General features: G+C 48.5%; 2 protein-coding genes across 6 annotated transcripts; both read right to left on the reverse strand.

The window, feature by feature from the left end:
• Positions 1-20,788: 20,788 nt before the first annotated feature.
• parvab (parvin, alpha b) lies at positions 20,789-38,044 on the reverse strand. Its single transcript, XM_018752654.2, has 13 exons — positions 37,631-38,044; positions 31,063-31,152; positions 30,879-30,949; positions 30,573-30,675; positions 30,350-30,490; positions 28,059-28,174; positions 26,783-26,841; positions 25,051-25,070; positions 24,810-24,871; positions 24,652-24,720; positions 23,003-23,104; positions 21,474-21,546; positions 20,789-21,067 (listed from the first exon to the last, which is right to left on the reverse strand). Exons 1-13 carry the CDS (start codon positions 37,752-37,754, stop codon positions 20,991-20,993), a joined length of 1,107 nt encoding a protein of 368 aa, XP_018608170.2. The 5' UTR covers positions 37,755-38,044; the 3' UTR covers positions 20,789-20,990.
• A 726-nt stretch (positions 38,045-38,770) lies between these two features.
• On the reverse strand, positions 38,771-112,545 carry mical2a (microtubule associated monooxygenase, calponin and LIM domain containing 2a). 5 transcript variants are annotated; one of them, XM_029256147.1, is made up of 33 exons: positions 112,306-112,545; positions 99,418-99,782; positions 94,266-94,473; positions 93,454-93,570; positions 92,335-92,436; positions 89,446-89,601; positions 88,527-88,627; positions 87,429-87,686; positions 86,965-87,080; positions 85,047-85,173; positions 84,754-84,844; positions 82,836-82,983; positions 80,372-80,571; positions 79,651-79,757; positions 79,266-79,334; positions 78,863-79,003; positions 75,653-75,799; positions 75,155-75,388; positions 74,512-74,619; positions 70,964-71,071; positions 68,458-68,644; positions 68,155-68,234; positions 67,527-67,626; positions 56,621-56,762; positions 55,938-56,044; positions 53,347-53,438; positions 52,153-52,891; positions 49,033-49,112; positions 47,745-47,834; positions 47,427-47,520; positions 42,516-42,615; positions 41,514-41,587; positions 38,771-39,737 (listed from the first exon to the last, which is right to left on the reverse strand). In XM_029256147.1, exons 2-33 carry the CDS (start codon positions 99,679-99,681, stop codon positions 39,565-39,567), a joined length of 4,860 nt encoding a protein of 1,619 aa, XP_029111980.1. In that variant the 5' UTR covers positions 99,682-99,782; positions 112,306-112,545; the 3' UTR covers positions 38,771-39,564. The 5 variants fall into 5 exon arrangements, with proteins under 5 accessions (XP_029111980.1, XP_029111981.1, XP_029111982.1 ...); XM_029256148.1 differs by lacking the exons at positions 70,964-71,071; positions 74,512-74,619; positions 75,155-75,388; positions 75,653-75,799; XM_029256149.1 differs by lacking the exons at positions 38,771-39,737; positions 41,514-41,587; positions 42,516-42,615; ... (9 more) ...; positions 68,458-68,644; positions 70,964-71,071 and adding exons at positions 71,950-72,358; positions 73,151-73,264.
• Between the last annotated feature and the right edge of the window lie 2,630 nt (positions 112,546-115,175).

The raw sequence follows: 115,175 nt of genomic DNA on the forward strand, positions 1-115,175 counted from the left end.
CTTTAAGCATCTGACAAAAAGGATGCAATAAAAATGATGATTAACTAAGCATATATGTTTGTTTCTTTAATGTGTGTTGTCTTGTGTTTTCCAGTGCTGTCATCATTGCTTGCTTCTGCAGCCTACTTCCTCTCTGGAATTTAAATAAACTTTCATTCATTCATTCATTCATTTTTCCTGTGCCAATAAAGACTTAACATGGGACAGCTGAGCTACTGCCTTTGGCCCTAAAGGTTGTAGGTTCGACCCCCACCTCCAGCTGTAGTACCCTTGAGCAAGGTACTTACCCTAAATTGCTCCAGCAAAATTACCCAGCTGTATAAATGGGTGAATGATTGTAAGCATGTAATAATTGTGACCTTAACATTGTAAGTTGCTTCGGAGAAAAGCGTCAACTAAATGACTAAATGTAAATGTAAACATTTCTTGAAAGATAGCAGGAGGCTGACCACCTTACATGAATGTGCTAGCTAATGTTGCAAAAATCCCTTAATGCTATGCTTCATACATTTAAAATGATAAGATTACAATTTTATCAAAATGTTTCTCAAAGCACAAATGATACATATACATATATGAGGCTATCGCTACTTCTTCCAACGCTGAAGGCCCAGTAAATTCACGTACTTCCAAAAGCGAGAGCTGAACTCTGCTTCCAATTATCCAGCGCTATTAGATGGTATGCTATCAATTTAGCAATGGCGTGATTCGTAGCCCGCAGACAACATTCATTAAAATTAGAGGGGAGCATTTGAAGCTCCTCTGAATGTTGACTGCTTGGTAAATTGTGGCTTTTTTAATGTTAATGTGTAATTTGTTCAGTTTTGTGATGTATGGTTCTAAATACAATCCAATCCATATGGTCTTTGATGTTTATTATCCAAAGGTTCATCTTAATAGAAGGGAATAAATAAAAGGACAACCATGGAAGATACTTCCCAAGACACCAAGTGGCGCCCGCTCCAGTCTTTCTGATTAAAACTGGTTGCGTCAACTATGACCATTACACATTTAGTCATATAAGATCTTCAGTATCTTCATCCTGACACATCAAAGCACAAACACTTGATGTTTCCAATCAGAATTTGCAACCCAGCTGCCCCTCTCTTCTGCATCCGTACTGCTGTTCTCTTACAGTAAGAAAACAATTTAATACGGTCATACGAAAGAAAAATACTAATGTTACTACACGAGCAGAAGGCCATATGAAGAACGCATTTATCGTGGTCTTGGAGTACAATTCCAGCAATTGAGGAGGAATAAAAAGGTCACTGCATTTCCTCCTTCCACATGTGCTGCACTGGGGTTATTTATTAACCAGCGTCACCAGTGCTGAGCAGGAACGCGGCATAGCCTGAGATACAGAGCTGAAAGTGAAGCTGAGAGTGAAGGTGAGAATAAAGCTCGGCCCGAGGTTGAGGTGGCAGCTCAGAGTAGTGGTGAATGTGTCCGAGACTGAAGCCTTCAGCGAAGCTCAGAACAAAGCTGAGTGCCCCTGAGAAAGACACCTAGACTGAAGCAGAAAATGAAGTTCAGGGCACAGCTGAAACTGAAGCTGAATCGAGCTGAAAGTGACAACGAGAATGAAATTGACTGCCGGTGGTAGGGAGCTCAGAGTGCAGCTGAGGCTGAAGTGCAGGATAAAGCTCAGTCCAGCTGGGAGCAAAGATGTGAATGCAGTTCAGAGTGAAGCCGAGTGCAGCTGGGAATGAAGATGTGAATGAAGTTCACAGTGGAGCTGCGTGTAGATGTGAATGAAGCTCAGAGTGAAGCTAAGTCCAGTTGGGAGTGAAGATGTGAATGAAATTCAGAGTGAAGCTGAGTGAAGCTGGAAATGAAGCTCAGAGTGAAGCTGAGTCCAGCTAGGAGTGAAGATGTGAATGAAGTTCACAGTGAAGCAGAGACTGAACCTGAGAATGAAGCTAAGAAAGAAGCTCAGGGTGAACATTAGAGCATTGTCTGAAGCCGACACTGAAGCTGGGAATGCGGTCGAAGCAGCCGGAGCAGCCGTTTCAGAGCCGTGTGTGAAATGAAATATCAGGTGCCACTACCACATCCACGCGGCGCAGTGGTCCACCGCAGGATCCTGAGTTCCTCCCGCAGGACATGGGTTCGCAGCCCGCTCAGCGCCGCCAACAGGACGAGTTGGGCTCATGTGTCCATCTTGTCCAGGCAGGCCGGCCGCTCAGGTGCTCAAAAGGTGTGTGTGGAGACAAGTGTTCTGAAGTCTTTCGAAAAGCATCAGTCTTGAGTTTTGTGGACTGGTGTCTATGTGGGTATGTGTGTGTAGTACACTGTATAAATGTAACTCCCCTCTTCTTATCTATCCATTGGCTTCCTGTAGTTCAAGATTCTGGTTATGGCCTAGAAGACCATTAATGGATCTTCTCCTCAATACCTGTTGAACCTGATCACTCTCTGCACTCAACAAGACCACTGAGCTCCTCCACCTTTGGCCACTTCTTTGTCCCACACACAAGAGATCCAAAATCAAAAGCTCAGAGGTTCTCAGTTCTACCTCCCATGTGGTGGATTGAGCTCCCTCACTCCTTCAGAACTGCTGAACCCTGCTCAACATTTTTGAAGGGCCTCAAAATGCTATTTTGGTTCCACTTTTGGTCCCCACTTTTCTCATGACCTCCTATGAGCACCATAAACAATAAATGTATGTTAAGTATGTGAACCCCTTGTGTCTGTCAGTTTTGCCACGAAATGGTTATTTAATGAGAATCAATCTTTCTCATCTGACATAACAGGTGTGTAATGATCAATTCCATATATTGGTTCAGTGGAAATCATGCGTGCCGGAGAAAAACGGAAGTGGTGCAGGTGCAAAAAGAAATGAACACCAAGTTGTACTGGTTAAACTAAGTAGGGAAGTAGAATCGATCACTTATTTGTGTTATAAGTTTAACATTTACGGTCCAGATTTAATGAGTTTATTTCAATAGTTTATTCAAGAATACTGATCATCCCTATAGGGTTCACATACTTTCAAGCAACGGGGACACTGTGGTGCAGTGGGTTTGGTCAGTGTCCCCTGTGTAAAGGGTTGGGGGTTTGAGTCCTGCTTAGGGTGCCTTGTGATGGACTGGTGTCCTGTCCTGGGTGTGTCCCCTCCATCCTTAGCCTTGTGTCCTGTGTTGCTGGTTTAGGCTCCAGTTCACCATGACCCTGGTCTGAGATATCCTTCCCTTTGGAGGAAAGTGTGTGTTGAATAAGTGGACAACATAGTTTTGTTTCCCTGCTTAATAGCGCAGGACAAAGGTGGTATCAGCAGCTGTTACGCTTCCAACACACCTTCAGACGGTCCTGTAGGAAAGTGTTTCACATGATTCCCAGAATGTTCACAGGTGTAAAAAATAAATGAAGTACTACTTAAACAACTATGGGGGGGCGTGGTGGGGCAGCGGGTTTGGCCTGCGCCTGCTCTCTGGTGGGTATCGGGTTCGGCTCTTGCTTGGGGTACCTTGCGATGGACTGGCGTCCTGCCGTGGGCGTGTCCCCCTCCAGCGCTACGCCCTGTGTTGCCGGGTTAGGCTCCGGCTCGCCGCAACCCCGCTCGGGACAACCGGTTTCGCTCAACGTGTACGTACTTATACGACTTACGAAGGTTGCTCGTATTTCTTCCATCGTGCTGCTACAAGCCACGCGGCGCAGCATGCTCACGGAAAGGTTGCTTTTAAGCATCTCGGTCTCCAAGGTGGCGCCTCACAGTACCGAACCATTACCCACCCAAGGAAGCTTATCTATGCAAAAGGGTTTGAGGGCCTGGACGCGGCTGCTTGCCACGCACATGAGCAGCAGCCACGCTTCCTGCCCGCGGGCCCTCTGCTACGGCCCTTGCACAAGGCCCTGGTTAAACATTATCCCGGCGTATCCAGGGAGGTCGCCGGCAGATCCTCTCTCGACAGCCCTCCGTAAAGTGCTTCGCTGCCACACAAGCGGGATCGCATTGTGCGCGCCGCGTCTGTTTCCCCGAAAGGAACACTCTTATCTCATTACCTGGGAGATGAATAGCTCGGCGGAGAGCGTGCGTGGAAAATACGGGGTCGTTCGAAAATGTTTCCATCTCTATTTACACATCCGGGGTGCATTTTTGCAGGGGTGCAGCGCCGTGCAAAATTCACGCCAAATTACTGCGGACAGCGCGCGACTTCCAATCGTCATGTCCCGCTCACGTTACCGTGGCAGCTATGTGTCTGCGTACCGCGTTATTTTTACTCCATGTTGAAAAATATGTCAGAGGGTTGATAATTGATAATTTTTTTGTCGTCAAAGGGGAGTTGAGACATAGTTTTTTTTTTTTTCTTTCCCCCGTAAATTCCCAGGTCCTCTCGTTCCGAAAGCCGGAATGCTATCACATTCCGAAGGGACAACCTCCAGCTCCTGCGGGTTTTCAAGGTTGTGTTTTGTCAAAGTATCCGCTTTGTTTGACTTAGCGGTTGAAATTAAATTTCTCAGGGACGACTTCGAGACCTTGTCGAGGCACCGAAGGAACAGCGGCTCTTGGGAGTGCAGGGATGCCATCTATTCTGGGGCTCAGGGATTAGAAAAAAAATGTCGTGTATTTTTTTTTTCTCATCACAGCGACGAGAGATGAGAAAATAATTGGGGCACTCGAACGGAGGAATAAGGGTTTGGTTATATGAAAAATGTCCCTCTCACCTCTTGCAGTGAGGGGAGGGGGACTCAAACAAAGCAGAGTGGCTACAGATGCTTCGGCGTGGCAAAATTATTTTAACACAATATACAGACTCATGTTCTGCTCAACGCAGCAAACCACCTCCCTGTCTATCGTGATAAAGTAATAAAATACAACCGCTGTATAAATACGTAAATTAAGAATGAGGCTCTAACCGGACCTTCATCATTTCGAGGAAAATCAGGGCCGGATTTTGGTGTTCTTAGTGCTGGGAACTTTCATGCCAAGATATGTAAGAGAGGGGAAGACGCAACCCATTGACATGATGTGTTTCAACGGTTCGAATGTTAAACCACATGATCGATGGGAAGTGCATAGAAATTGTGCAATTGTGTTTTTGAAATATAATTTTTAAGTTTTCTTTGTAAGCAATTTCTGTCTCACGATCCTTTTTTCCTTGTGTTTCTCCTTTTTATATTTTGCCCTCCTTCACGGGCCCTGAGTACTTTGCCTCAAGCATCTAAACAGAAGTCTGGCAATGGGTAAAATCTATAGTTAATATACACACACACACACACACACACACACACACACAGTCTGAGCCACTTGTCCCATTCGGGGTCGCGGGGAGCCGGAGCCTAACCCGGCAGCAGAGGGCACAAGGCTGGAGGGGGAGGGGACACACCCAGGACGGGATGCCAGTCCATCACAAGGCACCCCAAGCGCGACTCAAACCCCAGACCCACCGGAGAGCAGGACTGGGCCAACCCACTGCGCCACCGCACTCCCTGTCCTTAATATATCTTGGTTTAATTATTTGCAGAGTTTGTCATGTTTCTGTGCACCCATCTATATGTATTAATAACTGCCTGGCCATTGCAGGGGCGGGGGCGGGGGGGGGGGGGGTGTGGTAGTGCAGCAGGTTTGGCCAGTGCCTCTTGTGTGGTAGGTCTAGGGTTTGAGTCCTGCTTGGGGTGTCCTGGGGCAGACTGGTATCCTGTCTGGGGTGTGTCCCAGCCCCGCACTACCCCCCACCAGGCTAGGCCCCAGCTTGTCGCAACCCTGCTCAGGACAAGCTGTTGTAACCACTGTGTGTGTGTGCGTGTCCGTCCGTCCATTGCAGGATCATGATGATGTTAACCCTCTCCCTGAAGTGTAGGGTCTGAGGCAGGGCAGAACACCAGCCAATCTCTCAAATGCATAAAGGGAAAATTAGAACAATCAGTTCACCTGAAACACATGTTTTCAGAGTGTGGGAAGAAACCAGAGCACCTAGAGGAAATGAACACATGGAAAACACACAAGTTCCACACAGACTGAGTGAGATTCAAATCCAGGTCGAAACCCCCAGCCTGGGTGCTGGGGGATACCGGGGCTACCAGCTACACCACTTATATTTATTCATTTAGCAGACACTCTTGTCCAAAGCGACGTACATCTCAGCAAAAGTACAATTTACGCATTAGTAGCACCACCACCATACACCACTGCGCTGCCCATGCCTTCAAACTGTACGGTATGTTATTTCTATAGCTCTGTTTGTCTATTTGCATACTTTATTTATAGCGTCGTGCACTAGGACATAAAAAGGAGACAGTAAGGTGGCGTTAGACGAAAAAGAGGAAAACGAAAGGAGCTCGCACGCCGTGAAGAGGGGAACTTCACGTTCAGCTCGAGCCACAAAGGTAACAGCCTGCGGTCGCTCGTCTTCTCCCTCTGTCGACGAAGAGCGTGGCAGGCAGGGGCCGGTAGGGACTCGCAGGCCTTCCGCCGTTTACCCCGAAACGGGCCCTCTCATGTTTCTCCTTCCCAGGTCCCGTTTACAGCCCGGTGCTCTCTGCCTTGAAACTCCTTTACGGCTGGGTGGGGTCACGTCCTGCTGAGAGACAGCACCTCGGGGCACCCAGGCGTCCTCTTCCACCCTGGCTGAGGGCAATGAAACCTTGCAATCCTTGCAACACCTCCCTAATGAGTGTGTGTGTGTGTGCGTGTGTGTGTGCACGCGCAAAGTAGGGGGCAGGGCGAGGTTGGACCCCACACATCGCATGGGGTTTTTGCTGTCAGCCTCCTCTTTTATCTCACCGGGACTTTGTGTGCGATGCGCTCCTGCACCAGCGCTAATCCAATCACCGTGTATCAAACACAGCAGATAATTTTCCAATCGGTGACACGCGCTCCTCTTCGATAAGGACGGGACGCCTGCGTACGGTCATTTTAAAAGCGCCGCAGCTGCCAGCGTTCTAGGGGTCGGGCGTCCGGCGCCACCCGTGCGGATGCTCCGCGAGGGGCCTGTCCGCAGGCTGCGCGAGCAGATCGGCGCCCTTCCCGGGCTCCCGGGTCCCCCTCCGGCTGCGTCATCGCCGCCTTATCTGATGGTCGCGGATAAAGCGCCAGCAGCCCTCAGCGGCTGGGCTCGGAAGATTACGGCGAGTTGACCCTCCGCTCCGGCGGGGGTCTGCCGCGCTGCGTTGGCCCGCTTCGCTCCCCTTGACGGTGGCCCAGGAACCTGGCGGGCGCGGGGCTCTGGAGCGCCGCCGCTCGCCCCCGGGCCGCCGGGCCCTCTTTTAACAGAAGCGGGCCTAACAAATTCGTCGGTAAAGTCATCAGCGAGGGGGCAAAGAACGATTCGGAGCTCACGAGCACACGAGAGCGCGGCGTGAGGAGCTGGCCTAGCTACACGTGAGCGCTTATTCCGAGTTTGTGCCGAAAGAGGGTACGGGAGTAGTAAAGCAGGGTGAGGTCAACGGGGCCCATTACTGAGCTTTGGCGCGAAAAAGTGGAAACTGCCAACACACACTCAGCGTATCTGCGTCACCGTCGGTGTTAGCGCAACCGCTAACGCTAACGCTAACGCGACCGTCCTCCGTCTCAAACGACCTGCTTTTGAAGGACAGCGCATAAAAATAAGCTGAATTCACTTTAATTCGCTTTTGGCCGTCGAACAATATTCAAGTACGTTTTGATTCTTTCGTCATGAGATTCTGAAGCGCAGCATTCAGCCTGCTCCTCGTTTTTCAAAGCGACACTGGAGGAGTTATTTCATTTTTTTTAGTTCCTCCATTGTGTGAAATAGCGATCCGCACTGTACAGTAAACATTTGCTCACATTTCACCGCATACTTATATTAAGCCACATGTTTATGTTCAGCAGGTTCAATTTGTTAATGCAGCCGTTCCTTCTTTTCACTCACTGTACTTATATTTCTCAGATGTCACACCGCGTTTGCATTTAACATATTTTGAAGATTCTTTTACCTGATGCTTTTCTGCTAAGCGACTTACAATTATTTACCTATTTATAGAGCTTTTTTTTTTTTTTTTTTTTTACCAGAGCCATTTATTTCAGAGTACAGTAAGTACCTTGCTCAAGAGTGTTACTGCCAGATGTGGGATTCGAACCTGTGGATCCGAAAGCTTCAGCTGGAATCACTACGCTACCTGCATGCATAATAGTAATTGTGTCTATACATAATTAATAATAGTTATGTGTTATGAGCAGGGGGCGCAGTGGTGCAGTGGGTTGGACCGGGTCCTGCTCTCCAGTAGGTCTGGGGTTTGAGTCCCACTTGGGGTGCCTTGCGACGGACTGGCGTCCTGTCCTGGGTATGTCCCCTCCCCCTCCGGCCTTACGCCCTGAGTTGCCAGGTAGGCTCCGGTTCCCTGCGACCCAGTATGGGACAAGCAGTTCAGAAAGTGTGTGTGTGTGAGATGTATTTTGAGCAGTGCAGAGGGGGGCCTAGAGTGCCAGGTCTTTATCTCACACACACACACACGCAGAGTTGTTCACCTTGATTCTATTTTATGATTTTGTATGTTTTTCATAGGGACATATCAGTTTAAAGCGGTGGAGGTTCTTAGGAGGTCATCCGACCCTGATTATCGTATGTGTGCGTGTGTGTGTGTGTGTGTGTGTGTGTGTGTGTGTGTGTGTGTGTGTGTGTGTGTGTGTGTGTGAGAGAGAGAGAGAGAGAGAGAGAGAGAGAGAGAGAGACAATCACACTGGGTTACACCTACAGTCACCATACTGTCGTTGTGTCACCGTTTACCACATCACACAGAACCCTGCCCTGAATTTTGAAGTTTGCTGACCTTTCGTATCGACAGCGAACATTTCCTCTACAGATGAGATCCATGCACTCGCACACATCTGACACACAGTACCGAGCAGGCTGTAAGGATGTTTCACATTAAAAACACTGAAAGAATAAGTCACAGCATGGCAAACATCCAAAGATCCGAACACATGGTACGCCTCCAAACAAAATAATCCCCACTGCAATTTAATAGCTCCCCATAAATGCTTCACACACACTCATCAAGGCCCACAGCTGCCTTAATAACACTCTTTTTAAAACAAAAATGCCTAAGATTGCTCATCGCACCCAGTGGCACCCAAGGGAATCGATGCAGAAACGTCAGCGAACTATCCTAACAATCGCTTGACCTAATGTGTGTGAAGCATCTTCGACATTTAACGCTTCTTCATTATTATCTCACAAGTCATTTTGCTGCGAGTGAATCACTCTGAGGGGTTTAATCAGAAGGTAATAATGTGTAATTGATTTGAACCGCATTTAATAAAGGTGCTGAGCTCTCAGACAGGGGAGGGGAGGAAGGATCAGCGCCACCTTGTGGCCGTGTTGAGCAGCGCAGCGGTGCGCAGGTGTGGAATATTGCCTGTCAGGGCCCAGATGTTCATTCTCTCATGTTTCATGAACACACATGCCGAGCATATGATTTCCCTGAAAGAATTATTTGAACCGTCTCTGTCAATGCTGACGTTTCACGCAGTTCAAAGTGAAAATCCTGAGGTCCGGTCACCTTTAGCCCATGTAGCGATGTGGCGTCGCTTTATATCGATTTTCATTAATACACAGGACGATCGAGCCAAGAGACACCTCTTTTTATCATTTCATAGTGCTGCCATTGTTTCATATAGTCAACCAAGGAAAATACTAAAGTACAGTAAATATACAAGCATATTACAAATATTGGTTTTATGAGGTTTTAAAAAAAAGTTTATTTTTATAAAGACCACACATTACAAGTATACATTCATAAACTACTACTTGTTATTGGAAAGCATTTCAAAAGCCAATTAATAAAGCCAGAGAGCAATTTCCGCATCTAAGATTACCTTCACATTCAGAAAGAGTGGAGGGAACTCTACTATCAGCGATGCTTCAGTGCTCTAACGGCACAAAGGACTTGTGTTATGAGGCACACACACACACACACACACACACACACACACACACACACACACACACACGGCTGATCTAATTACTGAGAAGTTGCAGTTTGCTGACAATTATTCACACGCCAGAGCTAAATAACACCGAGTGCATTAGAGAGGAGGAATGAAAGAAAGCAGGCAAATTAATGGTAACGTCTCAAAGATGGTCAAGGAGTACATCTATCTATCTATCTATCTATCTATATGTTTGTTGTGATAAAGTTCAAATGTGTGTAAAATTAGATGTTCTACATTCCCCTCCTGAGACCATTCCTTTTTGTCTACTCTGGAGGACATTTTTTTCACTCAAGGCACTTTATAGAGGACATTCTGTGTTTTTAAATGATACCACATGTTTGAGGGTGGGGCTTGGATGACATCGTTAAAACCTTAGAAATAAATCCAAAAAGTTTTTTTTTTTTTTTTTTCCTGCTGTCTCTCAAGAGGATATAAGAGTCTGCGTGTCTTGAAAAAGAGAATAAATAGAGGGGAAAAGAAAAAAAACTGAAACATATTATCATAAGAGGTGTTTTCACATCTCAGAGGGAAAAAGAAAAGAAAAAATCATGCATAAACAGTCTAATGAGGCTCACCTGCAGTATTTTTCTCCCACTGAGATGACGGTGGGAGATGTGTTCACACAGCGAGTGTTCACCTCGGCTACGGCTCCCGGCCCCTGCCAACCTTCCGCTGCCGGGGCGTATCGCCGACCGCGTCCCAGCGTCACCCCAAACCGAAGAAAGAGCCGCATTAATAGACATTGTGACTGCTTACAAGAATGTGGCACAGGGCCACCCATGAGTTGAGGTCATTTCACTCATGGGACAGATTCTTCAGGCGTAGTAAGAGAGTCTGCATCCAATAAATCTCAGCAAAATACCCAGTCAGATAAATGTAGAAATAACAATGGCAGGAGGTATGCAACACACACCAAACTACCTTCATGAAGGGCTCCAGTGGGGCACCAGCTGGCACAGTAGTTATTGCTTTGACTTTGTGATCAGAAGGACGCAGGTTAAAATCACATCTCTTGCTGTAGTACCCTATATCAAGGTACTTATTCTTGAGTGAGAAAGCAAAAATGACTCTCTTGTAAAAGCTGGTCATACAGTACAGCAAATTTAAGTAGCCTTGTATTAAAGCTTAACGCTGGTTAAGAGATCTAGTTCATAATAATACATTTACATTTATTCATTTTGCAGACGCTTTGTGATTTACACCTCAGAGGACAACACAAAAAGTGCATTACATCAACAGAAAGAGAGATTTGGACGTAGACACGTGATTCCTGAGTACAGTTCATCTGTCTCTCACCACAGTTATAGACCAGGACGCATTACAGGAGTAGGTGCATATAGGCTTTTCCAATATTAAACAAATTGTTATTAAAAATTAATAAACATAACAAACGTACTTGATTATGGAGCATTTGCAGGATCAGGGGAGAAGTGAGTCTGAAAGAGATGAGTTTTGAGACCCCTCTTAAATATAGAGAGATTCAGCAGTTCTGAGTGAGAGGGGGAGGTCATTCCACCACAACGGAGTCAGAACCGAGAACCTTCGTGCTTTTCATTTTGGTCCTTTCGTGCGTGTGACCACCAAGCGGGCAGAGGAAGAGGCACGTAGCAGTCTGATGGGTGTGTAGCGAGTGATCAGGCACCTAGATATCGAGGAGCAGGTCTATGGATGCATTTGTAGGCCATAACCAGGGTCTTGAATTTGATCGAGGCAGCTATAGGAAATCAGTGCAGGGGAATGAGTAGAGGAGATACGTGGGAACGCTTCGGCAAGTCAAACACAAGTCGTGCAGCAGCAGCGTTCTGTATCATCTGTAGAGGTTTGGTGGCAGTGGCGGGAAGGCCACGCAGGAGAGAGTTGCAGTATCCAGACGGGATGTCACCATGGCCTGGACAAGTAGTCGGGCAGAGTCAGTTGTGAATAATATCTTTAAGAACCTCTGTTATCCACATTATTGACCAAAAGATGAAATGGAGAAAAGGCGGCGTTTCCGTGCGCACGATGACTCGTCCGGCCGGTGATGCGATCGAAGTTACAGGTGACTGCCCGCTATGTGTAACGTCGGCCCGCACGCCCCACCGAAGGAGGAGATTACGCAGCGGCTCTGAAAGGACCGCAGAGCACAACCGCGGGACAACCGCGGGTCTTAGAAGGTCAAAATCCACATTACGCGAGCCACGATGACAGCGGGGAAAAAAAAAACACCTTCGGCCACTTTCCAGCTCAGCAGTGACCTCAGCGTACCAGGGCTAAAGAAGGGCTGAACACGGTATCGCTGCACTGTAAAAATGTATTCGGTCATGACAGCTTGCCGGCAGCCCCTTTTTTTCTCACCTTTTCTTGTACAGATGCAAGGTTAAAAGGGATCTGGTAGACAAAAGATTTAGAAAAGATTTATTCTGATATATTGTCACGTTGAATTCTAGGATGAGAAGGGCTAATGTACCTTAAGGTAAAATATTACTTTAAAATTATAGCGAGTCTACGTTAAAATGTAAAAAAAAAAACAGTCTATGAGTCATGAATAAACATGCTTGCGCTGAAAGTAATTGTACCTGGAATTACGATGTTATTTCGTAAAGCTTGGCACCATTAAAGGGCACGTCTTTGACAGTATGAACAATAAACAGCGGATAAAGATATCGGTGCAGAATAATGACAATGGCTTAGAACGATGCATCTGCTTTGTTGAACCGCTAGAAATATGCAGCTCAAAATATGAGCCAATTTTGTCGAGCCGAAAACAAACGGAGTCTCGGTAAAAGTGAGCATGGGGATTAAAAGTGTATGTATAAACAATGTGTGGGAAAGAAAGGCGTCTGATATGTGAGCCATAGCCGTCCGAGAGATGTCGAAAAAAGCTGAAAAGTGTATTATATAAATCAATAAACATCGAGTAAAGACTATGAGTTATGCACTGAGCCAGAAAAAAAGATGGAACTCTGGATCATTATAGACAATTGCATAAAGATTTCAATTAAAGGCAGATGCAGCGTAAGCTGTTTGAGAAAAGCGAGGGATGTGCGGACGAGCCTGAAAAGGCGCTTTTAACACAGCGATTCAAACTGGGTCACCTTCAAAAATGCCTTTTTCTCTGAAGCAAGTTTCCCTGGCAGGGAACCAAAGCAGGAATTATACCAGCAGCTGTAAAAGAAACAATGTGTGTTTAAACGGATTAAAGCAGCATCATCGCGGCCTCCGCGCACCGATCGTGGGTTCGAATCCGGCTCAGTCTGTGTGTAGTTTGCATGTTCTCCCTGTGTCTGTGTGGGTTTCTTCAGAGCGCTCTGGTTTCCTCCCACACGCCGAAGACGTGTTTCGGGTGAAATGGTGACTCGAAACTGCCCTCAGTGTGTGTGTGTGTGGATGAATCTGTGTGATTCATTCCCTGCGACAGACTGGAGTCCCAGGACAGGCTCCAGACCACCAGGACCCTGCTCCAGCCATGCAGCCACTGGTAAGAGACAGAAGGACGAATGAATACGTAGCGGGTGAGACGATTCTTTTTGTTTACAGAACCACGTGCTCTTCGGTAAGAGAGGAGGATGAACAGACTGTAATCGTACCTGTAATTACTCACCTAACTGCTGTAATCGTCCAAGTGAAAACTAATACATTTACAAGGAACTGTACAAAAACACACAGAGGTATGTTAAGAATCGAAAAAATATTCTTGTGTGAAACAACCAAAATTTCACAGCATGGTGGCACAGCGAGTAATGCTGCTGTCTCACAGCGCCTGGGTGGTGTGAGAGGATATGGGTTCAATCCCTGCTCAGTCTGTGTGGAGTTTGTATATTTTCCCTCTGTCTGTGTGGGTTTTCTCTGGGTGCTCTGGTTTCCTCCCACACTCCAAAGACATGCTATTCAGGTTCCCCCATAGTGTGTGAGTGACAGAGAGAGTGTGTTCCACTGATGTATGGATGAGTATAGACACTTTTCTCCAAAGCAGCTTCCAACGAACTCTATGAAGTGTTATCAGCCCACACACCTTATTCACCAAGGTGACTTACACTGCTAGATACTACTTACACTGGGTCACTCATCCATACATCAGTGGAACACACCCTCTCTGTGACACTCACACACTATGGCGGAACCTGAACAGATCCTATCAAGTCATCTGGCGGAGCTCCTGTTCTTCTCCTCTGCGTCTCTCAATCGGTGTCCCGCAGGGTTCGGTACTTGGTCCTCTTCTCTTCTCGATCTACACCTCCTCACTCGGCCCAGTCGTAGCCTCCCATGGATTCAATACTACTGCTATGCTGATGATACCCAGCTCTTCCTCTCTTTTCCACCTGAAGCATCAGACATTTCTGCAGGCAATGCTGCCTGTCAGACATCTCTGCTTGGATGTCTGATCATCACCTCCAACTCAACCTCTCTAAAATGAGATTCTTCACCTCCCAGCTGGCCTGTCCTCCTGTCACGATCTATCAATCAAACTGGACAACTCACTTATTTTGCCTACCTCCTCGGCCAAGAGTCCGGGAGTGACGATTGACTCAAGTCTCCCTTTCTCTCAGCACATCGAAGCCACAACCCAGACCTGCAGATACATCCTGCATAATACCAGCAGGATCCGTCCCTACCTCACAACTGACTGTGCCCAACTACTTGTCCAGACCATGGTGATATCCCGTTTGGACTACTGCAACTCTCTCTTATGCGGCCTTCCCGCTACTGCCATCAAACCTCTACAACTGATACAGAACGCTGCTGCACGAGTTGTGTTTGACTTTCCGAAGCGTTCCCATGTATCTCCCCTATTCGTTTCTCTGCATTGGCTTCCTGTAGCTGCCTGGATTAAATTCAAGACCCTGGTTATTGCCTACAAATGCATCAGTAGAACTGCTCCTAGCTGTTTACAAGACTTGATCAACCGCTATATGCCAACCAGACCGCTTTGCTCGTCTACTTCTGCTCACTTGGTGGTCCCGTGCACAAAAAGTGAAGCGCGAAGGTCCTCAGTTCTGGCTCCGTTGTGGTGGAATGACCTCCCCCTCTCACTCAGAACTGCTGAAACTCTGTCTATATTCAAGAAGGGTCTGAAAACTCACCTCTTCCGGACTCACTTCGCCCATGATCTCTCAAGCTCATGTACTGTGTCAATGTTCATGCACCGTTTCTTTATGATCATGCCCAGATAAGCCTTTACACAGCCGCTACTCCTGTATTGTATGTAAATGTTTGTGTTCCTTTTAAAAAAAAAAAATTGTAGGAAGGTTATCAGGATTCGTCTATCCTGGGTTTTGCGCACCTACTCCTGTGATGAAAATCGGTGCATATAGTGGAAAGAAACAAACTACACACACATTTGCTGAAACCGCTTGTCCCAAGGAGGGTTGCAGCAAGCCGGAGCCTAACCCGGCAGCACAGGGCATAAGGCTAGAGGAGGAGGGGACACATCCAGGATGGAGCGCCAATCCATCACAGGGCACCCCAAGTGGGACTCGAACCCCAGACCCATCAGAGAGCAGGACCCGGCAAAGCCTGCCGTGCCACCATGCCCTCCTGGAAACAAACTAGATTTACTTTATCACACGTCTGCAATTATGTCTCTCTGTCTCCGAACATAATGCACAAATTTTATTTTCTCTGAGATGTGCTTCGCTTTGGAGAAAAGCGTCTGCTAAAGGTATAAATGTGAATGTAAGCAAAAGCACAAAGGTTTTCGGTTCTGTCTCCATTTTGGTGGAATGACCTCCCCCTCTCACTCAGAGCTGCTGAATCTCTGCCCACATTTAAAAAAGGGTCTGAAAACTCACATTTTCCAGGCTCACTTCTCCCATGACCTCTTAAGGTCCTGTAAGGTGTAAATGTTCGTGCTCAATAACTTTGAGATCGTAACTCTTGAACAAGAGATAAACCCTTATGCAGCTACTCGTGTGATGAACATTGGTTCATATGGTGGGAAAAAAACTGTACTTAAGAATCACTCATCTGTAACTATGTCTCTCTGTCTCCTAATGTAATGTACACATTGTATTTTCTACGAGATGTATGATGCTTTGGAGAAAAGCATCTGCTAAATGAATACACCCATGCTCAAACCACTTGTCCCTTGTCACGGCGAGCCGGAGCCTAACCTGGCAACCCAGGGCGCAAGGCTGGAGGGGACACACCCAGGACGGGACGCCACTCCATCACAGGGCACCCCAAGCGGGACTCGAACCCAAGACCTGCCAGAGAGCGCGACCCGGCCGAGCCCACCGCGCCCCCATCTGCTAAATGAATAAGTGTAAATGTAAAAGAAGGAACCAGGTGACACCGGTGTGCCTGTAAAACAGAGAGAAATAAACACTTGTTCAATAAAACAATTATTTCCCCTTGGATTCTCACAACACAAGAGGCTCACCGAGGCGCACGGTGGCACAGCAGGCAGCACCGGTTTGGGTTCGGACGCACTTTTCAATCCTGCTCAGTTCAGGCGCCTACGTTTCCCTTCCGGATGCGTCCTCGCTCCCTCCTCCGCTACACGAACCTTAGCCGTGTTCTCCGGCGCACAGCCTTGTCTTAAGCAAGAACAGGAGGGATGATTGTGGCCTATTCAGAAAAGCTTGTTCGAGACGCTCGATTACACAGGTGTAATTTTCCGTGCGCACGGGACGCAGGTGAACACGCCGAGAGCCCGTAATCTCCCGGGCTCCACGGTAATGGCCTGGCAGCAAATGTGTCAGAACAATGGATTATCGAATGACATCGGGACTGCATCCTTAAGTGTGTACATGTACGGCGACTTTAAATCGACAGAATAATGTGTCGGACGGCATTTTGTTCTCCCCGCTTCCCATCGGACCACAGCGAGCCCGCGAGCGCTTAAAGATGGCAGCGTTTTGATAGCGCTCATCCCAACTGTGTTCAGGCTTTCCCCTTACATGGGTTTACAATGAAGAAAATGAATTTAACGACTGCTGTTATGGGCTATAAAGGCAGCTGTCTGACGATGTCGCTTCAACGAGTTCAAAGTTGAGCCAAACTTTAAAACTGCAGGAGTGATGAAAACCACAAAAAAAAAAAAAAAAAAAAATCAACGTGGTTATTTCAGCTGAATCATACTTCATTAGTAATGGTAATCCTGTGCGGCATGATCATTTTAGGGACATTTTATGATGCACACTTACAAAAGAAAAGGATCAAAACAGGTTGTTCTGACATTGCACTTAATGCATGGAGAAAGCGCCAGAAGCCCAGATCCAAGAAGCGACTTTTATGGTCCTTCTTAAAGGCCTATTCAGAGGTCCGACAAAAACTGAGAATTTATATTGTCGAGAGGCTGCATTAGGCGTAACGGTAGCTAATGGAAGAGGGATTTTTTTAAAAACTCTTATATCCGAGCTCTTTGTTCAGAAATTAAATGCTCCCGAAGCACTGACAATTTATTCAGGAGGCCTTTACTCAGAGAGAACACGGCACTAAGAAGGAGAAAATATATTTAAATATTAGCCACAATGTATACTTTGGCCTACACAGCAGCGTCACATGGAGTGTACCGTATTTACCGCTATGCACAGCGTAGTACTTGTGGACAATACTAGCGCTCATCGGTAAATATGTATTACTATGTAGTGTGCAGCTCTTCTGGGGTGCTTGACTGGGTCCCGCTCTCTGGCAGGTCTGGGGTTCGAGTCCTGCTTGGGGTGCCTTGCGATGGACTGGCGCCACGCCCGGGGTGTGTCCCCTCCCCCTCCTTTGGATAAGTGGTTTTGTACAGTGTGTGACTCTTCTCCAAAGTGATGTGCAGTGTTGAGATGCGTACCCGGTGGCACAGCCAAGCAACTTTTTCCTTCAGCAGTTCAGGGTAAGTACAGCAGGTGGGATTTGAACCCGTGACCTTCGCACTACTAGGCAACCAGGTTCCCTCATGTGATGCACACTTGCCTTCTCGTTTCTTAGTAAACGAGAAACAAATGTATTCCAAAGGCCACCTGCTGTGATGGACCAGCATCCCGTCCGAGGTGTACCGCCCGGGATAGGCTCTGGACCCCCGCGACCCTCAACAGGACAAGCGGTTATTGAAAATGGATGGACGGACGGATGGACCGACCTCAACCGAATCATTTAGCTCTCTCTAAACAGGCTTCTGGCGCACGCTTCCTGTATTTTCCTGCTAATCTTCACACATACAAACACGTGCTTTGAAATTTCCCAATTTTTCTTGTTCCGTCCGCGAAACCGCAACTTATAGCAGACGCGCATTCCTTATTTTCAATTTCCAGCGAGGGGGGGGGGGGGGTGGAGTTGTTAGCGGCCGCTCCTGCAGCCTGGCGATGAGACAAAGGCAGGAATTAATTGAGAAATTACAGTGCTGTTGATGAATAGCGCTCCGGGGATGAGGAATGCAGCCAGGGACCGAAGCACAAGGTCCCTCGGGCCTGAGCGGCACATGGCGGCGCAGAAACAAGTCATTACCGCACCTTTCAAAAATACACAATATAAATATATTAAATAAAAAGCACAATGTACCCGATTCGTTCCCAACGCCCACGCGACATTATTGAAACTTGTAGCCATCCACCTGCTGTGTGAATTTACGGTGTGAATTCAGCTACTTCCCTCAATAGCCGTTCGAACTGGAGGCAATTTCGCTTTCAAATCCCCTCCTAATAACAATCGCATTAAACCACGAGGGGAAAAATGCGCCCAATACCTAAGGCACGTTCAAGGCAGTTTAGACAAGGTCCCCCGAGCAGCCATTGCAAGCGCTTCTCCTTTTATTCCCTGCGTCACGTGCAGGAGACGCGACGAACGGAAGAGGCGAAGGCTGAGAGGGAGCTGCGGAGGGAAATTAAAAGGGAAATATTTTTTCTTTTTAATTGCGCACTTGCTGAGCGTCGCAAAGGCTGAATGTGTCGGTAATTTGTTAGATGTAAAGTGTCAGCGGGTTCGATGGCGCGGGCGCGCGGGGCCGCGCCTGCCGGCGGGAACTACATCCTGCTAATCAAACTCCCGTCGCGTGTAAACACACCCCGCTCGTACAGTGACGACAATGCGCGCGAGCCGACGGGCCTCCTCCTCCTCGCGGCCTTCGCGCACCGGCGCCAGTTAAGCCGCTTCCTATTTATTCCCAACATCGGCGTTGTAAAAGCTTCCTCTCCGACACGTTCCCTTCAGTTCCTTTCGCTGATTTGTTTATTCTCCTCTTTCACCAATATCGTTTACCCTGTTGAGGAACACTTTTTTTAAAAAAAAATTGTTAATTTTTTCCCCACCCCACACTTTCTTTTTTTTTTTTTTTTTTACGTAGAACTACGTCTTTTTTCCGCACTAGGTGGGGGGGGAGGGGGGTAACTGGGAATTGACCGTCACGAAAAAATGCAACCCCTCTCGCCGCTACTGCTCGCAAATGAAAAGACACGGAGAGATAGTGCATATACCGTTGGACAGAGGAAGGAACACCGTATCAAACAAGATGTGAACGGCCGCTGCCGGTTCAACGTGAGCGAGCGGGCAACGTTGCAAAAATATGCAACATTTGCCTCGTTATGGAGTTGCCGCGCGTTGCGCTACACGTCATCACGTTCGAACTCCGTCATAGCGTTGACGTCAGCACCTCAATTCATCGTAGAGAACCACGCTATCGGACACGTATCGCGCCGGCAGGAAAACCTTCATTTACACCGACGTAGGGGGATCCGAAGGCGGATCATAAGACACCAGACACCAGACAAGACACCGGCTCAGCGAAAGCGTAAGCAACGTGCTCGTGACAAGGCGGCGCAGGGCGCTGCAAAATCGCCTCAGGCGGCCTCTCGGAGCCGCAACCATCGACTTCTCGCGCGCCCCATCGCCGTGCAGCACGAGCCTGTGGGCATGGTATGGACGTGCATGCACAGCGACCGACCTGATATTATCTGGGCCGAGTGGGTCGGGGCAGCAGGGCTCCGAAGACACCGACGAAGTCAGCATGATCGGCGCCGGCGTGCTAGGCTCCCTCCACTCGCGCAGGGGGGCATGGGCGACATCAACAACATCAACTTCGACGATTCATTTTTTCGGCGGCATGAACGTCATGATCTTCCGTGGCGATATCATACTTCTCACATCACCGCCCTGTCCTTGCCGTGTGATTCCACTGAATCTGTGTAGAGTGCCGTGATTTGTCGCCCACTAAACGACGATTGCACGCACAACCTCGCCTCATTCCTCGCACCACCCACACGTAGTTCTACATAAATATTATGCAGTAAAGTTATGCACCTGACTTTTTTTTTTTTTTTTTTGTCGTGGAAACACTTCAGGCGCCGCGCTCACTCCACAAATCACAAACTGAGCAATAATTACACACACACAAGGAATGAACATTTTTTTTTTTTTTTTTTAAATTGCATTTCTGTTATTTGCCACTTGAGCCTTTCTGCGCATTTAGTGTTTTACAAAAATACTTAAATCAGTACAAATAAGCGAAACACAGTGTGACAATAGAAGCTGGAAAGCGCCAACAGCAGCTACCTGTCCAAAGCAATATTTAAAGGTGTTCTTAAGTTTTTGCATTACATGGTGGTTAATTACACGTGTGATGGACACTGGAAATAAAGAAAAAGAAAACAACGTATACAATAAAAATCATACAAGTTCTCATGCTGCTGGTCCTCCATTGATAACATGCAAAACATTTAAGTACTGAATTCTATAACCTACTGTTGCAAACGGATTCATTTCAAAGCCCCCCCCTCCAAACATGTTTTTTTGCTACTTTGAGCAAGTGATGCAACTATTAATACTGTGATCTAGGTGGCAAATTTGAATAATTTGTGCAGGCATTTACAGGATTTTGTTTCGGATCACAGACAGGGAGGGCTGTTCGGTGCGGCGATGCTCTTTGCGGAGGCTCAGCAGAGCATCTTCTACACAGGAACGTCAGAAATGGGTCGTTTCCCGTTTTCTACATTTGGTCTTATTACTTTTGGCCTTCTGGGTTGTTTCTTTTTTCATACATGACTGCAGGATTCTGGTGAATGCTGAACGCTCACGGCGATCCCTTCCGTGGCCCTCTGTACGTGCCGTCAAGTGGGGGGGGGGCGTGAAGCCAGGAGAAGCAGGTGAGCGACGGCAGCATTGCCTTGGAAACGGAGCACCCGCCACATCCCGCTTACTCCACATTCCTGTATTTGGTGAAGAGGTTGTAGAGCACCCTCAGGGTGGACTTCAGATCGCAGTTCACGATGTCTGCAAAGGAGTAACAGGAAACATGAGCATCTATGTACAGCAAGATCCCATCTCCCAGGAGCCCAGAACGGGGTACTTATCCTGAAATAACTTTTTTTTTTCCCCCTAAAAAAAGAAATTACTTTCAATCAGTCAATCAATTTAGTCTACTTATTCATTTATTTAGGATGAACTTTGGATAAATTTCATTATCCTGTTTTTATGTTCCAAAATTGAAAACTGGGTATTACAAGCCAAGAGCCCTTACATGGAAATTTTGGATAGTGTTTATAAATGGAGGAATGCCTGTTTATTGTCTGAGAATGATAAACTATATGCAAAAGAAAATTAAAAGATGATATATTACAATCAAACCAATCTGTTGGTGGACAGCTGTTAGCCCGATGGCGCTACACTGCCAACATACCCTCGGGTCTGGGCTTGGGTCTTTCCAGGCCACCATCCTGCATGAGCTCGAAGGAGAAGGACACGTTGTGGACCTGCCGACGGGAAACCGCACGCGACAGGCGGCAGAAAACAGGAAATCAGACATTAAGTACAGCATGCAAACATTTTACATGCACACAATAAGTTTATTAAGATAAATAAGACATGAATAGAGGCAATAAAACAGGAGGTGATGTTGAATGCAAAGCACCGAGTGTAAAATGGATCTAATGATTGTCCGCGTTCGGAAAAACATGCTTTGACTACAGATATCGGGGTTCTTCAACAGCATCGCTGAGGAACGGGGGAGCGACGTGAGGTGTGGAAGAGGAGGGGAGGACTTGATGCCGCACTGCAAAGGGCACTTTCATCTACTGGCTTAGAGGAGCTCTTCTCTTAACCGCTTTTACTGGACCCCAGGACACCTTCTCTGATGGCCCTTTCCCCGGAGCCTGGGGCCTTGCACCAAAGTGTATAGATGACCTGGCCAGCTATGTGCATTATCAAGGCAGCCCAGGTACACACACACACACACACACACACACACACTCATTATCTTTTTCAATATATATTGACCCACTTCCAGCGTCCTTCCCTCGAACCTGCCGTAAATAGGGCAGCGTGCGGGGGACTCGGTGTGCGTGCGCCTGGGGGATGTGAACAAGCGTAGATCAGATAGTGTGAAGAAGGCTCCATGGTGGGGGTGGGGCAGGATTCCTTCAGGCAGGTGGAGGAGTCGCCAGGCACAGCGGCAGGGCCTGGGAAAGGAGCCCTCTCCCCGCACCGCCGCTAATCCGAGCAGCGTGCTGCCGTACACGTGTCCTGCGCGCACAGATTACGGGGACCGGGCTCCGAACATGCCCGCGCGGCTTGGCAGCGGCCGGCCGCAGAGGCCCCCCTTCCCTCCGTTCAGAGTGCCGCGCCAGCTCTGGGCCGAAACGCCGGGCACCCCCGCAAGGCTGGACGCAAATGAAAAAAGATGGTCTGCAGGGGGTCCTCTGATGAAAAACAATGAGGACACGTGTGAAGCTGGTCGGTTCCACAGCCGGTAACACAGCCCCAGCAAAAGTACGAACATAGGATCGCCAATGCGGACAACTGATATTATAGTTTCCAGCGCAATACGCCAGCCTTGCGCGTGTATGTGTGTGTATATGTGTATTTGCAGAATGCTGCTGAACGATGTGCAGCGATGCTCTGCTAGTGGCAGAAACACACCAATACTAGGCCTTGGGTTTTTCAATTTCATTTCAGGGCATCAGTGAAGTAGGGCAACACATCTCAGTTATACACACAGAGTCTGAAACCGCTTGTCCCATGCGGGGTCACGGTGAGCCGGACCCCAACCCGGCAACACAGGGCACAAGGCTTGAAGGGGAGGGGACACACCCAGGACGGGACGCCAGTCCATCGCAAGGCACCCCAAGCGGGACTTGAACCCCAGACCCACCCGAGAGCAGGATCCGGTCAAGCCCACTGCGCCACCGCACCCCCGCGTCTCGGTCATACCTTCTGCTCAAAGTTTTCCGGGGTGAGGAAGAAGTTGTAGAGTGGAACAAAGTATCCCTCGAGGAGCCCCATCAGCAGAACCAGGTAAACACCATCTGCAAACTTGGAGAGAAAATGGGGGGGGGGGGGGGGGTTCATTCACACTCATTCAAGGACTATATTCTAAAGATACCTGGGGCACCAGGGGCTGGAGTGATTAGAGCAGTTGTTTTGCGCTTAAAGGACCTGGGTTTGAATCCCACCTCCTGCTATAGTACTTTTGATCGAGGTAGATATCGTGGATTGATGCAGTAAAAATTACTCTGCTGCATATATAAGCAAACAAAGTACCTTGTAAAAAGGTGAACGTGGCAGCAGAATGACTCATTTCCGCTCATCTCTCCTCTCATTACACATTGGTTTCCACATGGTACTTTCACACTCGCCCTTATTTGTCAACTTTAGCAAACAAACATTTTGTTTGATTCCTCACTACAGTCTTTATACTAGGAAATCTGCAAACAAGGGAAAAAACAGAGGCACGGTATGTACTGCTGCCGGTCATTCGAGGTATACATCCCATCACACTGCCACCAGTCAGTAGCTTTGCTGTGTTGATGGTGCACTAAACAGAGCAAATCGGCTCATAATTCTGTTTTTTTTTTTTTTCATTTCTTCATTTCGGAGGGCAATGGGTACAATAGCAGTTAGAACCACCCACCCCCCCTTTACAATTAAAGGACCCAGGTTCAAATCCCTTTCCTGCTGTAGTGTCCTTGATCAAGGTATTTACTGTCAATTGACACAGTAAATAAAATATCTCATCATATTCAGCTATGATGTACAAAGAAGTGCTTCCTTCTTATTTTTGTTCACCTCCATAATGCCAGTCAAGGACACGTTCGCTCCTCAACACGGGCAAGCGCCTGGTGACCTCAGAGCTGTTTCGCTGTTTTAATTCATTTATTATCTAGTGTAACAGTTATTTATAATAGCCTATTTCTTTATACGTCATACATGTATCAATGTTATTTATATATATGTTTATATTACATGTATTTATTTAGCAGACGCTTTTCTCCAAAGCAACTTCCAATGAACTCTATGTAGTGTTATGAGCCCACACACCTTATTTACCGTGGTGACTTACACTGCTAGATACACTACTTATACTGGGTCACTCATCCATACATCAGTGGAGCACACTCTCTCTGTCACTCACACACTATGAGGAACCTGAACAGCATGTCTTTGGACTGTGGGAGGAAACCAGAGCACCCAGAGAAAAGCCACGCAGGCACAGGGAGAACATACAAACCCCCCACAGACTAAGTGGGGATCGAACCCACATCCTCTCACCACCCAGGCGCTGTGACGGCAGCACTACTCGCCGCACCACCGTGCCACCCTGTGTGTGTGTATATCTACGAATGAAACTTTATTAATCCCAGAGGGACGTTCACATCCGATACGCAACATATACACACCTAAGACGCAGAGTTCAAAAATAAAAACAGAAGTAGATAAGTAAATGTTAACAAGTACAATATGTAGAGACGTAAGTATAATGTAAACATAAGTTTAAAGCAAATTAATAAACATATAAACTTAACACTGTGAGCTGCTTGCCACCCGGTGAATAAACCCCTCCGACCCGGAAGGCCACCCACCTGTGTGTCTAATTCTGACACCTCCAAGTTCAGCTTGTTCAAGTGCTTGTTCACAAAGGTGATCAGGGTCTGCGGTAAAAACACGGTGCCGTCACGGTTCCCGCAGCTCATCCATATCGTTCCCCTCCCGAAACGGTTAACGTAAACAAACCGGGTACCTTTTTTACCACGTTGAGCTTGTCTGGGGCGTGGTCAAATAGGGTGTCAAAGGCGTCCCTCTCTGAAAGGAACAGAGCAAACGGCTAATGATTCACCGGTGACCATCACAGCAGAAGAACGAACGCATTCCTGCTTGTTTACGGCCTCCCAATGTGCCGCGTACGCATTTTACCGAGAATAAAAGACAACAAAAACCGATCGGTGTTTAGCGTTCATAATGGATACTGAAAAAATACAAACCATGTCTCCCAGATAAAGCCCTGCAGGGGAAGAAAAACACAAAAAGTTTATTTGTAGGGCAGGACGGTTTCCATAAAAACAGATCAGCTCGACAGAAAACAAGCGCGGATTCCACGCGAACGGCGGATAATAAACGAATGCAGATGTTGCGATGGAAAGAGCCAGCCGAGAGCAGCACAACAAAGGGGTTTTGGGTCGAGGGCCCTGGGTTCCGTCCCAAAGTGGCGCGATCGAGCGGGCTGGACGGAGCGCAAGTGCCGGGGCGCGGGTTCCGCAGAACATCTGCCCGCGAGAACCTTCTCTTCCCGCTCCAACCCGCCGAGGCCGCGCGCTCCGGCAGCGATGGCGGGCTGTGCAGGAGGCGCTCGGCGCTCTCTCTTATCTCCCTGCCTGGCTGGTGCCTGCTGGACACCCGCTAATCAACCGTAGCTCCACACAGCGGACACGGCTTGGCAGGGGCTGTCCATTACCATCCCCAACGTGGCACGAAGACGCGCCTTTCAACCCATCCCCACACCTCGCTGTGCACCCGCTGCGCGTTCTCATCGGACGTCATCCGGACGGCACGGCGGCACAGCATGTAGCGCTGGTGCCTCGTGGCATTGGACACGGGTTCGATTTCTGCTCAGTCTCCTTGGGGTATGCGTGTTGTCCTCACGTTTGCATGTGTTTCATGCGAACTGGTGACTCTACATTGCCCTCCGTGTGTGTGTGTGTGTGTGTGTGTGTTAATTAAACAGCTGTATAAATAGGTAAACGACTGTGGAAGTGGTTCTCAACAAGGGGTGTGCAAACCCCGGGATACCTCGAGTACAACACGGCACTTAATTTGCCAATATGGCAAATACTCAGTCGTTGGCTCATTTTTATAGTAAAATATCTACAAATTCTACAAATTGCAAAGTCATTTTGGTGGCTGGAACTACGATGGAACATTTTCCAGAAGTATCGACGCCCCTTTGCGCCTGTATAACTGGATAATAAAGCAATTTGTTGATGCATAGAGTCAATTTACACTGAAACGGCAAGATTTCTTCGCACGCGCACACACACACGGTAGCTGAGCAGCTGGCTGACCATCAGTGTGGTACCTGAGCCCAAAAGGTGGAGAACCACTGCTGTGTGGATTTACCATAGTGTATGTAACACTAAGTCCCCTTGAATAACGGTATAATACATTTACATTTACAACAGATAAATACTAGTTAACCATCTTTGTGCGTCACTTTGGAGAACGGCACCTGCTGAGTGAATAAATGTAAAGACTCGTCACCCAGAAAGTTTTGCAGATGAGCTCCTATTATAATCCGCATGAGGGGCATAGAAGCGCCTTTTAGATTTGAGTCAAATGAAAACGTCCAATACGCGACTGATGGGGAACACACACACACACGCTATCGGAAACCACTTGTCTCATGTGGGGTCACAGGGAGCCAGAGCCTAACCTGGCAACATGGGGTGTAAGGCCGGAGGGGGAGGGGACACACCCAGGACGGGACGCCAGTCCATCGCAAGGCATCCCAAGCGGGACTCGAACCCCAGACCCACCGGAGAGCAGGACCCGGTCGAACCCGCCGCACCACTACGCCCCCCCGATGGGGAACGCAACGGGAGGCATCCTACTGCTCAGTCCACGAGGCTGGGTTACGATGGGTGCGGGAGGAGCCGTGCCGACCGGCCCCCGCACGTGTGCTGCATTGGGACGAGGGCTCGCGGGGCAGAGCTCACGTACTCCGTGTTGCCCGTGATCTCCTCCTGGATTTGCCGGGACTGCAGAATTCCCTCACGTTTCTGCGGGAGAGCGGAGAATGCAGCTCAGCCGTGGAACACAACAAGAAAACCAACAGCAGGAATGATTAATGTGAACCAATTTTCCAGCGCTTCTCCTCATTTCCGTGACCGTGGGACTAACTTCGTCGGACACGAAGCGGCCGACGTTTCTCCCAGCTCGATTTCTGGGAAATCTCATTGGCGGCGGCACTGCAGCCTTTTCGGCGAACGATTCTGGAGCCCGAACGTTATTTTTTGTACAGTCACGCGCAGTTAATGCAAGTGGAATGACCGTATTCTGGTTATGATGCTGAAGCCAAAGCGTAGTCATGAGCTCTCAACTTAACCTTCAATGCATCAGGAAACATGCAGCTGAATAAATGGGTAAAACCACCAAATAGCTGCATTTGCCGCAGACAAAGCATCTGTTAAGCAGATAAATAATGCAACGGAACCGTCTTCCGTAACTCGAATCCGAAACACGAACGGAAAAGGCATAAACTGCGTAGACACCCGTCGACTTTGGCAAACGGACCGTTCCTCATCCTCTTAGGCAACTCGAAATTTCCATATGTCAGATTCCCCCTCCTCCTCCACTCAACATAACAACATTAATAATTTTTCCATCTCGGTTATTGCGCCTTGACGTTTCTTCGTTATTGTCGATTTCACGCCCGCCGTTCCTTTCGCCGCTCCTCCATACGTTCGGCATCCTTCTCTATCGTATTTACAGTCGATACGGCTGAACCTGGTTCCCGCGCTGTAGACGATAATCTTCGTCCACCTTCGTACATCCTTATTATTTTCAATTTCATCTCCAGATCGACTGCTTGCACGCTCGCGCGACAGTTTTCCTTTTCCTCCAAGCGCACGTTTACCACCAGGGACTGCGAATAATGAAAGGGGTCGAAAATACGTAGGAGAAAAAAAAAAAAAAAAAAAATCACTGCAATAAGGAGAGATGTTCACGGCTCAAAACACGCGGAAACTGGGAAGACGCAACTTCCCGCCTTGTCTGGGTACGCCGACTTGCCCGTAACGTATTTCGGACGTTCTGCGTAAAATAAAAGCGCTATCCGTAAATAATCTGCACGCCGGGAATTTTTCACGGAAATCCGGATTTACGCAAGTCAAATTTACATAAGCAGAGGGGTGTCTGTACCTTGTTTGGGCCACTAGGAGCACCACTCCGTTTAGAGAAATCAGAATCGCATTTGATAACGAGTTAGCGCAGGTACCTGGACCACCACAACTTGAATGGACACGTGATCCGGAAGTCTGATCGGGGCTCGAAAGTGCTGAGACAGCGCCACCAACAGGTGAAGAATGGCCACCACACTCTTAGCGTGCACAGCTGAGGAAGACATGAGAAGGGGTGCAAAATGAACAGAAAACAATAATAACCGAAAACAATCAGCCTTGTGAAGAAATTGTTTTTTTTTTTTTTCCAATGCGTCCACCGAACGTTAGAATAAATACGTCACTAATTGGCGTTTAATAAGGCGAGCGGAGTCGAGTCGCGAAGCTCAGAGGCGGGTTACGGATAAACGTCCCAGATTCCGCGAGCTGCTAGAAACCGCGGAGAAGCGTCGAAAAGGGAAAGCAAGCTTTCCCCGAAATGCGTTTCCTTCATGAACCCGGAGCGAGGCGTGCGGGAAAGAACAAAGGGATTTGACGCCGGGCCGCGGCGAGAAACAATCCTATTGATTTTTTTTTTTTTCTTCAAGATTCCTCTGTTAATCTGTAGGATAAAAGAGAGAAAGAAATCCTGTAGTTCAAAACAAAAAAAAAAAAAAAAAAAAAACACGACTGACAGCTGGGGGACAGAGGGCGTCTCCGGCCTTCCGAACGAATACAAGGCGAGAGCTAAAAAAAAAAAAAAAAAGGGGATTAACAAGAGGGTGATGCGTGATGGGTCCGGGCTCCCGTACGCCACCGCCCCCCCGGAGCGACCGCCGCCACGGCTACCGTGGCGAGGGCAGCGGCGTGGACGGGACGTTTCTCCCCGTGCCCAGCTGCTCGGCTAAGTGGCACAGCAAATAGGATTAGCCCTTCAGCTTCCCCCGGACGCTCAAAAACGAAATCAATGAAATAAACAAACCTTCTTTAATCCCCCACTTTGGATAAAGAAAGAACGTTCCATCTCTGCTCAAGTCCGTTTCACCGTCTAAGCGCGATTGGATACCAACAGAGGACACATGCTCAGTCAGCTTGCTTAAGTGCCTTCCCATAATTCTTAGCGTCTGCGGACGAGGATTAAAGCGTTTTAGTCGAAATGCGCTTCCGCGAGTCTGTGAACCGAAAAACAAGAATTTCTCCAAGTATCCAATTTATTTACGGGAACAAAACTGGGTTTTCGGAAGGGGGATATCCGTATTTTCACAGCTATGATGCTTCGCGTTACGCTTCGGTATTAACTAGAGGTGCTTTTAAAGTGATTTAAAAGTAGTCCAATTTAACAAACTTTTCTGTATAATATCATTTCTGACTTAAGACACGAAAAAAAAGCACGATCGTGGCGTGGGTACGCAAAGTTTACACATTTCCTAATTATTCCTCATTTAGTTATTTCGTAACTAAATTTTTTACAGTTTAATTTCAATTTCTTCACTTTTAGTTTTCAGAAATTTTCTATTTGTTGCAGTGAATCCAACCTGTATTTACACAGCCGGCTGATAGATGGCAGTAAAGAGCACTTAAAGAAAATAATAGCGAGACGGCCTTAATTTAGCTAATTTCCACCGTGCTTACAGACAGACTCGGGTTCCCGAGCGTAAGTCAATAACGACATAAGGAATGCCGCACGTGATTATGATTTGAAATGGTCAACAACTAGCACTGAGTAAGTGTTTGTTGAGACAAGGCATTTTCATTTTTAATTGATCACAACACCTTTAATTTCAATGTGCCTCAAAGTTAACAAAATATTAAAATGTTAAGAAAATATTGCATAATATTTTCTTGAATATTTTTGATAAAATAATTTTATAATAGTAATAAAATATTTTGAATAAAAATAATTATATAAATTTTGTATTTATTGTAGCTATTGCTGACATTTTTGCAGATCTTAACTTGCAAATATTGTAAACTGAAGGGCATTATTATTATTATTATTATTATTATTAGTAAGCATCTCTTGATTGTGACAATGATAAAAGTAACTTGAGAGACACAGACTTCTCGTCTCCGATGAGCCACTGTATTCTGAGTGTTGTATCACTGAGCTGCCAAGTATTTCAGATCGGCATGAGTTGCAATTATTTGCTTGTGTTGTGGTTCCTCTGGATGCATGTGCAACATCCTTTGGGATGAACAAAACAAAAAAAACAAAACAAAAAATTTCTATCTATCCACTTCTCCTTTACTGTATCCTGTATCACTGCCATATCTGACAGTTTCCTACAGTTTTTCCACTACTTTTAGCCAAGACATATCTTCTAATTTCATAGCAGCCTCTTTCTAGATAAATAAAACGTAGCCTTTTCTTGCTATGCTTAAGCCTTGCCAGTAGCGGCAAGACACCTACAGTCAACGTTCCACTTGATGTTCCTGGTAGAAACCTTCAGCGTGTCATTGATCTTCTCCAGCACCGTCTGGAGCTTCTGCTTCTGGGCGATCTCGGACTGCGTGACTTCAGCAACGTTGAGCTTTTCCCCCTCCAGCTTTTCTGCGAGGTAGAACGACAGAGAGGGGTCAGAGGAGCGGAGCGGACGCCGCGTAGACACCGCGCGGCTGGACGGGACGCTCACCAAACAGCTTCTGTAGGACCTGCCCATCATAGAGGTCCTCAGCCAGGTCCTTAACAATTATCCTTTCCCCAACCAACACGTCGTTGATCCAGTCGATGAGCACCTAACGTGAGACATTCACACATTTAACAATACCTTCTGACTAAACTGCAACAGATATGTCTATACTGCAGTTCTTCTGTTACTTTGTCGAGAAAATATCGCCGCTACATATCTCGAAAAATATTAAAATCTGAACTTTGATTAAAAGAATGGGAATTCTCCAGTCACAGTAAACAGTCAACGAGCTGAACTCAGAACTGAAACCTTCATCAGCTCCTGCAGTTTGGGGTCGCTCTTGGAGTTCGGGTCCACCATGGTGCGAACTTCGTTCTCCTCTAATAGGGAAAAAAAAAGAGCGAGACACAGAAGCTCAGCAGCATAATGGCTTTGATCAGATCTTCAAGGTTGGAACCAAATCAAAGGGTTGGAACGGCCCCAATGGCCGTACCCAGCATGGTGTCCTCGGGGTCCAGCTCGAAGGGGATGGGGCTCAGGGGCAGGTTGATGGCGTTCATCCCTTCCTCCTGGAGCTCGGACACTGGGGAGGGGAGAGAAAGAGAGCGCCTCAGGGGAGAACTTGCACCAAGGGCCAGAACCGGCTGAACCAGCCTGCGGGACAGGAAAACACATTCGTCACATCCGTCAAAAAAGAAAAATTCTTGGAAAATTACTTTTTGGAAACCGGAGTTCTCAACTTGATACTCCTGAGCAGTGTCAGTTTTTGGCTGCGGAGGGTTGTACCAACTACTGCAGGTAGACATTAGTCTCAAGAAAGGATTTAGTTGTTCAGAGGTCCACATTGTCCATAATATCCGTCACCTTCTCGGTGTGGTTGAATGAGATGTTTTCCAGTCGAGGAAAGATACGGGATAAAGGGAGGTGTCAGAGCTCGCCCCCCCCCCGGCTGGCTGGTGAACTCACTGCTTTCAAAGGAGTGGGTCTTTGTGGAACTCGTAACATTTCGGGTTCAACCACAGATCACATCACCGTGACGCCCAAGTGCTACAGCGCGAGGGGTATGTCAGCCACTGCTACCTTCTGGAGAAGTTCACCGTGCTCGATGCAGGTATGACACAGTCCTTTCTACCAAACATATTCTTCCTTAAATTGTTTACTTTATGCTTTTCTCCCACTTACGGTGTTGGATGTGTAAACTAAGCGACTTAACAATGATTTACCCATAAATACAGCAGGGTTATTTTTACTGGAGCACTTCATGGTAGGACCTTGATTGAAGGTACTGAAACAGAGCTATGGATTCAAAGCTGGGTCCTTCAAAGTGCAAGGCTGGAGCTTTAACCCCTAAGGCACCCGGTGGCCAGACCTGTTGATTCTGTCTTCGCTATGTCTGGATCAGGAGCAAAATCGTGATCTTCAAAAATAAGGTTCCTTTCCATCTCATTTCCTCCATTAAAGGACGCCGCACACTTTCAGCACCCAGCTGTCAAAGTACACGCAAAACGCACCCACATTTTTCTCGGTACATTTTTACTGCGGCAAGGCACAACGCACGGGAGCTGAACCGTCACTGAAATTTCTCTTTTATCCCGACCTGAAACAACCCCCAGACATAAATGATACCGATGAACGTGCAAATTCCTCGGCGCCGGCCCCATGGCGCTTTGTTGCGGGCCGTAGCATCGCGAGCGGCAGAATGCAAATCGTACACAGCTCTATTCAGTAAAATTATTTTAGATATGCTTAATCATTTCTAAAGGCTTTTACAATCCTGAAAGGAAACTGCTTGTCCTCTTCGCTTGCGCAGCGACGCTGGAGGTGTTCCTAGTATTCTGCATTGTTCGCTTCGGCTCGCACTCTTAGCCTGCCCTGCGACTTCTCCAAACAAAACAACTATATACAGTATCTATTGAAAACACACTTCAGTTACAACACCCAAGTGTCTTGGAATATTTAATGGTTGGCTCTGCAGCCACAGATGGTGCATCATTCATAGGTGTCCTCTTTTTTTTTTTTTTTTTTCTTTATTTGCTCAGTTTCAGAATACAGGTGACTGACTCTTGCATGTTTTCTGCGTCTGCAGGTGTCTCTTTGCAAAGGCGGCCGTGCTCCCAGGGACTCCCAGGGTGTTTTTCTTCCGGTACGCGAACCTATAGACCCGTCCCTGAGCCATCGCTCCACACTGACGCTTAACATTTATTCATCCAGCAGACGCTTTTCTCCAAAGCGACTTACAATGGATAGTATGTAGTGTTACCAGCCCACACACTTATTCACCGCGGTGACTTACACTGCTTGATACACTCCTTACAATGGGTCACTCATCCACACATCAGTGAAACACACTCTCTGTCACTCACACACTATGGGGGAACCTGAACAGCATGTCTTTGGAGTGTGGGAGGAAACCAGAGCACCCAGAGTAAACCAACGCAGACACGGGGAGAACATGCAAACTCCACACAGACTGAGCGGGGATCAAACCCAGTTCTATCGCCACTTGCCACTGTGCCGCCCATTTCATCACAAACTTTTACATTTCTTATTCATGTAGCTTGTGGTTTTCTCCAAAGCGACTTACAATGTTAAGGTACTAACAACTATTTACTCATTTATACAGCTGCATATTTTTACTGGAGAAATTTAGGGTAAGTACCTTGCTCAAGGGTACTACATCAGTACCTGATAGTATAGTGGCTAGAGCCGCAACCTTTGGATCTGAAGGTTGTCTCCTTGACTATCAGCTGCCCCGAACGAAGACCTTTAAACGCAGACGTACGGTTATCAAAGCACAGCTTGTCCGATGTCGCCGTCTTCAGCATCTTCTCCTGCAACGTGTCTGTAGAAGTGAGTGAGCAGATAGGAAATACAAAGGTGACTGTGATAGAAGGTGTGGGGCAAATTTCTGCAGCCGTTAGCAGACCAGGGCAGAAGTGGGTCCAAAAGAGATTTGCTCTGAAACTCCTCCTGAATTTTAGAAAGGATTCAGCAGTTCTGAGGGACAGAGGGAGCTCGATGCACAAGTCAATCCAAAACCTACAGAGTTTCCCTCTTAGATGTTTTGTGAACTGGACCACCAGCCAGCCAGAGGTGAAGGAGTGGGGCAGTTTAGTTGGGCTGCAGCAAGTGATCAGTCCTGCAGGTATCAGGGTGCTGTTACGTTGGCTGAGTTGTAGGCCATCAGCAGAGTCCTGAACGCGAATACAAAAAGTGTGCACGGCCCTCTAGGCACACTGATGTTAACTTCCTTCCAGTAACATGACACAGGGCGCAGGGCTGGAGGGGGAGGGGACACACCCAGGACGGGACGCCAGTCCACCGCAAGGCACCCCAAGCGGGACTCGAACCCCAGACCCACCGGAGATCAGAACCCGGCCAAACCCGCTGTGCCACCGCGCCCTCCTCATTTATTTACATTTATTCATTTAGCGACTTAAAATGTTAAGCTACCTACGATTATTTACCCCTTTATACAGCTGGGTATTTTTACAGGAGCAGTTCAGGCTAAGTACTACAGCGAGGCCACGGATTCAAACACGGAATCTAATCTTCAATCACAACGCTCTAACCACTCCGCCAAAATAATTTTTTCCCCATTTCACGACTGCGTCAACAGAACAGAGCACAAGTAACTTTCTTCTTTTTTTCAGGAGGAAATAGAAGTTAAATTATACAATATTCACCCATATGGAGCGGGACTAAAGACTCATTATGGCATCGCACGTTTTTTTCTCTGTCGTCCAATTAGAGATCAGAATGGGCTCCCAGGGGCCCATGTGTCATGACTGGAATTCATAGCATTATATCACAAATATGGCTTTGAGGTAAGAAGCCTAATTAGTGCTCCTGCGGCACGTTCACTGCGGACTGGGGACCTGTAGGGAGTCCTGGCTTCAGAGGGGAGACACTTCCCACGAAACGGAAAAGGATGTCAGAATGTGCAGTGGCGACATCACCGGTCCATGTCCGCAGCTTCCGAACAGCGCGCACCACCCCTCCCGACAGGCGTTGAACGCGCGACACGCCCAGGACCCCCCCCGCAGCCTGACCCCCGATGCGAAGGACACGGGTTCAACAGCGGCATCAACGCGATCCAGAAACACCGCGGTGAGACTGGTGGATTCTGCAGCCGACTTCCTGTTAATCAACACCGTCGCCTTCTCCGCCCCCCCCAGACTGCAGCTGACACCTTCACAAAAAGCCCTCCCCGCAGACGCACCTCCCCCAGAAAGAGGAGCACCGCTGACAACTCCAGCGCAGACGGAATAACCCGATGCGTTCTGTCACCCGACCGCTCTCCCGTCGGCAAAGAAAATTCGACAGCGTTCCGCGAGACCCCGCCACTCAAAGCCAGTGCTGTTGGCGAAACAATACACTGATTCCAGTATGCAGTGACACGAAAAAGCTCAAAGTGTGTTTACAACAAAAACGGAAAAATTAATAGAAATGCACACAAAAAAAAAAAAAAAAAAAAAAAAAAAAAAAAAAAAAAAAAAAAATTTATGATGCTGCTGGTATTTGGCTGCAAATTTCTCTGAAAGTTCCCTTGCGCTCTGTGTGTGTGACCCTGCCAACAGCCTTGATTACAGAATTCCTCTCCCAGTATTTCCTGTCTCATTTTGGACGAGGAGCTCTGCTATTCGAACGCTGAAAAGTGCAGCAGACTTCCTCGAACACGTCTTCTCCACATCACCGCATCCGACGCCGATCGCAGCAACTCCTCTCCGCAAACGACGGTTTTCGCTTGCTTTCTTAGTTTAAAGACCGTTCCCTAGTCCGTCTCGCTCATGGGCGTCCAGTTCTGAGACGAGGTCCCGTATCTCCCACTCCGCTCTCAGGGGCCCCAATCAAACAGATGTTTGTGCGTGCACGTGTCACTGCCCAAAAGGGGTTCGAGAGGAAATCCATCCAATGGGATCAGTCCGGCAGACATGCTGGACGCCTCCCTGCTGCACGGCCTTGCGGGTCCAGACTGGCACTGACACAGCAGAACACAAATGCAATGGGAACAATATCATTCCTGATACAAAATTTATATCAGGGGACATCTGGTAGTGCGGTGGTTAGAGCTGCTCCCTTTGGACCCAAATGTCACGGGTTCGATCTCCACCTCCAGCTCTAGTACCCTTGAGCAAGGTACTTACCCTAAATTGCTCCAGTAAAATTACCCAACTGCATAAAAGTAGTAGCTTAACATTGTAAGTCGCTTCGGAGAAAAGCGTCAAGTTAAATGAATAAATGTAAATATTTATATTCACTTATACAAAGGAAGCTCAAATCTCAGTGGGTCTTGTATAACAGTATGACATGTATTCCACGATATATATTTGAGAATATCATTTCTTTCCTAGGACAGATGGATGACGTAATACGCAGAACACTGCTGGAAGGAAATATATATCGCAACTGAATAAACAAAGCGAGCAGCAGTTCCAAAAAAGGATCTGTCCCAAGTTCCGTGAGAATTCTCGAGACGCGACGCAAGAATAAACCGAACCACTTCCAAGAAAACCGTAAAGGTAAAAGGAAAAGGACACACTTTCAACGATCTTGATGGGATTTTTAATCGACGCCGTGGCTCTCGGAGCTCCTCCCGAACTCCTCCAGCGGCTCTGCAGATACTCTTCCTTACATGGCAAGAGCAGTACGACACATTTACACTGTACACACAGGGATGTCTCCGCACGGATCCAGTGTGGGTGTGTGTGTGTTGGGGCAGGCCGCAACAGGGCCAGACACCATCATTCCACACACCTCACCTAACACAGCAGCTATAGATACAGCAGGGATGTCATGTCTCCAACTATGGGCTCTTTCTACCTAATATTATTATTATTATTATTATTACAGATTATTACAGATCCTTTTTTGGAACTGCTGCTCACTTTGTTTATTCAGTTGCGACATATATTTCCTTCCAGCAGTGTTCTGCGTATTATGTCATCCATCTGTCCTAGGAAAGAAATGATATTCTCAAATATATATCATGGAATACATGTCATACTATTATAGAAGACCCACTGAGATTTGAGCTTCCTTTGTATAAGTGAATATAAATAGTCACGTTTATTCATTTAACTGACGCTTTTCTCCAAAGCGACTTACAATGTTAAGCTACTACTTTTATACAGTTGGGTAATTTTACTGGAGCAATTAATAATAATAATAATAATGTTAATAATAGACAGCATAAATTCGAAAAACATTTTTGTCCTTCTGTCAAGTTTTCGTAACCTGCTGTTTACTCACATAATTCTTTAAACTATAATTCAACCGTGAACCCCAATAAAAAGAACTTCTTAGAAACACATGATTTTGCACAAAAATAATTAAATACGTGTGGTACAGGAGGAAATGCACGCATCATGTGGTAATATTTCAACGCCTTAGTTCACATCTAAAAATGTGAAGTAAGTAAGGTGAAGCAATGATCCATGAAGCAGTGTGGGGAAAAAAAAAAAAAAAAAAAAAAATCAATAAATAAAATGTTACATTTCGTAACGGATCAAATACAAAATATGTCGCTTAAGGCCATGAGTTCCTTTAGTGACGTTACAAGTTATCAAACGAGACTGGCGATAAGAGAAAGAGGTACTTTTCTCTCCATTACATCTTTTTAAAACAGCAACCGGCCGAAAACGTAGATTTCGTACCAACTATTCGCGAACTAAGCGAACGAGACACTTTTTTTCCTTCTCCGAAAACCGACTTCGTTCGAACGCCGTTGCGCCGAAGTGCGGCTGCGCGGTGACGTCACAGCGCGTGTCGGCACACCCATTTAAAAAAGACGTAAAACAAGCGCTTCATCCCGCTCTCGCCTTATATTAAATATCTTTATTTATACCATTCTTGCAGTTTGAAAAGGCTATAATCTCATTTTCCTCCAATAAAAGGTCTTACTGCAATCATGACTGTGTGAAAGATAAAAAGCACAACACTGAACAATCATGACATGAGAGGGGGAAAAAAAAACTTTTTCTGTACGTGGATACAGAAAATATTCAATTATATATTATATGTTGTACGAGGGCGATATGAATCGATGTAAGTTCAGGTACCTTCCTTCGCCTTTTTTCTCCTCGCCAAAGTTCCTCCAAGTTTGCCGAGGAAGGAGTCATCCTTCTTTCGGGACGGCGGCGATTTGGGGGACGACGGCGATTTCTGCGGGGACGAACTGGCCATCGTCGGTGCGGTTTGCGGAGGCCGGGTCTCCGCTCCTGGTGGTAGCGCGATCGGATCGCTGCTGGGCTGCGGAGGGAGAGGAAAAGTTGAGTCCCTGTGGAACGGAAGCGGAATTCCACCTATGCGCCCACCCTTTCCATGGGAACGCAGCGCGGCGCCGATTCGGTCCGATCCGAGCCGATCCGAGCCGAACCGGGCCGAGTGACCCTCCGCGGGGCTCGTTCCCGTTCGGACAGTCCGCGCCAAATAATGTCAAAGCGAATGTCCCTCCGGCCGCCAGGCACGTTTTTAACGGCAGAAGAGGGGAACGAATGTGCAGCTCACACACTCTCTCTCACACACACACACACGCGAGTGATTCCCGCAAACGAAGCGCTAAAACGCGCAGCGCGCGCTCCGACGCAACTCCGCCACCTCTCCTGCGTTTTATTAATTCCTCGCCAGTTTTAACAAGGCAAAACAGGCATAATGCATCGCTTCTTAAAGTCTATTTGGACCTCAGAATGTATTTGGTGTGAGCTCATCTCGCGCAGTACAGGTGTTGTAATTATGCTGCTTTTACACTATAAATTATGGCAACAAAAATAGTCCTTGGATGTGGCGGTAATTCGGGGAAATCGCTGTTACGGCCGAATGTGCCGCGGCGAGTTGCATAATTGTGTCCTATTAAAGTTTTTTTTATAGAGGCGTTTCACTGAACAAATACACATGATTTTTCTTCAGCATTTTTCGTTTTTATTTAATTTCCTCCAGCAAGGCATTCGTTGTAAGATGGGCTTTTATGGTTGATTTGTATTACAATGCTAATCACTTCTGCAAAAATAAATTTAAAATATAAAAAATAATATACCAGAACCAAATTAATCAACAAATAGAACACATTAAATCCAATATCAAGCCAATATACAACATTTGCGCATAAGGAAAAGACAAAAAAAAAAAAAAAAATCTTTGGTCCTGATGGACCAAAGAGACAAAAAAAGAGCACAAGATGCCAGACAAAAGTCTCAGTCGAATAAACTTATGGTACTTTCATGTATGTTATGACCAGCTGAGCAGCTGCATGTGGTGAGACCTGTTTTCAGTCCTGTCCATTCTATAAATAAACATAACACAATAAGGGCACCGCAGGTGGTGTCTCTCTAAACCATATGTCCCACTTCTGAATGGCTGTCTAGGGTGGCTGTTGACCGCACGTCCAGGTGGACGCTGCGGCAGGACGGGATTTTACAACGAAGCTCACACTGAAAGCTTCTAACATATTACTGCAGGATGCAGTCCTTACAAGAGACAAAAAGGGTTCTTATAGTGAGGCTGCAGTGAAAATGAAGAAGAGAGAGCAGCTGGAATCCAAAGAGACGCCGTGTAATCTTTGCTTTGGGGACGTTAACCGAGTTGAGGGATGGCTCGCGAGCCGGCTGTCCGAATACCTCCTGGCTCTATTCTCCGCTTGAATTATTCATAGCGGGACTCTGTGTAGGAATTGCCCGAGGTTCACGTGGCGTCTCATGGCTGCCTTTTAAACAATAAAGCAGTTATTCTGGGGACGCCTGCAAGTTCGTGCGGAACCTCCCTGCGCCGATAAACGCTGGTCCATCTGCTAACAGGGAGGCTGTTACAGATGCTGCACTTCCAGGACAGCGGTAAGAGCTGCTGGACCGCAGAAATGACGAGCAGAGAGAGACCACCAGGAGAGCTCCCGCATCCTTTCAAACGCTGCCTTCCTATGTGACGGGAACATGAATACTGGGCTGATGTTCAAACGGGGGCCCTTTATCCCGCAGCCAGCACTAGCACGGGACCCAGGGCCTCAGGTCCAGTGGAACCGGTGCACCAGGGTCTCCAGGTTCCGACCCGCTCCGCTCTCGCCGAGCCTCTTGCCGTCCAGCTTCGCCACCAGCGTGTCCCTCTGTTCCACCAGCCGCATCATTTCAGCAAACATCTCCTGCTCCTCGGCCAGCTCCTGGGGGCTCTTCCTGGAGTCTGGAACCAAGAAGATGGGGAGGGGCGGATGGGGAAAGCACGGTGACAGCAGCAGCAAACGTAATATGAAATAACAGAGCCGAACCGAGCTTCTGGTTACGACCGCTTGTCGACATCGTACGTCGCGAGTTCTTTCAGTGGAAGGCGTAATTTATACTTCGTAAAAAACTTTTAGGAGCCTGTGAGTTGCGGAATGTGAACCTGTAAAGTCGGGATACCTGCTGCGCGTTCCTGCTAGTCCTATTAAAACCGTGAGCCTCTCAATGAGTAATGTGGATTGTTTTCTGTTGGATGGGGTGGTGGACAAACAGCATGCATTCCCTCTCTCACACACACACTGTTTGAAGCTGCTTGTCCCAACCAGGGTCGCAGCAAACCGGAGCCTAACCCAGCAACACAGGGCGTAAGACTGGAGGGGGAGGGGAAACACCCAGGATGGGACGCCAGTCCATCACAAGGCACACCAAGCGGGACTTGAACCCGAAACCTGGGAGAGAGCAGGATCCGGTCAAACCCGCTGCGCCACTGCACCCCCGGCGTGCATTTATTCATGTTTAATTGTTCGCTCATGTTTAATTCGCAGTTATGAAGAGCTGCACCACAGCACGCGGTAAGAACACCGGAGCACATCTGGCAGGCTGAAGCATCCACTGTTCACCGCGGTACGAACACGCAGATCAAAAGTGCCAATTGCAATTGCCGAGGGATCGAGGGCCGCGCGCGGAAGACGGAGCGCTCATTGTAAGGTGCGCTGGGCAATTGTTACCCTGGGCGAGGTGAAAACGGTATTGACGGAGTACCTGTCTGTTATTATTTCTCAAGGTCCAAAGTCTAATGACTCTCTGGGGGGAGAAATATGGATTCTGCTCTGGCTCCTTTTTAATTCTCTCATAGTATCGATCTCATCATACCAAACATGTTCAGACATAATACAGCAATGACAATATTACTGATAATTCCTGGGAAAATTGCAGCTGCTTTTGTCGCTGGAAGTATATATCAAACACAATTAAAAGGGATCGCACTTTCCTTTCATTCTCTGTGCTGTTCTCTCTCTTGCGGTCTCACGCGCTCATTATACACACACCTCATTCGACGACAGACGGTGCCGAGCGCCATCTGATTTGTGCTGAACTAAGCCATCCACAACGTTTGCCTTCCAACCGAAGGTTCCAGGTTTGAATCCCACCTCCTGCTGTACTACCCTTGATCAAGAAACTTACCACAGATGAAAAAAATACCCAGATCTGAAAATGGGCAGAGGGGGCGCGGTAGCGCAGTGGGTTGGACCGGGTCCTGCTCTCCGGTAGGTCTGGGGTTTGAATCCCGCTTGGGGTGCCTTGCGACGGACTCGCGTCCTGTCCTGGGTGTGTCCCCTCCCCCTCCAGCCTTGCGCCCTGTGTTGCCGGGTTAGGCTCCGGTTCCCCGCGACCCCGTATAGGATGAGCGGTTCAGTGTGTGTGTGTAAGTAGCCTAACACTGTAGGTTGATTCTAACAGAAGTGTCAGTTGAATATATATATAATAAGCAAATAATGAAATTTAATGAATAGAACAAATACATGTATATATTTATTTTTTTTGATGACCATAATTTGAGCCCACCCAGCATGCCCTGTACACACCCTGCAGTTGATGACCCGCTACATCAGGTGTACAGTATGTGTGTGCGTTGAGGGTCTACAATCTCCTCCCGATTGCGCTGCTTGTGGTTGCTCCACATAAGCGTGCAGCGCATCTGTGTGGTCTGCACAGCTCTGCGGTCCGGGGCTCTCACCGTCGATGGCCATTCTGCGCCGGAGCTTCTGCTGCAGCTCACTCTGGTTGTCCTCCAGCTCCAGCTCCTGAGCGCTGGTGGGAAAAAAAAAAAAAGCAGTTTGTGAAGGTACACAGTCAGCAGGACCTTGACCAGCTCCCTCCTCTCCCACCCAAGTCAGGTTTTCAAGGCAGAACAATAAAAAGGCACAACTTTACATCCTCAGCGCACCTCTGGATGCTGGAGCACTTTCGGAACACTACTGCCCCCTTAGGGCAGTTATGATTACTCTCCCCATCATAACATAATAAACGAGTAAATATGAAATCATGGTTCATCAATGAGTCTGTTATATCAGGCATATAAAATCACTGATTCTCCCACCCCCCGTCCAGTATCATAATGTAACCTTGCTTTCTGAGGCCATCTTTTTCTAGTTCATTTAAAAAATGGTTCATGAGGACAAACAGCAACCATCTGTTCTCATCACAGCTGCGGTACTTTAATTTTTACCGTTTATTACTTATGCCCATATGGAACTGCGTGTCTCCTACAGGTGGGTTATGGTCAGTATGAGAAAGTTTCTAAAACACATGTTTAAAACTAACCCCCCCCCCCCCCCCCTTTTGCAATTATGTGTCAAGTTAAACAACATAAAGTTGTTCACACACAGTCTGAAACCACTTGTCCCAAGAAGGGTTGTGGAGAACCAGAGCCTAACCCAGCAACGCATGAGGGGGAGGGGACACATCCAGGATGAGACTCCAGTCCATCAGAAGGCAACCCAAGTGGGACTCGAACCCCAGACCCACCAGAGAGCAGAACCTGGTCAAACCTGCTGCACCACCACGCCCCCCATCCTTAGTTGTTCTCGCGTCCCCTAAAAATTCTTTAACTTTAGCTTGTTGTAGTTAAGCCATTTTTTATGCTATAAATGAGCATGAGCAGTCACATAAGTCATCGTAATGTTACACAGAGAGGGTGTTTAGGACATGAGAGGCAGAGCGTTGTCAAGGGTCTTACAAGATCGTGAGTTCGGACTCGTATTCCACCAGCCCGTTCTTCTCCAGGACCAGGTGGTACCAGGTCTGCAGCAGATGGGACGTGTCCCCGGATCCTCCGGCTGCAAACAGAAGGGCGCAGATGGGTAGTGGTCAGAAGGCTGCTGCATTTGGAGGTTACAGGTTCAAGCCCCCCCGCCCGTTATAACGGGGACAGCATAGTGGTTAGAGCTACTGCCTTTAGATCCAAAGGGTGCATGGTTGATCTCCACCTCTGGCTGTAGGACCCTTGAGCAAGGTACTTACTGTAAAATTGCCTGGCTACATAAATGGACGAATCATTGTAAGTTGCTTTGCAGAAAAGTTTCAGGTAATTAAATAAATATAAATGAATGTGGTACCCAGAACTGCTCCAATAAAAAGTCCCCAGCTGTATAAAAGGGTAAATTGCTGTAGCTGCTTTGGAGAAAAACATCAGCTGCATGAAGGAATGTGAAGCCCCAGGCTGTTCTGCTTGACTTGAGTGAGCTGATTTACCGCACTCCTGCTTTCTACTGTGCTTTAGGCCAAAGATGCTCACTGCGGTCGAGGCCCTGGCCAACACCGCCCTTGATCACTTTGCGAACATTACTGCCCCTGGAGCTCACTTGTGACTCTTCCCCACAGCTGGTCTGGATGACACTTTAAGCTCATCAGTTTCTTCTGGCAACAGGTAAGATGGTCTGTATAGAGCTTCTCCAACATATTTCACGTGTTCTGTATCTGCACTTGTTCCGTTGTACGGTCACCCGGATGTGAAGGTCCCTCCGAACATATCCCAGTGCGAGTCCACACGGAGAACACCTGCACAGGATGCTCTGCACCAAAGAGTGATGGCAGAGCAACACACGGGTATCCTACATCTCGGGGAAGTGCTGCAGGAGAGCTGGGAGGACACGGAGCCTCGTTTCCTCATCGCACCCGTCAAGCAGATGCCTCGTGAAGGCAAGGCACTTTGCAGAGGTACCGGACCTCTACTTTGGACAGCAGCCCTTCGAAACGATACAAACGAGGCGTCACGCTGTACGCGGGGGTCTCGGATGCAGCACCACGCACTGCTCCTTACAGGAACACGCGAATCCGAAACGCTGACCCCCTGCTCCGGATTTGTAAGTTCCGGTACCCTCCTCCCCACCCACCCCCGAACACCTCCCAATCGGTGGACTTGAAAAATTTCATTAAGCAAAGCGATCTCTGGCTACCCACCGCCCAGCGCCTCTCCTTACTGTGGTGACTGGAAAAGGCTGATAACGGGACACTGTGTCTGTCTGGGGGCCCCAGTGTCAGTGCACGGACCGCTTTCCATAGACTTATGGGTCGACGTCACCCATCGAACCGCACCGTTGCCCCAAGTCAACGCCTCGGTCTCCGCCTCCATGGATGCTTTGCATTCCGTGGCCCGGCCGCTGAGCCCTACACTCAAAGAACACGCTTTGTCCTAAGAGCCCAAGAGTGTGTGATCCTTGGGGCCGGGCGGGTGAAAACAGGGAGCGTTTCAGAGTGCGGGGGGATGCGAGCAGACAAGCGGAAGGCGCTGGCAACTACTTTACATGCATAACACACACACACACCATCTGAAACCGCTTGTCCCATACAGGGTCACGGAGAGCCGGAGCCTAACCCGGAAACACAGGGTGAAAGGCTGGAGGGGGAGGGGACACACCCAGGACGGGACGCCAGTCCATCGCAAGGCACCCCAAGCGGGACTCAGACCCCAGACCCACCGGAGAGCAGGACCCGGTCCGACCCGCCGCACCACTGCGCCCCCTCCCACTTGCATAAAAAAGTTCAAAACAAAGATGTTCCCACCCACTTCTCATCTCCAAGGGAGAAGCTGTACTTTTTCACGAGCGTGATCACAAATATATTTTAAAATAGCGGGGGATCGACAGTGTTCCCATCTGAGCGAACTGCTGCACTTTAAGGACAGGCGTGTATTCCGACATGCACTGAAATAATGAAGAGCTGTATTTTCAGAACGTGCGCTCCCCCCACCCCCACCCCCACCCCTTTCCCTTTCTTGCCGGGCCCATTTACCCCGCCGTAATTTCAAAATAATTCCATCTTCAAATTGTCATTTTGTTTGAATGCAAATCATTTCCAGCTGACAGTCGGAGGCGAAAGAGGCGGCTAACGCCACTTTGCTGTGGGAGCATTAAAATAATGATAATAAATGTTCTGCCACTTTAATCATTAGTCACATGGCGACTGGGCCTGTCTCGGTGGGGGAGCTGAGGGGGGGGGTCTCGCACTGCGTTCTGACCTCCCCCCCGTGTACTCCTGCCCGTGCGGCGGACACTCCGTGCTGTGCCATTGTGAACGCTGCCGACAACACGGCACACGCGCGCGCCACTCGGCACGGAGCCACGTGTCATAAACAGACGAGTCATTTCTACAAGTACAGGGCTCAAAAGTTATATTTTCTCAGAGGTTTCTCTGTCTTTCAGCATCTACAATGCAACGGCCCCTTATCACACGTGCGGGTGAGTTAAGATTTTTCAAAGAGACAAACATTTGCATGTTTGTTCGGTTTCGATGGCATTTTCTTCACCCGTCCGTGTTTTCTGCCGACAGCGACCTGCGATTACGTGTCCAGCCAATAGATGGCGGTAAAGAGCACGAGGGCAGAGCGGAGAGTCACGTCCGCTCTCTTCCACAGTGTTTACAGCTCCCACCCGGCGTCTGAGTGTGTGCGATCAATAACAGGATGGTGAAGGATGCACGTGTTTATGGTAGGAATCAGCCAACAGTCGGGACCGAATAGAAGTTTAAAAGGAAAGGGTGGCAGGGAAGGGGGCATGGTGGTGCAGCGGGTTCGGCCTGGTCCTGCTCTCTGATGGGTGTGGGGTTCGAGTCCCGCTTGGGGTGCCTTGCGACGGACTGGCGTCCCATCCTGGGTGTGTCCCCTCCCCCTCCAGCCTTGCACCCTGTGTTGCCAGGTTGGGCTCTGTCTCGCTGCGACCCCGTTCAGGACAAGCGGTGTGTGTGTGTGTGTGTGTGTGTGTGTGGTGGGGGGGTAACAGTGGTTAGAGGTACTGTATTCGGACTGCTGATACCAATGAGCAAGGCACTTACCCTGAAGGGCTCTGGTACAAATTACCTTGTGGTATAAATTGCTAAATAGCTGTAGTTGAACATTTTTAGTCGATTTGGAGAAAACATCTGAAAATCTTTATGTGTTTTCATTAAGTAAATTTTAATGTAGTTCAAAGGTAATGCAAATATTACAATAAACTCTTAATCTTTATTTACTATAGTTTAATCTAATATACTTACAGAACCCGATCTGTTAATAAATCAGGGGATGTCTGTACTGTATAGTTAATGTTTTATTGATTATAATCTGGGGTATAAAAGTGACTTTGGAGCAGCAAGCAAAACGACATGCTAACAGACGGGGGGGGGGGGGGGGTCCACACTGTGTCTGTAAGATGAGGAATCAGAGTACAATCAAGGTACCTTGTGGGACAGGCTTTTAGCTCTCCTGGGTAGGTAGAGCATTGGGGCAGCACTGAAAGCTGAGATCATGGACTTGAAACCGGAAGGTTGCCGGTTCGCATCCCCTGCCGTTTTACCCTTGAGCTCAGTTATTACCGTGAATTGCTCCATTAAAGTGTCCGTCTCTCTAAGACATGACTAAATAGCGGAATGATGAAGCGGAGCAGCGAGAAGCACGCTGGACCTGCTGTTGATCGCAGACGATAATGACGGCTCTGCGCTCTCAGGAAGCGCTCGGGCCGGCTGTGGAGACAGACCAGCCGCCCTCCTCCGTGCCCCTCGACCGTGTTTGATCTCTTTGATCTGCTCTTCGGGCGGTCGGGTCCTGCTGAGACCAGAGCTCTGCCGAAGTGCGTGCGTTCGCCACGCTCGCCGCCCAGAATAACCATCCCTTTCCTCGCTCGCCTGCGCTAGCATCGGGCGCACGGACCCTTCCCAGACCTGATGGGACCGCTCTTGAGCCGCAATCCCAGAATGCCCCACGGTCACAGGGCACCGTCCCCTGAAAAACAGCACACAACAGGTGTCCAGACAACGCTTCACCTACAGAGTGCAACACAGGTTGATTCCTTTCCTGTTCCTTCCATCAACCCACCCACACACAGTCTGAAGCCACTTGTCCCGAGTGGAGTCACGGCGAGCCGGAGCCTAACCCGGCAACACAGGGCACGAGGCTGGAGGGGGATGGGACACACCCAGGATGGGATGCCATTCCGTCACAAGACACCTCAAGCGGGACTCGAACCCCAGACCCGCTAGAGAGCAGGACCCGGCCAAATTTGCTGCGCCACCATGCCCCCAATAAATAATAATGATAATAATGCAAAGTAATTATATTTCAGCTATCATACAAGTTCATGGTCCTCATAACAGGATATCTTATGTTATGGATGTTATGCAAATTTACCTGAAAGGATACATACTACTGAATACTGCATTGTACCATACCATACCATACCATACCATACCATGTCCTTAGGCCAAGGGCCCTTCTGTTGATGTAATGCACTCTTTGTATTGTTGTCCAAGATGTACATCTCTTTCTAGAAAAGCGTCCGCTAAATCGATAAAGGTAAATGGTAAACTCATTTGAATAGGCGGGTCAGAGGTGCGACACCTGACTCGGAACACCTGTGCTGTTAGTGTTGTGGTTAAAGCTGTCGCCTTTCGATCTGAAGGTCCCCCTATCAGTTGCCGCACCCGCAAGCAAGGTACTTACCCTAAATTGCTGCAGTAAAATTATCCAGCTGTATAAATGGGTAAATAATTGTAAGTCATTTTGGAGAAGAGCATCAGCTAAGTAAGAAAAATGCAAATGTGTGTAAATGCAAGACGAAGAAATGCCCCAAAGCCTTGTCCGCGAAATTCCCTCTCCTCCCCTCAAATTTCAACTCACCTGTCTCCCCCCTCAGCATTTTCTCCAGGGTGACCCCCTTCTCCTCCAGCGTTTTCTGCTTCTCCTCCACCTCTTCCAGCTGTCTCTGGATCACCTGTGCAAAGAGCACACGGTAGTACCTGGACGCACCAGTCCTGCTCTTTTGCGCCCAGACGCAAACTTTCCAGGCGTTTAAACGGTTCCCGGGAGCGTAGGACGCCGAACACTGAGCGCAGCCCTGGCCTGGGTTCGCCTCACTTGTTTCCCTCATCATCACCAACCAGCATCTTCATTTGCAAATCGCGCCCCAGCTGAGGACGAGGTGTGTCCGCCTCGTACCTGGGCTCTGTGGAGTCTCTTCAGCTGCTCCTGCCGGACCTGCCTCCCCTCTGTCCTCTCCTGTCGCCCCTCTTTCAGAGACAGGCCCTCCTGCACGAGAAGGAGCGCTCACGTTACGCGAGGCACAGACGCCGAGGCCCATGAGGTGTCCGTCACACCGCACACACGACGACACCCACGGCGCAGAACAACGCACGAATTCCAGATGAAGGTACTGCATCGGTTTTGACGTGAAAACAAATAAACTCCCTCCATCCCTCAGAACTGCTGAATCCTTTCCAGCATTTAAGAAGAGCCTCAGAACGAACCCATTTCTCCCTCATCGTCAAAGAGAAAAGCTGGTAGTGTAGCCATTATGGATAATGGTTTATAACCTAAAGGTTGTTGGTTCAAATTCTGGTTCTACCACTGCTGTACTGACACTGAGCAACATTTCAGCCCGAACTTCCCCAGGATAAACACCCTACTGTATAAATGGGTAAACGGCGGTACATTTCTTTGTCGGCTAAATGGAAAATGAAGAATTGTGAGTGAAGCGGAAAGCCTTGGACATGACGTGAAAACAAATAAACTCCCTCCGTCCCTCAGAACTGCTGAATCCTTTCCAGCATTTAAGAAGAGCCTCAGAACGAACCCATTTCCCTCTGCGACTTCTGACACCTTTGCACGCTCCCCTTTCACCCTGCATTACCTTGCTGTACATATCCTCTATTCATACGCCACTGCTCCAGGTAGCTTTGTATCTAAGCCCCGTGTCGGTTGTTCACTCCGTGTTGTGCTCCGTTATGGACGGCGTACATTTCAGAACAGCCGGGACCGAAGCCGAACCCTCTTTTTTGCTACAAATCCGGCTCCTCCACCGCCACGCCTCCCAGTGGCTCATCAGCCCCCAGTTTTTCCGATGGCGCGGCTGTCCTGCCCGAGCGGGCCGCCCACTCCCGCCACTCCACCCGTCACGCGCTCAGCGTCCTCCGGAACCTCAACGCACGGCTCTCCGGATATCGATTTGGCCGCAGAAAGACATCTCGGCTTTCTGCTCCAGCACTTCATTAAAGTTATTTTATGAAAAAAGGCTCTGAAAGGAACACATAGGAGGACACGACTCCGCACGGTGCACCGTGGGATTTTACTCCTCCTATGTAAGCGGATACGGCGAGGCTGCGATGTGCTCCTGCAGGCATTACAGTAATCCCCCTCTAATACAGTATGGATTAGAGGGTCGCTGTTGTTTTTCTGCCTGCCGACTCCTCCCAGGGACAGGTCGCGTCCGGTGCACCGCGGGCTTCACCTTCTGCTTGGCAACGGGCCTCTCGTCGTCTTCGCTGGAGCAGCTGGAGGAACTGGTCTCCTGCCGCTCCCGGCTGGAGACTGCGGATCGAAGGAGGGGGAAACGAGGTTAATGGGAGAATAGGAGCACGGTACGGTTTGCGGTATTTTCGGGAAGCGGCGACGAGCCGCGCGGTTCGTTGTGAGCGAAGCACCGAGCTTTCAGCCGCGTTGCCGGGGGGTACGTTTGACAGACCAGGGGATGACACATTAGCCACCAGGTGGCGTAGTGTTTAGGGCACTCGAAATCGGTACAAGTAATAAAGTGACAAATTGAGAAACAATAATAACAGGCAAACAGATAAACGGTAACAACAATGGAATCGGTGTCATCCTCAGACTCGTTCTCTGAGAACAGGGTTTCACTCCCGTCTAAAACACAGACACGCAACCCCCCTCCCGACATATTGAAAATTCAGACGAGTGCGATGGGAATCGTAATTAGAGAGGCGCAGCGGGTCCTCGCACCCCTGCGGTCGAGGCGCAGTGTGGCCCGTCGGCAATGAACGTGTTTACGCCGAGTCGCCAAGTGATCGACGGAAGCGATGAAGTCGCAGGCCGAGTCTTAAGACGGACTGATGTTCCGAGCTCGACCGTCTTCCGACCGCGACCGCGTTTTCGGGGTTCCGGATCATTCCTCAATACACGCCGCTTTCATCTAACAGGAGGCGGCCGCGGTCCGACCGAGAGACACTGTCCAGAGCGCACGTCCGGTGGCAGGCGCCGCGGACCTCCGTGCGTCACCGGTCTCGCCGTGGCGCTCGGGCCCGACACGCTTCGCTCATGGAACACATAATTTGATCACGGCCGGGGTGATGCCGTAACCAGGTGGGTGTCTGTTCGAGGGCACGGCAGACACACATCACACAGCGCACCTCGCTCCTGCGTAATGACTGTGAGCGCCGCGGCCCACTTATTGGGCAGATCGCCCTTAGGTGGCCCGCGGCGCCCGGCTCCTGCACATCCACACGTCTGCTCTGTGTGTGTGTGTGGGGGGGGGATGATGTCAGATGGAGGGGTTAGAAAGGTGAGGGAACAGCCCGTGAAGAAGGAGACGGTTCCTCGCACCATCACGGCAAGGGAACCACCCACCTGGACGCCGGGTCACCGTACAAACAGCTTCGTTTGAAACGCACACCCCTCGGACAGCTCGAACCCCTATAGGGAGGACGGCTACTAGGGGGGTAACTGCTGGAATCCCTCCCGTGGCTTCAAGTGTCGGATCAAGTTGCGGGCAAGAAAAACGCAAAGTGTCGTTGGAGTGTACCTATTTCATAAATATGAAGTGTAATCATGTTCATGCACGTGATAAATATTAATTATGGCTTACTTTGAATTATAAAGTTTTTTTTTTATTATTCAGCAAATGGAATTAATTTATGTCCCGTTTTATCCCATCACATATTATTTGTGTGTCTTTTTCCTTTCCAGGCCATGTACATGCCTGTGGAAGGTTCTAGAAGAAATCTCAGGTCACTAGTCAGTTCCGCTTATGGGAACGAGCCGTCGGATGGTTTTTTTTGTGTCCGGTACAAATAAGAGTGTTTGGGGAGAATAAAAAGGTGGTGATGAGACGTCTGTGATGGACAACATCTGTTGAGGACTACAATACAACGGAACGTTTTTAAGCTTTAGTGCACCTCATTAGGGGGTGTGGCGGCGCAGCAGGATTGGCTGGGTCCTGCTCTCTGGTGGGTCGGGGGTTCGAGTCCTGCTTGAGGTGCCTTGCAATGGACTGATGTCCTGTCCTGGGTGTGTCCCCTCCCTCTCCAGCCTTGCGCCCTGTGTTGCCGGGTTAGGCTCCGGCTCACCGTGACCCCACTTGGGGTGTGTGTGTGTGTGTGTGTGTGTCTTGTTATTGAGACTCAAAAGAAGGACAAACTTTCTAAAAACAGGACAGGAGAGAATAAGTAAAATGTAAATGTAACACGACCTACAGGATGCACTTCCACTTATATATCCTCCTGAGCCTCAGCCATTCATCTTTGTCCACTCTAGAGGACATCAGTATTTTTAAGCGCATCTCCCAAGGTGACCACGCTAACGGGTCGAGTCCTAAAGCACCTTGTTAAGCTTATTCTCTGCGTTGAAATGATTTCACACGGTGGGGCTTGGACAACTTCTTTAAAATGCCAGAAACACATCAAAAGACCACTATAGTTGGTCCCTGAAGGTCAGTTAAAGGCAAATAGCAGCGTGTGTGTGTGTGTGTGTGTGTGTGTGTGTGTGTGCTGTGCACCCAGTGCTTCGCCATGGAAATGACTGTACTGTATGTGTGGTACTGTGGCTCTAAGTAAAAAGGCAAAACAAGCAAAGCTGGTGGCAGATGTGATCTGTGGTTATGCCTGAAATCGTGGTAAACTTGCATCATTTCAAGGTAAACACTCAATCTTCTTAGCAATTTTGCACAAATCCATCTCCACTCTGCCTTAGTGCCCTGGACCTCGGCACTTACCCTGAATTGATGCAGTAAAAACGACCCTGCTGTATAAATCAGTGTAAGTAGCTCAGTGTACGAAGCACGCATTGTAAGTTATTCAGAGTAAATCTGTGTAAATGGATAAATAAATCCTCTCGCACCACCCAGGAGCTGTGAGACAGCAGTACTACTCGCTGTGCCACTGGGTGGGAGGATGTGGGTTCGATCCCCGCTCAGTCTGTGTGGAGTTTGCATGTTCTACCTGTGCCTGTGTGGGTTTCCTCCGGGTGCTCTGGTTTCCTCCCACACTCCATAGACATGCTGTTCAGGTTTGCCCATAGTGTGTCAGTGAGAGAGAGTGTGTTCCACTTATGTACAGATGAGTGACCCAGTGTAAGTAGTATATCTAGCAGTGTAAATCACCACGGTGAATAAGGTGTGTGGGCTCATAACACTACATAGAGTTCATTGGAAGTCACTTCAGAGAAAAGCAGCTACTAAGTGAATGTAAATAAGAGTGAAACAAAAGGCTCCACTATGTCTAGGGAAAGCCCCTGTGTGCTGTAAACCTCAGCTAACTGCAAACGTCTCCGTCTGTTCAGAGTCGAGGCGCATGTTTTCGGAGCGAAGGACAAACGCAGTTCTGAGCGCTCGGCCCAGTACCTCTGTTTCTGAGCTGCGCGACGATGGACCAGATGTCCTTCTCCTGGCTGTCGCTCGCCCTCCTCTCTATCTCGCCGCTTCTCTTCAGCCTCAGGGACGAGAAGAAGTTCAGGCTCCGTGGTGGAGGGATGACCATGTCGTCTCTGGAGACCTTCCTCGACCCCGGGCTCAGGGAGACGCTCTCCAGCAGGCCTGGCAGGTCGGAGACGCGAGGATCTCGGCGCTCGGCCGTCGGCGTTATCCTTCCCGCGGGGGGCGGCTGAACCGCCCGCCCTGCTTCCTCCGGATGCTCCTCCCGCGGGGTTTGGGTTCGTCCCCAGAACAGGGAAGACCACCTGAAGGAGCCCTGGGAGGGAGGCCTGTTCCTCTGGCCCTCGTCGACGCTGAGTCCCGCGGCAGAGCTCCCAAAGGACCGCCGCAAGGCGCTGGCCACCCACTGGAGGGGAGACTGAGGAGACTCGGGCTGAGGCTGGGGCTGCAGCTGGCTCGGGGTGGACCCGGGATCGAGAGCACCGACCTCTGGTGCCGTCCCCTCGCCCAGTGCATCGGGTCTCTCGGGAGCGCCTGCGTCCCAGTCCAGCAGCTTCTCCCGCTCGCTCAGCGACAGGGTCAGCGTCCTCTTCGCTGCCGAGAGCGTTTCCGCACCCAGGGGCCCCCCGGAGCCCGACTCTTTGCAAGGGACCCCCCGGGACACGAGGCTGGGCGACCCGACGGGGGTCCCGCCGCCGTCTGCCGAGGTCTGCGCAGCAAGGCCGCAAAGCGCACGGGAGGTTCGTGAAAACGTTCCTGCGGCGCTTATTTGCATCCGATCCCAGTTCTAATTTTATCCCGCACTTGTCTTAGCAGCTGAATAATTTATTAACGACCGCAGAATTAAGGCCTGAATAATTCATCTAAACTTTACAGTCTCAAAAGGAATTCATTTCAATACTTAATGCAGTCAAAGCATTTTAACCATGTTAGTTAAACTCGAAGACGATGTAGAAGTTAAGCACAGGTTGAGGGTGATCTGATTTAAGAAAATGTGCCATTAGAGAAGGCGAGAGATGAAATAGACACGAATAGTGGCAATTCATCCAGTCTAATATATAATCGATAATCAATATAATAAATAAATATTCTGGAAATTTCCACGACAGCGATAATTCTCCACTTTGTTGCTGTGTAGCAGAAGAGGCCAAACACAGTGCTAACCTTCTCAGGCTCCACGACCCCCACGACCCGTGTCCTGTGTCCCCCGGGGGCGGCGCCCTGGTCGCACGAGGCCACCGCGGTCACAGGGAGTCCTGGAAGAGCACATGGAAGGGGAGCGGCGGTCAAAGGAGCCGGGTGCGAAAAAGCTCTGACCGACCGGGCTGAGAAATCAGCGCTGATGTCCCCCAAAACGACGCCTGATGATTTCTCCTGAACAAATCACAGCACCCCCTCTTACGGAGAGCAAGAGCGCCCCCTAGCGAGGCTGCTCAGTACCACATGACAGCCCAGCGGGCCACCCTGCTTCCCACACGGCCTGAAACATGAGCTATGAAAAATAATCAGAGTTTTGTTTATGCTGTGCCTTCCCTTCCCTGTGTGTGCACAGCGTGGGAGTGACCCCCGCCCCCCGGATCCCGTCGGAGGCCCTATATCGCCAAGCGGGTCAGGGGCCAGGGGCTCATTCTAATTACCTAAACGCTGAGGGGGGGGAGCTTCTCGGACATGTGCGCTCACGTCCGACCACTTACACGTGTCACGCGTAACAAGGTGAACCCCGCAAAGTCTGGACGTAATTTCATACTGCGCTTTACTACTTCAACAGTCGGCCGACATCCATTTCAGACGCAGAACGAGCCTCTAGGAGCAACAAATCACAAACTGTGTCATTGACTCAGATTAGATAACATCGTAACATCTGGTACAAGTAAAAAAATAAAAATAAAAAAAAGTTCTCCCTCGGCTGTGATCTCCCAGATGGTCGGAGGTCGGAGGACTGTTGATATTTCTGCTGGATGCTACTGCTGTGGTGGGGTGGGGGGTGAACAGAAATGGTTAGATAGCTGCAACACTCATTCATCAATCCTTGGGTTATAGACTACGGGAGAAATGTGGAACAATATAAACAGCTGGGCACATACTGTTAGTACGAACCATTTCGACAACCGGTTAGGGCTGTACATGAAGTTACGTGCACTGATTTACCCTTTTAGGGGCAGGGTAGTTTCTACTGTACCTTTTCAGAGTGAGTACCCTGATCAAGGGTATTACAGCAGGAGCGTGGATTCGAACCCGAGTCTTTGGCATGGGGGGGGAGCTCTAACAGTTACGCCCCCTGCTGTTCCCAGTGACTCTAAACATGGAGTGAGCCTGACGAGTGATGAGCGAGGTAACTCTTGCTTCAGCTGCTCAGTTGGGTCCTGTGCAGCAGCAGCCCCAGTTTTCCATGCGAGGTTCAACGTGGCCAACAGGGGGCGCTACTAACCTAGGATCCTGGGTCCAATAAGTGGAGGAGGGCAGTGGGTGTGGGAAAGGCACAAGGGTGGCAGCCTGCGATGAAGGTGCATAGAGGGTCATTACAGAAGGACGGGCCTTGCGAATCACCCCAGGAGAGGGATTACCGCGGTAAGCAAGGTTTGACTCAAGGGTGCTGTGGACACAAGACAGGTGACACCGCTCTGGAAGCCCATTTAACAGGGAAACAGTTCCGTTCACTGTGCAAATGCTTCCTCTACGTTCAGCATGTAAACCTGTGGTAAACGTGTGGTATAAACTGCTTACAGTGATTTACCCATTTATACAGCAGGGTAATTTTTACCGTCCTCCAGGATAGAGGGATATATATAGGGATAAATTGCATTACTGCTCTGGTATTTTATTACTGCTAATAAGATGCCTGAATTTTATTAATCAATGAATTATATAATTGTTAATTTATTAAATGACTAATTAAATACTAAACCATTAAAATTATTCACTTAAATTGGTGAGGTTCTCTAAAGCGACTTAGTCTTAAGCTACGTACAAATTACCCATTTGTGCAGCTTGCTAATTTTTACTCTATCAGTTCAGGGTAAATACCTCGATCAAGGGTGCTGCAGCAGGAGGTGGGATTCAACCCCTGTTGCCCAGTGAAAAGAACGGTAAAGGGAAAGGCCCAAGTGAATATAAATGTGGTTAAGGAACCGTTAAGTCGTCTCTGGGGTCCAGGCGCAGGACAGTGTGGACTGGCTGTGTGAGGACACTTCGAGAACACTCTGTGTCCACGTCCTGCATTTAAAAGCGCGCGGATCGGATCCCACGGGAACGCCAACGCGCTACCACCGATCCCGGCACCCTTCCTGCAGCGCGTGTGCGTGTTTGTGCGCTGCGCTCGCTGCACGTCCCACCTCCTCGAAGGAGGGAGATCTACGCTGCAGCTCCGGCCCCAGCAGGCGACGCCGTGAGGAGGTGTGACAGACAGGGTAGGGCTGGGCTAGCGGTGTGTGTCCGGCTTGGGACAGCACAAAATGTTCCCTGCTCACATCAGCGGGTGTGTGTGCCAAGACAAATGTGTGATAGCAAGGGGGCTCAGAGGACGCAGACACACTGCAGACCGGGACGCTTGGCCTTAGAAGGCCCCCTGACGCACAACCGACACAGGGGTGAAGGGGTTCATGGATGGACTATCTTATCAGCTCGGGGCTCTGGGCAGCGTGTCGCGTCACCACGATCCCGGTTATTGACAGTGTTTGGGTGGGTGTTTTTCTGGTTGCCATGGCGATGCGGGGGAGCACCGTGCATCCGAAGACCTCGTGGGCTTTGGCGCTCACCGCTGGGTTCCGCCGACTCGCCTTTCTCAGCCCCCGCCGGTCCGCGTGCGATCCCCGGGGGCGAGGAATGCGTGTCATCGGTCCCGTTGAGGCCCTCGGAGCTGGAGCTGTGGGGGCGGAGTGAGGCAGTGTGTCATACGTGATCTCGGTCACGGCGAACGCACGGTCACACCAACGTGCACGGGCGGACCCTCCAGGTTTTCAGAGGCAGGGAGGCTCAGTCGTGTGAATGAATGTGTGTGATTTCTAAGTGATGGACTTGTGTTCCATCCAGGGGGTACCCTGCCTCACGCCCTGTGCTTCAGAATAGGGTCTGGACCACTGCGACCCTGCACTGGACAAGCGGTTAGTGAGAACGGACGGATAGGTGAGGTCCATTGCTGAAAATTCACAAATCCCTTTACACATGTACTCTCCTATTTAAACGGATGAAGCACCTTCGCAAGGAGCAGTTCAGCCTCTTGGGATCTGAACCCACAATGTTCTGGCGAGAAGTCTGTGTTGTTAAACGTGGGTTCGTCAGCTGCTTTGTATTCCATCGGTGATCTGTGTTTCTGCACCGTGCAAACCGCATGTTCCGGCTGACCAGGCGCTGGAGTCGACACGCGCGAACAGATCCACTTTCACACACAGCAGGCCACGTGTCGCAGTCTGCGCCAGGAGGGGGTGGGGGCTGTACTCACCAGCTGTGCGTGCGGAGCGGAGCGATGCCCTCTGTGGCCTGTATCCCCACGCCCTCTGCGGCTGGGATGGACCCCAGCCCGCATGTCTCATGAGTGTCCCTACATGCCTCCGGCCCACCCTGCATAAGCTGACAGTACCAACCTGTGAATACACACGGAGAAGTCTGTCCAGCACACACTCATCCGAGTCACTGGAGCTGTAACACTTCTTACACACACACACACCCTTACACTACACACATACGCTTTCTCCTGGTGTCGGGCAGCGGTTCAGGACCTTGACTAGAGACCGAAGGGTCTCTGCTTGAAAGCCCAAGTCCGACACAGCTTTGCATTAGAATCCCCACGTTCAGAAGTATCTGTGTGCTAATATCTAGTGTAGAGGATGCGAGTGTTTAATGTCGTGAGATCTACCATTAGTTAGTAAATGACTGATAATGACAGCACACAGTACAGTAGCAGAACTAGAACTGGAAAAAGGTCCTAATTAATAGGAGCAGTTGAATAGGAGGGGGGCATGGTGGCGAAGTAGGTTGGACCGGGTCCTGCTCTCCAGTGGGTCTGGGGTTCGAGTCCCGCTTGGGGTGCCTTGCGACGGACTGGCGTCCCGTCCTGGGTGTGTCCCCTCCCCCTCCGGCCTTACGCCCTGTGTTGCCGGGTAGGCTCCGGTTCCCCGCGACCCCGTATGGGACGAGCGGCTCAGAAAATGTGTGTGTGTGAGTTGAATAGGAGAGGAGGCTGTCAAACAATGTTTTAATATATGGAGTATAGTAAATTACTATGTATTAGTGTAATATACACACACTGTCTGAAACCACTTGTCCCATGCAGGCTCACAGTGAGCCAGAGCCTAACCTGGCAACACAGGGCGTAAGGCTAGAGGGGGAGGGGACACACCCAGGATGAGATGCTAGTCCATTGCAAGGCACCACAAGCGGGACTTGAACCCCAGACCCACCAGAGCACAGGACCTAGCCAAGCCCCACTGAGCCACTGCACCACTGTTCCCCCCATAATATAATATACTGTAATATAAGATAATATAATAGGGGGAGTGCGGTGGCGCAGTGGGTTGGACCGGGTCCTGCTCTCCAGTGGGTCTGGGGTTCAAGTCCCTCTTGGGGTGCCTTGCGATGGACTGGCATCCCGTCCTGGGTGTGTCCTCTCCCCCTCCGGCCTTACGCCATGTGTTGCCAGGTTAGGCTCCAGCTCCCCACGACCGCCTATGGGACAAGCAGTCCAGATTGTGTGTGTGTGTGTAATATAATATAATACATACAGTTGTTTTGTGTCTGTAATGAAAGAACATATTTCAAATCTCAATATATTCTGTTAAAACCAGAAAATATTTGCTTAAAAACGCCCAGCAAATACTCAGTAGCAGTTAAAAGTGACCGGTTGACAGCAGAGCTGCAGTCCGTGAGATTCAGCCGTACGACACTCGCTGACTCAGTTCACACTACTTATGATTTCTTAATAGCTATATTTCTGCTGAGCTCACTCTGCTAGTCATGCCATCACATTTCTTGTGCAGGAAACATCTCCACATGCGTCCGTTCATGGCAGATATTCATGCTTATTTATTTAGCTGACACTTTCCTCCAATATCACTTTAACCCATAATTACCCATTTAAACAGCTGGGTAAATTTACTGGAGCAGTTTAGGGTAAATTTATATCTTTAGCAGACACTTTTCTCCAAATCAACTTCCAACGAGCTATGTAGTGTTATCAGCCCACACACCTTGTTCACTGCTGCAGTGACTTACACTGCTAGATACACTATTTACACTGGGTCACTCATTCATACATCAGTGGAACACACACTCTCTGTCACTCACACGCTATGGACAAACCTGAACAGCATGTCTATGGAGTGTGGGAGGAAACCAGAGCACCCAGAGGAAACCCATGTAGACGCAGAGAGAACATGTAAACTCCACACAGACTGAGCGGGGATCGAAGCCATGTCCCCTCGCACCACCCAGGTGCTGTGAGACAGCAGCACTACTTGCTGTGCCACCATGCTGCCCACCTTTACCTTAGTCAAGAGTATTAAGTGAGATTCAGAGCTGAAGACAACAGCTCCAATCGCTACACTATCAGTTGGTTCCATATCCTTCCAATGTGGATGATAGTATTGGTACCCTTCTACTTTTTTTTTTAAAAAAACTCACAATTTTCTCTGAAGTATTTGGTATCCACTATTTAAATCATAATTAATGGAACAGAAACTTTGCTTCTGATTCACAGCATATTTCAAATAATAAATAAATGAAAACGGCATGGACGAAAATATCGGGACCCTTAACCTAATACTTTACAACGCATCCTTTGGAAGGGAGGGCGCGTGGCGGGTTTGGGGTTCGAGCCCTACTTGGGGCATCTTGCGACAAACTGGCCTCCCGCCTTGGGTGTGTCCGCTCCCCCTTTGGTGTTGCGCCCTGTGTTGCTGGGTAAGGTGGTTGATGACGATGGATGGACATCCTTTGGAGACCATGACTGCAAAGAAGAACTTTGTGCAGCTCTGAATGAGATTTCTACTCTTCTCTACTAATAGTTTGGCCCACCCTTCTTGAGCAAACGCTCCAGTTCCCTCAGGTCTGATGGGGATCTTTTCTCAACTGTGAGTCTCATCTCTTTCTACAGGTGATCAGTGGGATTCACATCAAGATTCGTAGCAGAATGGTCCGATGTTTCCTTCATCCATTCTTAGGTGCTTTTTGAGGTACGTTTCAGGCCGTTGTCCTGCCGAGGATCCATGACCTGAGACTGAGACACAGCTCTAACCCTGAGCTGGACATTGTGCTCCAAAATGTTGTTAGTCTTCTGGTTTATTGGCTCCATGCAAAGATTCAAGACATCCAATGCCAGAGGCAGCAAAGGGACCCCAACAAATCACCAAGCCTCCTCCACATTTCACGGTAGGGATGGCGTTCTATTCTTTGAAATCTTTGTTTTGTCTTCTGTAAGCACAGAGCTGGTGTGATTGACCAAAAAAAGCTCTGGTTTTGTTTTGTCTGTCTTAAAGACCTTCTTCCACAAGGACTGTGGCATGTCAACAAGCATTTTGGGAAACTCCACTCAGGTTTTTTTTCTATTTATCTCTTAGAAGCGGGGTCTTCTTGGGTCTTGGACACCATGCAGGCCATTTTCATTCAGACAGCAATGAATGGTGTGATTTAAAACCACTACACATTGAGGCTAAAGGTCAGCTTGGATGTTTTGAAGTTTTCCTTGGTTCTTCTTCTTCAGTCGTGGGTCAGTTTTGTTGTTGGAGCCACGCACGTCCAAGGATGTTGGCGACAGTGCCATGGGCCGTCTTGATGATATTGGCAACGGTGCTCACGGGAACATCAAGTTCTTTGGAGATGGTCTCATAGCCTTTACGTTGACGTTGCATGGCCATTACCTTCTTTCTAACCTCCAGAGACAACTCTCTGTGCTTCCTTCTCTTTTCTACCTTTAGCATGATACACACAGAGACACAAAACAGGGGAGTGAGTAGTTTTCTCCATTTAAACTGGCCCAATGAGTGATTGAAAGGTTGAAGACACCCAAGAACCTAATTAAAAGTCAACAGTCTGCTTGAAGTAGCACTACAGTACAATAATCTCTCATAACTTCTGAAGGGTATAAGTAATATTGTCCAGGCCATGTAGAATAACGAAGAATTCAATTCTTTTCACAGCTTTTTTTTGTTTCGTTCCACTGCAAACCAAAGAAATCCATGTATGGATAACAAAAGATCTTTTAACTTCAACACTTTTCCACAAGAACGGCACATTATTTGGAAAAAAAAAAAAAATGCTTCGCTACCATTACTTCTGGCCGTGTCTCTATATCTCCTACGTAAACTCCTATATCTCCTGCGCATGTGGTGTAAAACATGGTGAAAAAAACTGCACAGCACTGAAATACAAGTTGCATGCAAAGTGCAAGCTGCGGGTAAGATATGTGTGTGCTGTACCACAGTATACCATAGTGTACGGCAGTGGCTCTATGGTCCCCAGTAGACTCACTGCTGAAAATTATGCTCTATTAAAGTGTCTCTGCAATTCTATAAAAGATAAGTGAAATGCTTAAACAGAGAAATTATCTCAATGGACTTATTTATATCTAACCACCAGGTACAGGTTAGAGAAAAGAGGTTATTTATCTAGCTGCTCTATCACAGGTGAGTTGTATTGGTAGATAAGCAACAATTTACTGATGATTTACACAGCAAGTTATTTCTACTGTACCAATTAACAGCAAGTACCTTGACCAATGGAACTGGAGGAGTGGGATTTGAACCTGGAACCATCATACTGCAAGACAATGGCTTCAGTCACCCCATCACCTGCAGACCAACCTCTATTGTCACACAAATGACTTACGGTTGACTTAACTGCAAAAAAAAATTTGGCGTTCCATATTGCGGGTATAATAAAAATACACACACACACATTTTCAGAACCGCTCGTCCCTTATGGGGTCACGGGGAACCGGAGCCTACCCGGCAACACAGGGCGTAAGGCCAGAGGGGGAAGGGGACACACCCAGGACGGGACGCCAGTCCGCCGCAAGGCACCCCAAGCGGGACTTGGACCCCAGACCCACCGGAGAGCAGGACTGCGGTCCAACCCACTGCGCCACTGATAATAAAAATAGAAAATACAAAAAAAAAAAAAAAAAAACTGTGAATCGATATTACATCTATTCATGATGTGTTTTTTAATCAATTTATCCATTCAGTAGAGCTGTAGGTTTCCAGTGCTCTGTTGCTCCTTGTTTCCAGGGCAGCTAGGAGCGTAGTGGTTAGAGTGGCTACCTTTGAACCTAAAGGTTGTAGGTTTGGATCCCACCTCTAGCTGTAGTAACCTTAAGCAATGTGCTTATCCTAAACTGCTGCAGTAAAATTATCCAGCAGAGTTAATAGGTGGCTTAACATTGAAAGTCACTTTGGAGAAATGTGACAGTTCAATAAGTGTAAATTTAACTGGGTTAGTTATCATTGTTGAGGTGGCGCAGCGGGTTTGGCCAGGTCCTGCTCTCTGCTGGGTCTGTGGTTTGAGTCCCACTTGGGGTGCCTTGTGATGGACTGGTGTCCCATCATGGGTGTGTCCCCTCCCCCTCCAGCCTTACCCCCTGTGTTGCTGGGTTAGGCTCTGACTTGCTGCCACCCTGCTTGAGACAAGCGGTTTCGGACACCGTGTGCGAGTTACCGTTGTCTTATCGCTCGGTGATGTAACTTATTTCCGTGTTTGTACAGCTTGATGTTTCGCAGGAGTATCTAAGGGTTTCAACAGCAGGGCTCTTCCTCAAACCAGCATCCTCGATCAATGTGCTGCTATAAATGCTGCTCTCTTACTTAGCACCTGCTATTTAAAATGTGAAACGTGGACGGGTTATATTCGCTTGCATGGATTGGCGGCATCCTCTAGGGTACAACCACAGGGTACCATATGGTACTCAACCCTTGCTTCCTTTTGGCCCTCATTCTGCATGTGTAACAACATCTGGCCACAGCATTGCGATGGATGAGGAGTGATGGTGTCTGAATAGGGATGCTCTCAGTGTGGATGTTAACAAGGCGGGCGGAGCAGCTCATGTGTAAATGTTATTCTGTCTGACTGGCTGGCAGCAGCTGTGAAAACATCTGGTGTGGAGTGTGGAAGCGAAGTGGCGGAGAGTCTCGGCGTGTGGGCGCCTCTCCGCTGGCAGGGGACACCTCTATCCCCTATTCGCTAACTCCCATTGGCTCATGCTGGTATGTGCGCCACGTGGCAGACGAACGCCGTGGTGGCGTGCTGCCTTCCCCTGCATTCTGGGAAACGGCAGCCGCCGTGGGATCCGAGCTTAATCTGCATCTCCGCGGTCTGAACACCCGGACAGGGTGGTCGCTACCCCGAAGGACCACTTGCGTGAATGGACCGCGTTTCCATGTGAGGACAGTACTCTCCTGACATATGACTTTCCACTTCTGCTCCGTCTATGTTAGAGTTGGAGACGCATAATGAGACCCAAGTTGACAAACCGTTATTAAATAGCAGCAGCAGGTGGCGCAGTGGCTAGGGCAGCCACCTTAGACTCAAAGGATGCGGGTTTGGCTCCGCCCTCCCATTGCAGTACCCTGCATCAAGGTACTTACCCTGAATTGATACAGGAGAACCTATGCAGCTGCATAAATGGGTAAAATAGTGGTAAATACTAATTTAACACTGTGATTTGCTTTATCTCCAATAAATAGATTAGAAATGTCAGAATTTTGTTTGATACTCTGGGAAAGTCTCGGTTGTACAGGTGGAGGTGACAAGGAGGAAGGCAGGAGAGGGACAGACAGAGCAGCGCACTGTGACCCCGGAGGTCGTGTTTGGATGGGCGTCTCTGCACCGATTAGTCTTCGCACTCTGGGTGGGACCCCATGGCGGATGAGTTGCAGCACTGGGTCTCTTGTATTAAAGCATTGAGCAGAACGAGCATTTATTCTGTCCGCGACCTTTGTCGTCGATCAAACGCCAAGCCTCGCGTCGGCAACGAACGTCGCTCCAACCCAAGAGGAGTACGCGCGCATGTGCGGTGAGGATCGGGAAGCGGCGGCCGTTCGGGGAGAATTAACAGCCAGCTGCAGCAGGAGCATCATGGTGAGCTCTGCAGTATCTATGGACATGTATTGTAGACACAGAGTTAGGTTGTCAAGGGAGACCATATGACTCTCTCTCCTTATTCAGAAAGGCTCTTGCACGGCAGCCTGGGATTTGACCCCATCCAAATCCCTCCTGGCTCCCTGAAGTCTCGGCAGAGACGCGGGACTGAATCCGGACCGGATGAAGATCCCTCGCGCCGCATGAGACGTGGGTCAGCCGTAAGAAGGGTCGCAGCCTAATATCTGTGACAACCGTTTGGCTGATCTTGGAGTGGAAGCGTTTCGAGCTCAGATAACGAAGAAGTGCCCCCCCCCCCACCCTCCAAGAAGAGGGAGGAGAGAGGGAGGGTTGCACCGCCTTTGCGTAAGTACGGGCAGAAAGTGTAGGCCACGTATGAGCACAAGGGCGTAACATTCACGTTGACGTGATCATTAATATTTATTGCCTTCCGAATTATTAAAAAGCCAAGGTTTTCAGTTAAAGTCGCAACAAAAAAAAAAAAGAAGCAAGTGAGCGAAGCGTTCAAAGAGTTTATTTTATACGTACAGCTTTAAATATATGAACCAAGCAAAACATTTGTCATTGTGCAAAATACAGGGTTAAGCACACGTTTTATCGGACAGAAACACAGCTGCAAATGTACAGGAGAATAAATCTTGATTACGGGTTTTTGCAAAAGATGCACAGCTAGGGTCTTCGAGGAGCAACGACCCCAGTGATTTTTTTTTTTTTTAGGAGGGAACAGAGAGCTCCGGTATGTCGGACCGAAAGGCTAAGCGGCTTCTGGAACATATAGAAAGACACGGAGATGGCATGTGGGTTACTGTCATGTGGCGCAGAATGAAAGTCGTGCAAGCAGAGACAGCGGAGGCATTCCGTTGCGGGTTAGCGAGGTGAGAAGTGGCGCGCGGCGGGGGGGGGGGGGGGGGGGGGTGGCGTTCCGGTTAGTGAGGCAAGCTTGGAAAATGAGAGACCCAATGGTTACATAGCTCCCCACTCCTAAAGTGTGCAGCGATGACGTACGAGGGCACGCACACACGCACACACACACACATTGAGGTTATGAGATTATGCAGCGTGAGGTTATAGGCTGAGGACGACGAAGCCAAAACCGTTAACATGCTTTAACACAAAAGACCCAGGATGCTGAACGCAGAAGGTTAATGCGCTGATGAGCGAAGTCGACCGGAAGAACGCATGCGATCGCGTGACCATGCAGGTCATCACCTTCCCGCCGTCACGGTTCAGCCAATCAGAGGTTGCAGCAGCGGAAACTTGAAACAGACTACAAGTAAATGGGGACAAAATGGAAGAATGACCATGAGGGAGAGGACAGAGAGAGGGAAAGAAGAAGCAGAATCGGGGGGGGGGGTTAGTGAACATCGAGGGAGATACGGGGCCGAGCGAGTGGGAATGATGGGAGATGGTGAGCACATGGGACCGGATACCTGGAAACAGCAGGCTTTGAAACTTCATCCCGCACAGCCCAACACATTTACTCACGCCGTGATCATTCGCAGAGTCCCGAACCCACGCGGAGCTGCAGCCATCCCATTTCACAGTACATTTCGTAGGTCGTGAGATAAGGGCGACGCATTCCACGGCTCTGGCAAAAGCACGGCGCTCGTAGAACACGCCGCGTAATCAGACAACCACCCGCAAATATATACGGAACCACAGCGCGGTACTGTTCATTGGTTGCCTTTGTCCGTCAGGAATTCTTTTAATTCGTTTTAAATAATCTGGGACTTCCCAGGAAGGCACTTGAGTGTTTTTTTTTGCTTCATACAGAGAGATCAGATTTCTTTCCGTGGTTTGATAAGATGCGAACAGCAGGTTTCGAAAGAGCCGTAGTTGCACTGCGGGCCGGCGTCTCCGGCCAGACCTGGAATGCATCCTCCTACAGCAACGAACGTGAAGAACAAGACGCTTCGAACACCAGCCCTACGGACGGCCTTTCCGTCCCGAGGCCGAAGGCGTTGGCGCCTCTAACGAAACGCCGTCCGTCCGTTCGGTCACCAGGCGGACAGTATTTCAAAAATCCAGTGCCATGTGCTAAAGGCAGAGCCGGCTGTCAAAAGCGCTCCGTCTTCCGAGTCTTACAAATTCATCAAGTCGCAAAATATTAGTAAATATTTCCCGAAAGCAAATAGTAGCAAACAGTAGAATAACTGCAGTTCCCAATGAGCAAACGTAGTGTTTCCAGTGTACAAGGACATGCAATGTAAACTTACTCTCCAGCACACGGATTACTTATTACTTTCCATGATCTGCTTTGCCACCTTCCTTCGGGCCGCATTTCAACACGTATCTCGTATAACTGCACCCTGTGAATGCCGATGCTTGTCGTTTGTTATTTAGTTTTGCCGTTCTGTTACCACCGTTCGTTATTCGCGATTTCGTCGGTATAATCGCGCACCTCGTTCTTTCGAGTCACGTCGAGCCGCTGCGCGTGAAGTTCCGTGCGGGGATTCATCATCATGTTCCGTCCATTCCAACCCTGTAAATCTGCGAAACCCACCTTTTCAGCGTCGTGCGGGCAAATTTCGGACTTTCGGCCGAACACTGACGCACGGAAGGACGGCAACAAGGAAAGGTGTAACCGCGCATATGAACGACATGTCAGAATACCGTAGTAAACAGCGATCAGCCCCAAGAAGGCTGTCTCGGACAGCGTGAAAAATATCCGATTTGAGGCGCGTGCTATAAAAACAGAAATATTAAACGCGTAAAAATTACAGCTAAGTAGTTCGTCATACAATGATAACGTGCATTTAACGTCCCGGGGAAAATTTCCAAAATCGGTTCACTTAAAAGAAATGCTGACGGTTACAAAACAATGTAAACGTCGATGTCGTTCAAAAAAAAAAAAAAAAACGCTCGCAAATACCGTGCGCGGGAAAACACTTCGGTCGAACATCACACGTATATGGAGGAGGTTTGCGAAGCTGAGATAAGAGGTTTGGCGCTGTGGAAAAACACATCTCCTCTGTCCCGTACAGCATTAGGCACAGCTCGCTTGTCTCCTTAAATAAAGTGCTTTCAGTGATTTTTCTTTTGAAATTTTCTGTTTTTTTTTTGGGGGGGGGGGACCGCATCTTGAGCGCGGCCCACCGGATTTTTTGCCAAAAGCTGACCGTGCACACGGTTCTGTAGGGAAGGTACGACGGGCCTGTCTGAACGGGATGCTTTGCAGGAGCTGTAAGCGATGTGAACCACCGCGTCACGATGAGCACGCTCCCCACATTCTAAGTACACGTTTCTCATGGGGATGACCGAGAAAACAAGGCCCTAGACGGCAGGACCAGATTTTGGTGTCTGTCTCTCCGGGCGCTTTCACTTCCGCAAAAAAAATCTGTAAGTGCGAACTGAATTGCACGTCAGCCGACACGACGCACTTTAAATCGTTCTTACTGCCAAACCGCACGTCTGGACGGAGAAGCCGAAAAAAGAAAATTTTTTTGGGAAAACGACGGCAAACTGGAATTATGTTTTCGAAATATCGTTTTGAAGTTATAGTTTCATAAAAATTTTTGTCTCTCTTTTCCTGGTTTTTACATTTTTTTTACCTCCTCTGTAGGTCCTAAAAATTTTGTGGGCTCATTGTGCCCGCAGCACCTAATGGGAAATCTGACATTTTAAAGTTTGCCCTATGCCGTTAAAGATCTGGTTTTTTTGATCGTACGATAAATAAATATTCTGTCGCTGTTAGAAGAGGCCTCTCGGAATACTTGAAAATTAGTCCCACCAGTCTTAACACTTGCGCTTTTGTTCAGTCACGGTTTTGACATCAGTGTTAAGGAAGTAAATCCGTTCGGTTACTTTAAGTATTGTAACAAAGTGGACCAGCTTTAAGTACACGGTATGTGTTTGTGCTCATGGCGAATTGGTGGTTGTCACCATAGCAGGAGGCACCGATTCTGCCCCAGGTCCAGTTCACCTCCAGGCTTGTCCCGAGCCCCTGAGCTTGAGGGTCTAAAGCAGCTCCGCCCCCAGGTTCCGCTCCAGCCACAGCAGCAGGCGGTGCTGACGGAGTGGACCAGCCTCCGTCAACATCTGACCTGCCACCTCCTGCAGAACCCACAGCAGGGGCAGGCCCAGGCTCAGGAGCTCGAACAGGAAGCCGTAGTCCGCAGCACGCTCCCACAGGTGCAGGCCCGCGACCCGCGCAGCGCCGCACAGCCGGCGCGACAGGTGCCGGGGCTGTTCCAGCAGGGCCCCGGTCACCCGCAGTGGCCAGCGCGGCAGGCTCCTCCTGAGGAAAGAGCTTGAGGTACCTGGAGGCTGGCTGTCTGGGCTGCCGGCGGCCGAGTGCGGCACGCTCCCGTCGGGAGACGTTGTCCCGGAATCCTCCGGGGTCCTCGCCTCCAGGTCCTCCTGTGAGCAATAGCCACGTTCTGATGACCTTCCCAAAGAGCCACTAGTACAGTCAAACGTGTGGAAATAAAAATTATAGAAAATAAATGCCGCTTTAGGGGAAAGTGGTGCTTAGAAATGGACGGATGTGTTAAAATTAATTTTAAAAAGTGCGCGATTCAATAGAAGGGGGGTGCGGTGGCACAGTGGGTTGGACCGGGTTCTGCTCCCTGCTGGGTCTGGGGTTCGATTCCCGCTTGGGGTGCCTTGCAATGGACTGGCGTCCCGTCCTGGGTGTGTCCCTTCCGCCCTGCGTTGCCGGGTTAGGCTCTGGCTCCCCGCGACCCCGTATGGGACAAGCGGTTTCAGCTGGTGTGTGTGCTTCAATAGAGTTTTGAGTCTTTATGGTAGGTATAGCGCATATTAATAATTTTACAAACATTCTTGAGGGCCTCGTTAGTTATGCGAAAGAGTGGGCTAAACGTTGGACACCCCAGGGAATGTAGTGTTAAAAATTTGCACGGATTGAGCGCAGGCATCTTCAGTTACCTTACGTATCTCCACCGTCCACCTCCTCTGCTTGGTGAGAGCTTTCTGCTGAGCAAAGTGAACCTTGCAGTAAAACTTGCCTGCAAACACGAGACGCCAGTCACACCACGTATACTATCCAAGGGCCAAGCAACGATGAACATCCTGAGATGCTCCAGACATACAATCCATCCAGTTTCAAAAAAACCACTTGACTTGAGCAACATCCATAAACGCTAGACATGAAAACATTTGTGTGGCCGCATATCTCATTTTCCTCCCACTGTATGGGGGAAGGTGCGCGTGAGGGCTGCCGCTCCGTACCCTGCGCGCAGTCGAAGGCGTGACTCCCGAGGCGCAACGTGCAGCTACAGGTGGCACAGCGGAGGCACTCGCGGTGAAAGAACAATCCCTCGGCGCTCAGGCGTTCCATCACGTACACGCGTCTCCTGCAGAAGTGGCACGTGTCGCTGCCACCCAGGCTCGACGGGAACTCCCTCCGCAACGAACCCTGAGGGAAGGAGCGAGAGAACGAGGAGAAGAATCCTGCGTCAGAAGCGCGCGGGTCTCATTCCGCACATAGCGCAATGGGAGAGCCCGTGCGGAGGCAACGCTCGTCACGCAGAGGTACAAGGATGCTGATCTCGGACATCGCGGCAACGGCCATCTCACAAAATTTCCATAATTTCGTGTAATTACTTATCGGAATAACAGCGGTCAGAACCGACATGCAGGATTCCTCGGGAGACGCAGCGGAGTCGTTGCCTGGCCGCATACCGTGAAACGATGGGTTGCATTACACGGTGACACCTTGGGGGTCTCGGCGTTAAGGAAAACTCCTTAATCAAGGAAACAAGAATTTATGCTTTCATGGAGCGATTAATACTGGACAGGCTAGGGCCATCGTTCCCATAGGTGGCATCGTTGTTACGGCCATAGCCTTGCAATCAAAGGACCTGGTTTGAATAAAACCCCTGATGAAGCTACTTATTCTAAAGTGATACAGTGAAAATCGCCCATCTGTATGAATGGATAAATCAGTGTCAGTAGTTAAGCGTACGAACCAAACGCTGCATGTTGCTTTGGACGAAATCAGTCCCTAAATAATATTTTTTACAATAAATAAATCATATTAAGTGCGCGCGCACGATTATGGTGGAGTGTGGAGCATAATATTTTGAAAAAAGCGGTGGGAACGACTTAAACGTTCCGGAGCGTGGGCAGTACGTGTGTTCCCCCCCGTGCCCCCGCTCTTTACTCACGGTACAAACAAAATCCATCGTTTGTTTGTCAATTCGTTTGTTTGGATTCGCTGAGAACTGCCAAATCAAGGGAAGCCGAAGTGCAGCTTCGCTCTGTACCTTCCCAACCGCAGGGCGCCCCGCTGACCTACGCAAAGCTCAGACTCTTCAGATAGCGGATGGTAAGAGCCAAATAAACAGGCAACGTTTAGTCATCGCGATAATGCCTTCCAGATCCGAGCCGAGCGAGAGGTGTTTACCGGAGGAGGCTTTGAGCAGCACCATCCTGGGAGCGAAGGCTCCTCCTGCAGAAAGTGACAGAGCACCATGCAGACCGGTCATACCGCGGTCATACTGGACTCGGACCTCTCAGCTCTACGGCATGAGAGAGCACTAAGACAGGTAAGCTTTACCTGAAACCTCAGACACATGTACGTTTGAAGCCAAAAACGCAAGACTGTTCGCAGGATCAGCTGGTACAGCTGCTCATCCACTGATTCCATCCACTGCCCTCACTGATTCTGCTTTCAGCCCATATCTCACTCCCTCACCGTAACAGCAGTTCCAGAGCAGCTGAACATAGTTCAGATTTTATCTGCTAGGCAGGAGAGACCTCAATCCCAGCGCGGTATTTTTGCTGAAATGTACTGCATAAACACCTCTGTGGGATATAGTGGGACCTGATCCGCTAATGGCTCCACAGGTATTTTTACCCAGAAGATGCAGTGTATGAGGTTTTTCTTGAGGTTCTACCGAACTCTGTAAATTAGCCTATAATTAGGTTCTGATTGCACGACTGAAATTCCACTGGCGGTGATTCAGGACATCTGAAGGTTGTCGGTTCAAGTCTCAAGAGGGGCTCTGCTGTAGTAAACCTTGAGCGAAGTACCGTACTTAACCATTGGGTTGTGTTTGAAAAATATGGCTATTTTTGGTGTACCCGTCCAAAATTGGGTGGCTCATTATAACTGTTCATAAAGCAATTATAAAGCAAGTACGATCATCTAATGTTCTAATGGTAACTTTATTCCTGTTTCTACACTTCTTTTTAGAAATTACGGCCTATAGGCTTCAGGTACCAAAAATGATACCACAAGCATTTGGGTGTGTGTGTGTATGTATGTGTCTGGCATTTGATGGTTTTTTTGCTCTTTATTATATTCTCATCCATGCATCTCCTACAGTTGAACAGATCCAACCACACACACAACAGATATACGAAATGCGAATAAAACACATACAATTCAACGAAACTGGTGATCGTTAATTTCACGTGTTCAGGCGTCTACTGTGGAGGATGTCATGAAGCAGTACGGCAATAAGATAAAAAGAAAAAACACACATTTTTATAACAGATAAAAATTGCTAATGGGTCAAATTTTTCCAGAACGTGATCCAGGAGTAAACCTGAACCTCTACAGAAAACATCCAGCTGTATAAACGGAGCTATAACTTGTTTTGAAAAACACGTCAGCAAAGCAGCAAAATTATTGTTTTTTCCAGTGTTGCTAAAGCAAACTGGTGTTAGCTGAGATCCTTTGGGCCACGTCACGTGTAAGCCCGACAGAGGGTGACGGGGGACCGCTTACCGACGATGCAGATGGACATACGGCTCGGGGCCTGTGGTCGTTCTCATACAGGGCGACTAAGGTCTCTGCCATCGCACCTATGACCAGGGACACCTTCCCCACGGTGCGCTGAGAGGGCGAAGGAGTGCACGAGGATAGACAGCAGGGAGAGCGACGGGGAGAGAAGGGAGAGAAAAGCAGGGACAGGCCATAAGGAGAGCAGAAGGACAAGGGACAGCTGCCAGCTGAGTGACAAACATGTCACAGAAAACAAGGCCAGGACGGGAAAACAGAAAAACAAACGGAAGCGTTCGGAGCACAGACATGCAAAATGATTTTTATAGTCTCGAACAGCTAACATGATGTGACCCGTGCGATGTCGAAATGCTCTTCCGAGCCTCGCTACAGCAAATTCCTCTCTTGACCCCTCACGGCAATTCACTCGGCCCCCTTCCTAAAGGAGGCGCCTCTCATTATCGGTGAAAATCAGAGAAAAATGTGGATTTCTTATCAAAATATGTGGAGGTTCTATTCAAACACATGGCCCGCAGGGAAGGAGTCTGAGAACGAGAGGCTTTTTGGAGGTCTGCGCTGCCGTCAAGTCCTTGCACGACCCCATCCTGACCTGAAATCCACCGAGTGGGGCTGCGGGGCGGAGGAGCGGTCAGTCCCACAAAGCGCAACGGGGTAAATAAATAGTTGCTGTTATTCTGAGAGGTGCATTAGCGAGTCGCCGGACACACTGCCAAAAACAACATCTGCCTTTTTTCATGCACAATAACTCTTACTTTTTCGGTTCAGGCTGGAATGCTTAAAAACGAGCGAAAACACCCGAAAGGAGGGCAGGCCAGAAACGAAGCAGGTGACCTGCATCAGCGCATTCATGCATGCACCACACGCAATTTTGTACCTGCTTGGAAGAGTTCACGCCTTCAGCCTGTTTACTTTCAGACACTACGGCTGCTTTCAGTAAGGAAGCATTTGAAGGTCTGCTGCTGCTGCTGCTGAGCTATAACCAGAAAAAAACGGGATGAGCCCCACTCAAGTCAACTTACAGTCATCACTCTACACACTGTTGGAGGGCAAGAGTGGGAAAAAGCCAAATTAAATCCCACAAGTTCTTTTTTTATACTAACGGTATAATTAAATGGGAGGAAAAGAGATGTACTACCTAATACACACCCAAAGAACACAAAAGCCGCCTATAATTATCATCGTAATTACAGACTGGATCCATAAGCCGTCACCGGGAGACCTCATCGACACAATGACAGGTAGCAGAAAGCGTGACTTCGTGAACCTTGTAGCTCGGCAGTAGGATTTGCTACTCACTGTGCCGGCCTCGCTTAACTGCATGCTTGACTCATTCCTCACGCGCAGAGGAGCCTCGGCTTCCTGAGGTTTACTCATCTGAGACTTACTCATGCGCAGGAAGTGGAGGAAAAAGCAGTGTGACATAGCGAGGGAAGGATGAGCACAGTGAAGTGTGAATGACAGGTACAAACCAAAAAAATGCAGCAATATCAGTGTCCCTATCTGTCTGGCATCCAGATGAGTCAGCCTAGTATGATCTGCTCACAAACACAGCACACATGTCCACTGTACGTACGATAGCTACAGTTTCAGTTACAGTTTACGTGAGCTTGAAATCAAACCAGACTGAGTGAAAAAACATACAAACTGGATTTTTGGAGAGTGGAAGTTGGTCTTATGGACCGATGAGTTAAATCTGAAATATCTGGGTCCAGCCTCTGCGGACTGATGAGTGATTGCTGTGTGGTTCTCAATGACCAGCATGGAGGTGGCAGCATCATGATGTGGGGCTACTTTGCTGGTCACACATTGCCAAGACCATGGCAATCTCAACCAGCATGGCTATCATAGCACACTTCAGAGGCATGATGTTCCATCAAGGTTATGGCTAGCTGAGGAGTCTTTCATTCTTCAACAAGATATTGAGCTAAAACATACCTTGTGCAAAAACGACAGGGTGAGGAAAGAAAGTGAAAGACAGCTCAAACTAAAGGCATGGACAAAAAAACATTGTCAGTTATGAAAAAACTTGTTTCTAACTTTTATACTGAAGTTTCTGACTGGTATTGTAGACTGTGATCTTAACATCAAGCTTGTGAGAACATGCGGAGGACGAGAGGAGTAGTTACACCACTGCAGTGAACAAGGATGGGCATGGACCAAGACTGCCATTACCTGCTGTCTGTTCTGAAGAGGTGAAGCCTGGGCATGAGAGCGGACAGACAGAATGAAGGATTCTGGGAGTGAGTCGATAACAGAGATTTTGGGTCTGGGCGTAGGCAGGTGATTCTGCACATAAGCAGATGGATTTGTTGGCAGAGCACCGAGGATTTTTGAAACAAGAGAAGGGGGAGGGAAGGGGCACACCGCGTGCAAATAAGTGTGGTTAGTTGCCAAAGAGCACACTGTGGCCTGGCAGTTCACACATTAGGAGGCTCATGAGCAGACAGCTGGGCGGCGGGAAGCAGACTGAGCATTTCCCGGAAGCCAGAAACACCGACTGACTGACACCCGGACCTACAGATCCAATCGGAACCACTCCCAGTTTAACTTCACATACAGTATAAAAAATATTTTGTATTTGAAATTGTTGTCATATGTTCACGAGGACTAAGGGAAAAGTCCGGGGGGCACTAGGATAGCAGTTAAGGAAATGGACTTTTAACCTGAAGTCTGCTGATCTGTACTGTAAATAACTGTGGATAATCATGTTAGCGGAGCAAAAAGTTAATGATTCATCAGTAGGATAAGGTTGATGAAGGTGCAGCAGTTAAATATTAAGACCTGCAATAGTCTGAGCCAATGGTAGTGAAGAATGGCTTGAGCGTGATTCATTAATGCGACAATACCAATACAACACAAATTCATACAAATGTGTTATTTACTATATTGTTAGAGAAGTCCTAAGATAGCACCCCTGCAGCATACAATAAAACAGATTTATACAGCCAGGGCAACAGGTGGCACAGTGGTTAGAGACTTGCAAGTGAAGGATGCTGGTTTGAATCTCTGCTCCCACTGTAGTGCCCTTGGTCAAGGTACTAAGTCTGGACTGATAGAGTAAAAGTTACACTGCTGTGTAAATGAGTACATAATTGTCTCCATGGAGAAAAGGCTCAGCTGAATGAATAAAAAAGATATTGTTGATATCTATTTCCATTATACAAATACCAGAACTACTACTATAACTAATATGTATGAAGGTGCCAGTGGTGCAATGGGTTTGACCGGGTCTTGCTCTCTGGTGGGCCTGGGGCTTGAGTCCTGCTTAGGGTGCCTTGTGATGGACTGGCGCCCTGCCCTGGGTGTTACCCCCCCCCCCCCCCCCAAGCCTTATGCCCTGCATTGCTGCAATCCTGCTTGGGACACAGCAGTTTCAGACTGTGTGTGTGTGTGTAAAGGCAGTAATAGACACTGTATGATGATAGATCTGGTGAGACTGAGAATGTGCAGTGAAAACAGAGGGGGTGGGGGTGCAAAGAAAAGCACAGGTGTAGCAGCACAGGAAGCAGCGTGTAACACACAGGAGCAGTCACCTGGCTCGGAGCGGCTGGGCAGCCAGAAAAAAGAGAGGATAGGTGGACCGCCTTCTCCTTTATGCTCTTTTTGTGAAACTCTCTAGCATTCTGGGTCTGAGCTTTCTTCTGAAGGGCCCGGAGCAGCGGAAAGGAGAAGGAAAACAAGCGTGAGAAGGCAAAACCCGGAGAAGGTGTGTGCTCATTAAAACACGTGATGAAACGGATGCGCTGATACACGATGCTGCAGTACATTCTGGGACAGAGGTGACAAACGCCCACAGTTGCTTCTCTCAGGGTTTGGAAATAACAACTCTTTTGACCTTCTTAGAGGAAACAGAATACTTTTGTAGATGCATTAATGTATTAAAAATGATTATACTGTATACCCTTTTAATATTAGTACAATAAGGTAGGGCCAGTGGGGGGGGGGGGGGGCAGCAGTTGGGTAATTAAACCCTTTAAGTTTCATCAAGTTCATATCTCGTGAAGAGGATGCTGTGCTCTGGACTAACTTGACTTGCTGCAGTAAATTTCAAACTTTATAAATAAAGTAAAAAACATGCACTACTGCAGCCCCTGAGAGTTTGTGGTGAGCAAACAAACAGTGTAGAGCGATGTTTTCGACAGCAGGTGGGGGGGAGACAGCAAGGCCGCTGTTCACCTGGCTGATTTGATCTTCCAGCCGTTGGAGGCGCTGGAGCATGCCGGACACGGCCAGGACCGTGGAGCGGTACGAGGCCAGGGAGTCTGGGTAATCTGCGCAAGGCGCGCTCCCGGCCTGCGGGCCCCCGTCTGATTGATCGGCCTGTCTGGGCTTCCTGGGAATGTGGCGGAGGCTGGGAAGGGGTGAGGGCGGCCCGGCACATTCCGGTGCACATTTCACACGGGCGACTGACTGCAAAGGCAAGCACAGGGCATGTTTGATTGGTGGAAGCGGGGATGGCTCCGCCCCCCGCGCTGTCGGCAGGTGAGCGCGATGTGAACTTGTCCCAAAGGTGAATCTATATGTTGGGATGTGAGACTTGTTTGGCATCTTGGGTTGGTATCTAAATTTTAAAGCCTTGGGGTAAATTTCTTCCACTCTGGTGGCTGGCGGGAGGGGGGCAGGGCATCAGCAGGCATGTGAGCGTGGAGCATGGCTTTTGCGGCCTGCCCGTACCTGCCTTTTCAGAGGAGGAGAGGGAGGGGCTTGGTCCTTGGGCCTGGCAAAGCGCGGGTTCTCCCTCATGTCGAGAGACGGCGGCCGCAAGGGCCGCGGGGGCCGGGGAGACAACGGGGGCCCAGCGGGGGCCGAGTCGCACTCGGCCTTCCGTTTTTACAGCGGTCACGCACAGCAGCAAAGCCAAGGAAAGGGTCAGCAGGGATGGAAAGGAAGGAAAGGAAATTCACTCGCAAATATTCAGAAACTGCTGCTCCGTCGCACTGAGATGCATAATCAGCAAACGTCTGGAACCAGTTTGAGATCATAATGCTAGATTTATAGATGGAAGGAACATTCGTAGAGACTCATCCAGAGCAAAGTGACCATGTTCTTAAGTAACTGACCGGGCCGGTTACCCAACTGGTGAACAATGTGCCCTTTCCAGTCTCGTAAGTCTACCGAAGCTACAGTACCACAATACAACAATATCCCACCAGCAATCAGACATTAGTGGCAGTGATGGACAGGGCGATACAACAAAGTCTTTGCATCAGGGAGGCAATTCAAATATTCCTGTCTTCACGGGAAAATCACTGCACAGCTAAAAAAAATATAAATAGACTAAATAAAAAAGAATAAATAAAATTTGATTTATTGCATAAAGAACTGATGCTCTTTTAAGGCAAAACGGTGATCGCATCAAATATTGATTTGATTTAGATTTGTCTTCTTTGCATTTTGTTAATTAATAAAAATAAACTATTAACACTTCTATTTGAAAGCATTCCTACTTTACAGCGCTTTTTTCACATCTGCCTAAAACCTTTGCACAGTACTGTATATATTGGGTGGGTTCTCTAAAATGAGTATGCCAGAATAAAGCAGATGATTATAATATCATGATTATAACATTATGTAAAAAACCATTGCAAATATGATTTTTCTTTGCCTGGTGAATATAGAGAGTAGCAGTGTGCTAAAATAGCAGAAAAAGAACGGTTCATTTAGGGAACTCGGACAGGCGCTGCTGCCGTGACAGTATCTGCATTTTCCACAAGACGCGGCAGTTTTAAGGTCTCCGTTTGGATTCAAGCAGCTCTGGAGCTGTTCTCCAACGCCCACTGGTGTGTCCTTCGGTGGAGAGGCAGATTTCAGAGGAAAAGGCTGTTGCACAGACACCGTCAGCAAAGGCACAGCTAATGACACTAATGCTCTCCACCCAATTTCAGCCAGAAGGAACCCAAGAGAGCATCTTGGCTATTCAGGAGAACAAAAACATCTAGGAGAAAAGAGGTACTAAACGTCAGAATAGTCAAATAGGATATAAAGGCATCAAAAAACAAGGAAGTGCAGCAGGTAGTAGAGTAGTTAGAACTGCTGTTTAGCAGGCCAAAGGTTGTAGGTTCAAATCCCATCTATTTGCTGTAGCACCTTTAAACAAGGTACTTCTCTGAAACTGTTTCAATAAGTAATTATCCAGCTGTATAAGTGGTTGAAGAAGTTTAGGTATCTCAACATTGTAAGCTGTATCAGAGAGCGGTATCAGCCCGTTCAATAAATGTAAATCTGCTGCCCCCACACCAACCCAGGATTGAACCCCACCTCCTACTGTTATACGCACAAGCATCATTCTTTTTCTAAATTCCTCCAGTAGAAATTAGCCAGGTGTAAACATGGGTAGGTAACTACAGGTAGCTTAACACTCTAAGTCGCTTCAGAGAAATGCATCAGTTAGAATCAATAATAATAAAATGTATGCAAAATAAAGGGGGCACGGTGGTGCGGCGGCACAGCAGGTTCAGCCAGCTGACTGATGAACACATATAAATTTGTAAGATATTAGAAAAATAGACATATAATAATAAAAAGAGAATATATAATAGAGGGGGTGTGGTGGTGCAGTGGGTTGGACCGCAGTCCTGCTCTCCGGTGGGTCTGGGGTTCAAGTCCCGCTTGGGGTGCCTTGCGGCGGACTGGCGTCCCGTCCTGGGTGTGTCCCCTTCCCCTTCCGGCCTTATGCCCTGTGTTGCCGGGTAGGCTCCGTGACCCCGTAAGGGACAAGCGGTTCTGAAAATGTGTGTGAGTATATAATACAGTTAATGAGGATGTTCTTCAGGGTGAGTGATGATTAAGGACTGATGAAGTTGCCAGCTGGCAATGGAGGAAAGGAAAACAAAAATTCCACAATGACATTTAACTGGAGAAAATAAAAATGGGGGGGGTATGTAAATAAGACAGACCTACAACAGCTGGCCCCGCACCACCTCCCTGGTAAAAAATAATAAATCCCTCTAGATAATAATAAGTCTCATAATACAGGTAGTAAACACCTACATAACACAGGAGACCTGAATAACTGAAAGCTTTTGCTGAGAGGTGTCACGCCTATGACCTCGTCGCAACTCAGCGCACCTGTGGATGATCGAGGAGACGGAGCATAAAAAGATGACGTCGGACCGACCAGGTTGGGGAATCTTACTGAGCCGTCCGCTCACCCACGCCTATGGTCTCCTGCGATCCCCTGCATCTTTAGTTTTGTCCCCATCCCCGTCCCTGGCCTCGTCCCCGTCCCTGTTCCTACCCTACCCTACGCTGCCCTGTTCCTGTCCTCCCCGAACCCAGTTCCCCGGTCTCCTCGTCCTCTTCGTTCCCTGACCGTTGGCTTCGTTTCTCGGGCTACGACTTCGGATTCTCTTTGTATTGACATCTGCTCATCGGTGACCTTCGCTACGATCGATACTACGTGTTCTGCCTGCCGATCCTGTGGAGACTGAAACCGTGCAACCGCACTTGGGTCTGTCTCACCCTGGCTAACATGACAAGAGGTGAGCAGCTTTCATAGAATACGAACGCTGTCCTTTTACTTCAAACTCAGGTTTAAATCAGTTGGTTTCGACTAATTTTATGATGTACCCTCAATAATCTGGGCAAAATGCAATATAATGGTAAATATCAGGATCTCCTTGTTATTCAAATGTGCCTCCGTTTGCCTCCCATTTTGCTGTCTGCTGAACTTCATGCAGAAGCCCTGCACAATCAGAATGTCATAAAGATTGAGGGAGCTCAAAGAAACCTTCAACCAGGCCTTGTAGCCTTCGACAAGCCCTCCTCTGCACCCCAAGGGGAGATTGGAAACTCGTGGGTTCGGGTCTAAGGAGCAGTTCTGCAGAAAACAGGCTCCAGGTTATTTCTTCAGCGCAGAAGGAGAGGGTTTAGGTAGCGTCTGACCTGCCTGCGGAGGGAGCAACTCGCAGCGTTTTCCTCGAATTTGGCTAACAGTTGGGTGGCCATGAACTTCACTTTGTTCTCCTTCAGCAGCTCCCCGCTTTCGGGGGCGGAGTTGGCGTTTTGACTGGACAAGTTGGTCGCCTGTTTGAAAGAAGGAGCAGTCAGAAGAGGGAAAGACACAAGCCACACTCATGAGGGCAATGCCATGTCGCATGTCACTAGGTGACCAAGGAACCACCCCAAGATGCAGGACACTTGTGTCTTCCTTTGTTTTCACTCTTCTGTCCTGTTTATCCCATACAAGTACTGCCAAGGTTTCTTACATGTACTCAAACTTTTGACTGGCACTGTTCACTCTCACCAAGTGCAAAGGTCTTATACTTTCCACGTGTTAACAACGCACCTCTTCCAAGTAGTTGGAGAACTTGCGGCGTCTTTTGCTCGAATCGTTGTCCTCAGATTTGTGGTCGCCCTGAAAAGAATGAATGAATAATTCAATCTTCTCCCTTAACCTGTCTGAACACATTAGTGCACTGATCTCTTTAGACCTGAAAACAAAACTTAGCTCAAAAAAAGAGTAGTTTCTTATTAATTATTCATGTTTTCTTTAAAACAACAACAACCCCATCTATCTCTGTATATATTTGCACATTTTTTTCTTGATCCGTTGCTCTTTTTTCAGTTAAAACTATTCTGCGGTTCCCCGAGCTGCTGTCTTGCACTAAGTTTCTCAAGGAAAATGCTTCAGCAACATTAAACAAGGCCAAAGAGAAATTTATGGGTGATACCTTTGGTATCCGTTTCCTTGGCAGTGAGAGATTCTTCAAATTGTAAATGGAATTTGCTGGCTTTCCGGAATAATCTTCTCTGTTTTCATTAGTTTCTCTTCTGGAGTCTTTGAAAAAGCAGAACTATGTTAGAGTTTAATTATGAATTCCATAAGTCATATCCAATATTCACTCAATAAGGAATACAAGAAAGCCTACTGATGATCAGGCACAATCATCAACGCACAAACAGCAAGGTCATGTGGTTCCCATGATTCCCACAGAAAGCAGCAGCTACATCCTCGGCGGCGGCCAACGAGTTCACATTCTTTGCCAGCACTGGATAAACAGTCCTGGTCGTATGAGAGGGGGACCGTGAGCCGTTGAGTTGACCGGTGCCCACATAAATAAGCTTACATTGCTCTCCAAAGAGCGCCTTCAATTGTACCTCCAACTCACGATGGCGCGAAAACGCAAAATCCGGTAAAACTGTGATCAATGAGTGTGGAGTAGCGACAAAAACAACTCCTCATAATTCCGCTTCTTTTGGCAATTCTATACTTTTTTGGTTTCAAGGTGGTTTCACCCGTATGATGAAGCGTTGCTCAAAGCATAGGAAGCCTCTGTAAGAGAGACTGATGGAGGACGAACTTGGAGGAGAAGCGAAAGAATTTGCTCTAAGTTGTGGCTGGCTGAACAATTGATCGTTGGGTGTCTGAGGACAGAACGGCGGACGGCTCACCTGCCGCCGGTAGCGGAGCACCCCGGAACATCTCGTAGAACTTGGACAAGTACATGACCATGCTGAGCTTGTCTGGGCCCTGGTTGGCCGCCATCTCCGTGCCAGTGGTAATGGGAGAGATGCCGAACTCGCGCTCAGCAATGTTGAAGGCCAGCTGGTTATTCTTGGCACAGTCTTCCTCAATGAGCGAGTCAAAGTCACTAGGGAGACAGAAAGGCCAAGACATCAACAAATAAGCATGTTGGGGAGACGTCGGGGGTGTGCTGTATCTAAGGAGGCCCTGGTAATAGTTTATAGATAGACTACGGTATTAATTGCCTAGGGTGGGAGGCGCGAACTATGGCACACCGAGATGATATCCAAACTCTTCCCCACAGGACACTTGAGTTTCTTGCTGGGTCAAGAGCTGGAAAAAGCTCTACGGGGCTCTCTATTATGTCACGTCTCTCCGTGAAGAAATGACAGTATGCACAGACGGCCGCTATGTTTGCTTTCACACAAAGGCTACTTGTGAGGGCGACATTCATGGAGGGTGATGGCACAGCGGCATGGCACTCGTCCTTGTAAACAGGCCTCCAGAGGGTAGATGGCTCATGAGCTTGGAGAGAATGATGATAATAAACTGCTAGGACTGATGATCTGACTATAGCAGCATTTCTGAGATTGATTGTGATTAATGTGAGGGGATGGTAGAAAAGCTGGTAATGTAGTGGTTAAAGCTACTGCCTTTGGACCTGAAGGTTGTAGGTTTAATCCCCACATCTGGCTGTAGTACCCTTCAGCAAGGTACTTACCCTAAATTGCTCCACTTAAATTACCCAGCTGTATAAATGGGTAAATGATTATAAGTGTGCATATATATATTTAATAATTGTGACCTTAACATTGTAAGTTGCTTTGGAGAAAAGCATCAGCTAAATGAATAAATGTAATGTTCAAAAATACACTTAAATGATGCCCTGTTAAACTGTTTTCAATTAAAATATGCTATACGTTTAATTAAAACGTGGCATACTCTAAATGTAAAGGAAATAAACAGAAACGACAAAATGATTATAACAATTACAGTGGGTCCCCTGCTTACAGACTTAATTAGGACTGAGAGTTGGTTCATTACTCCAAAAGTTCATCAGCTGAATGGCAGACACAGTGGGCCAGGGCTCTTCCTCAGGTCTGTAGTTCTGTTCTCTTCTATATACAGCTAGCGGTGTCCAGTGGCAAAAACTGTGGTTTTACATTTATTTATTTAGCAAACACCTTTCTCCATAGGGACTTCCAATGATCTCTGTGTAGTGTTGTCAGCCCACACACCTTATTCACCGCGGTGACTTACACTGCTAGATACACTACTTACACTGGGTCACTCATCCATACATCAGTGGAACACACTCTCTCTGTGTCACTCACACACTATGAGGAACACATGTCTTTGGAGTGTGGGAGGAAACCAGAGCACCCAGAGGAAGCCCACACAGACTGAGTGGGGATCAAACCCATGTCCTCTGGCTCCACCCAGACACTGAGAGACAGCAGCACTACTTACTGTGCCACCAGGCTGCCGTTTCAGACTATATATACTGTGAGAATCACATAACTGCATGTGTATCTCCCCATCTGTTGGCGAAATGTGCTGTTGTTTACCCTGAGTTGTACGTTGCTTTGGAAAACTGTCTCCCATGACAGCGCCGCATTTTGGACGGGATTAGAGCAGCAAACTCTGCTAGCTTGCGGAGACCAGGCTGGTGAGCCGGGATGTCTCGTGCACACGTCTGCACGTTCGGAGTCTCCTGGCTGGGTATTTATGACCATTCCACATAGGGAAGCGCAACAACCCGAGCCGTATCTACAGGAGGGTGTCGGCAAATTGAAGCCAGTCCTTGTTTTTCACAATCTCTGTCTGTTGGCACATCAGGTGAACATTCGGCATGCAACTCGGACTGGTTCGTTAGCGCTTCTTACAAAAAATACTAAAGACGTGCGAACGAAGACTGTTCGTTCCTCGAAAGTTTACAAGCGGCGGACGCGCCGCATTCAGGTAATCGTCCATAGCTTTCCAAAGCTAAGCAGCTAAGGACTTAATGAAGGCACCCGTAGCCGTTACGGTTTGTTGCCGACAGGTGCCAGGTGTGCTTGTTTTCACTCAGCCTCTTAAACGCTTTAATTATGGACAATACTTGGTTGGAAAGTCACCCCACCCGGTGTTTTAGGTGTAAATCGGAACAACAAGGTGATGATTCTCTAAATCCGTCTGGATCGTCTCTTTCCAGGACGGAGCCCGACCCCTCCCGCCGTACCGAGAAATTATACCACAATCATACGAAGCCATGCATCTTCACGATGCACCATGAGCATAAAGCGTCTCGAGGCAACTCGCTTCCGATGGACGGTATCTGACGGAGAAAACCATCGGCAGCGCGAAGCACGTCCGCTAAGCGGCGAAGGGATCGTGATGATCGCCACTCACATGAGGTCAGCCCTGAAACTGTGTATGAGGGCGCACAACGCCAGGCCGCTCTTCCAGGAGGAGGTGAGGTCACACACGTCGACGTTCCGGTAGCCTTCTGTGTGCTTCTGACACCAGGTCAGCAGCCGGCTTGGCCGCACCTCCGACTCTGCGGACCCAGAACAAGGAAACCCGTGACGATCACCCAAAACTGGAGGTTCGGAAAGAACCCGTGGAACCCCAGAAGCTCTTTCGAAATGAGGTCATTGCTGGAGGCTATCGTTACAATTCCTCCTGGAGCCAAGAGAAGATAAAAGGAGAACAGACAGGAATTGGAGAACAATGGCGACACTTGAGCTTCTGTCAGGACATGTCAGGTTGCGTCTCATCGTGGAATTTGAAATTTTCGTTCCCTTGAGGGGAAGCGCCCACATACCGGCCTAACCAACTTGTCCCCTTATTTATTCATTGAGGTGATGAGACAAAATCAGATTTAGTAGGAGAGGATGGGAAATGCAGAGTGACAAGTGTACCTTGTGCACGTTCCCGTTTATTCGGCTAGAACCCGAATGACATGATTCCCTTTAGAGCAGGTCAGATGGTAATTAAACTTAATTTATTCATGTACCTCATGTTTTTATTTTTTTTTTTTCCCCGACTTGCGATATTTGGCCACTCATGCAACTATTTATCTGTTTGAACGCACACACGTTGGCCGAAACCGCTTGTCCCGAGCGGGGTCGCGGCGAGCTGGAGCCTAACCCGGCAACACAGGGCGCAAGGCTGGAGTGGGGGGGGGGACGGGACACACCCAGGACGGGACGCCAGTCCATCGCAAGGCACCCGAAGCGGGACACGAATCCCAGACCCACTAGAAAGTGGGACTCGGCCAAACCCACTGTGCCACCGTGCCCCCTCCTCTGTCCGAACATCTAAATCATATTTACTCTACCAATTCAGGGTAAGACCCTTGCCTTACTCCAGGGTACTACAGCAGGAGCAGGGCAGGAACAGGGCAGGAACATGTGTCCTTCAAGTCAAAGGCAGCAGAGCTAACCACTACACCGCCTGCTGCCCCAAGCCAAATGAATAAATGTTTGAACTCACAACCTTCTGTTTGCAGGTCTAGTGTTTTAACAACGACACGGCTGCCCCGCTGAAGGATTTCGACTGTAAATTTTCAGAGATCCATAACAAAACACAAACGTGCTCACGTTACAATCGCAAGGCTTGGGTGACTCGGTCTCCACCGGTTTGTCACATTCTTAGGAGGTGGTTTCTCATCCCGAGGAACGGGCCGCATTTTCAGATCCGCTCGCTCATCATCACAAGAGACATAAACAGGGGGCTGGCATTTCACCCACTCAAGACATAAGCGTGGCCGTGAGGGGCAATCGAGCCTCGCTCACTAAACACAAGAAGCACAGGCATTTTCCAGAGAGCTTTACGCCGCTGCTCACGCAGATCTCCGGGACCAGACAACGGAGGACGGGTAAACAAAACGTCGCAATCCGATTCACTCGGAAGGGCAAGCTTCCCGCTTAGGCCCCTTTCGCACAAATAAATGCTTCCACCTCAGATACGGTAGCCACTTCTGCTGGCCACTGTCCCTCTCCCTGGCTTAAAATAAGATACTCTTAACTGCTTGGACAGCGGTCCCCAAGCAGCGATAGGGCATAATGAGGAGAAACCTGGCACAGTCTGTCTGCTGACGGAGTGCATTAACCACCAGGTTAAATAAGATGCCCTCTTCGGTGAGGTCACGCTCCCCTCCGAAGCCTGGCCCAAAGGGCCCCTTGCGCGATGACATCTCCTGGCTCGGCCGAGCGCAAACATGCCACGGTATTTCACGTGCAGCTGCGCAGCTTGGCTCACTAGCTGCAAGTCTTGGCTCGCTCACAGCGGCTGCGGGACGGAGGGGCCCGGCCAGCCCACTTACCCCGTCGGGCCAGATTAACCGGTCGGCTCACGGACGCGCTGCGCTCCAGCGTGCACGGCTGCAGCTCGCCGGTGATGTACAGGTGGCGCACCTGAAAGAGAGGTTGCGGGGAGATGGAGAACGAGGCGCGGGGAGGTGCGGACAGGGCGATGGGCGGAACTCGATCGAGGAGGCTGCCGTCTTACCGTTACAGGGACGCGTGTTCCGTCTCTATTGCGCAACACACTAGATGAGATACCGGTGCATACATGGGGGGCATTCCTCTCACAGTCAGTCATCCGATAAGATCTCACCTGGTGCGGCCGCACGCAACTGGAGTTCAGGTTGGGATACCGCGTTCCTGGATCAATGGTGTACTGCTCAAAGTTCTTGGTGATGTTTTCCGGGGTCGTCTGAGGCAGCAGCCTGTATAGGCTCTCCCTGTAAAAACACACACTCGAGGTACATGTGCTGAAAGCAAAATGAGGGGAAGTGTGAACCCCTGGCTCTGCACCACATGCAAACACCATCCTCAGCTTATCAGGCGATTTTGTACGCTTATTTACAGCAGCACCCAGGAGTGAAGAAGTGACACCAGTATTGTTACATCACGATCTTGGTGTGGAAGATAATGTGATACGATGTGGTACGAGCAAACTTCATTGTATTGTATTGTTCTCCGAAATTTGCTTTGCATCATCGCAGCTCGATTCTTCAGGATAATGACATAACGGGTGCCAATTTTACTCTTTTAGGCTTTTTTCATATACAGACACCCCTCGATTTACAAACTCTCTTTATCCGAATTTCGGTATGACTGCTCTAGACCTTCAGACCCAGTTTTCAATTTACGGAGCAAAAAATCAGAACAATGAAATTCGTATGTAAAAGTATGTAAAGCAAAGTATGTCCCAAAAATGAACCGTCCAATAAATAATAATGAAAGTCACACGAGTGAAGTGGAAGTGCGGTGATTTACTGTAGCTGGCGTGCCTGCGTCCAGATGTCTCTGTCTTTAAGTGTGTTAGGAATGTCGGAGTGTTGCTTTAAGAGAGTGGGACATCATGTGAAGTGAATGAAATTCCACAGGAGTGTCTGTCATTTACATTTATTGATTAGCAGACACTTTTCTCCAAAACAGGTTCCAGAGAGCACAATGTAGTGCCATCAGCCCACACCTTATTCACCCAAAGCGACACTGCTAGATACACTACCTACAATGAGTCGCTCGCCCATATTCCAGTGAAACCCACTTTCTCACTGTCACTCACACACACGCAACGGGTGGTTTTAGTCACCAATCCAGCCGGTTTGACATGTGGGAGGAAACCAGAGCACCCGGCGAAAACTCAAACAGACACGGGAAGAACACGCAAACACCACACAGACTAAGAGGAGATCAAACCCACGTCCTCTCACGCCACCCAGACGCTGTGCCTCCGTGCTGCTACTTTGCGTTATTGAATTGAATCACCGCAGAAACAGCAGGGCAATTAGCAGGAAAAGCTCAGCTGACGGTTTTTCGGGCACGTATGTGCATTTAAGTAGTAGTGTGCAGTTTTAGAAAGTTGCTCATAGTGCACGTGACATGCTCAGTAGATCCCTGCTTGGTTTATCACTCATCCTGCGGGACAATAAAGAATTAAAAAGAAATGTGGGAGTTACCCCGGAGCAGAGAGTGTGCAAATGTTTTACATTGTATTGAAATCGTGGGTTGGTATACAGGTGTTTTACAGCGTTCCGGTGATATTTGGGAAAATTTATTTGGGGCTTTCGGATGGGCCGGGAACACATTCTTATTTTTCCCCGTTTAAAATATTGGGAAGTTTTAGTATCCAGAATTGCGCACTGTTTACAGGAACAGATTAATTTCATAAATCAAAGGATGCCTGTACTGCTAGAACGAAGAAAAAGACTGGATGAAACGTAATGTTAAAAAAACCTGCAAAAAATGTAGAAAATACTTTTTCACAGCATCATCTATGGAATGACTTCAGAAACTGTAACCTTGGGGTAACTTGGTCTAAACCACAAATTGTGTTTAAATGGCCGGTTAAGCCTGGAGGCAACGTCTCAAGAGTTCTATTTCTGATTTTGTGGCATGTCCCTGCGTCCGTTCCCCAGTCTCGCCCCCCCTTCTTTCCGCAGGTCTCCAAGGAGACATGACTACCGAGGACGGCGGTCACGTGTGCCGTGGAAAATGGATTGGGCCGGGTTGGAACGGACTCTCACCTCTCTGCCAGGATCTCCAGGGGAGCCCTGCCTTGCGCCCAGGCCTTCACCATCCACGCCGTGTCAAAGGCAGCCAGGAAGCCTCGTGCGCATCCCGTCCCCATGGGCCAGAAAGGCTGAAGAGACACAGAAACACGGTCCCTCTGCTGCTGCTGCTGCTGCCGGTACCGATCAGATGCCGAGATCTCGCGCATCGTGCATTCATCCAAACGGAAGTGCTTTTGTATCGGGGCAGCGCAGGTCAAGTGCCGTGTTCACGGACACGAGAGAACTACGAACGTCTCATTTGCATATTTGAAAGAGGAAAGGAAAGAAATGAAACCGTGCTAAAAGCAATTGGACGCCACACCGCACCACAAAAGATCTGGTAAGACGGGGCGTCTCTTTCAACATTTCCAAAGGGTGCATCGAGATCACGTGATCTTTTAGGTGCTTTCAGGCCACGGAGGGAAGGGTTCGCTCACCTCCAGCAGGCTGTCGCCCACCAGCGCCACCAGCAGGCGGTGGCCGAACCGCTCTCGCACGAGCGCCGCGTTCTCCGACGCGTACATGCAGGTGAAATCGAACATGGCGACATCCGGCTGCCCGTAATGGTTCATTGCGTAGTCCAGCGAGGGCAGCTGGTAGTTGGTGCCGAAGTCGGCGGCCTCGCGAGCGTACGACAGCAGGGCCTCCTGGTTCACGTTCTCGCCGCTCAGGAGCATCTCCGTGTCGATGTAGTCCTGCGGAAAGGCCATCGAGAGCCGCGTTCGTTCTCCGGGAAATCTCAAGGACGATTCCCCGCACCCGCGGAGTGAAAAAAAGCGGCGCTGAGGCTTTTTCCGAAACTACATAAAAAGCGGAATCAAACGGCACCGAAAGCTCGTAACTGAGCGATTTAAACATCTTAAAAATATAATTATGTTCAGCTGAAGTGCTTCCGCTCTCATTCGGCGAACTGCTCCACCCTCATTAGTGATGCCGAGGGTCTTATTTTGGTTTTTAATGTGTGATGTTTCATCTGATGTGCAGAGGCAGCGGAGCCGGAAAAAGATGCAGTTTGCACGGCATCCTGGACTCGGCGGCGTCCCTGAATAAAGCATTTTCACGGCAGCGGGATCCTAAATCTAAAAACGGACTTCAAACCCACCCGAAAAATCCAGGTGATCTACGTGCCAGATCCGTGGTGACCTCATCCTCCAAAATTAAAAGTAATAACTGTGCCGGGGGGGGTCGTTAATCACTTTTATTACTCCGGGTTCGAGCGCACGGGTTTTCAGGAAGAAAGAGTGAGTAATCATTTACGTTCATGCCGTTGACTTAACCGCCGTCAAAAAAATTCACATCGTCCTGAAGGACACAATTTACTGGGGCATTTTTATGAATCAGATCATGCAGTGACGTGTTCCGGCATCACAGCCAGAAGAAACAGATGTGAATCGTGTGGTTTACGCAGCAATGAGACACTTGCAGGGCCGGAGCGCCAACTGCTCCTTATAAGGACATTTGGATGTTTGTCTCGGCAAGGAAAGGTGAAGAGGTGAGGGGAGGGGCGGTCGGAGGTCCGGCGGAAGTGCGCTCACATTAACGATGACTCCCTTGTCCAGGAGGCTCTGCTTTTTGGCCGTCATCACGAAGTAGTGAGTGTTGTCCTTGTAGTAGACGATGTTCTCCAGGTCGACGCCTGCAGAGCGACACTCGTGTAAATGACACGCTTGTGCAATGCGTTTTTAGCGGTCGGGGTCATGCGGGCTCAGGCAGCTGGCATTTGAGAAGGTGTGGGTGGGTCTGAGGACAGGGAGGTCCACCCCGGAAAGGGGAGCGGCGGGTTTATTAGCCGCCCGTGCTCTTAGAAATGGCGCGGGTCTTATCGCCAGGAAGGAGGCGACCCCCTGCCGAGGCCGACGCGACACGCACGATGTGGCCGTCTCGCTCTGGCCCGCACGTGGTGTGCGTGAGCCGCCTCGCAGAGGAGCTTTGGAGGTCTGGGCTTCAAGGGAACCGCACGACCCGCATGGTGACAGCCTGCTTACTCACTTCCCGAGGCCACATAAAAGAACACGAAGAATATGGAGCTCTTTTCCGTTTTTTAATTGGCTGTAAAATTTCAGACCGCGTTTCGACAGTTTTCCGATCCCGCACATTAAAAACGACTGGAACTCAAAGCATTTTACTCTGCAGTTTTTGTTCTTCTTCCTTATAGTTTGTACGTTAATCTCGCGTTGTTTCTAAATCACCCCGGGCAGCAGAGGATGCGGCGGTTAAAGTCGTCATCTTGCAAGCTTCGGGTTCAAATCCCACCTCCTGCTGCAGCACCCTCGATCGATACCTCATAAATATCACCATGTTGTGTAAAAGGGTAAATCACTGTAAGCAGCGTATTGTGCAGAACTCAAATGGTGATTAGCTTCGGGCAAACGTGTCAGTGCAACGAACAAAGCAACAGCTTCTTGTTTCCGGACGTTTCCCGCGATCCACGGGACGAGAGTGCGTCTCGCTCACCCGTCTCCTCCTTGAGCTCGAGGAAGAACTTCTGGTTGAAGATGAAGGCCACGCCGCTGATCTCCTCCACCTTGGCCTCGGCCGTCGTGTTCCTGTTGATGAAGTTGGCCGTGATGGCGATGGCCAGCTTCCCGCGAAATTCTTTTCTCCTGAAACCTGCGGGGAGGGAAAAAGCTATGTTATTATTGCCTTCCCAGCGGTTATTTTAAGCACCAGTTATACAGCCTGCGAGTAAGGCCAGGGCACCTACGTGAAAGAGCGGAGAACAGCGTCGATGTCTCTGCGCTCAACAGCACAGCACAATTCTACACCGAGAAAGAAACCCACGGTCGTGACTGGATATATATCCCGACTCCAGCCTGGAGTTTCTTATTTCATCAGCAGCTGTCAAGTTACAGCAGGTGGCACAGTGGTTAGGGCTGTGCCCTTGCAATCAAGGGACATGGGCTTGAATCCCTGCTACAGTACCCTAGGTCAAGGTTCATACCGATCACTGGTTCACGTGGAGGATCGTGACAAATTCACTGTGCTTTAGAATCCAAATTTTCCTCCTGTTGATGTAATGCACTCACTGTATTTTTCTCCGAGACGTACGGCGTTTTGGGGAAAAGCATCTGCTAAATCGATTAATTTCTTATCCTCAATTGATACAGTAAAAAAGACTATGCTGTATAAACAGGTAAACCAATTTAAGTGGGTCATTGTATAAAGCTAACCTTGTAAGCCAGCCAGTGTCACTAATAATAATAATAATAATAATAACGATGATGATGATGTGGCAAACCGATCAGTGTCACAGAGCACATCCGATCTTTCTCCTTTTTTGGTGGTCAAGTCTGTTTCCAGGAGCAAACAGAACATTTGAAGATGAAACATCTTGTGATTCACCAGATGAATAAAGGGGTATATTTCACCCAGGGGGTGCGATGGCCCAGTGGGTTGGACCAGGTCCTGCTTTCTGGTAGGTCTGGGGTTTGAGTCCTGCTTGGGGTGCCTTGTGATGGACTGGCGTCCCCTCCTGGGTGTGTCCCCTCCCCCTCCAGCCCTACACCCTGCGTTGCCAGGCTAGGCTCTGGCTCCCCGTGACCCCAAATGGGACAAGCAGTTCAGACAGTGTGTGTGTGTGTGTGTGTGTGTGTACGTACATTTCACGCAGTAAGAACTTGTCCTCCAGCTTTTCTCCACAGCACAGACCTGGATCTGTTCTCCTGACAAAAACTCTTTATGAACCGGGGCAAAAAGGCTTTTTTTGAGTTCACCAGTTTGCAGTAACTTTATATTAGACTTTCTAACAACCTTTTAAAATCCTTTTATTGCATTTCTCGTTAATCATACTGCAACCGACTTTCCAGTATAACCGAACGGCGAGCACGCAGTTCTCACGCATTTAGACGAAAGACTTCGGTAGCAAAGTCTCACGATTGCCAGCAGGAGCCTCCGAAATTACCGAAAGCTCACCGCAGCTGGTTTAATACCCCGAGAAAACCAAGAGAGTCCAGCAGCGAACGGTGCAGCCCGATCTATACACCAGACAAACATCCCAAGTCCAATGTAACATAACCAGACACTTCAGTTCTCACACTTTGACAGCTGTAAAACTACCCTTGGTCCTGGGTTCGAACATCATTCACGCTGCAATACTCCGGATGAAGGTGTTTACCCCGCACAGACACAGTAAAGAATTACCAAAGAGTATAAATGGGTTTTCTGCTTCGGAGAAAGATGTCAGACAAATAATAATCAGTAATAATATTTATACCCCTTAATTTATAGAAACACATTGAGGTTGCTACGGAGGACACTTCTAGGGTGAAGGATGACGGCGTCCGCAAGCCAGTTCCGCGAGGACTGAACTGTGCTGGAGTCTAGCAGACGCCCGGTGAAAAGCGTGCAGATGGCGCGAGGTCTGCTGCAGTCTTCAGGCTTCGCCCCGACCGCAGAGCGCACCGCTCAGACGTGATTCAAACGTTCCAGCTTCCTGCGTTAAATAAAAACGGCTGCGATCCAGACCTTCGGCGGAAGCAATCGGGTCACGTATCGGCGGGCGCGTCCCCCGTCGGCCGGGCCCCAGGAAGAGAGGCGGGAAGGAGGAAACCCCGAGCTCCAGGGACGGAGACGTGCCTGAAAGGGATGGCCACGGGGACACTGTCCCCGGCACGTCACTCTTTCCAAGCATGTCCCTGCCTGACTAATCGCTTGACAGGAATGCAGGTTGGGTATTTTAAACACTACGCTCCCCCATCCCCCATACACTCCAGGGAAGTGCAGCAAGATTATACCCTTTTTGAATTCTTTTCATGATATCTAATCAAAGTAGTATATTGGGATATTCTTAGACAGAGTAGAGTCTTTTGAAACACAACGCCCGCTGGAACAGCAGGACGAGGGCAGCCTTCAAGGTCCCAGAGGAACGCGACTGTCGCAGCATGCGGTTTCCGCGCGCAGCCCTGGCGCGCCGGAGATCCGCTCACCCACGTTTGAGCATCTCTTAGCAAGGGTGGTGACATCATAGTCAAGGGCTTTCCAAATTACAAGCGAAAAGGGATTACAGAGGCAAATTTGTAGCCTTACAGCCTTTTAAATGCAGACTTGGAAGGCTGAAGGAGATGATGGCATGGAAAACCGTGGGCCAAGACGCCAGCAAGGGTTTATTCTAAGGACTGGAGTGCAGCACACGTGCCTTAAAATGTCATAATTCATTGCTCAAGAAGGTCTTAATTGAATGTCCTCGAGTTTAAATTTAATTCACGAGTCAGGCAAGTATCAGCGCTCGATCGTTTTCTTCGCACGCGGAGTCAGATCCAAAGCGATGAAGTCCGGCTGTCCTCGGTTGGATTCGAGTTCTGCGGGTGGAGGCCAGCGCTACGTTTCGCCCCGGCGTGCGCTCACCTTCCAGGGTGTTCCTCCGCCCATCAGCTCCCACAATCACTTCGAAGTCGAAGTCGGCGACCGGGTGATCGGCGGGTCGAACCTCTGCCCTCCACCCTGGCCCTGGCAGATTGATAGGTGAAAGAGGGAGGAGCCACAGAGAAGGGGAGGAGCCACAGGGCACAAAGTGAAATCCATGCCAGACATTGCTGGAGTATTGAGCAGACTCTAGAAATTCAGGCTTTACCATCAGTTTAAAGGAAGGAGGCAGAGCACCTGAACCACAACCTATGAATCCTTTCTCAACGTCCAACTAAAGTTTCATATTAAAGAGAATATCTTTGCTGATTACGAACGTAATCAGACCGGTCCCACGTTGCACGACAGTCGACTCTAATGTTCATAGCATGAGGTCAGGCCAGCTTTACACAGTATCGCGGAGCGGTGTCAGTGGATAAAGAGATTAAACTCAAGTGCTCAGCGTGCAGCATGCGATGCCTAATTTAGGACATGCTCCTCTCGGTATCGCCTCTCCGGCGTTGTCGCTGAAGTGCCTTGGACGGGGCAGCCATCCATTTCATCGGCGTTGGTCTCCTGCGGACCATGAAGCCGGACCTCCGGAGAGGTTCTGGAGAGGTTCTGTCCCGCGGGCCTCGGAACACACCCCAAAGCGCCGCACTGCACCACTGGCAATGGCTTGATGTGTTGTTAATTTACACCGCGAAAATTCGGATGGTCGACCTGCCGCGCTTGAACATGATTTCATTTGGATTTTTGAGAAGAACGGTCTCTGCCAAAAACAAGAAGTGTGCAGCCAATATATCACAAGTGTTTAATATGTGCGAGAGGCAATCGGCTCTTAAGGATATAGTTTTCCTTCAGACGTCCACGCTTAAAATAAACAAGCCCGTTCTCATAGGCTGCACCGGGCCTGCTGTGTACCGCCCGTTGTCTGGGAAACGTGTACACAAGGATGGGGCTGGTGTTCCTGTGTTGCTCTTTAAGACCTGATGTTTCTGTGACACTAGGCAGGTCTGAAAACACGCCGTGTGGTGCTCGCCGCAGCCCTCTGTGGAGCCAAAGCCGTTGTCTAAAGACAAAACCCATCAATGACCCCCCAGCGTCATACGAGCAAGTCACCTTCATTCTCCTGGTCCTCTGGTGGCTCCAGGAGTTTGATGAATTCCACGTTGACGTGGATCTCTACGCCGACGATCAGGGCAATCTTCAGCAGCATAAGCTGGAGCTGGCGAATACCTGCCGGAAAAATCCAGGGCGAGAACCACGAACCGCTGGGTTTCTCTTGAACATGTGCCATGCTGCCCGTCTCCGCCACTGGAGAGCGACTAACGGTCAACGGTCACATCCTCCAGACCACCCCTGCATTGCCACGGCGATGAGCAACTCATCGCTCAGCATCCGAAAGCACGCTGCGATGAGCAGGGTAGTCGGCCCAGCTGCTCGGTGCCCAGATATAAACAGATGGAGTGGCTTTGAATAACACACTACATGGGAGTGGCTCTTTAAAGTACGTCTCCATTGTGTATCATTACTCTCCAATAATTTAATTTATTCTTTTTTCTTGGGCAACGCAGGACATGTTTCATAAAGGATGCTGTGACGGGAGGATCAGTTATCAAACACTCCTTAGGGAATGACATGTGAGTGGAGGACTACCAAGAGGTATTTTGACAGTCTAATGCAAGTCATATGACAAACCAAACACAGCACCAAGAGAAATATTATTATTCTCTAATGAAAACATGCAGCCCCATTAATCTCACTCAGTATCTCCTCCAAAGAGGCCAGAGTCCCTTCTGTTGCCCACAAGGTTTAACGGATACCCCGATTCTTCTTTCATCTAAGCGGTGGGTCAATGGATTATATAGCATTGGACTGGGGGTGAGGGAGAAGGAAGAGAACCCGTTCCCCGCCAGAGGAAGGGCACTCACTGATGTGGTCGATAGATCCTGCGCAGAATTTGCCGTAGAACTTCTTGGCACCGAGGCCACGCAGGTCATGAATGGTGTAGGGCCAGAGGTGGAGCACGTTGTTCCTGGAGAAGGTGTCCCTCTTCTCGATCACCACCGCCTTGGCGCCCAGCAGGGCCAGCTCGATAGCCGTTCGCAGGCCACAGGGGCCACCTCCGATGATGAGGCACTGGGGGGGCCGGGAGAAGAACGGGAGAGCAGACCCCTACGCCGTCAACACGTGTGCATTTGTAGACGAGTCAAAATTTCAGAACTGCTTCAGAAGAGTTGGTGAATCCCCCTTCAAGCATGAAAGGGTGTCAAAACCAATCTCTGCTTGACCCATTTCTCTCCTGATCCCCTAATAGCTTTGTGAATTTATCCAACACAATCTGCAACCAATCATGTGTGTATTTGCAACGTGACTCAGAATTCGATAGGCAGCCATTCGAGTAATATGCGCTTCAATAATCGTGTGTTTATATCTAAAGCTCTTCATCCGTCGTTGACGCACTTTTGCTTACGGTTGCATGCGGCCCTGGGGAAAAGTGCCCCGAGCTGAACAATTCTAAGTGCCAATGCAAAAACTGTTGATGTTACATGATCAGAATGAGAAGGGGGAAACAATTACGTTTACAAACTCATCACGTTCTGCAAACGTCTTGTTCCAGCCCCCACACGGTGCTCAGGGTTCACAAACTCATAGACGGGAAAAGTAGAGGATTACTTCATTCATAACTCTAACCATAACCTTGCTGTATCGAAAACATCATTCCGACCGCTGTCACCAAGCCGTGCATGATGTCAGCCTCTTTAGTTTTCAAGCCTGTTTGACAATGTGGTCGAGGCACCATGACCTCATCCGCGATTTTTGGTGCCGGAGGGGTGGGACGTGCTTAGTAGGATCTCCAGAAGTATCATCTCACTAGGCTACCATGTCTGAGTCACACGGCCGCCCCATTGTGCCCATAAAGCCTGGCTTCTTCCTGTTCCCGCAGCACTGCTCTGTGGAATCTGTAGGTCCTTCAAAGACCACTCTTCCATCTGGATCCCTGGCCGCCTTATTATTTATTTCCCCAGCGTATCCTTTTATCCCGAGCAGCCCACACAGCTTATGTTTTCATCAATTTATTCAGCTGCGTGTGTACCAAGGCTGCTCGGGATCAGCGTTACAGCGGTTTACCTCGCGGGATCCCGATCGCACAGCCTTTTTATCACGAGTCAAGTTTCCGAACTCCGACACAACAGGCGCTGGCCAACATCCAGGAGCCGAGCATCATTATTGTGGTTTACTTTGTTCGGCAGACTAAATTTCACCTTGGTCGACCTCACATGTTTTCCTTTGAAGGCATCACCTCATTTCCTGCCCCATCTAACCGGTTTCGGCAAACATGGGGCGCAGCTAAACGACCTCAAAGCACGAGGCGCCATGGGTCAGGCAGCTGCTACGAAGACCCCTCCTGGGGCAACCAGACCTGATGTCCGAGAGAGTTGTACTCTCGGGTGGAGGTGCTCTAAACGATCCTGCGAAGTGGGGGATTTTGGGGTTCCTGGTCCCCGGGGCCTTATCGTATTTATGTAGGCCTCTGCAGAGTGTGATCTTTGACACCGTTTACACTCAACCCCTGGCTATGGGCAGTCACCCCATCTGGGGTCACAGAGGAGGACAAAGGGCTGGCTGTAAAACAAAACGGGCCTTTTCCTGAGAGCAGTATAACCGGAGTGCAGCCGAACAGAGACACCCTCGCCACCCGCGAGCTCCTGAGGGACCTGCCCAGAGGGTGGATCCCTTTCACCCGGTCCAGGACCTTTCATCACATCAGACAGGGAAACCGAAATGGGGGGGGCGAGCGAGTCCAGAAAGTCCAGGTGTGCCGAAGGCCACGTCCGTGCGAACGCACCTGCTGAAAGCCCTCTTAATTAAGAGAGCGACAAAAGGCTCACCTGGCTTCTCCGATTCTTTGTGACAGTCCCGTAATGTGATTTAATAAAGCCCAGCAAAAGAAATGACCATCGGCTTAAAGCCCTTTCTTCTCTCTCTCGAGACAGGATCTCCTGGACTTTGCGACATTAGTAAAAGAGGGTTGGGCCCACAGCAGGGGAAGCGACAGCACCCTGGTACTCATAGCCTGTTTACACAGAACGCTCCACGAAGCTCAACCTGTGAGGGCACGTTTCCGTCTCTGGGCCACATTTGACGCTATTTACAAACCAGATGGAAGTAGAGGAATAAGAATGCACACGGAAATACACGCGCTTGTATAGGCGCACGGAGGTCAATGGGCTCCTTCGATGGACAGTCATTTGCTACAGTCCATTAACAACAAGCAATAAAGAATAATAAAGTATATTAGCGCTTTAATTCTTTCACTTATGTGCTTCATGAGGGAAATTGCTCGGAAGATAAAGAAATACGCGTTAGCGCCACCGGGAAACTCACCGAAATTAAAATGAGAGACAATACGAGAGCTTTTCGATACGTGATATTTATAGAGCAAAGATTCAGAGTTTCCACAGCATATTTTAGCAGTAAAAAAAAAAAAAGATATTTAGAGAGTTACATTGAGGGGATAATTTCACTGTTGAGAGCTACTGCATTCTTTCCCACATACTTTGAATTAGAATACTTAGAAGCTGCCAAATATGGAAAAAATATTAAGGGTGTAGTGTACTATTTTTAAGCTGAACCACCGGACACAGAATTTTTGAATTTTGCCTGCAGAAAAGCAACAGAAATTGACTAAGATACACGATAAATTTAACTTTTTCCAGGACAGCTTATACGGAAGGAAAGAACAAATTGACTTTAGATGTTGTTAAACAAATGGTTATCACACACACATATCATCTGAAACCACTTGTTCTATACAGGGTCACGGGGAGCCGGAGCCTAACCCGGCAACACGAGGGAAAAGGTTGGAGGGGGAGGGGACACACCCAGGACAGGATGGCAGTCCATCGCAAGGTACCCCAAGCAGGACTCGAACCCCACACCCACTGGAGAGCAGGACCGTGGCCCAACCCACTGCGCCACCACACCCCCTTATATATATATATATATATATATAAAAGCATGAAGAGAATGGTATCAAGGTGGCTATCAACACACTGCAGCAAAGTGATGTTTCCAGTTGATTCACTGGCGAGGAATGTACTAATGTACAGCACAGGACTATAGCTTGTTTTGAGTCATGAAAGCAAATGTCAACACTATGACTGATAATACATTTTACAAATTCTTGAAGAATTACATAGTTCTGAGAAAACAAAAATGCAAGCCAGCTGTTATTAAAACATTACACACACGTTATTATAAACCTATAAATGACTACACAACAGCCAAGTCTGAACTGCTTTTAGAAGGGCAAGATTACTTCATATCCGTACAATCAGTTCACTTTACACAATCATAATTATTCAGTGACCGCAAAACAGATTGCGTACGAGCAAGACGGGACCACATTACAGATCACTTCTCCGTAAGCTGCGGTGTTGAAGAGTTCAGAAAGGACAATCTCTCCTGGAGAGTTTCCACTCACATGTGTAGAACATAGGCATACTGTATGTTTACACAAGAATTCCAGCAAGAACACAAGATCATCCACATCATTATGGGGTAAATGTAATCACAGGGATCAGGAGACCTTTGTTACTCGTTGTACATGAAGGGTAAATTTCATAAACTGTGAAGAGTTCGTGAGGAGAAGAAAACAAACAGAACCGACATTCTGCAGGTTTCACGGCTGATGCCAAGACTGCCATCAGAATGGCATCGCGTTTCTGGGATGCGGCCAAAAAAGAAATCTATGGTGGACCTCAGCAACGAAAAACCTGAACACCTTGTAAGCGAAAAGACGGGAAGCAGAAGATCTGAGAACATGCTGTGAATTCCTGCTTTTCGACTGCAACTAATGGAGATCCTTTGAAGCAGAGAACATTATGCTTTTTGGTGGCACATGTGTCCAGGGCAGCGAGCAGATAAGAGCACAGATCTTAAACTAAATCACTGCAAATGACCCACAATTGCGCAGCTGCCCTTCTGTCTTATTACATCCATGGAAAATACCGGTTAAGTAGAGTGACATACGGCTTCTCTTAAAATAGTGGAGACTTGACAGTCGAGCGAAGACAGTTACGAGCCTTACTCTCGTAACCTGAGGAGTATCTTAAACGAACCGTGTTTCCTTTACCCTGCCTGGGATAACGTGGCTCATCCCTGGCTTCGGTACAAATCATCCGAAAAGGGTTACGATGCTGGTCGATTGCCCTTCCTCCCCCTTCCATTTCACATCATTCTGCTTCGCGAAGCGTTCAAACAAGTGCGAACAGCCCACGCTACTTTGACGCTCAAACGACGTCAGCGCCGAGCGAGAGCCGAGGCAGAATTTTCATTGCTCCCATGTGCGGTTCCGCCAGTTTTAAACCCAACACCCTCGGTTAATAAAAGCGCCGTGGTGACAGATTGGATCAGCTGCCTGGCTCGCTCTCATCGCTCCTGTCCGGTGGGAGGGTGGGGACTCGGATCCATCCTCGCTAGCGGTATTGATGGTGTTTGTGCTGGCAGCGAGGCCGGGAGCGAGGGCGGGATGTAGCGCGGCTCTTCCGTCACCCCTGGGGCTCCCGTGCTCACGTTGCGTGAGAGAACAACGAGAGCTCCCCTGCTCATCCGCACGGCCGTACAAAACAGCTTCCCCCGCCCTCGAAATCCCGACGAGAACTCCTGGATTTCACGTTTATCAACAGATGATGCTTTGTCCACAAAAGCACCTTCTGAGAACCTTAATAATACTCAAGAGACGGGCTCCACATTTACCTACCAGTTTTAAATAACAAAAAATTCACAAGGACAGAACACATTTCCACCCAGCTATTTGAATGCGCTATTCAAATTCCTGGCTAAATTTACATTACCGTGTTTACCTCGGCGGCTCCATCGCGGAAAAACAAGTCACGGACAAACAGTTTAGTTTGTCGATTCACAAGCTTTCTAACTTTCCCTTCTGGAAAGAGAAATCTTGATGCTCCACACACGTGTTGGTTGGCCTTGACTCTGGTCTACGCTTCTACCTCGTTTCTGCACAAGCATCTGCAGAAGGATGCAGCACGTGGAGCAAATGAGTGACGAGTCCCTCACCTTGGTGCCGATGCAGGCTTTTCCCTTCTTATACTCCTTGTGGACGGCTCTCTTGTCCAGTTTGCTCCACAGGCCCTTGGCCTTCCAGGAAGTGACCTTGGCCTTCAGCCGGCTGTAGAAGTTCCTGTGGTCTGAGGGGTCAAGCTCCAGCTGCCGGCATAGGATGTTGAAGGCCTGCAGAGTTCCCTTGCAGGTCGAGGCCTGTACGAAGTTCTCGAAGAGCTGCCCAGCCTGGGAGCTCTTCTCATCCTCCGTCTCTCCCATCTTTCCCGCGGCCCGCTCCTTCTCCTCCTCTTATGTGGCCCTCTCCAGTGGCTCGTAGGCTACCCCCGCGGTCCGTCTCCTCCTGGCATGCCCAACCGGCGCTGGTGAAAGAAACCATATTGCGTGTGATGTCATCCAACAGATGTCATGTGAAGCACAATTAACGGAAAGAAGCTCATTTATTTAAAACATGCGTTACCTGGACTTAAAAGATGATGGGTATTGTTCAAACGCCAGCTAGATTACGTTACTACAATAAACCCGTATTACTAAAACTACATCACTCATTGCCTCCGGGCATCAATGTTCCAATACTGGTGCTCTGATGAAGGATTTATATGGAATTAAAAATATGGCGGCGGAGAGCATGTTTTATTATGTTTAGGAGGGAAAAAAATCACTAGGTAATTCCAAAAGTATTTTCTAATCACTGAATGAAAAGATCCAGCTTCGAATGAGTGCGGACGTTTCGGAATTAGGGCCGCGTAGGTTTCCAGAGGGGCTGGCGAGGAATCAAGGGTTCTGATTAGACCGCGGGCTGCACGTGTATCGCGAGCGAACCGCGTTCTTTAGCGTGTGAAGGCATGCGGCGGAAGGCCACGACGATTCAGAGGTAGAGCAGAGGCGCGGTAGGAATGGCACTGACACTTCCGCGAGGCTGCCGTGCTGGACTACATGTTCTGGGGGCAGAAGGAACGAGAAAGGCTCGAGCTCACAGCTCAATCGCACCCGACAGCTCCGCTCGGTCTGACGCCTCCTTGCATTTCACCGCTGACGTTGTCTGACCTAGCGATAGCGTGAACCGGCGTGTTTCGCTTGTGCAAGCTGCGGGTGGCAAACACAAGTGCTTATTTTTGGCAGGATGTGCCCGATAGCTTAGAACCAGGGCAAAGATGGACTTTATTCCACAAATAATGGCAGTGGGCTGTCAAAGTAGGGCAGTAGAGACTGTGATTCAGAGCTAAATCAAACGCTGCCTCTCTAGCGGTTAGCGCTGCCGAACTTGATCCAAAGGGTGCAGGTTCGAGTCCAACCTACTACTGCGGCACCCTTGAGCAAGGTTCCTACCCTACATTGCTCCAGCAAAAATTAGCCAGCTGTATCAAATGGTAAATCATTGTAAGTGACTTCCAGCCTTCCACCTAAATCACAAAACAAAGTGGAGTGCGCTCGCATGTGACAGGTGCCACATGTTCTCTGGGATGTGGTTTCAAGTCTAGGCCACATGGGTCCAATGACCATGTCTGAGTCCCGCTAAAAGCGGTGCGCCACTGCTCGTGTCCGCAGTGGGCTACACTTAAAAATGCTTGCCAGTGGAAAAAAACATCACGGATTCCAACCCACCGACCTGGGAATCCGCGCACGAAATAGCGCTCTGAAACACCAGGAAGTCTAAAAATACAACCGGCCGAGGGATAAAGCCCTTTAGAGGCCCTCACGAAACCTGTCCCCCTCACCATTTGAATATCAAATCCCAGTTATCGAGGGAGACGATCTGCTCGAACTTGCACGTTTCCGAAGAAGCGGCACAGGCAATCTTGGTCACAACAATATTTCCGCAGCACTTGATATACGAACCCTGCGAAATTTAAATTAGCTGGTCAGCGAGCTCAGAAGCACGTGAAGTGAACGAAGGAGAAGCACGGGTCCATTCCGGCGGTGCCGGTCCACTAAGGACGACCCGCCGCCGTTCTGCGAGCGCTAGTGGGCCCCGGGGAGTATCGGCTATCGTGTGCATAATTCAGCTTCACGCCGCGCGACGGCTTCTCAGCTTGCGGCGTGCGGCAGTCGCTGATAGACAGATGTGGGGCGCGGTCAGAAAAAAAAAGGCCCCCTCTGTCCACAAAACCTGATAAACTAGCATCGTTTGGAGAGCGGCGCTAGCAGCCAAAACACGACGGCTACCGTTCGAGCGTCCCTGTCGTCTCAACGGTGACTTCGTTTTGTACGAAGCCAAAAACGTCATTTACTCAGAATTTATGTGACTTTCAAAATCAATTTCGGTATCATCTATTAATTAAGGAATTTAGCTGGTGGCGTTTCTCCAAGGCTACTTATAGTGATTTAAGCATTTATAGAGCTGGGTGATTTTTACCCGTTTTACCATCTCGGTTTGAGGGTACTGGAGTAAGAGGAGGATTCGAACCCAGGTCCCTCGCTTGCTGAGTGATTGTGCTCCTATTTACACCACTTTCTGCCCCAGTATTGAATCTGTACTTGTAACATAAGATACAGGAGGCTATGGTCTGTATCACAAGGACAATTTATCTTATATTTGTTTGTTTAGCCAACACTTTTCTCTAAAGCACCATGTGATGTTAAGGTCACAGTTATTACATGCTTACAATCATTTACCCAGCTAGATAATTTTAGGGGAGCAATTTAGGGTGGGTACCATGGTCAGGGGTAGGGCTCAAACCTACAACTTTCAGGTCCCAGGGCAGGAGCACTAACCACTACACTGCCAGCTGTCCCTTAATCTTTCTTCGCAGATGTCACTCCAGGCTCCAATCAAACCGCAACACCCTTTTTCAGTGTTCGTGCTGTTTTTCATTTAAACCCATTGTTCTTCACGAGAGAAAACAGAAATATTGTGAGCGAATCAACTTCTGCCTATTGTGAAGTGAGCTGACAAACCCGAAACAGCGCCCGAGGAACGAAATCAACACGTGTGATGCATTCACGCTTATAGCCATAACATCATTTTTCTTCGAAAACAAGCGGTGAAACACAAACGCAGTTTTCATTTAGACTGAAATAGAGGAAAATCAGCACACGGCTGCCACTTTTTATATTTCTCGAAAAAGGGCCTCACATTGCGCTGACCTCACAAGACACACCTGCTTGTCAGTCGCGCTCAGAAAGTTGAAAACATCCTCGACAACAAGCCCTGATCCCAGCGTGCTCCGAGCGCCTGCGTCAGCTCATTCTCCGGGGGGCGCTAAATAAACCCCGCCAATCCCTGTGGAAAAATCTACCCCCCACGGCCTCTGGGAAACGGGTTGGGGGGGGGGCGCTCAGGACAGCCAATGAGCTCGGCTCAGAGCGACATAACCAGCAGGGCCGGAGGCCGCACCCCGCTGACCTTCGTGTTGGGCGGGGGGTGGAGGATCGCTGCCTCGCATGAGATAAACTTGTGCAACACATCTACACACCTGTTGAATTAACTAGGAAAGGTAATTGTGAAAGAGGGGCTCGACATATTTCGAAGAGACACGCAAACAGCTCGGAGTACAAGAGCGTGCAACCAGAGAGCTGCGCATGGCTTTACGGCAAAGCTTTGCTCCCGTACAAGTGACAAACTCCGAATTTCATCCTGACGTGACGCATGAGATCAGTCCACAGTCCGACCGGTTTCTCCTTAGAACTGGTGACGTAACGTGGTAAATGGGAAGAACGACTCGAGCTTCCAGATGACATTAACAGCTTCTACTTTCCAGAGTAAAGGTGAAAGGTTCAGTTTCCTGCTTTTTTCCTCCCGCTTGCAGCTACACGAATACAACTGTAGCGCCTAGAATCACAAAAAAGGCATACTTTACATTAAAAAACACAGAGCACAGAAATACTTAGTGATCCTAAGTCACCGAAACGCCGATGGGCGCATTGTTCAGCGCAGCGCTCTCGTCCGGACTCGCGGGATTGTTCACGGTTGCGGGTAACAATTAGATCGGTCAAGTGGGGGTAATGAAAAGGTAGCGCATGGCACACGGCACGCCTTGCTGTGCGACACGGCTCTGCTCTTTGCCAGAAAAACCATGACTTCATCGCATGAGTAAATGGAAAGAAGAAGGCCTGTAAACACGCACAGTTTAGAAAGGGCCGGAAATGAGGTTCGGATCTCGCGGATCCGCTCGGGTCGTGAGCTAATTCTCAGGACTCCCTTAAAGTCCCTGAGCCCCACTTTACGAAGGGGGTTACGGAGACCTGGAGCTGGGGTTTATAAGAGCCCTGTGAGGAAAGGCCACTGAAACCAAAAGCAACTGGAACGCTTCCACTGCGCCACGGCACCGTGTTCTGCCAGATGTGAGGAAATGAAGCTGACCGCAGCGTTCCCATGGCGACCCACTGCACTTCCTTCTTCCTTCGCCCAGTTCCACATCTCCACATTTAACCACAGTCCTGCCAGTCATAAACATAAAAACTCCCAGCACTGCTATCTTATCTAGCGGCAGAGCATAAAAAGATTATCCCTTATCATATGGTATCGTGTTATAATTTCATTTACAGCCCAACTTTGCTCTTTTCCTTATTTGGTTATTTGTGTGCATGGTCTATATTATGCCTCATTAAACTCAAAGGAAGTGTGTTGATGTCACTATTAAAAACAACCGCCCACGGATCAAGATCTAAACACCTCAGCCTGCGATCAAGTTGTGCTCAGACGTAACTCGGGACAAGTCCTTTGGTGCAGGACCGAATATGATGTTTAATATCAGAGATGCCACTGGATTGCTTTGATGTCGGGAACTTCCAGCTGAGGAATTTCAGGGATGAGAAGTATGCCCCTATGAGTGGACAACACAGCAGTGGTCAGGACTGGGAAGAGCAGATGTGGAAACAGAACAACCCTTCATAGGACCTACAAAACCAAGACCGTTCCCTTTATTGTGCAGAAAAGACAATAACTTCCCCTAAGTAAAAGGTTACGCTAATTCCACAGCAGGTCCAACCAATATTGCGATCACTACGAGGCATTCGATTAATATAATCGGTAAAAAGAAAACTGCTATCTTTTGCTTTATGGGTCCCTTGCAAATCTCGGAGGTTATTTCCAGGGACGCTTTACCGCCGATGTGGCTTTGGGTTCACTAGCGGGCCCAGAGAATGGAATGTACATATTTTGGTCACTCCTATACCCTATAGACTACAGTATAATAACCTCTCCAGAGTGACCTTTTTTCGTGGGCGGATTTGATCGAGCAACTTAAAGTGGGGCAACACCCAGCGCTGATAGTTCTTCCACTTCTAATCCCAAAGCCCATCACAAAACAAGGACGGTATTGACCTGGACAAGACAAAAGATAAAACAACAAGAGAGGGAGTTCCTGGGATCTGCAGAATTATTCAAAAGGAGCGAGTCAAATAAAGGAAGCTGATGTCAGGGAGGGCGGAGGCAGAGGGGGACCAACGGAGAGGAGGCTGAGAATTATACGTAGCACTGGTAATTGCCTGGGAGTGTGAATAAAACCAGGAAGGAAATCCTCGCTTGCCTGATAAGGAAGCATTCCGCTTCCACCGGAGCCCTGGACGCCACTTTGCACAAACAATGTTTTCGAGCGCCCGCTGGACCCCGGGCCTTTTCGTATATTGCTGAAAGCGTTGCATTCAGCTTTCCATGAATCCTAGGGAAGCAGGCCAGTACAACTTGGATCAGAGTCAAAGCGAAGGAAGGTTCCTTGGAGATGAGAAACAAAACGATTCTTCTTAGATTTTTCCCTTTTTTTTACACTGTCAATCGCAGTTTAGAAAGAATGCTCAGCTTGCGCAGTAGCCAGTTGTAGAGCAGCTGGGTGATATCTGGGCGTCAGTCCTCCATGCTGAGTGTGTTGACCTAATCTTTCTCCTCTGAAGGACCATTCATCTCCAGACACTTCATTTTAAGAGCACATCCCACTGCTGGCACCAATTGCTGTTATATTTAATCATCTTCAGAGCACAACCTAATTTTATGATACATTCCAGGACAACTGAAAACAGTTTATATATTTAAGTAATATAATAATGCTACCTATCATTGTTCCCACATTTTTAGGAGTCTACTGTAACTCTAAACATACTGTGGTGTCTTGGGTTACACAACAATTGAACCATGTATCATTTTACACTTTGTATGCTATTGGCATTTATACTGAGACATACTTTAGGAATGCTGGACTATAAGATCGATAGTTGAAACTGTGACCTAAAATTTGCGAATGTAACATATACCAATATCTTTTTTTTTTCAAACTGCACCCTGTTTTTGGACACCGGCCTGAAACGCATTTAAAAATGACGTTGTCCAGAAACGTAAAAACGAATTCGTCTGTCGCATTTGGATTTTTTCTTAACTCTGCCCATCCCGACTTGCTTATTTACGAGCTTTACGTTTGTCTTTTGTTTTCAGATCCAGTTCCTTAGCCAGTTAGTAACTGCTGGCCCAACGTGGTGCCTTTAAATGACAGGGAGCAGTTCTGCTTGCTCCACGTTTCAGCAGTCGCTCACTCCGGTGTGAATTACAGAATGTCAGGATCGCCAGGGCTGGGGGGGTAACACGCTCGGAATAGACAGGTCTCTCATTTCAGGACAACGTGTGCATGATTGCACAAATGTGCTCCAGCCAAGGTGCTTCATTTAAGCAGGAATTTCTTGGGTGACCCTCAACCTTGCAAGGAGGATTCCATAGGAGAGCATTATCTTCAAGAATTCATGTCAGTGTTACAATGAAAACTCAAACATGGCTATACAACAGCCCAGGGCATTCCATGGCATAGTTTACCTGCTGCTTCAATTCCGCTAACACAACTACAACAAATAGATTTGGCGGCTCCTTCAAACACTGAGTGCGTTTAGTAACAGAAGCATCGATTAAGAGATGAAGTCCAGGCACTCCTGAGAACCCCCATCTGTCCTAAGTAAAAGAAGACAATCAGATTTTGATGTCAGAAATCCAGATGTCAGATTTCTTGAGAAGAGTCCTACTTTTCCATTCTCAGTTCTCGGTGCCTGGGAATGAGCTGAAGATCAGCCTGAACTTTGAAGGTATGAAAAACAACAACTTTCATGGAGGAATTTTATTCCTCCCTCTTGCTCCCTTAAAAGCAGAGTTTGCGAAAGCCTGTTGGGACTGCGTACCCTGGAAAAAAAACACTCTTGCCTTTAGGAGAGCTGGTGCTGGGCTGTGCTAGGGCAGAACTCCCTGATGGGACCAGGGAGATGGGCTTGCCAGGTGCCTCAGCTGTAGGGCGGCACCACCTGATGAAGAGTCAGCAGCCGGTTTCCTTAGCAATCTCTGACCCCTTTTGTCCCAGTATTACCCCTTAGGAAATACCAGCTCATTTCCATAGCGCTTGACTGAAAAGAATGGCACTGGAAACAGGAAGGAAAATGTTCAAAGACCTGTTCCAGAACACCGAAGATGAACTCACGGGCCAGATCCTGTCTAACAAGTAGACCTGAGTGAAAAATTTAAAATGAATGACAGTTCAGTGTCTATGAATTATAGTCTGTTAGTGGAATTGGGTCTGTGCTCCTCTGGGGTAGCGAACCCAGCAATGACCATAGCCGCTGCTTCCGAGGGCCTGGGCCTGGCTCTAGCACGCACTTGGTTACCTTCACGGGAATGAGACTAAGCTCACACGTATCGCCAACACGTTTGCTCATGGTCCATTCCACTCCAGCACTCAAGCTGTAAAGCAAGTTTCTTCCCACCAGTTACCACACCCAAGAGAGAGCAGTATAATTTTTAAACCCCAGAAGCTGTTGGTTCTGACCTAAGTGAAACATCTATCACAGGGACATCTGGAGCTTTTGATGATCAGGGGTGTCAGGTTACAGCAGAACTCATATTTTATCAGCCTTGCTGTGTGCTTCCAACAGCTGCTACAGAATTCACAAGAGACCCCTTCACCGCTTGTTTTGTTTCAAAACCAACTCAGGATTTTCATTTCCCTCAAGAATTTACAAAAAAAGACTTTCACCGGAACCAGATGACCTCTAGGGAAATTTTTATTTTCCAGGGGCACTGATTTTTTTGTCTATACTGCAGTCTAACTCAAGGATGGTCAAAAACAAAATGAAAAAAGATTTTGTTCTTTTCTTGACGTCAAACTGCCATGAAGCGCAGTAACTGGGAAAGACTATGGCTTGAAAAAAAACTGAACAAGTAGCTCTAAAGGCCAAAGACAAGTATATAATTTGTTAGCTACATTTAGAGGAAGGCGCGCAGTCTCCTTGTGCAAGCTTCCTCGCTCCCACACACTTGGGATTTATTTCTGCCTAAGAAGCAGAAGAAAGAGAAATTAACATTTGGCCGTTGTACGACTGTGGACAAGAAGGCTGAGGACGCAGGACACGACCCGCAGTTGCTAATCATTGGGTTACATGTCAATCTAATGGACTTCTTGGAGGAAGCAACCTGCTGAACTCTTTTCCCTATAATTTAATCGCTGGTGAGGTTTACAACGAGAATGCGGACGATCGGAGTCAGCATTTAAGGAAATATAGTATAACACCAAGTCAGCTAATTACTTTGGACATCAAAATAGCTTGTATACTCTAGCTTCTCGAAGCCTCTCAGCACCCTCATCTAGCCTGCACACTTTTTAAAACAGGATGCAATGGCAAAGTGACCACAATACCAAAACACTTCAGATGTGAGAACTGAGAAATCTGTATGAATAACTGAGAGAAACACATGAATCACAGGTAACCACACACACACATTGACTCAAACTACTTGTCCCAAGCAGGGTCATGGTGAGCCAGAGCCTAACCTGGCAACACAGGGCCTAAGGGGGAGGGGGCACACCCAGGACAGGATAGGACGCCAGTCTGTCGCAAGGCACCCCAAGTGGGACTGGAACCCCAGACCCTCCCGAGAACAGGCACAGGCCAAACCCATTGCACCATTGCACCCCCACACCCCCAACACTGGTAACCCGTTATGGGTAAATGTCCATTCTCCATCCAGTGCATGCAAGAACCATTGCAAACGCTGACCATGTACCCCTGGGCAATTTGTAATGGTCAGCTGTAGGTCCAACAGCAGCCCCTGCAAGCATCTGATGGATAGTGCCTCCTTGTAGAGCATCTTCTCTCGTTCACTGCTCTGGGGATCACAGAAAGACTCCGGCCTTCTTTAAAGGGTGTGTAGGCACATTGAGATAACACACACGGGGCAGTAAATTGTATCTCCTACTCAAATATCACAAGCTCGGTGACGGTCCGGGGGTCGGATAACATAGAAGCCCTTCACACCTAGCCCAAGGTAAAAGCCACATCAGCTCTGGGTGCCCTCAGCGCAGTGATGCCCAAATGACACTCCTCTGGAACCCGGGGGTGTTGCTTTATGCACGTAAACGAAGCAAAATCTATGATTGAGCGTCCCGGGAGGTGCGTACCCAAACAGCGCTCGTATAAGTCATGATAGGGCAACATGGGCGAGTGCAGCGGTGATCTACAATAGAGCCCATGAAGAGATGTGTACTTTTAAAAAAGTGCAGTGCTACAGTTCTTAAAGCTGTCTACTCTGAAAACGACAAGCTCAGTCTGGGCAAACGGAGTACACGGTGTCACCTTTACACCGAACATCAGCTACAGGTCCTATTTCTTTAGCACCATCAGAATAAAAATAATATCGTCCTCTGAACTGTACAATAGACCGGCAGATATAAAGGAGTTATCCGGAGTAAGAAATTCCAAACTTTCCATTTGATCCAGCTTAATTTTTCAAATTTGTCGCAGAGCCCTACATGGGGTTGCGAGGCAGAATGAGCCTTGTGTCTGCAAAGGGAACACGGAGGCGTTTGGCCTCTTTACCGCTGTATCCTTCCTTCATTTCCGATGTATGTGCTCTGCAGCTGTGCTCTCCTACCGCGTGCGGTCGTCACGTTTGAACACTGCTCATTCTGTGATGCAGCTTATTTAACAAAAAGTGCTTGTGCAAAATCAGTGCAGTTGTAGTTTTAAGCTGATTAAATAAGCAATTCTGAGATCCAAGGCTAAGACAGACAAGGAAAGGGGTGTCGATGATCAGATGACTTCTGTAACGCTTTCCTGTCGGGCTGATTCTTTCTGGGAAAGTCACATGCAGGGTGTCACAGAGACACCACCATGCAGCTTGTCTCCACCGTGTTTTAATACCCTCCTTCAGGAGAGTTTCAGGGCACTTGTAGCACGAGCCACACCTGGTTTTACTGCAAGTGGTTAGAGCGGCTGCCTTTGGATCCAAAGGTCGCAGGTTCGATCCCCACCTCTGACTGTAGTACCCTTGAGCAAGGTACTGACCCTAAATTGCTCCGGTAAAATTACCCGGCTGTATAAATGGGTAAAGCTTGTAAAAACTGTAACCTTAACATTGTAAGTCACTTTGGAGAAAAGCATCAGCTAAATAAATAAGTGTAAATGTAACATGAATGAAATCCAGTGTTCGTCCGCTCTATCGCGCTGCTTTTTGGCTCCATGGACAGATGTTCATATGACACCTTCCCCTGCGGTGAGGTGCTGACTCTCCTTGTGACTAAGCGGCTCCAACCAGGAGACCGGAGTTGTGTAACGTTGTTTTTCACACCATGTCTACAGCAGCAAAAATCACACACAAAGGGTGACCAACACTCTAAATGTAGTGCACTATCTGCTGGATAATAAAAAAGCCACATAAAAAAAATCTACATTAACAAATGAAAAAGTCTAAATCATTTAGCGTTCTAACTTAATTACATAGCACTCATATCTATATGTGCGTATATAAAAATATAGAAATATGCACGTATATACGGTATAAATATATACATATATGTATGTGTGTGTGTGTGTGTGTGTGTGTGTGTGTGTGTGTGTGTTTCCTGGGCCACAGCTGTCTGCTCTGACCACTGCAACACACAGCGTTCACATGACTGGCAAAAATTTCATCTGAATTCATATTCCTTTGACAAAAGCATAAGCATATTTTTGCTCAAAATCTCCTTGTGGGTGGAAGCTTTCATTTCAGTCTAAGCTTCTTATTTTAAAGGCTCTGATTTCAGGGACAAAGGTGATGCTGGTTTCATAGCGGAGCCTGCAGGTGTTCTGACTCCTGCGCTGCGCTCACTCCGGGGGGGTCTCTCTCATTCCCTGGGTGCCACGTGACCCGAGGCAGCGGTTGAACTCGATATAGAAAATATAAATCAGATTCAATCGACCTTTGCCGTAAAAATCTGTACCTTCACATGCAAGAGATTCTACCACAAACAGAATAAAATAGTTCTGATTTAAAAAAGTGACATTAGATGCACATTACAGAGGATTATATATTGAAAAAAACTGAAAATGCATTAAGAAAACACGCATTGTCTGAACCCTTGTCCCAGGGTCGCGGGGAGCCGGAGCCTAACCCGGCAACACAGGGCGTAAGGCCGGAGGGGGAGGGGGCACACCCAGGACGAGATGCCAATTAATAAAACAAAGACTGGCTATTTATTGGCGCATATAAATAGCATTGATTGACAGCCAGTGCAATTAAATTAAATGTTGTTATGAGTTATTGTCTCTACCGAAGCTGCTGTATCTTCACCTAAAAAAGGATTAAAAGGATTAAATTTACTTTTTTCTAGCAAGAACATTTTTCACCTCCTCCAGTTTTAACTACACCGGGCTGCTGGTTTTATGTCGCATTCCCCATATGACACGTCCGGCTGAAATATCATCACCGGTGTTTAAGCATCACTTTAGGTTCATGTATTTGTGCAACTGACTGCTGAACTGCAGAACCCATAACCAGACCCCCCCAAACCACAGAGAGCCCACTTCCCGTTCTCTATGTGCTCTGTTTCTCTGCACTACAGCTGTAGTCCCTACAGACATGACAGCAGTACTGACCAGCACTCTGCTCTCCTCTCCTCTGCTCTCTTCTCCTCTCCTTTTCTCCTCTCCTGTCCTCTCCTTTTCTCTTCTCCTCTCCTGTCCTCTCCTCTTTTCTCCTCTCCTTTTCTCCTTTCCTCTTTTCTTCTCTCCTTTTCTCCTCTCCTGTCCTCTCCTCTCCTCTCTTCTTCTCTCCTGTCCTCTTCTCTGCCTTTCTCCTCTCCTCTCCTCTGCTTTTCTCCTCTCCTTTTCTCCTCTCTTCTTCTCTCCTTTTCTCCTCTCCTGTCCTCTCCTCTCTTCTCCTTTTCTCCTCTCCAATTCTCTACTCCTCTCCTCTTCTCTCCTCTCGTCTCTTTACTCACATACTTACTTTTTTACTCTCTCACTTGTTTACTTACTCATTTGTTTACTCACTTATTTACTCACTTTTTCACTTCTTTACTCACTCACTCATTTACTCATACAATTACTTATTTACTTACTCACTTATGTACTCACTCATCCACTCACTCACTCACTCACTTATTTACTCACTCACTCTCCGCCTTTTCTCTGCCTTCCAGCTCTGACTGCTGTGAGACACATCTCCACAATTTATCACGCGTTAAATTTTTCAAAATTTCAGCTCATTTTGTGCCTTTCATCTCCACCCGGTGAATTATTGATAGATCATGTATCTATTACACAAGTTTACAGCCGGTACCTGGAGCAGACTGACAAAAATGACAGCGTAACGACACCGACCGGAACTGACAGCAATGAAATGAATCCGATCGCGGGGAAACGACACACTCTCTTCGATCAGCACAAAGTAACACAAAGTAGCGCAATGGAAACGGCAGCACACGTGACGTAGTGGAAAAGTAACAGCACGCACGCCGATGACAGTCAATTCTGTAACAGCAGTTAGTACACTGACAGCTCCGCGTCCGGCGATCGATCGCAGTTCTGAGTTCAGCAGCACCTCAGTGAGAGTGTGTGTGTGTGTGTGTGTGTGTGTGTGTGTGTGTGTGTGTGTGTGTGTGTGTGTGTGTGTGTGTCTTCACACCTCACCGGTCCACCTGCCTGTCCACCAGTGCCACTTACCTCGTGTGCCCAGGGAGCGAATGGGAGCTCGGGACTGACGGCACGCGTCGCAAGCCGGTCTCAGCTGCGCGGGGCGAGGACCTTGTCCTCGAGACTGTCCCTCCCCCCCCGCACCCCGGCTTCTTCTTTTTTTCGTTCTCCCGATTTCGCTCGTGTCCGACGACCGCAGCGCTCGTGCGGTGCTCGTTCTCGATGGAGCACCGGCGCGACTCTAGTCCACGTTGTACCGACTCCGCTGCCTTTCGCGTGCTTTTTATTTTTTTATTTATTTTTATTCTAGAAGGCGGCGCTTTTAGGAGAGGCGGACCAATAAGAAACGCCGGATGCTCTGACTGACGCGTCTACGACCAATCGGCGACTCGCAGCGCTTCGCCTGTACGTGCCGGTTATCCTCGCGCCTCCGCTCCGCTAAATTCTTTCTCAGTATTTTCGAAAAATCTAATTGAATTCATTTTTCTGCAGAATTCGCCACTCTTTCCGGATTAAAAATCTATTCGACAAATATTACACAGATCAGTCGCGTCAGCCGTGTTGCTGTTCTTTGCTATTATATATTATCTATTTTATTATATATGAATTTTTTGAATGAATGAAATGTTTCATTGCCTTCTTTCTGATAGCTGTACATTTTACCAGGAAACATAAGGTATAGCGCGGTAATTGAGCGCAGTCAAGTGTAACCCGAGGGAGGTGGGTGCTGCAGCACTGACCCTCCAGCCAGGAGGTGCAAAAATATCTACAGCTGCTCCATGGACCATGATCAACCACTTTTAGAAGTACAGTACAGAATCTGTAAGACCCCTCCCCCCCCCCCCCCCCCACCACCCCGACCCCCCACGGACGTCAAGGCAGCGATGCGATGGACACGGAAAAAAAAAACTCGTTGATCGATCACAAAAACGCATTCGACTCCCTGCGCGTGTCACTGCTGCGTCCACGTGACAACTGAACACACTAATAATACTAATATTAATAAGCCGTTTCGCAGTCAGCGCTGATTTTTCACACGATGGGCTCACGTGCTGCTTGTGGGGGTGTTACTGCACACTGACATCAGGAGAGCATCAGCTCCGCAAGAGGTCAGCAGCCTCTGCCTCTCTCTGACACACCTCATTGCGAGTACATTGTTCAGAGTTGATTTAACACTCTGAAGAGCTGATTTACCACTGCTAGAGTTGATTGAACCTCAGGTGTAACCTGAAGATTCCTGTATTGTGAACTATCACCACTGTTCACACACATGCACACACACACACACGTGCATATATTTCTTTTCTTGCTCCTGGTAGCTAATTTTGATGCCCTGTGAAAGCAGAAATACTGGAAGATGACCACAGAGACTGGAAACAGTGAGTTCCTCCTCAGCAGTACAGAAAGGGGAACAGTGACCGCACAGCCATTCACTACATACACTCACTATATACCCACTGACTATACGCTCACTAACCATACAGCCACTGGCCATACACCCACTGACCATACACCCCCTGATTATACACCCACTGACCATACACCCACTGATTATACACTCGCTGACCATACACCCACTGATTATACACCCGCTGACCATACACCCACTGATTATACACTCGCTGACCATACACCCACTGACCATACACCCACTGATTATACACCCACTGACTATACACCCACTGATTATACACCCACTGATTATACTCACTGACCATACACCCACTGATTATACACCCACTGACCATACACCCACTGATTATACACCCACTGACTATACACCCACTGACCATACACCCACTGATTATACACCCACTGACTATACACCCACTGATTATACACCCACTGACTATACACCCACTGATTATACACCCACTGATTATACTCACTGACCATACACCCACTGACCATACACCCACTGATTATACACCCACTGACTATACACCCACTGATTATACACCCACTGATTATACTCACTGACCATACACCCACTGATTATACACCCACTGACCATACACCCACTGATTATACACCCACTGACTATACACCCACTGACCATACACCCACTGATTATACACCCACTGACCATACACCCACTGATTATACACCCACTGACTATACACCCACTGATTATACACCCACTGATTATACTCACTGACCATACACCCACTGATTATACACCCACTGACTATACACTCACTGACCATACACCCACTGATTATACACCCACTGACTATACACCCACTGATTATACACCCACTGATTATACACTCGCTGACCATACACCCACTGACTATACACCCACTGACTATACACTCACTGACCATACACCCACTGATTATACAACCACTGACCATACACTCAAAAACCGTATTCCCATTGACCGCGCACCTCCACACCCACACCCACACACCCAGTGACCTTACATTAACCACTCTACACCTCTTCCACAGACATACTAGCTCAGCCACAGAGAAAAAAAAAATTGAAGTCGCTGTTACCCGATTTTAATAATTCACCTGCCACGAGCCATTTTAAACAACTGTCCATCTTCCCAGCATAGTTTTGGCTCCAGGACTATTTTAGACCGCTGTCTCTAATTAAAAAGTACGCGCTGGCCAGAGGACGCTGGAACCAGCCTTCGTCAACATGAAATATTCACAAGTTTAAGGCGGTACTGTACAGTTTTTTTTACTGCGACAACAGCGCCACCTGAAGGACAACACGAGAAATAACAGCGCTTGCAGGTGACACTGATGCAGGCAAGCAGGAAAACATGTTTTGTGGTTTAATTTTTAAATAAAAAATATTTTACACTTATATATTACAGTTATGTCACATATAATTATATGTTATATTATGCCATATATTATTAAGTATAATTGTTCACTGAATGTATG

Source organism: Scleropages formosus, chromosome 11 (assembly GCF_900964775.1).
Source record: "Scleropages formosus chromosome 11, fSclFor1.1, whole genome shotgun sequence".
Taxonomy (NCBI): domain Eukaryota; kingdom Metazoa; phylum Chordata; class Actinopteri; order Osteoglossiformes; family Osteoglossidae; genus Scleropages; species Scleropages formosus.

Bases quoted from the DNA above. Each gene is read 5' to 3' on its own strand.
- mical2a (XM_029256147.1), bottom strand. From the start codon at position 99,681: ATGGGAGAGACGGAGGATGAGAAGAGCTCCCAGGCTGGGCAGCTCTTC. The intron at 47,521-47,744 runs GTACGAGGCGGA...CTCTTTGCACAG, and splicing joins AGAGACTCCACAGAGCCCAG to GTGATCCAGAGACAGCTGGA. The intron at 39,738-41,513 runs GTGAGAGCCCCG...TCTTGGTTCCAG, and splicing joins GCGCAGAATGGCCATCGACG to ACTCCAGGAAGAGCCCCCAG.
- parvab (XM_018752654.2), bottom strand. From the start codon at position 37,754: ATGGCCAGTTCGTCCCCGCAGAAATCGCCGTCGTCCCCCAAATCGCCG. The intron at 30,676-30,878 runs GTTTCAGTTCTG...GTCTCACGTTAG, and splicing joins AACTGCAGGAGCTGATGAAG to GTGCTCATCGACTGGATCAA. The intron at 28,175-30,349 runs GTAGGTGTCTTG...TGTCTTCCTCAG, and splicing joins CATCAAGTGGAACGTTGACT to CTGTGCACGCTAAGAGTGTG.